Source organism: Symphalangus syndactylus, chromosome 4 (assembly GCF_028878055.3).
Source record: "Symphalangus syndactylus isolate Jambi chromosome 4, NHGRI_mSymSyn1-v2.1_pri, whole genome shotgun sequence".
NCBI lineage: Eukaryota > Metazoa > Chordata > Mammalia > Primates > Hylobatidae > Symphalangus > Symphalangus syndactylus.
Window position 1 is genome coordinate 165950792 of NC_072426.2, and position 144179 is coordinate 166094970.

The window sequence follows — 144179 nt, forward strand, 5'->3', positions numbered from 1 at the left end:
TTCTGAAACACTCTTTCTGTAGAAACTGCAATTGGACATTCTGAGCGCTAAGAGGCCTATATTGGGAAAAAGAATGTCTACAAATAAAAACTACACAGAAGAATTGTGTGAAACTTCTTTCTGTTCTGTTTTTTCAACTAAAAGAGTTGAACCTTAGTTTTGATTGAGCCGTTCTGAAACACTCTTTCTGTAGAAAATGCAAGTGGAGATTCGGAGCGCTAAGAGGGTAATAGTGGAAAAAGGAATGTCTTCAAATATAAACTACACAGAATCATTCGGTGAAACTTCTTTCTGTTCTGTGCATTCAGCTAACAGAGTTAAACCATACTTTTGATTGAGCAGATCTGAACACTCTTTCTGTTGAAAATGCAACTGGACATTTGGAGCGCTAAGAGCGTAGTAGTGGAAAAAGGAATATATTCAAATGTAAACTACACAGAAGCATTCTGAGAAACTTCTTTCTGATCTGAGCATTCAGCTAACAGATTTAAACCATACTTTTGATTGAGCAGTTTTGAAACACTCTGTCTGTAGAAAATGCAACTGGACATTCGTAGCGCTAAGTGGGTAATAGCGGAAAAAAGAATATGTTCAAATATAAACTACACAGAAGCATTGCATGAAACTTCTTTCTGTTCTGTGCATTCAACTAACAGAGTTGAACCTTACTTTTGATTGAGCCTTTCTGAAACACTCTTTCTGTAGAAACTGCAATTGGACATGCTAAGCGCTAAGAGGCCTACATTGGGAAAAAGAATATCTTCAAATAAAAACTACACAGAAGCATTGTGTGAAACTTATTTCTGATATGTTCATTAAGCTAACAGAGTTAAAAGATACTTTTGATTGCGCAGTTCTGAACACTCTTTCTGTAGAAAATGCAAGTGGACATTCGGAGCGCTAAGAGGGTAATAGTGGAAAAAGGGATATATTCAAATATAAACTACACAGTAGCATTGTGTGAAAATTCTTTCTGTTCTGTGCATTCAACTAACAGAGTTGAACCTTACTTTTGATTGAGCCGTTCTGAAACACTGTTTCTGTAGAAACTGCAATTGGATATGCTAAGCGCTAAGAGGCCTACATTGGGAAAAAGAATATCTTCAAATAAAAACTACACAGATGCATTCTGTGAAACTTATTTCTGATCTGTAAATTCAGTTAACAGAGATAAAACATATTTTTGATTGAGCAGTTATGAAACACTCTTTTTGTAGAAAATGCAAGTGGAGATTCTGAGCGCTAAGAGGGTAATAGTGGAAAAAGGAATGTGTTCAAATATAAACTACACAGAATCATTCGGTGAAACTTCTTTCTGATCTGTGCATTCAGCTAAGAGAGTTAAACCATACTTTTGATTGAGCAGATCTGAACACTCTTTCTGTTGAAAATGCAACTGGACATTTGGAGCGCTAAGAGCGTAGTAGTGGAAAAAGGAATATATTCAAATATAAAGTACACAGAAGCATTCTGTGAAACTTCTTTCTGATCTGAGCATTCAGCTAACAGAGTTAAACCATACTTTTGATTGAGCAGTTTTGAAACACTCTGTCTGTAGAAAATGCAACTGGACATTCGTAGCGCTAAGTGGGTAATAGTGGAAAAAAGAATATGTTCAAATATAAACTACACAGAAGCATTGTATGAAACTTCTTTCTGTTCTGTGCATTCAACTAACAGAGTTGAACCTTACTTTTGATTGAGCCTTTCTGAAACACTCTTTCTGTAGAAACTGCAATTGGACATTCTGAGCGCTAAGAGGCCTCTATTGGGAAAAATAATATCTTCAAATAAAAACTACACAGAAGCATTGTGTGAAACTTATTTCTGATATGTTCATTAAGCTAACAGAGTTAAACCATACTTTTGATTGCGCAGTTCTGAACACTCTTTCTGTAGAAAATGCAAGTGGACATTCGGAGCGCTAAGAGGGTAATAGTGGAAAAAGGAATATATTCAAATATAAACTACACAGTAGCATTCTGTGAAAATTCTTTCTGTTCTGTGCATTCAACTAACAGAGTTGAACCTTACTTTTGATTGAGCCGTTCTGAAACACTCTTTCTGTAGAAACTGCAATTGGACATGCTAAGCGCTAAGAGGCCTACATTGGGAAAAAGAATATCTTCAAATAAAAACTACACAGATGCATTCTGTGAAACTTATTTCTGATCTATATATTCAGTTAACAGAGATAAAACATATTTTTGATTGAGCAGTTATGAAACACTCTTTTTGTAGAAAATGCAAGTGGAGATTCGGAGCGCTAAGAGGGTAATAGTGGAAAAAGGAATGTCTTCAAATATAAACTACACAGAATCATTCGGTGAAACTTCTTTCTGATCTGTGCATTCAGCTAACAGAGTTAAACCATACTTTTGATTGAGCAGATCTGAACACTCTTTCTGTTGAAAATGCAACTGGACATTTTGAGCGCTAAGAGCGTAGTAGTGGAAAAAGTAATATATTCAAATATAAACTACACAGAAGCATTCTGTGAAACTTCTTTCTGATCTGAGCATACAGCTAACAGAGTTAAACCATACTTTTGATTGAGCAGTTTTGAAACACTCTGTCTGTAGAAAATGCAACTGGACATTCGTAGCGCTAAGTGGGTAATAGTGGAAAAGAGAACATGTTCAAATATAAACTACACAGAAGCATTGTATGAAACTTCTTTCTGTTCTGTGCATTCAACTAACAGAGTTGAACCTTACTTTTGATTGAGCCGTTCTGAAACACTCTTTCTGTAGAAACTGCAATTGGACATTCTGAGCGCTAAGAGGCCTATATTGGGAAAAAGAATATCTACAAATAAAAACTACACAGAAGAATTGTGTGAAACTTCTTTGTGTTCTGTTTTTTCAACTAAAAGAGTTGAACCTTAGTTTTGATTGAGCCGTTCTGAAACACTCTTTCTGTAGAAAATGCAAGTGGAGATTCGGAGCGCTAAGAGGGTAATAGTGGAAAAAGGAATGTCTTGAAATATAAACTACACAGAATCATTCGGTGAAACTTCTTTCTGTTCTGTGCATTCAGCTAACAGAGTTAAACCATACTTTTGATTGAGCAGATCTGAACACTCTTTCTGTTGAAAATGCAACTGGACATTTGGAGCGCTAAGAGCGTAGTAGTGGAAAAAGGAATATATTCAAATGTAAACTACACAGAAGCATTCTGTGAAACTTCTTTCTGATCTGAGCATTCAGCTAACAGATTTAAACCATACTTTTGATTGAGCAGTTTTGAAACACTCTGTCTGTAGAAAATGCAACTGGACATTCGTAGCGCTAAGTGGGTAATAGCGGAAAAAAGAATATGTTCAAATATAAACTACACAGAAGCATTGCATGAAACTTCTTTCTGTTCTGTGCATTCAACTAACAGAGTTGAACCTTACTTTTGATTGAGCCTTTCTGAAACACTCTTTCTGTAGAAACTGCAATTGGACATTCTGAGCGCTAAGAGGCCTCTATTGGGAAAAATAATATCTTCAAATAAAAACTACACAGAAGCATTGTGTGAAACTTATTTCTGATATGTTCATTAAGCTAACAGAGTTAAAACATACTTTTGATTGCGCAGTTCTGAACACTCTTTCTGTAGAAAATGCAAGTGGAGATTCGGAGCGCTAAGAGGGTAATAGTGGAAAAAGGAATGTCTTCAAATATAAACTACACAGAATCATTCGGTGAAACTTCTTTCTGTTCTGTGCATTCAGCTAACAGAGTTAAACCATACTTTTGATTGAGCAGATCTGAACATTCTTTCTGTTGAAAATGCAACTGGACATTTGGAGCGCTAAGAGCGTAGTAGTGGAAAAAGGAATATATTCAAATGTAAACTACACAGAAGCATTCTGAGAAACTTCTTTCTGATCTGAGCATTCAGCTAACAGATTTAAACCATACTTTTGATTGAGCAGTTTTGAAACACTCTGTCTGTAGAAAATGCAACTGGACATTCGTAGCGCTAAGTGGGTAATAGCGGAAAAAAGAATATGTTCAAATATAAACTACACAGAAGCATTGCATGAAACTTCTTTCTGTTCTGTGCATTCAACTAACAGAGTTGAACCTTACTTTTGATTGAGCCTTTCTGAAACACTCTTTCTGTAGAAACTGCAATTGGACATTCTGAGCGCTAAGAGGCCTCTATTGGGAAAAATAATATCTTCAAATAAAAACTACACAGAAGCATTGTGTGAAACTTATTTCTGATATGTTCATTAAGCTAACAGAGTTAAAACATACTTTTGATTGCGCAGTTCTGAACACTCTTTCTGTAGAAAATGCAAGTGGACATTCGGAGCGCTAAGAGGGTAATAGTGGAAAAAGGGATATATTCAAATATAAACTACACAGTAGCATTCTGTGAAAATTCTTTCTGTTCTGTGCATTCAACTAACAGAGTTGAACCTTACTTTTGATTGAGCCGTTCTGAAACACTGTTTCTGTAGAAACTGCAATTGGATATGCTAAGCGCTAAGAGGCCTACATTGGGAAAAAGAATATCTTCAAATAAAAACTACACAGATGCATTCTGTGAAACTTATTTCTGATCTGTAAATTCAGTTAACAGAGATAAAACATATTTTTGATTGAGCAGTTATGAAACACTCTTTTTGTAGAAAATGCAAGTGGAGATTCTGAGCGCTAAGAGGGTAATAGTGGAAAAAGGAATGTGTTCAAATATAAACTACACAGAATCATTCGGTGAAACTTCTTTCTGATCTGTGCATTCAGCTAAGAGAGTTAAACCATACTTTTGATTGAGCAGATCTGAACACTCTTTCTGTAGAAAATGCAACTGGACATTTGGAGCGCTAAGAGCGTAGTAGTGGAAAAAGGAATATATTCAAATATAAAGTACACAGAAGCATTCTGTGAAACTTCTTTCTGATCTGAGCATTCAGCTAACAGAGTTAAACCATACTTTTGATTGAGCAGTTTTGAAACACTCTGTCTGTAGAAAATGCAACTGGACATTCGTAGCGCTAAGTGGGTAATAGTGGAAAAAAGAATATGTTCAAATATAAACTACACAGAAGCATTGTATGAAACTTCTTTCTGTTCTGTGCATTCAACTAACAGAGTTGAACCTTACTTTTGATTGAGCCTTTCTGAAACACTCTTTCTGTAGAAACTGCAATTGGACATTCTGAGCGCTAAGAGGCCTCTATTGGGAAAAATAATATCTTCAAATAAAAACTACACAGAAGCATTGTGTGAAACTTATTTCTGATATGTTCATTAAGCTAACAGAGTTAAACCATACTTTTGATTGCGCAGTTCTGAACACTCTTTCTGTAGAAAATGCAAGTGGACATTCGGAGCGCTAAGAGGGTAATAGTGGAAAAAGGAATATATTCAAATATAAACTACACAGTAGCATTCTGTGAAAATTCTTTCTGTTCTGTGCATTCAACTAACAGAGTTGAACCTTACTTTTGATTGAGCCGTTCTGAAACACTCTTTCTGTAGAAACTGCAATTGGACATGCTAAGCGCTAAGAGGCCTACATTGGGAAAAAGAATATCTTCAAATAAAAACTACACAGATGCATTCTGTGAAACTTATTTCTGATCTATATATTCAGTTAACAGAGATAAAACATATTTTTCATTGAGCAGTTATGAAACACTCTTTTTGTAGAAAATGCAAGTGGAGATTCGGAGCGCTAAGAGGGTAATAGTGGAAAAAGGAATGTCTTCAAATATAAACTACACAGAATCATTCGGTGAAACTTCTTTCTGATCTGTGCATTCAGCTAACAGAGTTAAACCATACTTTTGATTGAGCAGATCTGAACACTCTTTCTGTTGAAAATGCAACTGGACATTTTGAGCGCTAAGAGCGTAGTAGTGGAAAAAGTAATATATTCAAATATAAACTACACAGAAGCATTCTGTGAAACTTCTTTCTGATCTGAGCATACAGCTAACAGAGTTAAACCATACTTTTGATTGAGCAGTTTTGAAACACTCTGTCTGTAGAAAATGCAACTGGACATTCGTAGCGCTAAGTGGGTAATAGTGGAAAAGAGAATATGTTCAAATATAAACTACACAGAAGCATTGTATGAAACTTCTTTTTGTTCTGTGCATTCAACTAACAGAGTTGAACCTTACTTTTGATTGAGCCGTTCTGAAACACTCTTTCTGTAGAAACTGCAATTGGACATTCTGAGCGCTAAGAGGCCTATATTGGGAAAAAGAATGTCTACAAATAAAAACTACACAGAAGAATTGTGTGAAACTTCTTTCTGTTCTGTTTTTTCAACTAAAAGAGTTGAACCTTAGTTTTGATTGAGCCGTTCTGAAACACTCTTTCTGTAGAAAATGCAAGTGGAGATTCGGAGCGCTAAGAGGGTAATAGTGGAAAAAGGAATGTCTTCAAATATAAACTACACAGAATCATTCGGTGAAACTTCTTTCTGTTCTGTGCATTCAGCTAACAGAGTTAAACCATACTTTTGATTGAGCAGATCTGAACACTCTTTCTGTTGAAAATGCAACTGGACATTTGGAGCGCTAAGAGCGTAGTAGTGGAAAAAGGAATATATTCAAATATAAACTACACAGAAGCATTCTGTGAAACTTCTTTCTGATCTGAGCATTCAGCTAACAGATTTAAACCATACTTTTGATTGAGCAGTTTTGAAACACTCTGTCTGTAGAAAATGCAACTGGACATTCGTAGCGCTAAGTGGGTAATAGCGGAAAAAGAATATGTTCAAATATAAACTACACAGAAGCATTGCATGAAACTTCTTTCTGTTCTGTGCATTCAACTAACAGAGTTGAACCTTACTTTTGATTGAGCCTTTCTGAAACACTCTTTCTGTAGAAACTGCAATTGGACATTCTGAGCGCTAAGAGGCCTCTATTGGGAAAAATAATATCTTCAAATAAAAACTACACAGAAGCATTGTGTGAAACTTATTTCTGATATGTTCATTAAGCTAACAGAGTTAAAACATACTTTTGATTGCGCAGTTCTGAACACTCTTTCTGTAGAAAATGCAAGTGGACATTCGGAGCGCTAAGAGGGTAATAGTGGAAAAAGGAATATATTCAAATATAAACTACACAGTAGCATTCTGTGAAAATTCTTTCTGTTCTGTGCATTCAACTAACAGAGTTGAACCTTACTTTTGATTGAGCCGTTCTGAAACACTCTTTCTGTAGAAACTGCAATTGGACATGCTAAGCGCTAAGAGGCCTACATTGGGAAAAAGAATATCTTCAAATAAAAACTACACAGATGCATTCTGTGAAACTTATTTCTGATCTATATATTCAGTTAACAGAGATAAAACATATTTTTGATTGAGCAGTTATGAAACACTCTTTTTGTAGAAAATGCAAGTGGAGATTCGGAGCGCTAAGAGGGTAATAGTGGAAAAAGGAATGTCTTCAAATATAAACTACACAGAATCATTCGGTGAAACTTCTTTCTGATCTGTGCATTCAGCTAACAGAGTTAAACCATACTTTTGATTGAGCAGATCTGAACACTCTTTCTGTTGAAAATGCAACTGGACATTTTGAGCGCTAAGAGCGTAGTAGTGGAAAAAGTAATATATTCAAATATAAACTACACAGAAGCATTCTGTGAAACTTCTTTCTGATCTGAGCATACAGCTAACAGAGTTAAACCATACTTTTGATTGAGCAGTTTTGAAACACTCTGTCTGTAGAAAATGCAACTGGACATTCGTAGCGCTAAGTGGGTAATAGTGGAAAAGAGAATATGTTCAAATATAAACTACACAGAAGCATTGTATGAAACTTCTTTCTGTTCTGTGCATTCAACTAACAGAGTTGAACCTTACTTTTGATTGAGCCGTTCTGAAACACTCTTTCTGTAGAAACTGCAATTGGACATTCTGAGCGCTAAGAGGCCTATATTGGGAAAAAGAATGTCTACAAATAAAAACTACACAGAAGAATTGTGTGAAACTTCTTTCTGTTCTGTTTTTTCAACTAAAAGAGTTGAACCTTAGTTTTGATTGAGCCGTTCTGAAACACTCTTTCTGTAGAAAATGCAAGTGGAGATTCGGAGCGCTAAGAGGGTAATAGTGGAAAAAGGAATGTCTTCAAATATAAACTACACAGAATCATTCGGTGAAACTTCTTTCTGTTCTGTGCATTCAGCTAACAGAGTTAAACCATACTTTTGATTGAGCAGATCTGAACACTCTTTCTGTTGAAAATGCAACTGGACATTTGGAGCGCTAAGAGCGTAGTAGTGGAAAAAGGAATATATTCAAATGTAAACTACACAGAAGCATTCTGAGAAACTTCTTTCTGATCTGAGCATTCAGCTAACAGATTTAAACCATACTTTTGATTGAGCAGTTTTGAAACACTCTGTCTGTAGAAAATGCAACTGGACATTCGTAGCGCTAAGTGGGTAATAGCGGAAAAAAGAATATGTTCAAATATAAACTACACAGAAGCATTGCATGAAACTTCTTTCTGTTCTGTGCATTCAACTAACAGAGTTGAACCTTACTTTTGATTGAGCCTTTCTGAAACACTCTTTCTGTAGAAACTGCAATTGGACATTCTGAGCGCTAAGAGGCCTCTATTGGGAAAAATAATATCTTCAAATAAAAACTACACAGAAGCATTGTGTGAAACTTATTTCTGATATGTTCATTAAGCTAACAGAGTTAAAACATACTTTTGATTGCGCAGTTCTGAACACTCTTTCTGTAGAAAATGCAAGTGGACATTCGGAGCGCTAAGAGGGTAATAGTGGAAAAAGGGATATATTCAAATATAAACTACACAGTAGCATTCTGTGAAAATTCTTTCTGTTCTGTGCATTCAACTAACAGAGTTGAACCTTACTTTTGATTGAGCCGTTCTGAAACACTGTTTCTGTAGAAACTGCAATTGGATATGCTAAGCGCTAAGAGGCCTACATTGGGAAAAAGAATATCTTCAAATAAAAACTACACAGATGCATTCTGTGAAACTTATTTCTGATCTGTAAATTCAGTTAACAGAGATAAAACATATTTTTGATTGAGCAGTTATGAAACACTCTTTTTGTAGAAAATGCAAGTGGAGATTCTGAGCGCTAAGAGGGTAATAGTGGAAAAAGGAATGTGTTCAAATATAAACTACACAGAATCATTCGGTGAAACTTCTTTCTGATCTGTGCATTCAGCTAAGAGAGTTAAACCATACTTTTGATTGAGCAGATCTGAACACTCTTTCTGTTGAAAATGCAACTGGACATTTGGAGCGCTAAGAGCGTAGTAGTGGAAAAAGGAATATATTCAAATATAAAGTACACAGAAGCATTCTGTGAAACTTCTTTCTGATCTGAGCATTCAGCTAACAGAGTTAAACCATACTTTTGATTGAGCAGTTTTGAAACACTCTGTCTGTAGAAAATGCAACTGGACATTCGTAGCGCTAAGTGGGTAATAGTGGAAAAAAGAATATGTTCAAATATAAACTACACAGAAGCATTGTATGAAACTTCTTTCTGTTCTGTGCATTCAACTAACAGAGTTGAACCTTACTTTTGATTGAGCCTTTCTGAAACACTCTTTCTGTAGAAACTGCAATTGGACATTCTGAGCGCTAAGAGGCCTCTATTGGGAAAAATAATATCTTCAAATAAAAACTACACAGAAGCATTGTGTGAAACTTATTTCTGATATGTTCATTAAGCTAACAGAGTTAAACCATACTTTTGATTGCGCAGTTCTGAACACTCTTTCTGTAGAAAATGCAAGTGGACATTCGGAGCGCTAAGAGGGTAATAGTGGAAAAAGGAATATATTCAAATATAAACTACACAGTAGCATTCTGTGAAAATTCTTTCTGTTCTGTGCATTCAACTAACAGAGTTGAACCTTACTTTTGATTGAGCCGTTCTGAAACACTCTTTCTGTAGAAACTGCAATTGGACATGCTAAGCGCTAAGAGGCCTACATTGGGAAAAAGAATATCTTCAAATAAAAACTACACAGATGCATTCTGTGAAACTTATTTCTGATCTATATATTCAGTTAACAGAGATAAAACATATTTTTGATTGAGCAGTTATGAAACACTCTTTTTGTAGAAAATGCAAGTGGAGATTCGGAGCGCTAAGAGGGTAATAGTGGAAAAAGGAATGTCTTCAAATATAAACTACACAGAATCATTCGGTGAAACTTCTTTCTGATCTGTGCATTCAGCTAACAGAGTTAAACCATACTTTTGATTGAGCAGATCTGAACACTCTTTCTGTTGAAAATGCAACTGGACATTTTGAGCGCTAAGAGCGTAGTAGTGGAAAAAGTAATATATTCAAATATAAACTACACAGAAGCATTCTGTGAAACTTCTTTCTGATCTGAGCATACAGCTAACAGAGTTAAACCATACTTTTGATTGAGCAGTTTTGAAACACTCTGTCTGTAGAAAATGCAACTGGACATTCGTAGCGCTAAGTGGGTAATAGTGGAAAAGAGAACTTGTTCAAATATAAACTACACAGAAGCATTGTATGAAACTTCTTTCTGTTCTGTGCATTCAACTAACAGAGTTGAACCTTACTTTTGATTGAGCCGTTCTGAAACACTCTTTCTGTAGAAACTGCAATTGGACATTCTGAGCGCTAAGAGGCCTATATTGGGAAAAAGAATATCTACAAATAAAAACTACACAGAAGAATTGTGTGAAACTTCTTTGTGTTCTGTTTTTTCAACTAAAAGAGTTGAACCTTAGTTTTGATTGAGCCGTTCTGAAACACTCTTTCTGTAGAAAATGCAAGTGGAGATTCGGAGCGCTAAGAGGGTAATAGTGGAAAAAGGAATGTCTTCAAATATAAACTACACAGAATCATTCAGTGAAACTTCTTTCTGTTCTGTGCATTCAGCTAACAGAGTTAAACCATACCTTTGATTGAGCAGATCTGAACACTCTTTCTGTTGAAAATGCAACTGGACATTTGGAGCGCTAAGAGCGTAGTAGTGGAAAAAGGAATATATTCAAATGTAAACTACACAGAAGCATTCTGTGAAACTTCTTTCTGATCTGAGCATTCAGCTAACAGATTTAAACCATACTTTTGATTGAGCAGTTTTGAAACACTCTGTCTGTAGAAAATGCAACTGGACATTCGTAGCGCTAAGTGGGTAATAGCGGAAAAAAGAATATGTTCAAATATAAACTACACAGAAGCATTGCATGAAACTTCTTTCTGTTCTGTGCATTCAACTAACAGAGTTGAACCTTACTTTTGATTGAGCCTTTCTGAAACACTCTTTCTGTAGAAACTGCAATTGGACATTCTGAGCGCTAAGAGGCCTCTATTGGGAAAAATAATATCTTCAAATAAAAACTACACAGAAGCATTGTGTGAAACTTATTTCTGATATGTTCATTAAGCTAACAGAGTTAAAAGATACTTTTGATTGCGCAGTTCTGAACACTCTTTCTGTAGAAAATGCAAGTGGACATTCGGAGCGCTAAGAGGGTAATAGTGGAAAAAGGGATATATTCAAATATAAACTACACAGTAGCATTCTGTGAAAATTCTTTCTGTTCTGTGCATTCAACTAACAGAGTTGAACCTTACTTTTGATTGAGCCGTTCTGAAACACTGTTTCTGTAGAAACTGCAATTGGATATGCTAAGCGCTAAGAGGCCTACATTGGGAAAAAGAATATCTTCAAATAAAAACTACACAGATGCATTCTGTGAAACTTATTTCTGATCTGTAAATTCAGTTAACAGAGATAAAACATATTTTTGATTGAGCAGTTATGAAACACTCTTTTTGTAGAAAATGCAAGTGGAGATTCGGAGCGCTAAGAGGGTAATAGTGGAAAAAGGAATGTGTTCAAATATAAACTACACAGAATCATTCGGTGAAACTTCTTTCTGATCTGTGCATTCAGCTAAGAGAGTTAAACCATACTTTTGATTGAGCAGATCTGAACACTCTTTCTGTTGAAAATGCAACTGGACATTTGGAGCGCTAAGAGCGTAGTAGTGGAAAAAGGAATATATTCAAATATAAAGTACACAGAAGCATTCTGTGAAACTTCTTTCTGATCTGAGCATTCAGCTAACAGAGTTAAACCATACTTTTGATTGAGCAGTTTTGAAACACTCTGTCTGTAGAAAATGCAACTGGACATTCGTAGCGCTAAGTGGGTAATAGTGGAAAAAAGAATATGTTCAAATATAAACTACACAGAAGCATTGTATGAAACTTCTTTCTGTTCTGTGCATTCAACTAACAGAGTTGAACCTTACTTTTGATTGAGCCTTTCTGAAACACTCTTTCTGTAGAAACTGCAATTGGACATTCTGAGCGCTAAGAGGCCTCTATTGGGAAAAATAATATCTTCAAATAAAAACTACACAGAAGCATTGTGTGAAACTTATTTCTGATATGTTCATTAAGCTAACAGAGTTAAACCATACTTTTGATTGCGCAGTTCTGAACACTCTTTCTGTAGAAAATGCAAGTGGACATTCGGAGCGCTAAGAGGGTAATAGTGGAAAAAGGAATATATTCAAATATAAACTACACAGTAGCATTCTGTGAAAATTCTTTCTGTTCTGTGCATTCAACTAACAGAGTTGAACCTTACTTTTGATTGAGCCGTTCTGAAACACTCTTTCTGTAGAAACTGCAATTGGACATGCTAAGCGCTAAGAGGCCTACATTGGGAAAAAGAATATCTTCAAATAAAAACTACACAGATGCATTCTGTGAAACTTATTTCTGATCTATATATTCAGTTAACAGAGATAAAACATATTTTTGATTGAGCAGTTATGAAACACTCTTTTTGTAGAAAATGCAAGTGGAGATTCGGAGCGCTAAGAGGGTAATAGTGGAAAAAGGAATGTCTTCAAATATAAACTACACAGAATCATTCGGTGAAACTTCTTTCTGATCTGTGCATTCAGCTAACAGAGTTAAACCATACTTTTGATTGAGCAGATCTGAACACTCTTTCTGTTGAAAATGCAACTGGACATTTTGAGCGCTAAGAGCGTAGTAGTGGAAAAAGTAATATATTCAAATATAAACTACACAGAAGCATTCTGTGAAACTTCTTTCTGATCTGAGCATACAGCTAACAGAGTTAAACCATACTTTTGATTGAGCAGTTTTGAAACACTCTGTCTGTAGAAAATGCAACTGGACATTCGTAGCGCTAAGTGGGTAATAGTGGAAAAGAGAACTTGTTCAAATATAAAATACACAGAAGCATTGTATGAAACTTCTTTCTGTTCTGTGCATTCAACTAACAGAGTTGAACCTTACTTTTGATTGAGCCGTTCTGAAACACTCTTTCTGTAGAAACTGCAATTGGACATTCTGAGCGCTAAGAGGCCTATATTGGGAAAAAGAATATCTACAAATAAAAACTACACAGAAGAATTGTGTGAAACTTCTTTGTGTTCTGTTTTTTCAACTAAAAGAGTTGAACCTTAGTTTTGATTGAGCCGTTCTGAAACACTCTTTCTGTAGAAAATGCAAGTGGAGATTCGGAGCGCTAAGAGGGTAATAGTGGAAAAAGGAATGTCTTCAAATATAAACTACACAGAATCATTCGGTGAAACTTCTTTCTGTTCTGTGCATTCAGCTAACAGAGTTAAACCATACCTTTGATTGAGCAGATCTGAACACTCTTTCTGTTGAAAATGCAACTGGACATTTGGAGCGCTAAGAGCGTAGTAGTGGAAAAAGGAATATATTCAAATGTAAACTACACAGAAGCATTCTGTGAAACTTCTTTCTGATCTGAGCATTCAGCTAACAGATTTAAACCATACTTTTGATTGAGCAGTTTTGAAACACTCTGTCTGTAGAAAATGCAACTGGACATTCGTAGCGCTAAGTGGGTAATAGCGGAAAAAAGAATATGTTCAAATATAAACTACACAGAAGCATTGCATGAAACTTCTTTCTGTTCTGTGCATTCAACTAACAGAGTTGAACCTTACTTTTGATTGAGCCTTTCTGAAACACTCTTTCTGTAGAAACTGCAATTGGACATTCTGAGCGCTAAGAGGCCTCTATTGGGAAAAATAATATCTTCAAATAAAAACTACACAGAAGCATTGTGTGAAACTTATTTCTGATATGTTCATTAAGCTAACAGAGTTAAAAGATACTTTTGATTGCGCAGTTCTGAACACTCTTTCTGTAGAAAATGCAAGTGGACATTCGGAGCGCTAAGAGGGTAATAGTGGAAAAAGGGATATATTCAAATATAAACTACACAGTAGCATTCTGTGAAAATTCTTTCTGTTCTGTGCATTCAACTAACAGAGTTGAACCTTACTTTTGATTGAGCCGTTCTGAAACACTGTTTCTGTAGAAACTGCAATTGGATATGCTAAGCGCTAAGAGGCCTACATTGGGAAAAAGAATATCTTCAAATAAAAACTACACAGATGCATTCTGTGAAACTTATTTCTGATCTGTAAATTCAGTTAACAGAGATAAAACATATTTTTGATTGAGCAGTTATGAAACACTCTTTTTGTAGAAAATGCAAGTGGAGATTCTGAGCGCTAACAGGGTAATAGTGGAAAAAGGAATGTGTTCAAATATAAACTACACAGAATCATTCGGTGAAACTTCTTTCTGATCTGTGCATTCAGCTAAGAGAGTTAAACCATACTTTTGATTGAGCAGATCTGAACACTCTTTCTGTTGAAAATGCAACTGGACATTTGGAGCGCTAAGAGCGTAGTAGTGGAAAAAGGAATATATTCAAATATAAAGTACACAGAAGCATTCTGTGAAACTTCTTTCTGATCTGAGCATTCAGCTAACAGAGTTAAACCATACTTTTGATTGAGCAGTTTTGAAACACTCTGTCTGTAGAAAATGCAACTGGACATTCGTAGCGCTAAGTGGGTAATAGTGGAAAAAAGAATATGTTCAAATATAAACTACACAGAAGCATTGTATGAAACTTCTTTCTGTTCTGTGCATTCAACTAACAGAGTTGAACCTTACTTTTGATTGAGCCTTTCTGAAACACTCTTTCTGTAGAAACTGCAATTGGACATTCTGAGCGCTAAGAGGCCTCTATTGGGAAAAATAATATCTTCAAATAAAAACTACACAGAAGCATTGTGTGAAACTTATTTCTGATATGTTCATTAAGCTAACAGAGTTAAACCATACTTTTGATTGCGCAGTTCTGAACACTCTTTCTGTAGAAAATGCAAGTGGACATTCGGAGCGCTAAGAGGGTAATAGTGGAAAAAGGAATATATTCAAATATAAACTACACAGTAGCATTCTGTGAAAATTCTTTCTGTTCTGTGCATTCAACTAACAGAGTTGAACCTTACTTTTGATTGAGCCGTTCTGAAACACTCTTTCTGTAGAAACTGCAATTGGACATGCTAAGCGCTAAGAGGCCTACATTGGGAAAAAGAATATCTTCAAATAAAAACTACACAGATGCATTCTGTGAAACTTATTTCTGATCTATATATTCAGTTAACAGAGATAAAACATATTTTTGATTGAGCAGTTATGAAACACTCTTTTTGTAGAAAATGCAAGTGGAGATTCGGAGCGCTAAGAGGGTAATAGTGGAAAAAGGAATGTCTTCAAATATAAACTACACAGAATCATTCGGTGAAACTTCTTTCTGATCTGTGCATTCAGCTAACAGAGTTAAACCATACTTTTGATTGAGCAGATCTGAACACTCTTTCTGTTGAAAATGCAACTGGACATTTTGAGCGCTAAGAGCGTAGTAGTGGAAAAAGTAATATATTCAAATATAAACTACACAGAAGCATTCTGTGAAACTTCTTTCTGATCTGAGCATACAGCTAACAGAGTTAAACCATACTTTTGATTGAGCAGTTTTGAAACACTCTGTCTGTAGAAAATGCAACTGGACATTCGTAGCGCTAAGTGGGTAATAGTGGAAAAGAGAACATGTTCAAATATAAACTACACAGAAGCATTGTATGAAACTTCTTTCTGTTCTGTGCATTCAACTAACAGAGTTGAACCTTACTTTTGATTGAGCCGTTCTGAAACACTCTTTCTGTAGAAACTGCAATTGGACATTCTGAGCGCTAAGAGGCCTATATTGGGAAAAAGAATATCTACAAATAAAAACTACACAGAAGAATTGTGTGAAACTTCTTTGTGTTCTGTTTTTTCAACTAAAAGAGTTGAACCTTAGTTTTGATTGAGCCGTTCTGAAACACTCTTTCTGTAGAAAATGCAAGTGGAGATTCGGAGCGCTAAGAGGGTAATAGTGGAAAAAGGAATGTCTTCAAATATAAACTACACAGAATCATTCGGTGAAACTTCTTTCTGTTCTGTGCATTCAGCTAACAGAGTTAAACCATACTTTTGATTGAGCAGATCTGAACACTCTTTCTGTTGAAAATGCAACTGGACATTTGGAGCGCTAAGAGCGTAGTAGTGGAAAAAGGAATATATTCAAATGTAAACTACACAGAAGCATTCTGTGAAACTTCTTTCTGATCTGAGCATTCAGCTAACAGATTTAAACCATACTTTTGATTGAGCAGTTTTGAAACACTCTGTCTGTAGAAAATGCAACTGGACATTCGTAGCGCTAAGTGGGTAATAGCGGAAAAAAGAATATGTTCAAATATAAACTACACAGAAGCATTGCATGAAACTTCTTTCTGTTCTGTGCATTCAACTAACAGAGTTGAACCTTACTTTTGATTGAGCCTTTCTGAAACACTCTTTCTGTAGAAACTGCAATTGGACATTCTGAGCGCTAAGAGGCCTCTATTGGGAAAAATAATATCTTCAAATAAAAACTACACAGAAGCATTGTGTGAAACTTATTTCTGATATGTTCATTAAGCTAACAGAGTTAAAACATACTTTTGATTGCGCAGTTCTGAACACTCTTTCTGTAGAAAATGCAAGTGGAGATTCGGAGCGCTAAGAGGGTAATAGTGGAAAAAGGAATGTCTTCAAATATAAACTACACAGAATCATTCGGTGAAACTTCTTTCTGTTCTGTGCATTCAGCTAACAGAGTTAAACCATACTTTTGATTGAGCAGATCTGAACACTCTTTCTGTTGAAAATGCAACTGGACATTTGGAGCGCTAAGAGCGTAGTAGTGGAAAAAGGAATATATTCAAATGTAAACTACACAGAAGCATTCTGAGAAACTTCTTTCTGATCTGAGCATTCAGCTAACAGATTTAAACCATACTTTTGATTGAGCTGTTTTGAAACACTCTGTCTGTAGAAAATGCAACTGGACATTCGTAGCGCTAAGTGGGTAATAGCGGAAAAAAGAATATGTTCAAATATAAACTACACAGAAGCATTGCATGAAACTTCTTTCTGTTCTGTGCATTCAACTAACAGAGTTGAACCTTACTTTTGATTGAGCCTTTCTGAAACACTCTTTCTGTAGAAACTGCAATTGGACATTCTGAGCGCTAAGAGGCCTCTATTGGGAAAAATAATATCTTCAAATAAAAACTACACAGAAGCATTGTGTGAAACTTATTTCTGATATGTTCATTAAGCTAACAGAGTTAAAACATACTTTTGATTGCGCAGTTCTGAACACTCTTTCTGTAGAAAATGCAAGTGGACATTCGGAGCGCTAAGAGGGTAATAGTGGAAAAAGGGATATATTCAAATATAAACTACACAGTAGCATTCTGTGAAAATTCTTTCTGTTCTGTGCATTCAACTAACAGAGTTGAACCTTACTTTTGATTGAGCCGTTCTGAAACACTGTTTCTGTAGAAACTGCAATTGGATATGCTAAGCGCTAAGAGGCCTACATTGGGAAAAAGAATATCTTCAAATAAAAACTACACAGATGCATTCTGTGAAACTTATTTCTGATCTGTAAATTCAGTTAACAGAGATAAAACATATTTTTGATTGAGCAGTTATGAAACACTCTTTTTGTAGAAAATGCAAGTGGAGATTCTGAGCGCTAAGAGGGTAATAGTGGAAAAAGGAATGTGTTCAAATATAAACTACACAGAATCATTCGGTGAAACTTCTTTCTGATCTGTGCATTCAGCTAAGAGAGTTAAACCATACTTTTGATTGAGCAGATCTGAACACTCTTTCTGTTGAAAATGCAACTGGACATTTGGAGCGCTAAGAGCGTAGTAGTGGAAAAAGGAATATATTCAAATATAAAGTACACAGAAGCATTCTGTGAAACTTCTTTCTGATCTGAGCATTCAGCTAACAGAGTTAAACCATACTTTTGATTGAGCAGTTTTGAAACACTCTGTCTGTAGAAAATGCAACTGGACATTCGTAGCGCTAAGTGGGTAATAGTGGAAAAAAGAATATGTTCAAATATAAACTACACAGAAGCATTGTATGAAACTTCTTTCTGTTCTGTGCATTCAACTAACAGAGTTGAACCTTACTTTTGATTGAGCCTTTCTGAAACACTCTTTCTGTAGAAACTGCAATTGGACATTCTGAGCGCTAAGAGGCCTCTATTGGGAAAAATAATATCTTCAAATAAAAACTACACAGAAGCATTGTGTGAAACTTATTTCTGATATGTTCATTAAGCTAACAGAGTTAAACCATACTTTTGATTGCGCAGTTCTGAACACTCTTTCTGTAGAAAATGCAAGTGGACATTCGGAGCGCTAAGAGGGTAATAGTGGAAAAAGGAATATATTCAAATATAAACTACACAGTAGCATTCTGTGAAAATTCTTTCTGTTCTGTGCATTCAACTAACAGAGTTGAACCTTACTTTTGATTGAGCCGTTCTGAAACACTCTTTCTGTAGAAACTGCAATTGGACATGCTAAGCGCTAAGAGGCCTACATTGGGAAAAAGAATATCTTCAAATAAAAACTACACAGATGCATTCTGTGAAACTTATTTCTGATCTATATATTCAGTTAACAGAGATAAAACATATTTTTGATTGAGCAGTTATGAAACACTCTTTTTGTAGAAAATGCAAGTGGAGATTCGGAGCGCTAAGAGGGTAATAGTGGAAAAAGGAATGTCTTCAAATATAAACTACACAGAATCATTCGGTGAAACTTCTTTCTGATCTGTGCATTCAGCTAACAGAGTTAAACCATACTTTTGATTGAGCAGATCTGAACACTCTTTCTGTTGAAAATGCAACTGGACATTTTGAGCGCTAAGAGCGTAGTAGTGGAAAAAGTAATATATTCAAATATAAACTACACAGAAGCATTCTGTGAAACTTCTTTCTGATCTGAGCATACAGCTAACAGAGTTAAACCATACTTTTGATTGAGCAGTTTTGAAACACTCTGTCTGTAGAAAATGCAACTGGACATTCGTAGCGCAAAGTGGGTAATAGTGGAAAAGAGAATATGTTCAAATATAAACTACACAGAAGCATTGTATGAAACTTCTTTTTGTTCTGTGCATTCAACTAACAGAGTTGAACCTTACTTTTGATTGAGCCGTTCTGAAACACTCTTTCTGTAGAAACTGCAATTGGACATTCTGAGCGCTAAGAGGCCTATATTGGGAAAAAGAATGTCTACAAATAAAAACTACACAGAAGAATTGTGTGAAACTTCTTTCTGTTCTGTTTTTTCAACTAAAAGAGTTGAACCTTAGTTTTGATTGAGCCGTTCTGAAACACTCTTTCTGTAGAAAATGCAAGTGGAGATTCGGAGCGCTAAGAGGGTAATAGTGGAAAAAGGAATGTCTTCAAATATAAACTACACAGAATCATTCGGTGAAACTTCTTTCTGTTCTGTGCATTCAGCTAACAGAGTTAAACCATACTTTTGATTGAGCAGATCTGAACACTCTTTCTGTTGAAAATGCAACTGGACATTTGGAGCGCTAAGAGCGTAGTAGTGGAAAAAGGAATATATTCAAATATAAACTGCACAGAAGCATTCTGTGAAACTTCTTTCTGATCTGAGCATTCAGCTAACAGATTTAAACCATACTTTTGATTGAGCAGTTTTGAAACACTCTGTCTGTAGAAAATGCAACTGGACATTCGTAGCGCTAAGTGGGTAATAGCGGAAAAAAGAATATGTTCAAATATAAACTACACAGAAGCATTGCATGAAACTTCTTTCTGTTCTGTGCATTCAACTAACAGAGTTGAACCTTACTTTTGATTGAGCCTTTCTGAAACACTCTTTCTGTAGAAACTGCAATTGGACATTCTGAGCGCTAAGAGGCCTCTATTGGGAAAAATAATATCTTCAAATAAAAACTACACAGAAGCATTGTGTGAAACTTATTTCTGATATGTTCATTAAGCTAACAGAGTTAAAACATACTTTTGATTGCGCAGTTCTGAACACTCTTTCTGTAGAAAATGCAAGTGGACATTCGGAGCGCTAAGAGGGTAATAGTGGAAAAAGGAATATATTCAAATATAAACTACACAGTAGCATTCTGTGAAAATTCTTTCTGTTCTGTGCATTCAACTAACAGAGTTGAACCTTACTTTTGATTGAGCCGTTCTGAAACACTCTTTCTGTAGAAACTGCAATTGGACATGCTAAGCGCTAAGTGGCCTACATTGGGAAAAAGAATATCTTCAAATAAAAACTACACAGATGCATTCTGTGAAACTTATTTCTGATCTATATATTCAGTTAACAGAGATAAAACATATTTTTGATTGAGCAGTTATGAAACACTCTTTTTGTAGAAAATGCAAGTGGAGATTCGGAGCGCTAAGAGGGTAATAGTGGAAAAAGGAATGTCTTCAAATATAAACTACACAGAATCATTCGGTGAAACTTCTTTCTGATCTGTGCATTCAGCTAACAGAGTTAAACCATACTTTTGATTGAGCAGATCTGAACACTCTTTCTGTTGAAAATGCAACTGGACATTTTGAGCGCTAAGAGCGTAGTAGTGGAAAAAGTAATATATTCAAATATAAACTACACAGAAGCATTCTGTGAAACTTCTTTCTGATCTGAGCATACAGCTAACAGAGTTAAACCATACTTTTGATTGAGCAGTTTTGAAACACTCTGTCTGTAGAAAATGCAACTGGACATTCGTAGCGCTAAGTGGGTAATAGTGGAAAAGAGAATATGTTCAAATATAAACTACACAGAAGCATTGTATGAAACTTCTTTCTGTTCTGTGCATTCAACTAACAGAGTTGAACCTTACTTTTGATTGAGCCGTTCTGAAACACTCTTTCTGTAGAAACTGCAATTGGACATTCTGAGCGCTAAGAGGCCTATATTGGGAAAAAGAATGTCTACAAATAAAAACTACACAGAAGAATTGTGTGAAACTTCTTTCTGTTCTGTTTTTTCAACTAAAAGAGTTGAACCTTAGTTTTGATTGAGCCGTTCTGAAACACTCTTTCTGTAGAAAATGCAAGTGGAGATTCGGAGCGCTAAGAGGGTAATAGTGGAAAAAGGAATGTCTTCAAATATAAACTACACAGAATCATTCGGTGAAACTTCTTTCTGTTCTGTGCATTCAGCTAACAGAGTTAAACCATACTTTTGATTGAGCAGATCTGAACACTCTTTCTGTTGAAAATGCAACTGGACATTTGGAGCGCTAAGAGCGTAGTAGTGGAAAAAGGAATATATTCAAATGTAAACTACACAGAAGCATTCTGAGAAACTTCTTTCTGATCTGAGCATTCAGCTAACAGATTTAAACCATACTTTTGATTGAGCAGTTTTGAAACACTCTGTCTGTAGAAAATGCAACTGGACATTCGTAGCGCTAAGTGGGTAATAGCGGAAAAAAGAATATGTTCAAATATAAACTACACAGAAGCATTGCATGAAACTTCTTTCTGTTCTGTGCATTCAACTAACAGAGTTGAACCTTACTTTTGATTGAGCCTTTCTGAAACACTCTTTCTGTAGAAACTGCAATTGGACATTCTGAGCGCTAAGAGGCCTCTATTGGGAAAAATAATATCTTCAAATAAAAACTACACAGAAGCATTGTGTGAAACTTATTTCTGATATGTTCATTAAGCTAACAGAGTTAAAACATACTTTTGATTGCGCAGTTCTGAACACTCTTTCTGTAGAAAATGCAAGTGGACATTCGGAGCGCTAAGAGGGTAATAGTGGAAAAAGGGATATATTCAAATATAAACTACACAGTAGCATTCTGTGAAAATTCTTTCTGTTCTGTGCATTCAACTAACAGAGTTGAACCTTACTTTTGATTGAGCCGTTCTGAAACACTGTTTCTGTAGAAACTGCAATTGGATATGCTAAGCGCTAAGAGGCCTACATTGGGAAAAAGAATATCTTCAAATAAAAACTACACAGATGCATTCTGTGAAACTTATTTCTGATCTGTAAATTCAGTTAACAGAGATAAAACATATTTTTGATTGAGCAGTTATGAAACACTCTTTTTGTAGAAAATGCAAGTGGAGATTCGGAGCGCTAAGAGGGTAATAGTGGAAAAAGGAATGTGTTCAAATATAAACTACACAGAATCATTCGGTGAAACTTCTTTCTGATCTGTGCATTCAGCTAAGAGAGTTAAACCATACTTTTGATTGAGCACATCTGAACACTCTTTCTGTTGAAAATGCAACTGGAGATTTGGAGCGCTAAGAGCGTAGTAGTGGAAAAAGGAATATATTCAAATATAAACTACACAGAAGCATTCTGTGAAACTTCTTTCTGATCTGAGCATTCAGCTAACAGAGTTAAACCATACTTTTGATTGAGCAGTTTTGAAACACTCTGTCTGTAGAAAATGCAACTGGACATTCGTAGCGCTAAGTGGGCAATAGTGGAAAAAAGAATATGTTCAAATATAAACTACACAGAAGCATTGTATGAAACTTCTTTCTGTTCTGTGCATTCAACTAACAGAGTTGAACCTTACTTTTGATTGAGCCGTTCTGAAACACTCTTTCTGTAGAAACTGCAATTGGACATTCTGAGCGCTAAGAGGCCTATATTGGGAAAAAGAATGTCTACAAATAAAAACTACACAGAAGAATTGTGTGAAACTTCTTTCTGTTCTGTTTGTTCAACTAAAAGAGTTGAACCTTAGTTTTGATTGAATCGTTCTGAAACACTCTTTCTGTAGAAAATGCAAGTGGAGATTCGGAGCGCTAAGAGGGTAATAGTGGAAAAAGGAATGTCTCCAAATGTAAACTACACAGAATCATTCTGTGAAACTTCTTTCTGATCTGTGCATTCAGCTAACAGAGTTAAACCATACTTTTGATTGAGCAGATCTGAACACTCTTTCTGTAGAAAATGCAACTGGACATTTGGAGCGCTAAGAGAGTAGTAGTGGAAAAAGGAATATATTCAAATATAAACTACACAGAAGCATTCTGTGAAACTACTTTCTGATCTGAGCATTCAGCTAACAGAGTTAAACCATACTTTTGATTGAGCAGTTTTGAAACACTCTGTCTGTAGAAAATGCAACTGGACATTCGTAGCGCTAAGTGGGTAATAGTGGAAAAAAGAATATGTTCAAATATAAACTACACAGAAGCATTGTATGAAACTACTTTCTGTTCTGTGCATTCAACTAACAGAGTTGAACCTTACCTTTGATTGAGCCTTTCTGAAACACTCTTTCTGTAGAAACTGCAATTGGACATTCTGAGCGCTAAGAGGCCTCTATTGGGAAAAATAATATCTTCAAATAAAAACTACACAGAAGCATTGTGTGAAACATATTTCTGATATGTTCATTAAGCTAACAGAGTTAAACCATACTTTTGATTGCGCAGTTCTGAACACTCTTTCTGTAGAAAATGCAAGTGGACATTCGGAGCGCTAAGAGGGTAATAGTGGAAAAAGGAATATATTCAAATATAAACTACACAGTAGCATTCTGTGAAAATTCTTTCTGTTCTGTGCATTCAACTAACAGAGTTGAACCTTACTTTTGATTGAGCCGTTCTGAAACACTCTTTCTGTAGAAACTGCAATTGGACATGCTAAGCGCTAAGAGGCCTACATTGGGAAAAAGAATATCTTCAAATAAAAACTACACAGATGCATTCTGTGAAACTTATTTCTGATCTATATATTCAGTTAACAGAGATAAAACATATTTTTGATTGAGCAGTTATGAAACACTCTTTTTGTAGAAAATGCAAGTGGAGATTCGGAGCGCTAAGAGGGTAATAGTGGAAAAAGGAATGTCTTCAAATATAAACTACACAGAATCATTCGGTGAAACTTCTTTCTGATCTGTGCATTCAGCTAACAGAGTTAAACCATACTTTTGATTGAGCAGATCTGAACACTCTTTCTGTTGAAAATGCAACTGGACATTTTGAGCGCTAAGAGCGTAGTAGTGGAAAAAGTAATATATTCAAATATAAACTACACAGAAGCATTCTGTGAAACTTCTTTCTGATCTGAGCATACAGCTAACAGAGTTAAACCATACTTTTGATTGAGCAGTTTTGAAACACTCTGTCTGTAGAAAATGCAACTGGACATTCGTAGCGCTAAGTGGGTAATAGTGGAAAAGAGAATATGTTCAAATATAAACTACACAGAAGCATTGTATGAAACTTCTTTTTGTTCTGTGCATTCAACTAACAGAGTTGAACCTTACTTTTGATTGAGCCGTTCTGAAACACTCTTTCTGTAGAAACTGCAATTGGACATTCTGAGCGCTAAGAGGCCTATATTGGGAAAAAGAATGTCTACAAATAAAAACTACACAGAAGAATTGTGTGAAACTTCTTTCTGTTCTGTTTTTTCAACTAAAAGAGTTGAACCTTAGTTTTGATTGAGCCGTTCTGAAACACTCTTTCTGTAGAAAATGCAAGTGGAGATTCGGAGCGCTAAGAGGGTAATAGTGGAAAAAGGAATGTCTTCAAATATAAACTACACAGAATCATTCGGTGAAACTTCTTTCTGTTCTGTGCATTCAGCTAACAGAGTTAAACCATACTTTTGATTGAGCAGATCTGAACACTCTTTCTGTTGAAAATGCAACTGGACATTTGGAGCGCTAAGAGCGTAGTAGTGGAAAAAGGAATATATTCAAATATAAACTACACAGAAGCATTCTGTGAAACTTCTTTCTGATCTGAGCATTCAGCTAACAGATTTAAACCATACTTTTGATTGAGCAGTTTTGAAACACTCTGTCTGTAGAAAATGCAACTGGACATTCGTAGCGCTAAGTGGGTAATAGCGGAAAAAAGAATATGTTCAAATATAAACTACACAGAAGCATTGCATGAAACTTCTTTCTGTTCTGTGCATTCAACTAACAGAGTTGAACCTTACTTTTGATTGAGCCTTTCTGAAACACTCTTTCTGTAGAAACTGCAATTGGACATTCTGAGCGCTAAGAGGCCTCTATTGGGAAAAATAATATCTTCAAATAAAAACTACACAGAAACATTGTGTGAAACTTATTTCTGATATGTTCATTAAGCTAACAGAGTTAAACCATACTTTTGATTGCGCAGTTCTGAACACTCTTTCTGTAGAAAATGCAAGTGGACATTCGGAGCGCTAAGAGGGTAATAGTGGAAAAAGGAATATATTCAAATATAAACTACACAGTAGCATTCTGTGAAAATTCTTTCTGTTCTGTGCATTCAACTAACAGAGTTGAACCTTACTTTTGATTGAGCCGTTCTGAAACACTCTTTCTGTAGAAACTGCAATTGGACATGCTAAGCGCTAAGAGGCCTACATTGGGAAAAAGAATATCTTCAAATAAAAACTACACAGATGCATTCTGTGAAACTTATTTCTGATCTATATATTCAGTTAACAGAGATAAAACATATTTTTGATTGAGCAGTTATGAAACACTCTTTTTGTAGAAAATGCAAGTGGAGATTCGGAGCGCTAAGAGGGTAATAGTGGAAAAAGGAATGTCTTCAAATATAAACTACACAGAATCATTCGGTGAAACTTCTTTCTGATCTGTGCATTCAGCTAACAGAGTTAAACCATACTTTTGATTGAGCAGATCTGAACACTCTTTCTGTTGAAAATGCAACTGGACATTTTGAGCGCTAAGAGCGTAGTAGTGGAAAAAGTAATATATTCAAATATAAACTACACAGAAGCATTCTGTGAAACTTCTTTCTGATCTGAGCATACAGCTAACAGAGTTAAACCATACTTTTGATTGAGCAGTTTTGAAACACTCTGTCTGTAGAAAATGCAACTGGACATTCGTAGCGCTAAGTGGGTAATAGTGGAAAAGAGAATATGTTCAAATATAAACTACACAGAAGCATTGTATGAAACTTCTTTCTGTTCTGTGCATTCAACTAACAGAGTTGAACCTTACTTTTGATTGAGCCGTTCTGAAACACTCTTTCTGTAGAAACTGCAATTGGACATTCTGAGCGCTAAGAGGCCTATATTGGGAAAACGAATGTCTACAAATAAAAACTACACAGAAGAATTGTGTGAAACTTCTTTCTGTTCTGTTTTTTCAACTAAAAGAGTTGAACCTTAGTTTTGATTGAGCCGTTCTGAAACACTCTTTCTGTAGAAAATGCAAGTGGAGATTCGGAGCGCTAAGAGGGTAATAGTGGAAAAAGGAATGTCTTCAAATATAAACTACACAGAATCATTCGGTGAAACTTCTTTCTGTTCTGTGCATTCAGCTAACAGAGTTAAACCATACTTTTGATTGAGCAGATCTGAACACTCTTTCTGTTGAAAATGCAACTGGACATTTGGAGCGCTAAGAGCGTAGTAGTGGAAAAAGGAATATATTCAAATGTAAACTACACAGAAGCATTCTGAGAAACTTCTTTCTGATCTGAGCATTCAGCTAACAGATTTAAACCATACTTTTGATTGAGCAGTTTTGAAACACTCTGTCTGTAGAAAATGCAACTGGACATTCGTAGCGCTAAGTGGGTAATAGCGGAAAAAAGAATATGTTCAAATATAAACTACACAGAAGCATTGCATGAAACTTCTTTCTGTTCTGTGCATTCAACTAACAGAGTTGAACCTTACTTTTGATTGAGCCTTTCTGAAACACTCTTTCTGTAGAAACTGCAATTGGACATTCTGAGCGCTAAGAGGCCTCTATTGGGAAAAATAATATCTTCAAATAAAAACTACACAGAAGCATTGTGTGAAACTTATTTCTGATATGTTCATTAAGCTAACAGAGTTAAAACATACTTTTGATTGCGCAGTTCTGAACACTCTTTCTGTAGAAAATGCAAGTGGACATTCGGAGCGCTAAGAGGGTAATAGTGGAAAAAGGGATATATTCAAATATAAACTACACAGTAGCATTCTGTGAAAATTCTTTCTGTTCTGTGCATTCAACTAACAGAGTTGAACCTTACTTTTGATTGAGCCGTTCTGAAACACTGTTTCTGTAGAAACTGCAATTGGATATGCTAAGCGCTAAGAGGCCTACATTGGGAAAAAGAATATCTTCAAATAAAAACTACACAGATGCATTCTGTGAAACTTATTTCTGATCTGTAAATTCAGTTAACAGAGATAAAACATATTTTTGATTGAGCAGTTATGAAACACTCTTTTTGTAGAAAATGCAAGTGGAGATTCTGAGCGCTAAGAGGGTAATAGTGGAAAAAGGAATGTGTTCAAATATAAACTACACAGAATCATTCGGTGAAACTTCTTTCTGATCTGTGCATTCAGCTAAGAGAGTTAAACCATACTTTTGATTGAGCAGATCTGAACACTCTTTCTGTTGAAAATGCAACTGGACATTTGGAGCGCTAAGAGCGTAGTAGTGGAAAAAGGAATATATTCAAATATAAAGTACACAGAAGCATTCTGTGAAACTTCTTTCTGATCTGAGCATTCAGCTAACAGAGTTAAACCATACTTTTGATTGAGCAGTTTTGAAACACTCTGTCTGTAGAAAATGCAACTGGACATTCGTAGCGCTAAGTGGGTAATAGTGGAAAAAAGAATATGTTCAAATATAAACTACACAGAAGCATTGTATGAAACTTCTTTCTGTTCTGTGCATTCAACTAACAGAGTTGAACCTTACTTTTGATTGAGCCTTTCTGAAACACTCTTTCTGTAGAAACTGCAATTGGACATTCTGAGCGCTAAGAGGCCTCTATTGGGAAAAATAATATCTTCAAATAAAAACTACACAGAAGCATTGTGTGAAACTTATTTCTGATATGTTCATTAAGCTAACAGAGTTAAACCATACTTTTGATTGCGCAGTTCTGAACACTCTTTCTGTAGAAAATGCAAGTGGACATTCGGAGCGCTAAGAGGGTAATAGTGGAAAAAGGAATATATTCAAATATAAACTACACAGTAGCATTCTGTGAAAATTCTTTCTGTTCTGTGCATTCAACTAACAGAGTTGAACCTTACTTTTGATTGAGCCGTTCTGAAACACTCTTTTTGTAGAAACTGCAATTGGACATGCTAAGCGCTAAGAGGCCTACATTGGGAAAAAGAATATCTTCAAATAAAAACTACACAGATGCATTCTGTGAAACTTATTTCTGATCTATATATTCAGTTAACAGAGATAAAACATATTTTTGATTGAGCAGTTATGAAACACTCTTTTTGTAGAAAATGCAAGTGGAGATTCGGAGCGCTAAGAGGGTAATAGTGGAAAAAGGAATGTCTTCAAATATAAACTACACAGAATCATTCGGTGAAACTTCTTTCTGATCTGTGCATTCAGCTAAGAGAGTTAAACCATACTTTTGATTGAGCAGATCTGAACACTCTTTCTGTTGAAAATGCAACTGGACATTTGGAGCGCTAAGAGCGTAGTAGTGGAAAAAGGAATATATTCAAATATAAACTACACAGAAGCATTCTGTGAAACTTCTTTCTGATCTGAGCATTCAGCTAACAGAGTTAAACCATACTTTTGATTGAGCAGTTTTGAAACACTCTGTCTGTAGAAAATGCAACTGGACATTCGTAGCGCTAAGTGGGTAATAGTGGAAAAAAGAATATGTTCAAATATAAACTACACAGAAGCATTGTATGAAACTTCTTTCTGTTCTGTGCATTCAACTAACAGAGTTGAACCTTACTTTTGATTGAGCCGTTCTGAAACACTCTTTCTGTAGAAACTGCAATTGGACATTCTGAGCGCTAAGAGGCCTATATTGGGAAAAAGAATGTCTACAAATAAAAACTACACAGAAGAATTGTGTGAAACTTCTTTCTGTTCTGTTTGTTCAACTAAAAGAGTTGAACCTTAGTTTTGATTGAATCGTTCTGAAACACTCTTTCTGTAGAAAATGCAAGTGGAGATTCGGAGCGCTAAGAGGGTAATAGTGAAAAAAGGAATGTCTCCAAATATAAACTACACAGAATCATTCTGTGAAACTTCTTTCTGATCTGTGCATTCAGCTAACAGAGTTAAACCATACTTTTGATTGAGCAGATCTGAACACTCTTTCTGTAGAAAATGCAACTGGACATTTGGAGCGCTAAGAGAGTAGTAGTGGAAAAAGTAATATATTCAAATATAAACTACACAGAAGCATTCTGTGAAACTATTTTCTGATCTGAGCATTCAGCTAACAGAGTTAAACCATACTTTTGATTGAGCAGTTTTGAAACACTCTGTCTGTAGAAAATGCAACTGGACATTCGTAGCGCTAAGTGGGTAATAGTGGAAAAAAGAATATGTTCAAATATAAACTACACAGAAGCATTGTATGAAACTACTTTCTGTTCTGTGCATTCAACTAACAGAGTTGAACCTTACCTTTGATTGAGCCTTTCTGAAACACTCTTTCTGTAGAAACTGCAATTGGACATTCTGAGCGCTAAGAGGCCTCTATTGGGAAAAATAATATCTTCAAATAAAAACTACACAGAAGCATTGTGTGAAACTTATTTCTGATATGTTCATTAAGCTAACAGAGTTAAACCATACTTTTGATTGCGCAGTTCTGAACACTCTTTCTGTAGAAAATGCAAGTGGACATTCGGAGCGCTAAGAGGGTAATAGTGGAAAAAGGAATATATTCAAATATAAACTACACAGTAGCATTCTGTGAAAATTCTTTCTGTTCTGTGCATTCAACTAACAGAGTTGAACCTTACTTTTGATTGAGCCGTTCTGAAACACTCTTTCTGTAGAAACTGCAATTGGACATGCTAAGCGCTAAGAGGCCTACATTGGGAAAAAGAATATCTTCAAATAAAAACTACACAGATGCATTCTGTGAAACTTATTTCTGATCTATATATTCAGTTAACAGAGATAAAACATATTTTTGATTGAGCAGTTATGAAACACTCTTTTTGTAGAAAATGCAAGTGGAGATTCGGAGCGCTAAGAGGGTAATAGTGGAAAAAGGAATGTCTTCAAATATAAACTACACAGAATCATTCGGTGAAACTTCTTTCTGATCTGTGCATTCAGCTAACAGAGTTAAACCATACTTTTGATTGAGCAGATCTGAACACTCTTTCTGTTGAAAATGCAACTGGACATTTTGAGCGCTAAGAGCGTAGTAGTGGAAAAAGTAATATATTCAAATATAAACTACACAGAAGCATTCTGTGAAACTTCTTTCTGATCTGAGCATACAGCTAACAGAGTTAAACCATACTTTTGATTGAGCAGTTTTGAAACACTCTGTCTGTAGAAAATGCAACTGGACATTCGTAGCGCTAAGTGGGTAATAGTGGAAAAGAGAATATGTTCAAATATAAACTACACAGAAGCATTGTATGAAACTTCTTTTTGTTCTGTGCATTCAACTAACAGAGTTGAACCTTACTTTTGATTGAGCCGTTCTGAAACACTCTTTCTGTAGAAACTGCAATTGGACATTCTGAGCGCTAAGAGGCCTATATTGGGAAAAAGAATGTCTACAAATAAAAACTACACAGAAGAATTGTGTGAAACTTCTTTCTGTTCTGTTTTTTCAACTAAAAGAGTTGAACCTTAGTTTTGATTGAGCCGTTCTGTAACACTCTTTCTGTAGAAAATGCAAGTGGAGATTCGGAGCGCTAAGAGGGTAATAGTGGAAAAAGGAATGTCTTCAAATATAAACTACACAGAATCATTCGGTGAAACTTCTTTCTGTTCTGTGCATTCAGCTAACAGAGTTAAACCATACTTTTGATTGAGCAGATCTGAACACTCTTTCTGTTGAAAATGCAACTGGACATTTGGAGCGCTAAGAGCGTAGTAGTGGAAAAAGGAATATATTCAAATATAAACTACACAGAAGCATTCTGTGAAACTTCTTTCTGATCTGAGCATTCAGCTAACAGATTTAAACCATACTTTTGATTGAGCAGTTTTGAAACACTCTGTCTGTAGAAAATGCAACTGGACATTCGTAGCGCTAAGTGGGTAATAGCGGAAAAAAGAATATGTTCAAATATAAACTACACAGAAGCATTGCATGAAACTTCTTTCTGTTCTGTGCATTCAACTAACAGAGTTGAACCTTACTTTTGATTGAGCCTTTCTGAAACACTCTTTCTGTAGAAACTGCAATTGGACATTCTGAGCGCTAAGAGGCCTCTATTGGGAAAAATAATATCTTCAAATAAAAACTACACAGAAGCATTGTGTGAAACTTATTTCTGATATGTTCATTAAGCTAACAGAGTTAAAACATACTTTTGATTGCGCAGTTCTGAACACTCTTTCTGTAGAAAATGCAAGTGGACATTCGGAGCGCTAAGAGGGTAATAGTGGAAAAAGGGATATATTCAAATATAAACTACACAGTAGCATTCTGTGAAAATTCTTTCTGTTCTGTGCATTCAACTAACAGAGTTGAACCTTACTTTTGATTGAGCCGTTCTGAAACACTGTTTCTGTAGAAACTGCAATTGGATATGCTAAGCGCTAAGAGGCCTACATTGGGAAAAAGAATATCTTCAAATAAAAACTACACAGATGCATTCTGTGAAACTTATTTCTGATCTGTAAATTCAGTTAACAGAGATAAAACATATTTTTGATTGAGCAGTTATGAAACACTCTTTTTGTAGAAAATGCAAGTGGAGATTCGGAGCGCTAAGAGGGTAATAGTGGAAAAAGGAATGTGTTCAAATATAAACTACACAGAATCATTCGGTGAAACTTCTTTCTGATCTGTGCATTCAGCTAAGAGAGTTAAACCATACTTTTGATTGAGCAGATCTGAACACTCTTTCTGTTGAAAATGCAACTGGACATTTGGAGCGCTAAGAGCGTAGTAGTGGAAAAAGGAATATATTCAAATATAAACTACACAGAAGCATTCTGTGAAACTTCTTTCTGATCTGAGCATTCAGCTAACAGAGTTAAACCATACTTTTGATTGAGCAGTTTTGAAACACTCTGTCTGTAGAAAATGCAACTGGACATTCGTAGCGCTAAGTGGGTAATAGTGGAAAAAAGAATATGTTCAAATATAAACTACACAGAAGCATTGTATGAAACTTCTTTCTGTTCTGTGCATTCAACTAACAGAGTTGAACCTTACTTTTGATTGAGCCGTTCTGAAACACTCTTTCTGTAGAAACTGCAATTGGACATTCTGAGCGCTAAGAGGCCTATATTGGGAAAAAGAATGTCTACAAATAAAAACTACACAGAAGAATTGTGTGAAACTTCTTTCTGTTCTGTTTGTTCAACTAAAAGAGTTGAACCTTAGTTTTGATTGAATCGTTCTGAAACACTCTTTCTGTAGAAAATGCAAGTGGAGATTCGGAGCGCTAAGAGGGTAATAGTGGAAAAAGGAATGTCTCCAAATATAAACTACACAGAATCATTCTGTGAAACTTCTTTCTGATCTGTGCATTCAGCTAACAGAGTTAAACCATACTTTTGATTGAGCAGATCTGAACACTCTTTCTGTAGAAAATGCAACTGGACATTTGGAGCGCTAAGAGAGTAGTAGTGGAAAAAGGAATATATTCAAATATAAACTACACAGAAGCATTCTGTGAAACTTCTTTCTGATCTGAGCATTCAGCTAACAGAGTTAAACCATACTTTTGATTGAGCAGTTTTGAAACACTCTGTCTGTAGAAAATGCAACTGGACATTCGTAGCGCTAAGTGGGTAATAGTGGAAAAAAGAATATGTTCAAATATAAACTACACAGAAGCATTGTATGAAACTACTTTCTGTTCTGTGCATTCAACTAACAGAGTTGAACCTTACCTTTGATTGAGCCTTTCTGAAACACTCTTTCTGTAGAAACTGCAATTGGACATTCTGAGCGCTAAGAGGCCTCTATTGGGAAAAATAATATCTTCAAATAAAAACTACACAGAAGCATTGTGTGAAACTTATTTCTGATATGTTCATTAAGCTAACAGAGTTAAACCATACTTTTGATTGCGCAGTTCTGAACACTCTTTCTGTAGAAAATGCAAGTTGACATTCGGAGCGCTAAGAGGGTAATAGTGGAAAAAGGAATATATTCAAATATAAACTACACAGTAGCATTCTGTGAAAATTCTTTCTGTTCTGTGCATTCAACTAACAGAGTTGAACCTTACTTTTGATTGAGCCGTTCTGAAACACTCTTTCTGTAGAAACTGCAATTGGACATGCTAAGCGCTAAGAGGCCTACATTGGGAAAAAGAATATCTTCAAATGAAACCTACACAGATGCATTCTGTGAAACTTATTTCTGATCTATATATTCAGTTAACAGAGATAAAACATATTTTTGATTGAGCAGTTATGAAACACTCTTTTTGTAGAAAATGCAAGTGGAGATTCGGAGCGCTAAGAGGGTAATAGTGGAAAAAGGAATGTCTTCAAATATAAACTACACAGAATCATTCGGTGAAACTTCTTTCTGATCTGTGCATTCAGCTAAGAGAGTTAAACCATACTTTTGATTGAGCAGATCTGAACACTCTTTCTGTTGAAAATGCAACTGGACATTTTGAGCGCTAAGAGCGTAGTAGTGGAAAAAGTAATATATTCAAATATAAACTACACAGAAGCATTCTGTGAAACTTCTTTCTGATCTGAGCATACAGCTAACAGAGTTAAACCATACTTTTGATTGAGCAGTTTTGAAACACTCTGTCTGTAGAAAATGCAACTGGACATTCGTAGCGCTAAGTGGGTAATAGTGGAAAAGAGAATATGTTCAAATATAAACTACACAGAAGCATTGTATGAAACTTCTTTCTGTTCTGTGCATTCAACTAACAGAGTTGAACCTTACTTTTGATTGAGCCGTTCTGAAACACTCTTTCTGTAGAAACTGCAATTGGACATTCTGAGCGCTAAGAGGCCTATATTGGGAAAAAGAATGTCTACAAATAAAAACTACACAGAAGAATTGTGTGAAACTTCTTTCTGTTCTGTTTTTTCAACTAAAAGAGTTGAACCTTAGTTTTGATTGAGCCGTTCTGAAACACTCTTTCTGTAGAAAATGCAAGTGGAGATTCGGAGCGCTAAGAGGGTAATAGTGGAAAAAGGAATGTCTTCAAATATAAACTACACAGAATCATTCGGTGAAACTTCTTTCTGTTCTGTGCATTCAGCTAACAGAGTTAAACCATACTTTTGATTGAGCAGATCTGAACACTCTTTCTGTTGAAAATGCAACTGGACATTTGGAGCGCTAAGAGCGTAGTAGTGGAAAAAGGAATATATTCAAATGTAAACTACACAGAAGCATTCTGTGAAACTTCTTTCTGATCTGAGCATTCAGCTAACAGATTTAAACCATACTTTTGATTGAGCAGTTTTGAAACACTCTGTCTGTAGAAAATGCAACTGGACATTCGTAGCGCTAAGTGGGTAATAGTGGAAAAAATAATATGTTCAAATATAAACTACACAGAAGCATTGCATGAAACTTCTTTCTGTTCTGTGCATTCAACTAACAGAGTTGAACCTTACTTTTGATTGAGCCTTTCTGAAACACTCTTTCTGTAGAAACTGCAATTGGACATTCTGAGCGCTAAGAGGCCTCTATTGGGAAAAATAATATCTTCAAATAAAAACTACACACAAGCATTGTGTGAAACTTATTTCTGATATGTTCATTAAGCTAACAGAGTTAAAACATACTTTTGATTGCGCAGTTCTGAACACTCTTTCTGTAGAAAATGCAAGTGGACATTCGGAGCGCTAAGAGGGTAATAGTGGAAAAAGGGATATATTCAAATATAAACTACACAGTAGCATTCTGTGAAAATTCTTTCTGTTCTGTGCATTCAACTAACAGAGTTGAACCTTACTTTTGATTGAGCCGTTCTGAAACACTCTTTCTGTAGAAACTGCAATTGGACATGCTAAGCGCTAAGAGGCCTACATTGGGAAAAAGAATATCTTCAAATAAAAACTACACAGATGCATTCTGTGAAACTTATTTCTGATCTGTAAATTCAGTTAACAGAGATAAAACATATTTTTGATTGAGCAGTTATGAAACACTCTTTTTGTAGAAAATGCAAGTGGAGATTCGGAGCGCTAAGAGGGTAATAGTGGAAAAAGGAATGTCTTCAAATATAAACTACACAGAATCATTCGGTGAAACTTCTTTCTGTTCTGTGCATTCAGCTAACAGAGTTAAACCATACTTTTGATTGAGCAGATCTGAACACTCTTTCTGTTGAAAATGCAACTGGACATTTGGAGCGCTAAGAGCGTAGTAGTGGAAAAAGGAATATATTCAAATGTAAACTACACAGAAGCATTCTGTGAAACTTCTTTCTGATCTGAGCATTCAGCTAACAGATTTAAACCATACTTTTGATTGAGCAGTTTTGAAACACTCTGTCTGTAGAAAATGCAACGGGACATTCGTAGCGCTAAGTGGGTAATAGCGGAAAAAAGAATATGTTCAAATATAAACTACACAGAAGCATTCCATGAAACTTCTTTCTGTTCTGTGCATTCAACTAACAGAGTTGAACCTTACTTTTGATTGAGCCTTTCTGAAACACTCTTTCTGTAGAAACTGCAATTGGACATTCTGAGCGCTAAGAGGCCTCTATTGGGAAAAATAATATCTTCAAATAAAAACTACACAGAAGCATTGTGTGAAACTTATTTCTGATATGTTCATTAAGCTAACAGAGTTAAAACATACTTTTGATTGCGCAGTTCTGAACACTCTTTCTGTAGAAAATGCAAGTGGACATTCAGAGCGCTAAGAGGGTAATAGTGGAAAAAGGGATATATTCAAATATAAACTACACAGTAGCATTCTGTGAAAATTCTTTCTGTTCTGTGCATTCAACTAACAGAGTTGAACCTTACTTTTGATTGAGCCGTTCTGAAACACTGTTTCTGTAGAAACTGCAATTGGATATGCTAAGCGCTAAGAGGCCTACATTGGGAAAAAGAATATCTTCAAATAAAAACTACACAGATGCATTCTGTGAAACTTATTTCTGATCTGTAAATTCAGTTAACAGAGATAAAACATATTTTTGATTGAGCAGTTATGAAACACTCTTTTTGTAGAAAATGCAAGTGGATATTCGGAGCGCTAAGAGGGTAATAGTGGAAAAAGGAATGTCTTCAAATATAAACTACACAGAATCATTCGGTGAAACTTCTTTCTGATCTGTGCATTCAGCTAACAGAGTTAAACCATACTTTTGATTGAGCAGATCTGAACACTCTTTCTGTTGAAAATGCAACTGGACATTTGTAGCGCTAAGAGCGTAGTAGTGGAAAAAGGAATATATTCAAATATAAACTACACAGAAGCATTCTGTGAAACTTCTTTCTGATCTGAACATTCAGCTAACAGAGTTAAACCATACTTTTGATTGAGCAGTTTTGAAACACTCTGTCTGTAGAAAATGCAACTGGACATTCGTAGCGCTAAGTGGGTAATAGTGGAAAAAAGAATATGTTCAATATAAACTACACAGAAGCATTGTATGAAACTTCTTTCTGTTCTGTGCATTCAACTAACAGAGTTGAACCTTACTTTTGATTGAGCCGTTCTGAAACACTCTTTCTGTAGAAACTGCAATTGGACATTCTGAGCGCTAAGAGGCCTATATTGGGAAAAAGAATGTCTACAAATAAAAACTACACAGAGGAATTGTGTGAAACTTCTTTCTGTTCTGTTTGTTCAACTAAAAGATTTGAACCTTAGTTTTGATTGAGTCGTTCTGAAACACTCTTTCTGTAGAAAATGCAAGTGGAGATTCGGAGCGCTAAGAGGGTAATAGTGGAAAAAGGAATGTCTCCAAATATAAACTACACAGAATCATTCTGTGAAACTTCTTTCTGATCTGTGCATTCAGCTAACAGAGTTAAACCATACTTTTGATTGAGCAGATCTGAACACTCTTTCTGTAGAAAATGCAACTGGACATTTGGAGCGCTAAGAGAGTAGTAGTGGAAAAAGGAATATATTCAAATATAAACTACACAGAAGCATTCTGTGAAACTTCTTTCTGATCTGAGCATTCAGCTAACAGAGTTAAACCATACTTTTGATTGAGCAGTTTTGAAACACTCTGTCTGTAGAAAATGCAACTGGACATTCGTAGCGCTAAGTGGTTAATAGTGGAAAAAAGAATATGTTCAAATATAAACTACACAGAAGCATTGTATGAAACTTCTTTCTGTTCTGTGCATTCAACTAACAGAGTTGAACCTTACTTTTGATTGAGCCTTTCTGAAACACTCTTTCTGTAGAAACTGCAATTGGACATTCTGAGCGCTAAGAGGCCTCTATTGGGAAAAATAATATCTTCAAATAAAAACTACACAGAAGCATTGTGTGAAACTTATTTCTGATATGTTCATTAAGCTAACAGAGTTAAACCATACTTTTGATTGCGCAGTTCTGAACACTCTTTCTGTAGAAAATGCAAGTGCACATTCGGAGCGCTAAGAGGGTAATAGTGGAAAAAGGAATATATTCAAATATAAACTACACAGTAGCATTCTGTGAAAATTCTTTCTGTTCTGTGCATTCAACTAACAGAGTTGAACCTTACTTTTGATTGAGCCGTTCTGAAACACTCTTTCTGTAGAAACTGCAATTGGACATGCTAAGCGCTAAGAGGCCTACATTGGGAAAAAGAATGTCTTCCAATAAAAACTACACAGATGCATTCTGTGAAACTTATTTCTGATCTGTAAATTCAGTTAACAGAGATAAAACATATTTTTGATTGAGCAGTTATGAAACACTCTTTTTGTAGAAAATGCAAGTGGAGATTCGGAGCGCTAAGAGGGTAATAGTGGAAAAAGGAATGTCTTCAAATATAAACTACACAGAATCATTCGGTGAAACTTCTTTCTGATCTGTGCATTCAGCTAACAGAGTTAAACCATACTTTTGATTGAGCAGATCTGAACACTCTTTCTGTTGAAAATGCAACTGGACATTTGGAGCGGTAAGAGCGTAGTAGTGGAAAAAGGAATATATTCAAATATAAACTACACAGAAGCATTCTGTGAAACTTCTTTCTGATCTGAGCATTCAGCTAACAGAGTTAAACCATACTTTTGATTGAGCAGTTTTGAAACACTCTGTCTGTAGAAAATGCAACTGGACATTCGTAGCGCTAAGTGGGTAATAGTGGAAAAAAGAATATGTTCAAATATAAACTACACAGAAGCATTGTATGAAACTTCTTTCTGTTCTGTGCATTCAACTAACAGAGTTGAACCTTACTGTTGATTGAGCCGTTCTGAAACACTCTTTCTGTAGAAACTGCAATTGGACATTCTGAGCGCTAAGAGGCCTATATTGGGAAAAAGAATGTCTACAAATAAAAACTACACAGAAGAATTGTGTGAAACTTCTTTCTGTTCTGTTTGTTCAACTAAAAGAGTTGAACCTTAGTTTTGATTGAGCCGTTCTGAAACACTCTTTCTGTAGAAAATGCAAGTGGAGATTTGGAGCGCTAAGAGGGTAATAGTGGAAAAAGGAATGTCTCCAAATATAAACTACACAGAATCATTCTGTGAAACTTCTTTCTGATCTGTGCATTCAGCTAACAGAGTTAAACCATACTTTTGATTGAGCAGATCTGAACACTCTTTCTGTAGAAAATGCAACTGGACATTTGGAGCGCTAAGAGAGTAGTAGTGGAAAAAGGAATATATTCAAATATAAACTACACAGAAGCATTCTGTGAAACTTCTTTCTGATCTGAGCATTCAGCTAACAGAGTTAAACCATACTTTTAATTGAGCAGTTTTGAAACACTCTGTCTGTAGAAAATGCAACTGGACATTCGTAGCGCTAAGTGGGTAATAGTGGAAAAAAGAATATGTTCAAATATAAACTACACAGAAGCATTGTATGAAACTTCTTTCTGTTCTGTGCATTCAACTAACAGAGTTGAACCTTAATTTTGATTGAGCCTTTCTGAAACACTCTTTCTGTAGAAACTGCAATTAGACATTCTGAGCGCTAAGAGGCCTCTATTGGGAAAAATAATATCTTCAAATAAAAACTACACAGATGCATTGTGTGAAACTTATTTCTGATATGTTCATTAAGCTAACAGAGTTAAACCATACTTTTGATTGCGCAGTTCTGAACACTCTTTCTGTAGAAAATGCAAGTGGACATTCGGAGCGCTAAGAGGGTAATAGTGGAAAAAGGAATATATTCAAATATAAACTACACAGTAGCATTCTGTGAAAATACTTTCTGTTCTGTGCATTCAACTAACACAGTTGAACCTTACTTTTGATTGAGCCGTTCTGAAACACTCTTTGTGTAGAGACTGCAATTGGACATGCTAAGCGCTAAGAGGCCTACATTGGGAAAAAGAATATCTTCAAATAAAAACTACACAGATGCATTCTGTGAAACTTATTTCTGATCTGTAAATTCAGTTAACAGAGATAAAACATATTTTTGATGGAGCAGTTATGAAACACTCTTTTTGTAGAAAATGCAAGTGGAGATTCGGAGCGCTAAGAGGGTAATAGTGGAAAAAGGAATGTCTTCAAATATAAACTACACAGAATCATTCGGTGAAACTTCTTTCTGATCTGTGCATTCAGCCAACAGAGTTAAACCATACTTTTGATTGAGCAGATCTGAACACTCTTTCTGTTGAAAATGCAACTGGACATTTGGAGCGGTAAGAGCGTAGTAGTGGAAAAAGGAATATATTCAAATATAAACTACACAGAAGCATTCTGTGAAACTTCTTTCTGATCTGAGCATTCAGCTAACAGAGTTAAACCATACTTTTGATTGAGCAGTTTTGGAACACTCTGTCTGTAGAAAATGCAACTGGACATTCGTAGCGCTAAGTGGGTAATAGTGGAAAAAAGAATATGTTCAAATATAAACTACACAGAAGCATTGTATGAAACTTCTTTCTGTTCTGTGCATTCAACTAACAGAGTTGAACCTTACTTTTGATTGAGCCGTTCTGAAACACTCTTTCTGTAGAAACTGCAATTGGACATGCTAAGCGCTAAGAGGCCTACATTGGGAAAAAGAATATCTTCAAATAAAAACTACACAGATGCATTCTGTGAAACTTATTTCTGATCTATATATTCAGTTAACAGAGATAAAACATATTTTTGATTGAGCAGTTATGAAACACTCTTTTTGTAGAAAATGCAAGTGGAGATTCGGAGCGCTAAGAGGGTAATAGTGGAAAAAGGAATGTCTTCAAATATAAACTACACAGAATCATTCGGTGAAACTTCTTTCTGATCTGTGCATTCAGCTAACAGAGTTAAACCATACTTTTGATTGAGCAGATCTGAACACTCTTTCTGTTGAAAATGCAACTGGACATTTTGAGCGCTAAGAGCGTAGTAGTGGAAAAAGTAATATATTCAAATATAAACTACACAGAAGCATTCTGTGAAACTTCTTTCTGATCTGAGCATACAGCTAACAGAGTTAAACCATACTTTTGATTGAGCAGTTTTGAAACACTCTGTCTGTAGAAAATGCAACTGGACATTCGTAGCGCTAAGTGGGTAATAGTGGAAAAGAGAATATGTTCAAATATAAACTACACAGAAGCATTGTATGAAACTTCTTTCTGTTCTGTGCATTCAACTAACAGAGTTGAACCTTACTTTTGATTGAGCCGTTCTGAAACACTCTTTCTGTAGAAACTGCAATTGGACATTCTGAGCGCTAAGAGGCCTATATTGGGAAAAAGAATGTCTACAAATAAAAACTACACAGAAGAATTGTGTGAAACTTCTTTCTGTTCTGTTTTTTCAACTAAAAGAGTTGAACCTTAGTTTTGATTGAGCCGTTCTGAAACATTCTTTCTGTAGAAAATGCAAGTGGAGATTCGGAGCGCTAAGAGGGTAATAGTGGAAAAAGGAATGTCTTCAAATATAAACTACACAGAATCATTCGGTGAAACTTCTTTCTGTTCTGTGCATTCAGCTAACAGAGTTAAACCATACTTTTGATTGAGCAGATCTGAACACTCTTTCTGTTGAAAATGCAACTGGACATTTGGAGCGCTAAGAGCGTAGTAGTGGAAAAAGGAATATATTCAAATGTAAACTACACAGAAGCATTCTGTGAAACTTCTTTCTGATCTGAGCATTCAGCTAACAGATTTAAACCATACTTTTGATTGAGCAGTTTTGAAACACTCTGTCTGTAGAAAATGCAACTGGACATTCGTAGCGCTAAGTGGGTAATAGTGGAAAAAATAATATGTTCAAATATAAACTACACAGAAGCATTGCATGAAACTTCTTTCTGTTCTGTGCATTCAACTAACAGAGTTGAACCTTACTTTTGATTGAGCCTTTCTGAAACACTCTTTCTGTAGAAACTGCAATTGGACATTCTGAGCGCTAAGAGGCCTCTATTGGGAAAAATAATATCTTCAAATAAAAACTACACAGAAGCATTGTGTGAAACTTATTTCTGATATGTTCATTAAGCTAACAGAGTTAAAACATACTTTTGATTGCGCAGTTCTGAACACTCTTTCTGTAGAAAATGCAAGTGGACATTCGGAGCGCTAAGAGGGTAATAGTGGAAAAAGGGATATATTCAAATATAAACTACACAGTAGCATTCTGTGAAAATTCTTTCTGTTCTGTGCATTCAACTAACAGAGTTGAACCTTACTTTTGATTGAGCCGTTCTGAAACACTCTTTCTGTAGAAACTGCAATTGGACATGCTAAGCGCTAAGAGGCCTACATTGGGAAAAAGAATATCTTCAAATAAAAACTACACAGATGCATTCTGTGAAACTTATTTCTGATCTGTAAATTCAGTTAACAGAGATAAAACATATTTTTGATTGAGCAGTTATGAAACACTCTTTTTGTAGAAAATGCAAGTGGAGATTCGGAGCGCTAAGAGGGTAATAGTGGAAAAAGGAATGTCTTCAAATATAAACTACACAGAATCATTCGGTGAAACTTCTTTCTGTTCTGTGCATTCAGCTAACAGAGTTAAACCATACTTTTGATTGAGCAGATCTGAACACTCTTTCTGTTGAAAATGCAACTGGACATTTGGAGCGCTAAGAGCGTAGTAGTGGCAAAAGGAATATATTCAAATGTAAACTACACAGAAGCATTCTGTGAAACTTCTTTCTGATCTGAGCATTCAGCTAACAGATTTAAACCATAGTTTTGATTGAGCAGTTTTGAAACACTCTGTCTGTAGAAAATGCAACGGGACATTCGTAGCGCTAAGTGGGTAATAGCGGAAAAAAGAATATGTTCAAATATAAACTACACAGAAGCATTCCATGAAACTTCTTTCTGTTCTGTGCATTCAACTAACAGAGTTGAACCTTACTTTTGATTGAGCCTTTCTGAAACACTCTTTCTGTAGAAACTGCAATTGGACATTCTGAGCGCTAAGAGGCCTCTATTGGGAAAAATAATATCTTCAAATAAAAACTACACAGAAGCATTGTGTGAAACTTATTTCTGATATGTTCATTAAGCTAACAGAGTTAAAACATACTTTTGATTGCGCAGTTCTGAACACTCTTTCTGTAGAAAATGCAAGTGGACATTCAGAGCGCTAAGAGGGTAATAGTGGAAAAAGGGATATATTCAAATATAAACTACACAGTAGCATTCTGTGAAAATTCTTTCTGTTCTGTGCATTCAACTAACAGAGTTGAACCTTACTTTTGATTGAGCCGTTCTGAAACACTGTTTCTGTAGAAACTGCAATTGGATATGCTAAGCGCTAAGAGGCCTACATTGGGAAAAAGATTATCTTCAAATAAAAACTACACAGATGCATTCTGTGAAACTTATTTCTGATCTGTAAATTCAGTTAACAGAGATAAAACATATTTTTGATTGAGCAGTTATGAAACACTCTTTTTGTAGAAAATGCAAGTGGATATTCGGAGCGCTAAGAGGGTAATAGTGGAAAAAGGAATGTCTTCAAATATAAACTACACAGAATCATTCGGTGAAACTTCTTTCTGATCTGTGCATTCAGCTAACAGAGTTAAACCATACTTTTGATTGAGCAGATCTGAACACTCTTTCTGTTGAAAATGCAACTGGACATTTGTAGCGCTAAGAGCGTAGTAGTGGAAAAAGGAATATATTCAAATATAAACTACACAGAAGCATTCTGTGAAACTTCTTTCTGATCTGAACATTCAGCTAACAGAGTTAAACCATACTTTTGATTGAGCAGTTTTGAAACACTCTGTCTGTAGAAAATGCAACTGGACATTCGTAGCGCTAAGTGGGTAATAGTGGAAAAAAGAATATGTTCAATATAAACTACACAGAAGCATTGTATGAAACTTCTTTCTGTTCTGTGCATTCAACTAACAGAGTTGAACCTTACTTTTGATTGAGCCGTTCTGAAACACTCTTTCTGTAGAAACTGCAATTGGACATTCTGAGCGCTAAGAGGCCTATATTGGGAAAAAGAATGTCTACAAATAAAAACTACACAGAGGAATTGTGTGAAACTTCTTTCTGTTCTGTTTGTTCAACTAAAAGATTTGAACCTTAGTTTTGATTGAGTCGTTCTGAAACACTCTTTCTGTAGAAAATGCAAGTGGAGATTCGGAGCGCTAAGAGGGTAATAGTGGAAAAAGGAATGTCTCCAAATATAAACTACACAGAATCATTCTGTGAAACTTCTTTCTGATCTGTGCATTCAGCTAACAGAGTTAAACCATACTTTTGATTGAGCAGATCTGAACACTCTTTCTGTAGAAAATGCAACTGGACATTTGGAGCGCTAAGAGAGTAGTAGTGGAAAAAGGAATATATTCAAATATAAACTACACAGAAGCATTCTGTGAAACTTCTTTCTGATCTGAGCATTCAGCTAACAGAGTTAAACCATACTTTTGATTGAGCAGTTTTGAAACACTCTGTCTGTAGAAAATGCAACTGGACATTCGTAGCGCTAAGTGGTTAATAGTGGAAAAAAGAATATGTTCAAATATAAACTACACAGAAGCATTGTATGAAACTTCTTTCTGTTCTGTGCATTCAACTAACAGAGTTGAACCTTACTTTTGATTGAGCCTTTCTGAAACACTCTTTCTGTAGAAACTGCAATTGGACATTCTGAGCGCTAAGAGGCCTCTATTGGGAAAAATAATATCTTCAAATAAAAACTACACAGAAGCATTGTGTGAAACTTATTTCTGATATGTTCATTAAGCTAACAGAGTTAAACCATACTTTTGATTGCGCAGTTCTGAACACTCTTTCTGTAGAAAATGCAAGTGCACATTCGGAGCGCTAAGAGGGTAATAGTGGAAAAAGGAATATATTCAAATATAAACTACACAGTAGCATTCTGTGAAAATTCTTTCTGTTCTGTGCATTCAACTAACAGAGTTGAACCTTACTTTTGATTGAGCCGTTCTGAAACACTCTTTCTGTAGAAACTGCAATTGGACATGCTAAGCGCTAAGAGGCCTACATTGGGAAAAAGAATGTCTTCCAATAAAAACTACACAGATGCATTCTGTGAAACTTATTTCTGATCTGTAAATTCAGTTAACAGAGATAAAACATATTTTTGATTGAGCAGTTATGAAACACTCTTTTTGTAGAAAATGCAAGTGGAGATTCGGAGCGCTAAGAGGGTAATAGTGGAAAAAGGAATGTCTTCAAATATAAACTACACAGAATCATTCGGTGAAACTTCTTTCTGATCTGTGCATTCAGCTAACAGAGTTAAACCATACTTTTGATTGAGCAGATCTGAACACTCTTTCTGTTGAAAATGCAACTGGACATTTGGAGCGGTAAGAGCGTAGTAGTGGAAAAAGGAATATATTCAAATATAAACTACACAGAAGCATTCTGTGAAACTTCTTTCTGATCTGAGCATTCAGCTAACAGAGTTAAACCATACTTTTGATTGAGCAGTTTTGAAACACTCTGTCTGTAGAAAATGCAACTGGACATTCGTAGCGCTAAGTGGGTAATAGTGGAAAAAAGAATATGTTCAAATATAAACTACACAGAAGCATTGTATGAAACTTCTTTCTGTTCTGTGCATTCAACTAACAGAGTTGAACCTTACTGTTGATTGAGCCGTTCTGAAACACTCTTTCTGTAGAAACTGCAATTGGACATTCTGAGCGCTAAGAGGCCTATATTGGGAAAAAGAATGTCTACAAATAAAAACTACACAGAAGAATTGTGTGAAACTTCTTTCTGTTCTGTTTGTTCAACTAAAAGAGTTGAACCTTAGTTTTGATTGAGCCGTTCTGAAACACTCTTTCTGTAGAAAATGCAAGTGGAGATTTGGAGCGCTAAGAGGGTAATAGTGGAAAAAGGAATGTCTCCAAATATAAACTACACAGAATCATTCTGTGAAACTTCTTTCTGATCTGTGCATTCAGCTAACAGAGTTAAACCATACTTTTGATTGAGCAGATCTGAACACTCTTTCTGTAGAAAATGCAACTGGACATTTGGAGCGCTAAGAGAGTAGTAGTGGAAAAAGGAATATATTCAAATATAAACTACACAGAAGCATTCTGTGAAACTTCTTTCTGATCTGAGCATTCAGCTAACAGAGTTAAACCATACTTTTAATTGAGCAGTTTTGAAACACTCTGTCTGTAGAAAATGCAACTGGACATTCGTAGCGCTAAGTGGGTAATAGTGGAAAAAAGAATATGTTCAAATATAAACTACACAGAAGCATTGTATGAAACTTCTTTCTGTTCTGTGCATTCAACTAACAGAGTTGAACCTTAATTTTGATTGAGCCTTTCTGAAACACTCTTTCTGTAGAAACTGCAATTAGACATTCTGAGCGCTAAGAGGCCTCTATTGGGAAAAATAATATCTTCAAATAAAAACTACACAGATGCATTGTGTGAAACTTATTTCTGATATGTTCATTAAGCTAACAGAGTTAAACCATACTTTTGATTGCGCAGTTCTGAACACTCTTTCTGTAGAAAATGCAAGTGGACATTCGGAGCGCTAAGAGGGTAATAGTGGAAAAAGGAATATATTCAAATATAAACTACACAGTAGCATTCTGTGAAAATACTTTCTGTTCTGTGCATTCAACTAACAGAGTTGAACCTTACTTTTGATTGAGCCGTTCTGAAACACTCTTTGTGTAGAGACTGCAATTGGACATGCTAAGCGCTAAGAGGCCTACATTGGGAAAAAGAATATCTTCAAATAAAAACTACACAGATGCATTCTGTGAAACTTATTTCTGATCTGTAAATTCAGTTAACAGAGATAAAACATATTTTTGATGGAGCAGTTATGAAACACTCTTTTTGTAGAAAATGCAAGTGGAGATTCGGAGCGCTAAGAGGGTAATAGTGGAAAAAGGAATGTCTTCAAATATAAACTACACAGAATCATTCGGTGAAACTTCTTTCTGATCTGTGCATTCAGCCAATAGAGTTAAACCATACTTTTGATTGAGCAGATCTGAACACTCTTTCTGTTGAAAATGCAACTGGACATTTGGAGCGGTAAGAGCGTAGTAGTGGAAAAAGGAATATATTCAAATATAAACTACACAGAAGCATTCTGTGAAACTTCTTTCTGATCTGAGCATTCAGCTAACAGAGTTAAACCATACTTTTGATTGAGCAGTTTTGGAACACTCTGTCTGTAGAAAATGCAACTGGACATTCGTAGCGCTAAGTGGGTAATAGTGGAAAAAAGAATATGTTCAAATATAAACTACACAGAAGCATTGTATGAAACTTCTTTCTGTTCTGTGCATTCAACTAACAGAGTTGAACCTTACTTTTGATTGAGCCGTTCTGAAACACTCTTTCTGTAGAAACTGCAATTGGACATGCTAAGCGCTAAGAGGCCTACATTGGGAAAAAGAATATCTTCAAATAAAAACTACACAGATGCATTCTGTGAAACTTATTTCTGATCTATATATTCAGTTAACAGAGATAAAACATATTTTTGATTGAGCAGTTATGAAACACTCTTTTTGTAGAAAATGCAAGTGGAGATTCGGAGCGCTAAGAGGGTAATAGTGGAAAAAGGAATGTCTTCAAATATAAACTACACAGAATCATTCGGTGAAACTTCTTTCTGATCTGTGCATTCAGCTAACAGAGTTAAACCATACTTTTGATTGAGCAGATCTGAACACTCTTTCTGTTGAAAATGCAACTGGACATTTTGAGCGCTAAGAGCGTAGTAGTGGAAAAAGTAATATATTCAAATATAAACTACACAGAAGCATTCTGTGAAACTTCTTTCTGATCTGAGCATACAGCTAACAGAGTTAAACCATACTTTTGATTGAGCAGTTTTGAAACACTCTGTCTGTAGAAAATGCAACTGGACATTCGTAGCGCTAAGTGGGTAATAGTGGAAAAGAGAATATGTTCAAATATAAACTACACAGAAGCATTGTATGAAACTTCTTTCTGTTCTGTGCATTCAACTAACAGAGTTGAACCTTACTTTTGATTGAGCCGTTCTGAAACACTCTTTCTGTAGAAACTGCAATTGGACATTCTGAGCGCTAAGAGGCCTATATTGGGAAAAAGAATGTCTACAAATAAAAACTACACAGAAGAATTGTGTGAAACTTCTTTCTGTTCTGTTTTTTCAACTAAAAGAGTTGAACCTTAGTTTTGATTGAGCCGTTCTGAAACACTCTTTCTGTAGAAAATGCAAGTGGAGATTCGGAGCGCTAAGAGGGTAATAGTGGAAAAAGGAATGTCTTCAAATATAAACTACACAGAATCATTCGGTGAAACTTCTTTCTGTTCTGTGCATTCAGCTAACAGAGTTAAACCATACTTTTGATTGAGCAGATCTGAACACTCTTTCTGTTGAAAATGCAACTGGACATTTGGAGCGCTAAGAGCGTAGTAGTGGAAAAAGGAATATATTCAAATGTAAACTACACAGAAGCATTCTGTGAAACTTCTTTCTGATCTGAGCATTCAGCTAACAGATTTAAACCATACTTTTGATTGAGCAGTTTTGAAACACTCTGTCTGTAGAAAATGCAACTGGACATTCGTAGCGCTAAGTGGGTAATAGTGGAAAAAATAATATGTTCAAATATAAACTACACAGAAGCATTGCATGAAACTTCTTTCTGTTCTGTGCATTCAACTAACAGAGTTGAACCTTACTTTTGATTGAGCCTTTCTGAAACACTCTTTCTGTAGAAACTGCAATTGGACATTCTGAGCGCTAAGAGGCCTCTATTGGGAAAAATAATATCTTCAAATAAAAACTACACAGAAGCATTGTGTGAAACTTATTTCTGATATGTTCATTAAGCTAACAGAGTTAAAACATACTTTTGATTGCGCAGTTCTGAACACTCTTTCTGTAGAAAATGCAAGTGGACATTCGGAGCGCTAAGAGGGTAATAGTGGAAAAAGGGATATATTCAAATATAAACTACACAGTAGCATTCTGTGAAAATTCTTTCTGTTCTGTGCATTCAACTAACAGAGTTGAACCTTACTTTTGATTGAGCCGTTCTGAAACACTCTTTCTGTAGAAACTGCAATTGGACATGCTAAGCGCTAAGAGGCCTACATTGGGAAAAAGAATATCTTCAAATAAAAACTACACAGATGCATTCTGTGAAACTTATTTCTGATCTGTAAATTCAGTTAACAGAGATAAAACATATTTTTGATTGAGCAGTTATGAAACACTCTTTTTGTAGAAAATGCAAGTGGAGATTCGGAGCGCTAAGAGGGTAATAGTGGAAAAAGGAATGTCTTCAAATATAAACTACACAGAATCATTCGGTGAAACTTCTTTCTGTTCTGTGCATTCAGCTAACAGAGTTAAACCATACTTTTGATTGAGCAGATCTGAACACTCTTTCTGTTGAAAATGCAACTGGACATTTGGAGCGCTAAGAGCGTAGTAGTGGCAAAAGGAATATATTCAAATGTAAACTACACAGAAGCATTCTGTGAAACTTCTTTCTGATCTGAGCATTCAGCTAACAGATTTAAACCATAGTTTTGATTGAGCAGTTTTGAAACACTCTGTCTGTAGAAAATGCAACGGGACATTCGTAGCGCTAAGTGGGTAATAGCGGAAAAAAGAATATGTTCAAATATAAACTACACAGAAGCATTCCATGAAACTTCTTTCTGTTCTGTGCATTCAACTAACAGAGTTGAACCTTACTTTTGATTGAGCCTTTCTGAAACACTCTTTCTGTAGAAACTGCAATTGGACATTCTGAGCGCTAAGAGGCCTCTATTGGGAAAAATAATATCTTCAAATAAAAACTACACAGAAGCATTGTGTGAAACTTATTTCTGATATGTTCATTAAGCTAACAGAGTTAAAACATACTTTTGATTGCGCAGTTCTGAACACTCTTTCTGTAGAAAATGCAAGTGGACATTCAGAGCGCTAAGAGGGTAATAGTGGAAAAAGGGATATATTCAAATATAAACTACACAGTAGCATTCTGTGAAAATTCTTTCTGTTCTGTGCATTCAACTAACAGAGTTGAACCTTACTTTTGATTGAGCCGTTCTGAAACACTGTTTCTGTAGAAACTGCAATTGGATATGCTAAGCGCTAAGAGGCCTACATTGGGAAAAAGAATATCTTCAAATAAAAACTACACAGATGCATTCTGTGAAACTTATTTCTGATCTGTAAATTCAGTTAACAGAGATAAAACATATTTTTGATTGAGCAGTTATGAAACACTCTTTTTGTAGAAAATGCAAGTGGATATTCGGAGCGCTAAGAGGGTAATAGTGGAAAAAGGAATGTCTTCAAATATAAACTACACAGAATCATTCGGTGAAACTTCTTTCTGATCTGTGCATTCAGCTAACAGAGTTAAACCATACTTTTGATTGAGCAGATCTGAACACTCTTTCTGTTGAAAATGCAACTGGACATTTGTAGCGCTAAGAGCGTAGTAGTGGAAAAAGGAATATATTCAAATATAAACTACACAGAAGCATTCTGTGAAACTTCTTTCTGATCTGAACATTCAGCTAACAGAGTTAAACCATACTTTTGATTGAGCAGTTTTGAAACACTCTGTCTGTAGAAAATGCAACTGGACATTCGTAGCGCTAAGTGGGTAATAGTGGAAAAAAGAATATGTTCAATATAAACTACACAGAAGCATTGTATGAAACTTCTTTCTGTTCTGTGCATTCAACTAACAGAGTTGAACCTTACTTTTGATTGAGCCGTTCTGAAACACTCTTTCTGTAGAAACTGCAATTGGACATTCTGAGCGCTAAGAGGCCTATATTGGGAAAAAGAATGTCTACAAATAAAAACTACACAGAGGAATTGTGTGAAACTTCTTTCTGTTCTGTTTGTTCAACTAAAAGATTTGAACCTTAGTTTTGATTGAGTCGTTCTGAAACACTCTTTCTGTAGAAAATGCAAGTGGAGATTCGGAGCGCTAAGAGGGTAATAGTGGAAAAAGGAATGTCTCCAAATATAAACTACACAGAATCATTCTGTGAAACTTCTTTCTGATCTGTGCATTCAGCTAACAGAGTTAAACCATACTTTTGATTGAGCAGATCTGAACACTCTTTCTGTAGAAAATGCAACTGGACATTTGGAGCGCTAAGAGAGTAGTAGTGGAAAAAGGAATATATTCAAATATAAACTACACAGAAGCATTCTGTGAAACTTCTTTCTGATCTGAGCATTCAGCTAACAGAGTTAAACCATACTTTTGATTGAGCAGTTTTGAAACACTCTGTCTGTAGAAAATGCAACTGGACATTCGTAGCGCTAAGTGGTTAATAGTGGAAAAAAGAATATGTTCAAATATAAACTACACAGAAGCATTGTATGAAACTTCTTTCTGTTCTGTGCATTCAACTAACAGAGTTGAACCTTACTTTTGATTGAGCCTTTCTGAAACACTCTTTCTGTAGAAACTGCAATTGGACATTCTGAGCGCTAAGAGGCCTCTATTGGGAAAAATAATATCTTCAAATAAAAACTACACAGAAGCATTGTGTGAAACTTATTTCTGATATGTTCATTAAGCTAACAGAGTTAAACCATACTTTTGATTGCGCAGTTCTGAACACTCTTTCTGTAGAAAATGCAAGTGCACATTCGGAGCGCTAAGAGGGTAATAGTGGAAAAAGGAATATATTCAAATATAAACTACACAGTAGCATTCTGTGAAAATTCTTTCTGTTCTGTGCATTCAACTAACAGAGTTGAACCTTACTTTTGATTGAGCCGTTCTGAAACACTCTTTCTGTAGAAACTGCAATTGGACATGCTAAGCGCTAAGAGGCCTACATTGGGAAAAAGAATGTCTTCCAATAAAAACTACACAGATGCATTCTGTGAAACTTATTTCTGATCTGTAAATTCAGTTAACAGAGATAAAACATATTTTTGATTGAGCAGTTATGAAACACTCTTTTTGTAGAATTTGCAAGTGGAGATTCGGAGCGCTAAGAGGGTAATAGTGGAAAAAGGAATGTCTTCAAATATAAACTACACAGAATCATTCGGTGAAACTTCTTTCTGATCTGTGCATTCAGCTAACAGAGTTAAACCATACTTTTGATTGAGCAGATCTGAACACTCTTTCTGTTGAAAATGCAACTGGACATTTGGAGCGGTAAGAGCGTAGTAGTGGAAAAAGGAATATATTCAAATATAAACTACACAGAAGCATTCTGTGAAACTTCTTTCTGATCTGAGCATTCAGCTAACAGAGTTAAACCATACTTTTGATTGAGCAGTTTTGAAACACTCTGTCTGTAGAAAATGCAACTGGACATTCGTAGCGCTAAGTGGGTAATAGTGGAAAAAAGAATATGTTCAAATATAAACTACACAGAAGCATTGTATGAAACTTCTTTCTGTTCTGTGCATTCAACTAACAGAGTTGAACCTTACTGTTGATTGAGCCGTTCTGAAACACTCTTTCTGTAGAAACTGCAATTGGTCATTCTGAGCGCTAAGAGGCCTATATTGGGAAAAAGAATGTCTACAAATAAAAACTACACAGAAGAATTGTGTGAAACTTCTTTCTGTTCTGTTTGTTCAACTAAAAGAGTTGAACCTTAGTTTTGATTGAGCCGTTCTGAAACACTCTTTCTGTAGAAAATGCAAGTGGAGATTTGGAGCGCTAAGAGGGTAATAGTGGAAAAAGGAATGTCTCCAAATATAAACTACACAGAATCATTCTGTGAAACTTCTTTCTGATCTGTGCATTCAGCTAACAGAGTTAAACCATACTTTTGATTGAGCAGATCTGAACACTCTTTCTGTAGAAAATGCAACTGGACATTTGGAGCGCTAAGAGAGTAGTAGTGGAAAAAGGAATATATTCAAATATAAACTACACAGAAGCATTCTGTGAAACTTCTTTCTGATCTGAGCATTCAGCTAACAGAGTTAAACCATACTTTTAATTGAGCAGTTTTGAAACACTCTGTCTGTAGAAAATGCAACTGGACATTCGTAGCGCTAAGTGGGTAATAGTGGAAAAAAGAATATGTTCAAATATAAACTACACAGAAGCATTGTATGAAACTTCTTTCTGTTCTGTGCATTCAACTAACAGAGTTGAACCTTACTTTTGATTGAGCCTTTCTGAAACACTCTTTCTGTAGAAACTGCAATTGGACATTCTGAGCGCTAAGAGGCCTCTATTGGGAAAAATAATATCTTCAAATAAAAACTACACAGATGCATTGTGTGAAACTTATTTCTGATATGTTCATTAAGCTAACAGAGTTAAACCATACTTTTGATTGCGCAGTTCTGAACACTCTTTCTGTAGAAAATGCAAGTGGACATTCGGAGCGCTAAGAGGGTAATAGTGGAAAAAGGAATATATTCAAATATAAACTACACAGTAGCATTCTGTGAAAATACTTTCTGTTCTGTGCATTCAACTAACAGAGTTGAACCTTACTTTTGATTGAGCCGTTCTGAAACACTCTTTGTGTAGAGACTGCAATTGGACATGCTAAGCGCTAAGAGGCCTACATTGGGAAAAAGAATATCTTCAAATAAAAACTACACAGATGCATTCTGTGAAACTTATTTCTGATCTGTAAATTCAGTTAACAGAGATAAAACATATTTTTGATGGAGCAGTTATGAAACACTCTTTTTGTAGAAAATGCAAGTGGAGATTCGGAGCGCTAAGAGGGTAATAGTGGAAAAAGGAATGTCTTCAAATATAAACTACACAGAATCATTCGGTGAAACTTCTTTCTGATCTGTGCATTCAGCCAACAGAGTTAAACCATACTTTTGATTGAGCAGATCTGAACACTCTTTCTGTTGAAAATGCAACTGGACATTTGGAGCGCTAAGAGCGTAGTAGTGGAAAAAGTAATATATGCAAATATAAACTACACAGAAGCATTCTGTGAAACTTCTTTCTGATCTGAGCATACAGCTAACAGAGTTAAACCATACTTTTGATTGAGCGGTTTTGAAACTCTCTGTCTGTAGAAAATGCAACTGGACATTCGTAGCGCTAAGTGGGTAATAGTGGAAAAAAGAATATATTCAAATATAAACTACACAGAAGCATTGTATGAAACTTCTTTCTGTTCTGTGCATTCAACTAACAGAGTTGAACCTTACTTTTGATTGAGCCGTTCTGAAACACTCTTTCTGTAGAAACTGCAATTGGACATTCTGAGCGCTAAGAGGCCTATATTGGGAAAAAGAATGTCTACAAATAAAAACTACACAGAAGAATTCTGTGAAACTACTTTCTGTTCTGTTTGTTCAACTAAAAGAGTTGAACCTTAGTTTTGATTGAGCCGTTCTGAAACACTCTTTCTGTAGAAAATGCAAGTGGAGATTCGGAGCGCTAAGAGGGTAATAGTGGAAAAAGGAATGTCTCCAAATATAAACTACACAGAATCATTCTGTGAAACTTCTTTCTGATCTGTGCATTCAGCTAACAGAGTTAAACCATACTTTTGATTGAGCAGATCTGAACACTCTTTCTGTAGAAAATGCAACTGGACATTTGGAGCGCTAAGGGAGTAGTAGTGGAAAAAGGAATATATTCAAATATAAACTACACAGAAGCATTCTGTGAAACTTCTTTCTGATCTGAGCATTCAGCTAACAGAGTTAAACCATACTTATGATTGAGCAGTTTTGAAACACTCTGTCTGTAGAAAATGCAATTGGACATTCGTAGCGCTAAGTGGGTAATAGTGGAAAAAAGAATATGTTCAAATATAAACTACACAGAAGCATTGTATGAAACTTCTTTCTGTTCTGTGCATTCAACTAACAGAGTTGAACCTTACTTTTGATTGAGCCTTTCTGAAACACTCTTTCTGTAGAAATTGCAATTGGACATTCTGAGCGCTAAGAGGACTCTATTGGGAAAAATAATATCTTCAAATAAAAACTACACAGAAGCATTGTGTGAAACTTATTTCTGATATGTTCATTAAGCTAACAGAGTTAAACCATACTTTTGATTGCGCAGTTCTGAACACTCTTTCTGTAGAAAATGCAAGTGGACATTCGGAGCGCTAAGAGGGTAATAGTGGAAAAAGGAATATATTCAAATATAAACTACACAGTAGCATTCTGTGAAAATTCTTTCTGTTCTGTGCATTCAACTAACAGAGTTGAACCTTACTTTTGATTGAGCCGTTCTGAAACACTCTTTGTGTAGAAACTGCAATTGGACATGCTAAGCGCTAAGAGGCCTACATTAGGAAAAAGAATATCTTCAAATAAAAACTACACAGATGCATTCTGTGAAACTTATTTCTGATCTGTAAATTCAGTTAACAGAGATAAAACATATTTTTGATTGAGCAGTTATGAAACACTCTTTTTGTAGAAAATGCAAGTGGAGATTCGGAGCGCTAAGAGGGTAATAGTGGAAAAAGGAATGTCTTCAAATATAAACTACACAGAATCATTCGGTGAAACTTCTTTCTGATCTGTGCATTCAGCTAACAGAGTTAAACCATACTTTTGATTGAGCACATCTGAACACTCTTTCTGTTGAAAATGCAACTGGACATTTGGAGCGCTAAGAGCGTAGTAGTGGAAAAAGTAATATATGCAAATATAAACTACACAGAAGCATTCTGTGAAACTCCTTTCTGATCTGAGCATACAGCTAACAGAGATAAACCATACTTTTGATTGAGCAGTTTTGAAACTCTCTGTCTGTAGAAAATGCAACTGGACATTCGTAGCGCTAAGTGGGTAATAGTGGAAAAAAGAATATGTTCAAATATAAACTACACAGAAGCATTGTATGAAACTTCTTTCTGTTCTGTGCATTCAACTAACAGAGTTGAACCTTACTTTTGATTGAGCCGTTCTGAAACACTCTTTCTGTAGAAACTGCAATTGGACATTCTGAGCGCTAAGAGGCCTATATTGGGAAAAAGAATGTCTACAAATAAAAACTACACAGAAGAATTGTGTGAAACTACTTTCTGTTCTGTTTGTTCAACTAAAAGAGTTGAAACTTAGTTTTGATTGAGCCGTTCTGAAACACTCTTTCTGTAGAAAATGCAAGTGGAGATTCGGAGCGCTAAGAGGGTAATAGTGGAAAAAGGAATGTCTCCAAATATAAACTACACAGAATCATTCTGTGAAACTTCTTTCTGATCTGTGCATTCAGCTAACAGAGTTAAACCATACTTTTGATTGAGCAGATCTGAACACTCTTTCTGTAGAAAATGCAACTGGACATTTGGAGCGCTAAGAGAGTAGTAGTGGAAAAAGGAATATATTCAAATATAATCTACACAGAAGCATTCTGTGAAACTTCTTTCTGATCTGAGCATTCAGCTAACAGAGTTAAACCATACTTATGATTGAGCAGTTTTGAAACACTCTGTCTGTAGAAAATGCAATTGGACATTCGTAGCGCTAAGTGGGTAATAGTGGAAAAAGAATATGTTCAAATATAAACTACACAGAAGCATTGTATGAAACTACTTTCTGTTCTGTGCATTCAACTAACAGAGTTGAACCTTACTTTTGATTGAGCCTTTCTGAAACACTCTTTCTGTAGAAACTGCAATTGGACATTCTGAGCGCTAAGAGGACTCTAGTGGGAAAAATAATATCTTCAAATAAAAACTACACAGAAGCGTTGTGTGAAACTTATTTCTGATATGTTCATTAAGATAACAGAGTTAAACCATACTTTTGATTGCGCAGTTCTGAACACTCTTTCTGTAGAAAATGCAAGTGGACATTCGGAGCGCTAAGAGGGTAATAGTGGAAAAAGGAATATATTCAAATATAAACTACACAGTAGCATTCTGTGAAAATTCTTTCTGTTCTGTGCATTCAACTAACAGAGTTGAACCTTACTTTTGATTGAGCCGTTCTGAAACACTCTTTGTGTAGAGACTGCAATTGGACATGCTAAGCGCTAAGAGGCCTACATTAGGAAAAAGAATATCTTCAAATAAAAACTACACAGATGCATTCTGTGAAACTTATTTCTGATCTGTAAATTCAGTTAACAGAGATAAAACATATTTTTGATTGAGCAGTTATGAAACACTCTTTTTGTAGAAAATGCAAGTGGAGATTCGGAGCGCTAAGAGGGTAATAGTGGAAAAAGGAATGTCTTCAAATATAAACTACACAGAATCATTCGGTGAAACTTCTTTCTGATCTGTGCATTCAGCTAACAGAGTTAAACCATACTTTTGATTGAGCACATCTGAACACTCTTTCTGTTGAAAATGCAACTGGACATTTGGAGCGCTAAGAGCGTAGTAGTGGAAAAAGTAATATATGCAAATATAAACTACACAGAAGCATTCTGTGAAACTCCTTTCTGATCTGAGCATACAGCTAACAGAGATAAACCATACTTTTGATTGCGCAGTTTTGAAACTCTCTGTCTGTAGAAAATGCAACTGGACATTCGTAGCGCTAAGTGGGTAATAGTGGAAAAAAAAATATGTTCAAATATAAACTACACAGAAGCATTGTATGAAACTTCTTTCTGTTCTGTGCATTCAACTAACAGAGTTGAACCTTACTTTTGATTGAGCCGTTCTGAAACACTCTTTCTGTAGAAACTGCAATTGGACATTCTGAGCGCTAAGAGGCCTATATTGGGAAAAAGAATGTCTACAAATAAAAACTACACAGAAGAATTGTGTGAAACTACTTTCTGTTCTGTTTGTTCAACTAAAAGAGTTGAAACTTAGTTTTGATTGAGCCGTTCTGAAACACTCTTTCTGTAGAAAATGCAAGTGGAGATTCGGAGCGCTAAGAGGGTAATAGTGGAAAAAGGAATGTCTCCAAATATAAACTACACAGAATCATTCTGTGAAACTTCTTTCTGATCTGTGCATTCAGCTAACAGAGTTAAACCATACTTTTGATTGAGCAGATCTGAACACTCTTTCTGTAGAAAATGCAACTGGACATTTGGAGCGCTAAGAGAGTAGTAGTGGAAAAAGGAATATATTCAAATATAATCTACACAGAAGCATTCTGTGAAACTTCTTTCTGATCTGAGCATCCAGCTAACAGAGTTAAACCATACTTATGATTGAGCAATTTTGAAACACTCTGTCTGTAGAAAATGCAATTGGACATTCGTAGCGCTAAGTGGGTAATAGTGGAAAAAGAATATGTTCAAATATAAACTACACAGAAGCATTGTATGAAACTACTTTCTGTTCTGTGCATTCAACTAACAGAGTTGAACCTTACTTTTGATTGAGCCTTTCTGAAACACTCTTTCTGTAGAAACTGCAATTGGACATTCTGAGCGCTAAGAGGAGTCTAGTGGGAAAAATAATATCTTCAAATAAAAACTACACAGAAGCATTGTGTGAAACTTATTTCTGATATGTTCATTAAGCTAACAGAGTTAAACCATACTTTTGATTGCGCAGTTCTGAACACTCTTTCTGTAGAAAATGCAAGTGGACATTCGGAGCGCTAAGAGGGTAATAGTGGAAAAAGGAATATATTCAAATATAAACTACACAGTAGCATTCTGTGAAAATTCTTTCTGTTCTGTGCATTCAACTAACAGAGTTGAACCTTACTTTTGATTGAGCCGTTCTGAAACACTCTTTGTGTAGAGACTGCAATTGGACATGCTAAGCGCTAAGAGGCCTACATTAGGAAAAAGAATATCTTCAAATAAAAACTACACAGATGCATTCTGTGAAACTTATTTCTGATCTGTAAATTCAGTTAACAGAGATAAAACATATTTTTGATTGAGCAGTTATGAAACACTCTTTTTGTAGAAAATGCAAGTGGAGATTCGGAGCGCTAAGATGGTAATAGTGGAAAAAGGAATGTCTTCAAATATAAACTACACAGAATCATTCGGTGAAACTTCTTTCTGATCTGTGCATTCAGCTAACAGAGTTAAACCATACTTTTGATTGAGCACATCTGAACACTCTTTCTGTTGAAAATGCAACTGGACATTTGGAGCGCTAAGAGCGTAGTAGTGGAAAAAGTAATATATGCAAATATAAACTACACAGAAGCATTCTGTGAAACTTCTTTCTGATCTGAGCATACAGCTAACAGAGTTAAACCATACTTTTGATTGAGCGGTTTTGAAACTCTCTGTCTGTAGAAAATGCAACTGGACATTCGTAGCGCTAAGTGGGTAATAGTGGAAAAAAGAATATATTCAAATATAAACTACACAGAAGCATTGTATGAAACTTCTTTCTGTTCTGTGCATTCAACTAACAGAGTTGAACCTTACATTTGATTGAGCCGTTCTGAAACACTCTTTCTGTAGAAACTGCAATTGGACATTCTGAGCGCTAAGAGGCCTATATTGGGAAAAAGAATGTCTACAAATAAAAACTACACAGAAGAATTCTGTGAAACTACTTTCTGTTCTGTTTGTTCAACTAAAAGAGTTGAACCTTAGTTTTGATTGAGCCGTTCTGAAACACTCTTTCTGTAGAAAATGCAAGTGGAGATTCGGAGCGCTAAGAGGGTAATAGTGGAAAAAGGAATGTCTCCAAATATAAACTACACAGAATCATTCTGTGAAACTTCTTTCTGATCTGTGCATTCAGCTAACAGAGTTAAACCATACTTTTGATTGAGCAGATCTGAACACTCTTTCTGTAGAAAATGCAACTGGACATTTGGAGCGCTAAGAGAGTAGTAGTGGAAAAAGGAATATATTCAAATATAAACTACACAGAAGCATTCTGTGAAACTTCTTTCTGATCTGAGCATTCAGCTAACAGAGTTAAACCATACTTATGATTGAGCAGTTTTGAAACACTCTGTCTGTAGAAAATGCAATTGGACATTCGTAGCGCTAAGTGGGTAATAGTGGAAAAAAGAATATGTTCAAATATAAACTACACAGAAGCATTGTATGAAACTTCTTTCTGTTCTGTGCATTCAACTAACAGAGTTGAACCTTACTTTTGATTGAGCCTTTCTGAAACACTCTTTCTGTAGAAATTGCAATTGGACATTCTGAGCGCTAAGAGGACTCTATTGGGAAAAATAATATCTTCAAATAAAAACTACACAGAAGCATTGTGTGAAACTTATTTCTGATATGTTCATTAAGCTAACAGAGTTAAACCATACTTTTGATTGCGCAGTTCTGAACACTCTTTCTGTAGAAAATGCAAGTGGACATTCGGAGCGCTAAGAGGGTAATAGTGGAAAAAGGAATATATTCAAATATAAACTACACAGTAGCATTCTGTGAAAATTCTTTCTGTTCTGTGCATTCAACTAACAGAGTTGAACCTTACTTTTGATTGAGCCGTTCTGAAACACTCTTTGTGTAGAAACTGCAATTGGACATGCTAAGCGCTAAGAGGCCTACATTAGGAAAAAGAATATCTTCAAATAAAAACTACACAGATGCATTCTGTGAAACTTATTTCTGATCTGTAAATTCAGTTAACAGAGATAAAACATATTTTTGATTGAGCAGTTATGAAACACTCTTTTTGTAGAAAATGCAAGTGGAGATTCGGAGCGCTAAGAGGGTAATAGTGGAAAAAGGAATGTCTTCAAATATAAAGTACACAGAATCATTCGGTGAAACTTCTTTCTGATCTGTGCATTCAGCTAACTGAGTTAAACCATACTTTTGATTGAGCACATCTGAACACTCTTTCTGTTGAAAATGCAACTGGACATTTGGAGCGCTATGAGCGTAGTAGTGGAAAAAGGAATATATGCAAATATAAACTACACAGAAGCATTCTGTGAAACTCCTTTCTGATCTGAGCATACAGCTAACAGAGATAAACCATACTTTTGATTGAGCAGTTTTGAAACTCTCTGTCTGTAGAAAATGCAACTGGACATTCGTAGCGCTAAGTGGGTAATAGTGGAAAAAAGAATATGTTCAAATATAAACTACACAGAAGCATTGTATGAAACTTCTTTCTGTTCTGTGCATTCAACTAACAGAGTTGAACCTTACTTTTGATTGAGCCGTTCTGAAACACTCTTTCTGTAGAAACTGCAATTGGACATTCTGAGCGCTAAGAGGCCTATATTGGGAAAAAGAATGTCTACAAATAAAAACTACACAGAAGAATTGTGTGAAACTACTTTCTGTTCTGTTTGTTCAACTAAAAGAGTTGAAACTTAGTTTTGATTGAGCCGTTCTGAAACACTCTTTCTGTAGAAAATGCAAGTGGAGATTCGGAGCGCTAAGAGGGTAATAGTGGAAAAAGGAATGTCTCCAAATATAAACTACACAGAATCATTCTGTGAAACTTCTTTCTGATCTGTGCATTCAGCTAACAGACTTAAACCATACTTTTGATTGAGCAGATCTGAACACTCTTTCTGTAGAAAATGCAACTGGACATTTGGAGCGCTAAGAGAGTAGTAGTGGAAAAAGGAATATATTCAAATATAATCTACACAGAAGCATTCTGTGAAACTTCTTTCTGATCTGAGCATTCAGCTAACAGAGTTAAACCATACTTATGATTGAGCAGTTTTGAAACACTCTGTCTGTAGAAAATGCAATTGGACATTCGTAGCGCTAAGTGGGTAATAGTGGAAAAAGAATATGTTCAAATATAAACTACACAGAAGCATTGTATGAAACTACTTTCTGTTCTGTGCATTCAACTAACAGAGTTGAACCTTGCTTTTGATTGAGCCTTTCTGAAACACTCTTTCTGTAGAAACTGCAATTGGACATTCTGAGCGCTAAGAGGACTCTAGTGGGAAAAATAATATCTTCAAATAAAAACTACACAGAAGCGTTGTGTGAAACTTATTTCTGATATGTTCATTAAGCTAACAGAGTTAAACCATACTTTTGATTGCGCAGTTCTGAACACTCTTTCTGTAGAAAATGCAAGTGGACATTCGGAGCGCTAAGAGGGTAATAGTGGAAAAAGGAATATATTCAAATATAAACTACACAGTAGCATTCTGTGAAAATTCTTTCTGTTCTGTGCATTCAACTAACAGAGTTGAACCTTACTTTTGATTGAGCCGTTCTGAAACACTCTTTGTGTAGAGACTGCAATTGGACATGCTAAGCGCTAAGAGGCCTACATTAGGAAAAAGAATATCTTCAAATAAAAACTACACAGATGCATTCTGTGAAACTTATTTCTGATCTGTAAATTCAGTTAACAGAGATAAAACATATTTTTGATTGAGCCGTTATGAAACACTCTTTTTGTAGAAAATGCAAGTGGAGATTCGGAGCGCTAAGATGGTAATAGTGGAAAAAGGAATGTCTTCAAATATAAACTACACAGAATCATTCGGTGAAACTTCTTTCTGATCTGTGCATTCAGCTAACAGAGTTAAACCATACTTTTGATTGAGCACATCTGAACACTCTTTCTGTTGAAAATGCAACTGGACATTTGGAGCGCTAAGAGCGTAGTAGTGGAAAAAGTAATATATGCAAATATAAACTACACAGAAGCATTCTGTGAAACTTCTTTCTGATCTGAGCATACAGCTAACAGAGTTAAACCATACTTTTGATTGAGCAGTTTTGAAACTCTCTGTCTGTAGAAAATGCAACTGGACATTCGTAGCGCTAAGTGGGTAATAGTGGAAAAAAGAATATATTCAAATATAAACTACACAGAAGCATTGTATGAAACTTCTTTCTGTTCTGTGCATTCAACTAACAGAGTTGAACCTTACTTTTGATTGAGCCGTTCTGAAACACTCTTTCTGTAGAAACTGCAATTGGACATTCTGAGCGCTAAGAGGCCTATATTGGGAAAAAGAATGTCTACAAATAAAAACTACACAGAAGAATTCTGTGAAACTACTTTCTGTTCTGTTTGTTCAACTAAAAGAGTTGAACCTTAGTTTTGATTGAGCTGTTCTGAAACACTCTTTCTGTAGAAAATGCAAGTGGAGATTCGGAGCGCTAAGAGGGTAATAGTGGAAAAAGGAATGTCTCCAAATATAAACTACACAGAATCATTCTGTGAAACTTCTTTCTGATCTGTGCATTCAGCTAACAGAGTTAAACCATACTTTTGATTGAGCAGATCTGAACACTCTTTCTGTAGAAAATGCAACTGGACATTTGGAGCGCTAAGAGAGTAGTAGTGGAAAAAGGAATATATTCAAATATAAACTACACAGAAGCATTCTGTGAAACTTCTTTCTGATCTGAGCATTCAGCTAACAGAGTTAAACCATACTTATGATTGAGCAGTTTTGAAACACTCTGTCTGTAGAAAATGCAATTGGACATTCGTAGCGCTAAGTGGGTAATAGTGGAAAAAAGAATATGTTCAAATATAAACTACACAGAAGCATTGTATGAAACTTCTTTCTGTTCTGTGCATTCAACTAACAGAGTTGAACCTTACTTTTGATTGAGCCTTTCTGAAACACTCTTTCTGTAGAAATTGCAATTGGACATTCTGAGCGCTAAGAGGACTCTATTGGGAAAAATAATATCTTCAAATAAAAACTACACAGAAGCATTGTGTGAAACTTATTTCTGATATGTTCATTAAGCTAACAGAGTTAAACCATACTTTTGATTGCGCAGTTCTGAACACTCTTTCTGTAGAAAATGCAAGTGGACATTCGGAGCGCTGCGAGGGTAATAGTGGAAAAAGGAATATATTCAAATATAAACTACACAGTAGCATTCTGTGAAAATTCTTTCTGTTCTGTGCATTCAACTAACAGAGTTGAACCTTACTTTTGATTGAGCCGTTCTGAAACACTCTTTGTGTAGAAACTGCAATTGGACATGCTAAGCGCTAAGAGGCCTACATTAGGAAAAAGAATATCTTCAAATAAAAACTACACAGATGCATTCTGTGAAACTTATTTCTGATCTGTAAATTCAGTTAACAGAGATAAAACATATTTTTGATTGAGCAGTTATGAAACACTCTTTTTGTAGAAAATGCAAGTGGAGATTCGGAGCGCTAAGAGGGTAATAGTGGAAAAAGGAATGTCTTCAAATATAAACTACACAGAATCATTCGGTGAAACTTCTTTCTGATCTGTGCATTCAGCTAACAGAGTTAAACCATACTTTTGATTGAGCACATCTGAACACTCTTTCTGTTGAAAATGCAACTGGACATTTGGAGCGCTATGAGCGTAGTAGTGGAAAAAGTAATATATGCAAATATAAACTACACAGAAGCATTCTGTGAAACTCCTTTCTGATATGAGCATACAGCTAACAGAGATAAACCATACTTTTGATTGAGCAGTTTTGAAACTCTCTGTCTGTAGAAAATGCAACTGGACATTCGTAGCGCTAAGTGGGTAATAGTGGAAAAAAGAATATGTTCAAATATAAACTACACAGAAGCATTGTATGAAACTTCTTTCTGTTCTGTGCATTCAACTAACAGAGTTGAACCTTACTTTTGATTGAGCCGTTCTGAAACACTCTTTCTGTAGAAACTGCAATTGGACATTCTGAGCGCTAAGAGGCCTATATTGGGAAAAAGAATGTCTACAAATAAAAACTACACAGAAGAATTATGTGAAACTACTTTCTGTTCTGTTTGTTCAACTAAAAGAGTTGAAACTTAGTTTTGATTGAGCCGTTCTGAAACACTCTTTCTGTAGAAAATGCAAGTGGAGATTCGGAGCGCTAAGAGGGTAATAGTGGAAAAAGGAATGTCTCCAAATATAAACTACACCGAATCATTCTGTGAAACTTCTTTCTGATCTGTGCATTCAGCTAACAGAGTTAAACCATACTTTTGATTGAGCAGATCTGAACACTCTTTCTGTAGAAAATGCAACTGGACATTTGGAGCGCTAAGAGAGTAGTAGTGGAAAAAGGAATATATTCAAATATAATCTACACAGAAGCATTCTGTGAAACTTCTTTCTGATCTGAGCATTCAGCTAACAGAGTTAAACCATACTTATGATTGAGCAGTTTTGAAACACTCTGTCTGTAGAAAATGCAATTGGACATTCGTAGCGCTAAGTGGGTAATAGTGGAAAAAGAATATGTTCAAATATAAACTACACAGAAGCATTGTATGAAACTACTTTCTGTTCTGTGCATTCAACTAACAGAGTTGAACCTTACTTTTGATTGAGCCTTTCTGAAACACTCTTTCTGTAGAAACTGCAATTGGACATTCTGAGCGCTAAGAGGACTCTAGTGGGAAAAATAATATCTTCAAATAAAAACTACACAGAAGCATTGTGTGAAACTTATTTCTGATATGTTCATTAATCTAACAGAGTTAAACCATACTTTTGATTGCGCCGTTCTGAACACTCTTTCTGTAGAAAATGCAAGTGGACATTCGGAGCGCTACGAGGGTAATAGTGGAAAAAGGAATATATTCAAATATAAACTACACAGTAGCATTCTGTGAAAATTCTTTCTGTTCTGTGCATTCAACTAACAGAGTTGAACCTTACTTTTGATTGAGCCGTTCTGAAACACTCTTTGTGTAGAAACTGCAATTGGACATGTTAAGCGCTAAGAGGCCTACATTAGGAAAAAGAATATCTTCAAATAAAAACTACACAGATGCATTCTGTGAAACTTATTTCTGATCTGTAAATTCAGTTAACAGAGATAAAACATATTTTTGATTGAGCAGTTATGAAACCCTCTTTTTGTAGAAAATGCAAGTGGAGATTCGGAGCGCTAAGAGGGTAATAGTGGAAAAAGGAATGTCATCAAATATAAACTACACAGAATCATTCGGTGAAACTTCTTTCTGATCTGTGCATTCAGCTAACAGAGTTACATCATACTTTTGATTGAGCACATCTGAACACTCTTTCTGTTGAAAATGCAACTGGACATTTGGAGCGCTAAGAGCGTAGTAGTGGAAAAAGGAATATATGCAAATATAAACTACACAGAAGCATTCTGTGAAACTTCTTTCTGATCTGAGCATACAGCTAACAGAGTTAAACCATACTTTTGATTGAGCAGTTTTGAAACTCTCTGTCTGTAGAAAATGCAACTGGACATTCGTAGCGCTAAGTGGGTAATAGTGGAAAAAAGAATATATTCAAATATAAACTACACAGAAGCATTGTATGAAACATCTTTCTGTTCTGTGCATTCAACTAACAGAGTTGAACCTTACTTTTGATTGAGCCGTTCTGAAACACTCTTTCTGTAGAAACTGCAATTGGACATTCTGAGCGCTAAGAGGCCTATATTGGGAAAAAGAATGTCTACAAATAAAAACTACACAGAAGAATTGTGTGAAACTACTTTCTGTTCTGTTTGTTCAACTAAAAGAGTTGAAACTTAGTTTTGATTGAGCCGTTCTGAAACACTCTTTCTGTAGAAAATGCAAGTGGAGATTCGGAGCGCTAAGAGGGTAATAGTGGAAAAAGGAATGTCTCCAAATATAAACTACACAGAATCATTCTGTGAAACTTCTTTCTGATCTGTGCATTCAGCTAACAGACTTAAACCATACTTTTGATTGAGCAGATCTGAACACTCTTTCTGTAGAAAATGCAACTGGACATTTGGAGCGCTAAGAGAGTAGTAGTGGAAAAAGGAATATATTCAAATATAATCTACACAGAAGCATTCTGTGAAACTTCTTTCTGATCTGAGCATTCAGCTAACAGAGTTAAACCATACTTATGATTGAGCAGTTTTGAAACACTCTGTCTGTAGAAAATGCAATTGGACATTCGTAGCGCTAAGTGGGTAATAGTGGAAAAAGAATATGTTCAAATATAAACTACACAGAAGCATTGTATGAAACTACTTTCTGTTCTGTGCATTCAACTAACAGAGTTGAACCTTGCTTTTGATTGAGCCTTTCTGAAACACTCTTTCTGTAGAAACTGCAATTGGACATTCTGAGCGCTAAGAGGACTCTAGTGGGAAAAATAATATCTTCAAATAAAAACTACACAGAAGCGTTGTGTGAAACTTATTTCTGATATGTTCATTAAGCTAACAGAGTTAAACCATACTTTTGATTGCGCAGTTCTGAACACTCTTTCTGTAGAAAATGCAAGTGGACATTCGGAGCGCTAAGAGGGTAATAGTGGAAAAAGGAATATATTCAAATATAAACTACACAGTAGCATTCTGTGAAAATTCTTTCTGTTCTGTGCATTCAACTAACAGAGTTGAACCTTACTTTTGATTGAGCCGTTCTGAAACACTCTTTGTGTAGAGACTGCAATTGGACATGCTAAGCGCTAAGAGGCCTACATTAGGAAAAAGAATATCTTCAAATAAAAACTACACAGATGCATTCTGTGAAACTTATTTCTGATCTGTAAATTCAGTTAACAGAGATAAAACATATTTTTGATTGAGCCGTTATGAAACACTCTTTTTGTAGAAAATGCAAGTGGAGATTCGGAGCGCTAAGATGGTAATAGTGGAAAAAGGAATGTCTTCAAATATAAACTACACAAAATCATTCGGTGAAACTTCTTTCTGATCTGTGCATTCAGCTAACAGAGTTAAACCATACTTTTGATTGAGCACATCTGAACACTCTTTCTGTTGAAAATGCAACTGGACATTTGGAGCGCTAAGAGCGTAGTAGTGGAAAAAGTAATATATGCAAATATAAACTACACAGAAGCATTCTGTGAAACTTCTTTCTGATCTGAGCATACAGCTAACAGAGTTAAACCATACTTTTGATTGAGCAGTTTTGAAACTCTCTGTCTGTAGAAAATGCAACTGGACATTCGTAGCGCTAAGTGGGTAATAGTGGAAAAAAGAATATATTCAAATATAAACTACACAGAAGCATTGTATGAAACTTCTTTCTGTTCTGTGCATTCAACTAACAGAGTTGAACCTTACTTTTGATTGAGCCGTTCTGAAACACTCTTTCTGTAGAAACTGCAATTGGACATTCTGAGCGCTAAGAGGCCTATATTGGGAAAAAGAATGTCTACAAATAAAAACTACACAGAAGAATTCTGTGAAACTACTTTCTGTTCTGTTTGTTCAACTAAAAGAGTTGAACCTTAGTTTTGATTGAGCTGTTCTGAAACACTCTTTCTGTAGAAAATGCAAGTGGAGATTCGGAGCGCTAAGAGGGTAATAGTGGAAAAAGGAATGTCTCCAAATATAAACTACACAGAATCATTCTGTGAAACTTCTTTCTGATCTGTGCATTCAGCTAACAGAGTTAAACCATACTTTTGATTGAGCAGATCTGAACACTCTTTCTGTAGAAAATGCAACTGGACATTTGGAGCGCTAAGAGAGTAGTAGTGGAAAAAGGAATATATTCAAATATAAACTACACAGAAGCATTCTGTGAAACTTCTTTCTGATCTGAGCATTCAGCTAACAGAGTTAAACCATACTTATGATTGAGCAGTTTTGAAACACTCTGTCTGTAGAAAATGCAATTGGACATTCGTAGCGCTAAGTGGGTAATAGTGGAAAAAAGAATATGTTCAAATATAAACTACACAGAAGCATTGTATGAAACTTCTTTCTGTTCTGTGCATTCAACTAACAGAGTTGAACCTTACTTTTGATTGAGCCTTTCTGAAACACTCTTTCTGTAGAAATTGCAATTGGACATTCTGAGCGCTAAGAGGACTCTATTGGGAAAAATAATATCTTCAAATAAAAACTACACAGAAGCATTGTGTGAAACTTATTTCTGATATGTTCATTAAGCTAACAGAGTTAAACCATACTTTTGATTGCGCAGTTCTGAACACTCTTTCTGTAGAAAATGCAAGTGGACATTCGGAGCGCTGCGAGGGTAATAGTGGAAAAAGGAATATATTCAAATATAAACTACACAGTAGCATTCTGTGAAAATTCTTTCTGTTCTGTGCATTCAACTAACAGAGTTGAACCTTACTTTTGATTGAGCCGTTCTGAAACACTCTTTGTGTAGAAACTGCAATTGGACATGCTAAGCGCTAAGAGGCCTACATTAGGAAAAAGAATATCTTCAAATAAAAACTACACAGATGCATTCTGTGAAACTTATTTCTGATCTGTAAATTCAGTTAACAGAGATAAAACATATTTTTGATTGAGCAGTTATGAAACACTCTTTTTGTAGAAAATGCAAGTGGAGATTCGGAGCGCTAAGAGGGTAATAGTGGAAAAAGGAATGTCTTCAAATATAAACTACACAGAATCATTCGGTGAAACTTCTTTCTGATCTGTGCATTCAGCTAACAGAGTTAAACCATACTTTTGATTGAGCACATCTGAACACTCTTTCTGTTGAAAATGCAACTGGACATTTGGAGCGCTATGAGCGTAGTAGTGGAAAAAGTAATATATGCAAATATAAACTACACAGAAGCATTCTGTGAAACTCCTTTCTGATATGAGCATACAGCTAACAGAGATAAACCATACTTTTGATTGAGCAGTTTTGAAACTCTCTGTCTGTAGAAAATGCAACTGGACATTCGTAGCGCTAAGTGGGTAATAGTGGAAAAAAGAATATGTTCAAATATAAACTACACAGAAGCATTGTATGAAACTTCTTTCTGTTCTGTGCATTCAACTAACAGAGTTGAACCTTACTTTTGATTGAGCCGTTCTGAAACACTCTTTCTGTAGAAACTGCAATTGGACATTCTGAGCGCTAAGAGGCCTATATTGGGAAAAAGAATGTCTACAAATAAAAACTACACAGAAGAATTATGTGAAACTACTTTCTGTTCTGTTTGTTCAACTAAAAGAGTTGAAACTTAGTTTTGATTGAGCCGTTCTGAAACACTCTTTCTGTAGAAAATGCAAGTGGAGATTCGGAGCGCTAAGAGGGTAATAGTGGAAAAAGGAATGTCTCCAAATATAAACTACACCGAATCATTCTGTGAAACTTCTTTCTGATCTGTGCATTCAGCTAACAGAGTTAAACCATACTTTTGATTGAGCAGATCTGAACACTCTTTCTGTAGAAAATGCAACTGGACATTTGGAGCGCTAAGAGAGTAGTAGTGGAAAAAGGAATATATTCAAATATAATCTACACAGAAGCATTCTGTGAAACTTCTTTCTGATCTGAGCATTCAGCTAACAGAGTTAAACCATACTTATGATTGAGCAGTTTTGAAACACTCTGTCTGTAGAAAATGCAATTGGACATTCGTAGCGCTAAGTGGGTAATAGTGGAAAAAGAATATGTTCAAATATAAACTACACAGAAGCATTGTATGAAACTACTTTCTGTTCTGTGCATTCAACTAACAGAGTTGAACCTTACTTTTGATTGAGCCTTTCTGAAACACTCTTTCTGTAGAAACTGCAATTGGACATTCTGAGCGCTAAGAGGACTCTAGTGGGAAAAATAATATCTTCAAATAAAAACTACACAGAAGCATTGTGTGAAACTTATTTCTGATATGTTCATTAATCTAACAGAGTTAAACCATACTTTTGATTGCGCCGTTCTGAACACTCTTTCTGTAGAAAATGCAAGTGGACATTCGGAGCGCTACGAGGGTAATAGTGGAAAAAGGAATATATTCAAATATAAACTACACAGTAGCATTCTGTGAAAATTCTTTCTGTTCTGTGCATTCAACTAACAGAGTTGAACCTTACTTTTGATTGAGCCGTTCTGAAACACTCTTTGTGTAGAAACTGCAATTGGACATGTTAAGCGCTAAGAGGCCTACATTAGGAAAAAGAATATCTTCAAATAAAAACTACACAGATGCATTCTGTGAAACTTATTTCTGATCTGTAAATTCAGTTAACAGAGATAAAACATATTTTTGATTGAGCAGTTATGAAACCCTCTTTTTGTAGAAAATGCAAGTGGAGATTCGGAGCGCTAAGAGGGTAATAGTGGAAAAAGGAATGTCATCAAATATAAACTACACAGAATCATTCGGTGAAACTTCTTTCTGATCTGTGCATTCAGCTAACAGAGTTACATCATACTTTTGATTGAGCACATCTGAACACTCTTTCTGTTGAAAATGCAACTGGACATTTGGAGCGCTAAGAGCGTAGTAGTGGAAAAAGGAATATATGCAAATATAAACTACACAGAAGCATTCTGTGAAACTTCTTTCTGATCTGAGCATACAGCTAACAGAGTTAAACCATACTTTTGATTGAGCAGTTTTGAAACTCTCTGTCTGTAGAAAATGCAACTGGACATTCGTAGCGCTAAGTGGGTAATAGTGGAAAAAAGAATATATTCAAATATAAACTACACAGAAGCATTGTATGAAACATCTTTCTGTTCTGTGCATTCAACTAACAGAGTTGAACCTTACTTTTGATTGAGCCGTTCTGAAACACTCTTTCTGTAGAAACTGCAATTGGACATTCTGAGCGCTAAGAGGCCTATATTGGGAAAAAGAATGTCTACAAATAAAAACTACACAGAAGAATTCTGTGAAACTACTTTCTGTTCTGTTTGTTCAACTAAAAGAGTTGAACCTTAGTTTTGATTGAGCCGTTCTGAAACACTCTTTCTGTAGAAAATGCAAGTGGAGATTCGGAGCGCTAAGAGGGTAATAGTGGAAAAAGGAATGTCTCCAAATATAAACTACACAGAATCATTCTGTGAAACTTCTTTCTGATCTGTGCATTCAGCTAACAGAGTTAAACCATACTTTTGATTGAGCAGATCTGAACACTCTTTCTGTAGAAAATGCAACTGGACATTTGGAGCGCTAAGAGAGTAGTAGTGGAAAAGGAATATATTCAAATATAAACTACACAGAAGCATTCTGTGAAACTTCTTTCTGATCTGAGCATTCAGCTAACAGAGTTAAACCATACTTATGATTGAGCAGTTTTGAAACACTCTGTCTGTAGAAAATGAAATTGGACATTCGTAGCGCTAAGTGGGTAATAGTGGAAAAAAGAATATGTTCAAATATAAACTACACAGAAGCATTGTATGAAACTTCTTTCTGTTCTGTGCATTCAACTAACAGAGTTGAACCTTACTTTGATTGAGCCTTTCTGAAACACTCTTTCTGTAGAAATTGCAATTGGACATTCTGAGCGCTAAGAGGACTCTATTGGGAAAAATAATATCTTCAAATAAAAACTACACAGAAGCATTGTGTGAAACTTATTTCTGATATGTTCATTAAGCTAACAGAGTTAAACCATACTTTTGATTGCGCAGTTCTGAACACTCTTTCTGTAGAAAATGCAAGTGGACATTCGGAGCGCTGCGAGGGTAATAGTGGAAAAAGGAATATATTCAAATATAAACTACACAGTAGCATTCTGTGAAAATTCTTTCTGTTCTGTGCATTCAACTAACAGAGTTGAACCTTACTTTTGATTGAGCCCTTCTGAAACACTCTTTGTGTAGAAACTGCAATTGGACATGCTAAGCGCTAAGAGGCCTACATTAGGAAAAAGAATATCTTCAAATAAAAACTACACAGATGCATTCTGTGAAACTTATTTCTGATCTGTAAATTCAGTTAACAGAGATAAAACATATTTTTGATTGAGCAGTTATGAAACACTCTTTTTGTAGAAAATGCAAGTGGAGATTCGGAGCGCTAAGAGGGTAATAGTGGAAAAAGGAATGTCTTCAAATATAAACTACACAGAATCATTCGGTGAAACTTCTTTCTGATCTGTGCATTCAGCTAACAGAGTTAAACCATACTTTTGATTGAGCACATCTGAACACTCTTTCTTTTGAAAATGCAACTGGACATTTGGAGCGCTATGAGCGTAGTAGTGGAAAAAGTAATATATGCAAATATAAACTACACAGAAGCATTCTGTGAAACTCCTTTCTGATATGAGCATACAGCTAACAGAGATAAACCATACTTTTGATTGAGCAGTTTTGAAACTCTCTGTCTGTAGAAAATGCAACTGGACATTCGTAGCGCTAAGTGGGTAATAGTGGAAAAAAGAATATGTTCAAATATAAACTACACAGAAGCATTGTATGAAACTTCTTTCTGTTCTGTGCATTCAACTAACAGAGTTGAACCTTACTTTTGATTGAGCCGTTCTGAAACACTCTTTCTGTAGAAATTGCAATTGGACATTCTGAGCGCTAAGAGGACTCTATTGGGAAAAATAATATCTTCAAATAAAAACTACACAGAAGCATTGTGTGAAACTTATTTCTGATATGTTCATTAAGCTAACAGAGTTAAACCATACTTTTGATTGCGCAGTTCTGAACACTCTTTCTGTAGAAAATGCAAGTGGACATTCGGAGCGCTGCGAGGGTAATAGTGGAAAAAGGAATATATTCAAATATAAACTACACAGTAGCATTCTGTGAAAATTCTTTCTGTTCTGTGCATTCAACTAACAGAGTTGAACCTTACTTTTGATTGAGCCGTTCTGAAACACTCTTTGTGTAGAAACTGCAATTGGACATGCTAAGCGCTAAGAGGCCTACATTAGGAAAAAGAATATCTTCAAATAAAAACTACACAGATGCATTCTGTGAAACTTATTTCTGATCTGTAAATTCAGTTAACAGAGATAAAACATATTTTTGATTGAGCAGTTATGAAACACTCTTTTTGTAGAAAATGCAAGTGGAGATTCGGAGCGCTAAGAGGGTAATAGTGGAAAAAGGAATGTCTTCAAATATAAACTACACAGAATCATTCGGTGAAACTTCTTTCTGATCTGTGCATTCAGCTAACAGAGTTAAACCATACTTTTGATTGAGCACATCTGAACACTCTTTCTGTTGAAAATGCAACTGGACATTTGGAGCGCTATGAGCGTAGTAGTGGAAAAAGTAATATATGCAAATATAAACTACACAGAAGCATTCTGTGAAACTCCTTTCTGATATGAGCATACAGCTAACAGAGATAAACCATACTTTTGATTGAGCAGTTTTGAAACTCTCTGTCTGTAGAAAATGCAACTGGACATTCGTAGCGCTAAGTGGGTAATAGTGGAAAAAAGAATATGTTCAAATATAAACTACACAGAAGCATTGTATGAAACTTCTTTCTGTTCTGTGCATTCAACTAACAGAGTTGAACCTTACTTTTGATTGAGCCGTTCTGAAACACTCTTTCTGTAGAAACTGCAATTGGACATTCTGAGCGCTAAGAGGCCTATATTGGGAAAAAGAATGTCTACAAATAAAAACTACACAGAAGAATTATGTGAAACTACTTTCTGTTCTGTTTGTTCAACTAAAAGAGTTGAAACTTAGTTTTGATTGAGCCGTTCTGAAACACTCTTTCTGTAGAAAATGCAAGTGGAGATTCGGAGCGCTAAGAGGGTAATAGTGGAAAAAGGAATGTCTCCAAATATAAACTACACCGAATCATTCTGTGAAACTTCTTTCTGATCTGTGCATTCAGCTAACAGAGTTAAACCATACTTTTGATTGAGCAGATCTGAACACTCTTTCTGTAGAAAATGCAACTGGACATTTGGAGCGCTAAGAGAGTAGTAGTGGAAAAAGGAATATATTCAAATATAATCTACACAGAAGCATTCTGTGAAACTTCTTTCTGATCTGAGCATTCAGCTAACAGAGTTAAACCATACTTATGATTGAGCAGTTTTGAAACACTCTGTCTGTAGAAAATGCAATTGGACATTCGTAGCGCTAAGTGGGTAATAGTGGAAAAAGAATATGTTCAAATATAAACTACACAGAAGCATTGTATGAAACTACTTTCTGTTCTGTGCATTCAACTAACAGAGTTGAACCTTACTTTTGATTGAGCCTTTCTGAAACACTCTTTCTGTAGAAACTGCAATTGGACATTCTGAGCGCTAAGAGGACTCTAGTGGGAAAAATAATATCTTCAAATAAAAACTACACAGAAGCATTGTGTGAAACTTATTTCTGATATGTTCATTAATCTAACAGAGTTAAACCATACTTTTGATTGCGCCGTTCTGAACACTCTTTCTGTAGAAAATGCAAGTGGACATTCGGAGCGCTACGAGGGTAATAGTGGAAAAAGGAATATATTCAAATATAAACTACACAGTAGCATTCTGTGAAAATTCTTTCTGTTCTGTGCATTCAACTAACAGAGTTGAACCTTACTTTTGATTGAGCCGTTCTGAAACACTCTTTGTGTAGAAACTGCAATTGGACATGTTAAGCGCTAAGAGGCCTACATTAGGAAAAAGAATATCTTCAAATAAAAACTACACAGATGCATTCTGTGAAACTTATTTCTGATCTGTAAATTCAGTTAACAGAGATAAAACATATTTTTGATTGAGCAGTTATGAAACCCTCTTTTTGTAGAAAATGCAAGTGGAGATTCGGAGCGCTAAGAGGGTAATAGTGGAAAAAGGAATGTCATCAAATATAAACTACACAGAATCATTCGGTGAAACTTCTTTCTGATCTGTGCATTCAGCTAACAGAGTTACATCATACTTTTGATTGAGCACATCTGAACACTCTTTCTGTTGAAAATGCAACTGGACATTTGGAGCGCTAAGAGCGTAGTAGTGGAAAAAGGAATATATGCAAATATAAACTACACAGAAGCATTCTGTGAAACTTCTTTCTGATCTGAGCATACAGCTAACAGAGTTAAACCATACTTTTGATTGAGCAGTTTTGAAACTCTCTGTCTGTAGAAAATGCAACTGGACATTCGTAGCGCTAAGTGGGTAATAGTGGAAAAAAGAATATATTCAAATATAAACTACACAGAAGCATTGTATGAAACATCTTTCTGTTCTGTGCATTCAACTAACAGAGTTGAACCTTACTTTTGATTGAGCCGTTCTGAAACACTCTTTCTGTAGAAACTGCAATTGGACATTCTGAGCGCTAAGAGGCCTATATTGGGAAAAAGAATGTCTACAAATAAAAACTACACAGAAGAATTCTGTGAAACTACTTTCTGTTCTGTTTGTTCAACTAAAAGAGTTGAACCTTAGTTTTGATTGAGCCGTTCTGAAACACTCTTTCTGTAGAAAATGCAAGTGGAGATTCGGAGCGCTAAGAGGGTAATAGTGGAAAAAGGAATGTCTCCAAATATAAACTACACAGAATCATTCTGTGAAACTTCTTTCTGATCTGTGCATTCAGCTAACAGAGTTAAACCATACTTTTGATTGAGCAGATCTGAACACTCTTTCTGTAGAAAATGCAACTGGACATTTGGAGCGCTAAGAGAGTAGTAGTGGAAAAGGAATATATTCAAATATAAACTACACAGAAGCATTCTGTGAAACTTCTTTCTGATCTGAGCATTCAGCTAACAGAGTTAAACCATACTTATGATTGAGCAGTTTTGAAACACTCTGTCTGTAGAAAATGAAATTGGACATTCGTAGCGCTAAGTGGGTAATAGTGGAAAAAAGAATATGTTCAAATATAAACTACACAGAAGCATTGTATGAAACTTCTTTCTGTTCTGTGCATTCAACTAACAGAGTTGAACCTTACTTTGATTGAGCCTTTCTGAAACACTCTTTCTGTAGAAATTGCAATTGGACATTCTGAGCGCTAAGAGGACTCTATTGGGAAAAATAATATCTTCAAATAAAAACTACACAGAAGCATTGTGTGAAACTTATTTCTGATATGTTCATTAAGCTAACAGAGTTAAACCATACTTTTGATTGCGCAGTTCTGAACACTCTTTCTGTAGAAAATGCAAGTGGACATTCGGAGCGCTGCGAGGGTAATAGTGGAAAAAGGAATATATTCAAATATAAACTACACAGTAGCATTCTGTGAAAATTCTTTCTGTTCTGTGCATTCAACTAACAGAGTTGAACCTTACTTTTGATTGAGCCCTTCTGAAACACTCTTTGTGTAGAAACTGCAATTGGACATGCTAAGCGCTAAGAGGCCTACATTAGGAAAAAGAATATCTTCAAATAAAAACTACACAGATGCATTCTGTGAAACTTATTTCTGATCTGTAAATTCAGTTAACAGAGATAAAACATATTTTTGATTGAGCAGTTATGAAACACTCTTTTTGTAGAAAATGCAAGTGGAGATTCGGAGCGCTAAGAGGGTAATAGTGGAAAAAGGAATGTCTTCAAATATAAACTACACAGAATCATTCGGTGAAACTTCTTTCTGATCTGTGCATTCAGCTAACAGAGTTAAACCATACTTTTGATTGAGCACATCTGAACACTCTTTCTTTTGAAAATGCAACTGGACATTTGGAGCGCTATGAGCGTAGTAGTGGAAAAAGTAATATATGCAAATATAAACTACACAGAAGCATTCTGTGAAACTCCTTTCTGATATGAGCATACAGCTAACAGAGATAAACCATACTTTTGATTGAGCAGTTTTGAAACTCTCTGTCTGTAGAAAATGCAACTGGACATTCGTAGCGCTAAGTGGGTAATAGTGGAAAAAAGAATATGTTCAAATATAAACTACACAGAAGCATTGTATGAAACTTCTTTCTGTTCTGTGCATTCAACTAACAGAGTTGAACCTTACTTTTGATTGAGCCGTTCTGAAACACTCTTTCTGTAGAAACTGCAATTGGACATTCTGAGCGCTAAGAGGCCTATATTGGGAAAAAGAATGTCTACAAATAAAAACTACACAGAAGAATTGTGTGAAACTACTTTCTGTTCTGTTTGTTCAACTAAAAGAGTTGAAACTTAGTTTTGATTGAGCCGTTCTGAAACACTCTTTCTGTAGAAAATGCAAGTGGAGATTCGGAGCGCTAAGAGGGTAATAGTGGAAAAAGGAATGTCTCCAAATATAAACTACACAGAATCATTCTGTGAAACTTCTTTCTGATCTGTGCATTCAGCTAACAGAGTTAAACCATACTTTTGATTGAGCAGATCTGAACACTCTTTCTGTAGAAAATGCAACTGGACATTTGGAGCGCTAAGAGAGTAGTAGTGGAAAAAGGAATATATTCAAATATAATCTACACAGAAGCATTCTGTGAAACTTCTTTCTGATCTGAGCATTCAGCTAACAGAGTTAAACCATACTTATGATTGAGCAGTTTTGAAACACTCTGTCTGTAGAAAATGCAATTAGACATTCGTAGCGCTAAGTGGGTAATAGTGGAAAAAGAATATGTTCAAATATAAACTACACAGAAGCTTTGTATGAAACTACTTTCTGTTCTGTGCATTCAACTAACAGAGTTGAACCTTACTTTTGATTGAGCCTTTCTGAAACACTCTTTCTGTAGAAACTGCAATTGGACATTCTGAGCGCTAAGAGGACTCTAGTGGGAAAAATAATATCTTCAAATAAAAACTACACAGAAGCATTGTGTGAAACTTATTTCTGATATGTTCATTAAGCTAACAGAGTTAAACCATACTTTTGATTGCGCAGTTCTGAACACTCTTTCTGTAGAAAATGCAAGTGGACATTCGGAGCGCTACGAGGGTAATAGTGGAAAAAGGAATATATTCAAATATAAACTACACAGTAGCATTCTGTGAAAATTCTTTCTGTTCTGTGCATTCAACTAACAGAGTTGAACCTTACTTTTGATTGAGCCGTTCTGAAACACTCTTTGTGTAGAAACTGCAATTGGACATGTTAAGCGCTAAGAGGCCTACATTAGGAAAAAGAATATCTTCAAATAAAAACTACACAGATGCATTCTGTGAAACTTATTTCTGATCTGTAAATTCAGTTAACAGAGATAAAACATATTTTTGATTGAGCAGTTATGAAACACTCTTTTTGTAGAAAATGCAAGTGGAGATTCGGAGCGCTAAGAGGGTAATAGTGGAAAAAGGAATGTCATCAAATATAAACTACACAGAATCATTCGGTGAAACTTCTTTCTGATCTGTGCATTCAGCTAACAGAGTTAAACCATACTTTTGATTGAGCACATCTGAACACTCTTTCTGTTGAAAATGCAACTGGACATTTGGAGCGCTAAGAGCGTAGTAGTGGAAAAAGGAATATATGCAAATATAAACTACACAGAAGCATTCTGTGAAACTTCTTTCTGATCTGAGCATACAGCTAACAGAGTTAAACCATACTTTTGATTGAGCAGTTTTGAAACTCTCTGTCTGTAGAAAATGCAACTGGACATTCGTAGCGCTAAGTGGGTAATAGTGGAAAAAAGAATATGTTCAAATATAAACTACACAGAAGCATTGTATGAAACTTCTTTCTGTTCTGTGCATTCAACTAACAGAGTTGAACCTTACTTTTGATTGAGCCGTTCTGAAACACTCTTTCTGTAGAAACTGCAATTGGACATTCTGAGCGCTAAGAGGCCTATATTGGGAAAAAGAATGTCTACAAATAAAAACTACACAGAAGAATTGTGTGAAACTACTTTCCGTTCTGTTTGTTCAACTAAAAGAGTTGAACCTTTGTTTTGATTGAGCCGTTCTGAAACACTCTTTCTGTAGAAAATGCAAGTGGAGATTCGGAGCGCTAAGAGGGTAATAGTGGAAAAAGGAATGTCTCCAAATATAAACTACACAGAATCATTCTGTGAAACTTCTTTCTGATCTGTGCATTCAGCTAACAGAGTTAAACCATACTTTTGATTGAGCAGATCTGAACACTCTTTCTGTAGAAAATGCAACTGGACATTTGGAGCGCTAAGAGAGTAGTAGTGGAAAAAGGAATATATTCAAATATAAACTACACAGAAGCATTCTGTGAAACATCTTTCTGATCTGAGCATTCAGCTAACAGAGTTAAACCATACTTATGATTGAGCAGTTTTGAAACACTCTGTCTGTAGAAAATGCAACTGGACATTCGTAGCGCTAAGTGGGTAATAGTGGAAAAAAGAATATTTTCAAATATAAACTACACAGAAGCATTGTATGAAAATTCTTTCTGTTCTGTGCATTCAACTAACAGAGTTGAACCTTACTTTTGATTGAGCCTTTCTGAAACACTCTTTCTGTAGAAACTGCAATTGGACATTCTGAGCGCTAAGAGGCCTATATTGGGAAAAATAATATCTTCAAATAAAAACTACACAGAAGCATTGTGTGAAACTTATTTCTGATATGTTCATTAAGCTAACAGAGTTAAACCATACTTTTGATTGCGCAGTTCTGAACACTCTTTCTGTAGAAAATGCAAGTGGACATTCGGAGCGCTAAGAGGGTAATAGTGGAAAAAGGAATATATTCAAATATAAACTACACAGTAGCATTCTGTGAAAATTCTTTCTGTTCTGTGCATTCAACTAACAGAGTTGAACCTTACTTTTGATTGAGCCGTTCTGAAACACTCTTTGTGTAGAAACTGCAATTGGACATGCTAAGCGCTAAGAGGCCTACATTAGGAAAAAGAATATCTTCAAATAAAAACTACACAGATGCATTCTGTGAAACTTATTTCTGATCTGTAAATTCAGTTAACAGAGATAAATCATATTTTTGATTGAGCAGTTATGAAACACTCTTTTTGTAGAAAATGCAAGTGGAGATTCGGAGCGCTAAGAGGGAATAGTGGAAAAAGGAATGACTTCAAATATAAACTACATAGAATCATTCGGTGAAACTTCTTTCTGATCTGTGCATTCAGCTAACAGAGTTAAACCATACTTTTGATTGAGCACATCTGAACACTCTTTCTGTTGAAAATGCAACTGGACATTTTGAGCGCTAAGAGCGTAGTAGTGGAAAAAGGAATATATGCAAATATAAACTACACAGAAGCATTCTGTGAAACTTCTTTCTGATCTGAGCATACAGCTAACAGAGTTAAACCATACTTTTGATTGAGCAGTTTTGAAACTCTCTGTCTGTAGAAAATGCAACTGGACATTCGTAGCGCTAAGTGGGTAATAGTGGAAAAAAGAATATGTTCAAATATAAACTACACAGAAGCATTGTATGAAACTTCTTTCTGTTCTGTGCATTCAACTAACAGAGTTGAACCTTACTTTTGATTGAGCCGTTCTGAAACACTCTTTCTGTAGAAACTGCAATTGGACATTCTGAGCGCTAAGAGGCCTATATTGGGAAAAAGAATGTCTACAAATAAAAACTACACAGAAGAATTGTGTGAAACTACTTTCCGTTCTGTTTGTTCAACTAAAAGAGTTGAACCTTTGTTTTGATTGAGCCGTTCTGAAACACTCTTTCTGTAGAAAATGCAAGTGGAGATTCGGAGCGCTAAGAGGGTAATAGTGGAAAAAGGAATGTCTCCAAATATAAACTACACAGAATCATTCTGTGAAACTTCTTTCTGATCTGTGCATTCAGCTAACAGAGTTAAACCATACTTTTGATTGAGCAGATCTGAACACTCTTTCTGTAGAAAATGCAACTGGACATTTGGAGCGCTAAGAGAGTAGTAGTGGAAAAAGGAATATATTCAAATATAAACTACACAGAAGCATTCTGTGAAACTTCTTTCTGATCTGAGCATTCAGCTAACAGAGTTAAACCATACTTATGATTGAGCAGTTTTGAAACACTCTGTCTGTAGAAAATGCAATTGGACATTCGTAGCGCTAAGTGGGTAATAGTGGAAAAAAGAATATGTTCAAATATAAACTACACAGAAGCATTGTATGAAACTTCTTTCTGTTCTGTGCATTCAACTAACAGAGTTGAACCTTACTTTTGATTGAGCCTTTCTGAAACACTCTTTCTGTAGAAACTGCAATTGGACATTCTGAGCGCTAAGAGGACTCTATTGGGAAAAATAATATCTTCAAATAAAAACTACACAGAAGCATTGTGTGAAACTTATTTCTGATATGTTCATTAAGCTAACAGAGTTAAACCATACTTTTGATTGCGCAGTTCTCAACACTCTTTCTGTAGAAAATGCAAGTGGACATTCGGAGCACTACGAGGGTAATAGTGGAAAAAGGAATATATTCAAATATAAACTACACAGTAGCATTCTGTGAAAATTCTTTCTGTTCTGTGCATTCAACTAACAGAGTTGAACCTTACTTTTGATTGAGCCGTTCTGAAACACTCTTTGTGTAGAAACTGCAATTGGACATGCTAAGCGCTAAGAGGCCTACATTAGGAAAAAGAATATCTTCAAATAAAAACTACACAGATGCATTCTGTGAAACTTATTTCTGATCTGTAAATTCAGTTAACAGAGATAAAACATATTTTTGATTGAGCAGTTATGAAACACTCTTTTTGTAGAAAATGCAAGTGGAGATTCGGAGCGCTAAGAGGGTAATAGTGGAAAAAGTAATGTCTTCAAATATAAACTACACAGAATCATTCGGTGAAACTTCTTTCTGATCTGTGCATTCAGCTAACAGAGTTAAACCATACTTTTGATTGAGCACATCTGAACACTCTTTCTGTTGAAAATGCAACTGGACATTTGGAGCGCTAAGAGCGTAGTAGTGGAAAAGGGAATATATGCAAATATAAACTACACAGAAGCATTCTGTGAAACTTCTTTCTGATCTGAGCATACAGCTAACAGAGTTAAACCATACTTTTGATTGAGCAGTTTTGAAACTCTCTGTCTGTAGAAAATGCAACTGGACATTCGTAGCGCTAAGTGGGTAATAGTGGAAAAAAGAATATGTTCAAATATAAACTACACAGAAGCATTGTATGAAACTTCTTTCTGTTCTGTGCATTCAACTAACAGAGTTGAACCTTACTTTTGATTGAGCCGTTCTGAAACACTCTTTCTGTAGAAACTGCAATTGGACATTCTGAGCGCTAAGAGGCCTATATTGGGAAAAAGAATGTCTACAAATAAAAACTACACAGAAGAATTGTGTGAAACTACTTTCTGTTCTGTTTGTTCAACTAAAAGAGTTGAACCTTAGTTTTGATTGAGCCGTTCTGAAACACTCTTTCTGTAGAAAATGCAAGTGGAGATTCGGAGCGCTAAGAGGTTAATAGTGGAAAAAGGAATGTCTCCAAATATAAACTACACAGAATCATTCTGTGAAACTTCTTTCTGATCTGTGCATTCAGCTAACAGAGTTAAACCATACTTTTGATTGAGCAGATCTGAACACTCTTTCTGTAGAAAATGCAACTGGACATTTGGAGCGCTAAGAGAGTAGTAGTGGAAAAAGGAATATATTCAAATATAAACTACACAGAAGCATTCTGTGAAACTTCTTTCTGATCTGAGCATTCAGCTAACAGAGTTAAACCATACTTATGATTGAGCAGTTTTGAAACACTCTGTCTGTAGAAAATGCAACTGGACATTCGTAGCGCTAAGTGGGTAATAGTGGAAAAAAGAATATTTTTAAATATAAACTACACAGAAGCATTGTATGAAACTTCTTTCTGTTCTGTGCATTCAACTAACAGATTTGAACCTTACTTTTGATTGAGCCTTTCTGAAACACTCTTTCTGTAGAAACTGCAATTGGACATTCTGAGCGCTAAGAGGACTCTATTGGGAAAAATAATATCTTCAAATAAAAACTACACAGAAGCATTGTGTGAAACTTATTTCTGATATGTTCATTAAGCTAACAGAGTTAAACCATACTTTTGATTGCGCAGTTCTCAACACTCTTTCTGTAGAAAATGCAAGTGGACATTCGGAGCGCTACGAGGGTAATAGTGGAAAAAGGAATATATTCAAATATAAACTACACAGTAGCATTCTGTGAAAATTCTTTCTGTTCTGTGCATTCAACTAACAGAATTGAACCTTAATTTTGATTGAGCCGTTCTGAAACACTCTTTGTGTAGAAACTGCAATTGTACATGCTAAGCGCTAAGAGGCCTACATTAGGAAAAAGAATATCTTCAAATAAAAACTACACAGATGCATTCTGTGAAACTTATTTCTGATCTGTAAATTCAGTTAACAGAGATAAAACATATTTTTGATTGAGCAGTTATGAAACACTCTTTTTGTAGAAAATGCAAGTGGAGATTCGGAGCGCTAAGAGGGTAATAGTGGAAAAAGGAATGTCTTCAAATATAAACTACACAGAATCATTCGGTGAAACTTCTTTCTGATCTGTGCATTCAGCTAACAGAGTTAAACCATACTTTTGATTGAGCACATCTGAACACTCTTTCTGTTGAAAATGCAACTGGACATTTGGAGCGCTAAGAGCGTAGTAGTGGAAAAAGTAATATATGCAAATATAAACTACACAGAAGCATTCTGTGAAACTTCTTTCTGATCTGAGCATACAGCTAACAGAGTTAAACCATACTTTTGATTGAGCAGTTTTGAAACTCTCTGTCTGTAGAAAATGCAACTGGACATTCGTAGCGCTAAGTGGGTAATAGTGGAAAAAAGAATATGTTCAAATATAAACTACACAGAAGCATTGTATGAAACTTCTTTCTGTTCTGTGCATTCAACTAACAGAGTTGAACCTTACTTTTGATTGAGCAGTTCTGAAACACTCTTTCTGTAGAAACTGCAATTGGACATTCTGAGCTCTAAGAGGCCTATATTGGGAAAAAGAATGTCTACAAATAAAAACTACACAGAAGAGTTGTGTGAAACTACTTTCTGTTCTGTTTGTTCAACTAAAAGAGTTGAACATTAGTTTTGATTGAGCCGTTCTGAAACACTCTTTCTGTAGAAAATGCAAGTGGAGATTCGGAGCACTAAGAGGGTAATAGTGGAAAAAGGAATGTCTCCAAATATAAACTACACAGAATCATTCTGTCAAACTTCTTTCTGATCTGTGCATTCAGCTAACAGAGTTAAACCATACTTTTGATTGAGCAGATCTGAACACTCTTTCTGTAGAAAATGCAACTGGACATTTGGAGCGCTAAGAGAGTAGTAGTGGAAAAAGGAATATATTCAAATATAAACTACACAGAAGCATTCTGTGAAACTTCTTTCTGATCTGAGCATTCAGCTAACAGAGTTAAACCATACTTATGATTGAGCAGTTTTGAAACACTCTGTCTGTAGAAAATGCAATTGGACATTCGTAGCGCTAAGTGGGTAATAGTGGAAAAAAGAATATGTTCAAATATAAACTAAACAGAAGCATTGTATGAAACTTCTTTCTGTTCTGTGCATTCAACTAACAGAGTTGAACCTTACTTTTGATTGAGCCTTTCTGAAACACTCTTTCTGTAGAAACTGCAATTGGACATTCTGAGCGCTAAGAGGACTCTATTGGGAAAAATAATATCTTCAAATAAAAACTACACAGAAGCATTGTGTGAAACTTATTTCTGATATGTTCATTAAGCTAACAGAGTTAAACCATACTTTTGATTGCGCAGTTCTGAACACTCTTTCTGTAGAAAATGCAAGTGGACATTCGGAGCGCTAAGAGGGTAATAGTGGAAAAAGGAATATATTCAAATATAAACTACACAGTAGCATTCTGTGAAAATTCTTTCTGTTCTGTGCATTCAACTAACAGAGTTGAACCTTACTTTTGATTGAGCCGTTCTGAAACACTCTTTGTGTAGAAACTGCAATTGGACATGCTAAGCGCTAGGAGGCCTACATTAGGAAAAAGAATATCTTCAAATAAAAACTACACAGATGCATTCTGTGAAACTTATTTCTGATCTGTAAATTCAGTTAACAGAGATAAAACATATTTTTGATTGAGCAGTTATGAAACACTCTTTTTGTAGAAAATGCAAGTGGAGATTCGGAGCGCTAAGAGGGTAATAGTGGAAAAAGGAATGTCTTCAAATATAAACTACACAGAATCATTCGGTGAAACTTCTTTCTGATCTGTGCATTCAGCTAACAGAGTTAAACCATACTTTTGATTGAGCACATCTGAACACTCTTTCTGTTGAAAATGCAACTGGACATTTGGAGCGCTAAGAGCGTAGTAGTGGAAAAAGGAATATATGCAAATATAAACTACACAGAAGCATTCTGTGAAACTTCTTTCTGATCTGAGCATACAGCTAACAGAGTTAAACCATACTTTTGATTGAGCAGTTTTGAAACTCTCTGTCTGTAGAAAATGCAACTGGACATTCGTAGCGCTAAGTGGGTAATAGTGGAAAAAAGAATATGTTCAAATATAAACTACACAGAAGCATTGTATGAAACTTCTTTCTGTTCTGTGCATTCAACTAACAGAGTTGAACCTTACTTTTGATTGAGCAGTTCTGAAACACTCTTTCTGTAGAAACTGCAATTGGACATTCTGAGCTCTAAGAGGCCTATATTGGGAAAAAGAATGTCTACAAATAAAAACTACACAGAAGAGTTGTGTGAAACTACTTTCTGTTCTGTTTGTTCAACTAAAAGAGTTGAACCTTAGTTTTGATTGAGCCGTTCTGAAACACTCTTTCTGTAGAAAATGCAAGTGGAGATTCGGAGCACTAAGAGGGTAATAGTGGAAAAAGGAATGTCTCCAAATATAAACTACACAGAATCATTCTGTCAAACTTCTTTCTGATCTGTGCATTCAGCTAACAGAGTTAAACCATACTTTTGATTGAGCAGATCTGAACACTCTTTCTGTAGAAAATGCAACTGGACATTTGGAGCGCTAAGAGAGTAGTAGTGGAAAAAGGAATATATTCAAATATAAACTACACAGAAGCATTCTGTGAAACTTCTTTCTGATCTGAGCATTCAGCTAACAGAGTTAAACCATACTTATGATTGAGCAGTTTTGAAACACTCTGTCTGTAGAAAATGCAATTGGACATTCGTAGCGCTAAGTGGGTAATAGTGGAAAAAAGAATATGTTCAAATATAAACTAAACAGAAGCATTGTATGAAACTTCTTTCTGTTCTGTGCATTCAACTAACAGAGTTGAACCTTACTTTTGATTGAGCCTTTCTGAAACACTCTTTCTGTAGAAACTGCAATTGGACATTCTGAGCGCTAAGAGGACTCTATTGGGAAAAATAATATCTTCAAATAAAAACTACACAGAAGCATTGTGTGAAACTTATTTCTGATATGTTCATTAAGCTAACAGAGTTAAACCATACTTTTGATTGCGCAGTTCTGAACACTCTTTCTGTAGAAAATGCAAGTGGACATTCGGAGCGCTAAGAGGGTAATAGTGGAAAAAGGAATATATTCAAATATAAACTACACAGTAGCATTCTGTGAAAATTCTTTCTGTTCTGTGCATTCAACTAACAGAGTTGAACCTTACTTTTGATTGAGCCGTTCTGAAACACTCTTTGTGTAGAAACTGCAATTGGACATGCTAAGCGCTAGGAGGCCTACATTAGGAAAAAGAATATCTTCAAATAAAAACTACACAGATGCATTCTGTGAAACTTATTTCTGATCTGTAAATTCAGTTAACAGAGATAAAACATATTTCTGATTGAGCAGTTATGAAACACTCTTTTTGTAGAAAATGCAAGTGGAGATTCGGAGCGCTAAGAGGGTAATAGTGGAAAAAGGAATGTCTTCAAATATAAACTACACAGAATCATTCGGTGAAACTTCTTTCTGATCTGTGCATTCAGCTAACAGAGTTAAACCATACTTTTGATTGAGCACATCTGAACACTCTTTCTGTTGAAAATGCAACTGGACATTTGGAGCGCTAAGAGCGTAGTAGTGGAAAAAGGAATATATGCAAATATAAACTACACAGAAGCATTCTGTGAAACTTCTTTCTGATCTGAGCATACAGCTAACAGAGTTAAACCATACTTTTGATTGAGCTGTTTTGAAACTCTCTGTCTGTAGAAAATGCAACTGGACATTCGTAGCGCTAAGTGGGTAATAGTGGAAAAAAGAATATGTTCAAATATAAACTACACAGAAGCATTGTATGAAACTTCTTTCTGTTCTGTGCATTCAACTAACAGATTTGAACCTTACTTTTTATTGAGCCGTTCTGAAACTCTCTTTCTGTAGAAACTGCAAATGGACATTCTGAGCGCTAAGAGGCCTATATTGGGAAAAAGAATGTCTACAAATAAAAACTACACAGAAGAATTGTGTGAAACTACTTTCTGTTCTGTTTGTTCAACTAAAAGAGTTGAACCTTAGTTTTGATTGAGCCGTTCTGAAACACTCTTTCTGTAGAAAATGCAGGTGAAGATTCGGAGCGCTAAGAGGGTAATATTGGAAAAAGGAATATCTCCAAATATAAACTGCACAGAATCATTCGGTGAAACTTCTTTCTGATCTGTGCATTCAGCTAACAGAGCTAAACCATACTTTTGATTGAGCAGATCTGAACACTCTTTCTGAAGAAAATGCAACTGGACATTTGGAGCGCTAAGAGAGTAGTAGTGGAAAAAAGAATATATTCAAATATAAACTACACAGAAGCATTCTGTGAAACTTCTTTCTGATCTGAGCTTTCAGCTAACAGAGTTAAACCATACTTATGATTGAGCAGTTTTGAAACACTCTGTCTGTAGAAAATGCAACTGGACATTCGTAGCGCTAAGTGGGTAATAGTGGAAAAAAGAATATTTTCAAATATAAACTACACAGAAGCATTGTATGAAACTTCTTTCTCTTCTGTGCATTCAACTAACAGAGTTGAACCTTACTATTGATTGAGCCTTTCTGAAACACTCTTTCTGTAGAAACTGCAATTGGACATTCTGAGCGCTAAGAGGCCTATATGGGGAAAAATAATATCTTCAAATAAAAACTACACAGAAGCATTGTGTGAAACTTATTTCTGATATGTTCATTAAGCTAACAGAGTTAAACCATACTTTTGATTGCGCAGTTCTGAACACTCTTTCTGTAGAAAATGCAAGTGGACATTCGGAGCGCTAAGAGGGTAATAGTGGAAAAAGGAATATATACAAATATAAACTACACAGTAGCATTCTGTGAAAATTCTTTCTGTTCTGTCCATTCAACTAACAGAGTTGAACCTTACTTTTGATTGAGCCGTTCTGAAACACTCTTTGTGTAGAAACTGCAATTGGACATGCTAAGCGCTAAGAGGCCTACATTAGGAAAAAGAATATCTTCAAATAAAAACAACACAGATGCATTCTGTGAAACTTATTTCTGATCTGTAAATTCAGTTAACAGAGATAAAACATATTTTTGATTGAGCAGTTATGAAACACTCTTTTTGTAGAAAATGCAAGTGGAGATTCGGAGCGCTAAGAGGGTAATAGTGGAAAAAGGAATGTCTTCAAATATAAACTACACAGAATCATTCGGTGAAACTTCTTTCTGATCTGTGCATTCAGCTAACAGAGTTAAACCATACTTTTGATTGAGCACATCTGAACACTCTTTCTGTTGAAAATGCAACTGGACATTTGGAGCGCTAAGAGCGTAGTAGTTTAAAAAGGAATATATGCAAATATAAACTACACAGAAGCATTCTGTGAAACTTCTTTCTGATCTGAGCATACAGCTAACAGAGTTAAACCATACTTTTGATTGAGCAGTTTTGCAACTCTCTGTCTGTAGAAAATGCAACTGGACATTCGTAGCGCTAAGTGGGAAATAGTGGAAAAAAGAATATGTTCAAATATAAACTACACAGAAGCATTGTATGAAACTTCTTTCTGTTCTGTGCATTCAACTAACAGAGGTGAACCTTACTTTTGATTGAGCCGTTCTGAAACACTCTTTCTGTAGAAACTGCAATTGGACATTCTGAGCGCTAAGAGGCCTATATTGGGAAAAAGAATGTCTACAAATAAAAACTACACAGAAGAATTGTGTGAAACTACTTTCTGTTCTGTTTGTTCAACTAAAAGAGTTGAACCTTAGTTTTGATTGAGCCGTTCTGAAACACTCTTTCTGTAGAAAATGCAAGTGGAGATTCGGAGCGCTAAGAGGGTAATAGTGGAAAAAGGAATGTCTCCAAATATAAACTACACAGAATCATTCTGTGAAACTTCTTTCTGATCTGTGCATTCAGCTAACAGAGTTAAACCATACTTTTGATTGAGCAGATCTGAACACTCTTTCTGTAGAAAATGCAACTGGACATTTGGAGCGCTAAGAGAGTAGTAGTGGAAAAAGGAATATATTCAAATATGAACTACACAGAAGCATTCTGTGAAACTTCTTTCTGATCTGAGCATTCAGCTAACAGAGTTAAACCATACTTATGATTGAGCAGATTTGAAACACTCTGTCTGTAGTAAATGCAACTGGACATTCGTAGCGCTAAGTGGGTAATAGTGGAAAAAAGAATATGTTCAAATATAAACTACACGGAAGCATTGTATGAAACTTCTTTCTGTTCTGTGCATTCAACTAACAGAGTTGAACCTTACGTTTGATTGAGCCTTTCTGAAACACTCTTTCTGTAGAAACTGCAATTGGACATTCTGAGCGCTAAGAGGCCTCTATTGGGAAAAATAATATCTTCAAATAAAAACTACACAGAAGCATTGTGTGAAACTTATTTCTGATATGTTCATTAAGCTAACAGAGTTAAACCATACTTTTGATTGCGCAGTTCTGAACACTCTTTCTGTAGAAAATGCAAGTGGACATTCGGAGCGCTAAGAGGGTAATAGTGGAAAAAGGAATATATTCAAATATAAACTACACAGTAGCATTCTGTGAAAATTCTTTCTGTTCTGTGCATTCAACTAACAGAGTTGAACCTTACTTTTGATTGAGCCGTTCTGAAACACTCTTTGTGTAGAAACTGCAATTGGACATGCTAAGCGCTAGGAGGCCTACATTAGGAAAAAGAATATCTTCAAATAAAAACTACACAGATGCATTCTGTGAAACTTATTTCTGATCTGTAAATTCAGTTAACAGAGATAAAACATATTTTTGATTGAGCAGTTATGAAACACTCTTTTTGTAGAAAATGCAAGTGGAGATTCGGAGCGCTAAGAGGGTAATAGTGGAAAAAGGAATGTCTTCAAATATAAACTACACAGTATCATTCGGTGAAACTTCTTTCTGATCTGTGCATTCAGCTAACAGAGTTAAACCATACTTTTGATTGAGCACATCTGAACACTCTTTCTGTTGAAAATGCAACTGGACATTTGGAGCGCTAAGAGCGTAGTAGTGGAAAAAGGAATATATGCAAATATAAACTACACAGAAGCATTCTGTGAAACTTCTTTCTGATCTGAGCATACAGCTAACAGAGTTAAAAAATACTTTTGATTGAGCAGTTTTGAAACTCTCTGTCTGTAGAAAATGCAACTGGACATTCGTAGCGCTAAGTGGGTAATAGTGGAAAAAAGAATATGTTCAAATATAAACTACACAGAAGCATTGCATGAAACTTCTTTCTGTTCTGTGCATTCAACTAACAGAGGTGAACCTTACTTTTGATTGAGCCGTTCTGAAACACTCTTTCTGTAGAAACTGCAATTGGACATTCTGAGCGCTAAGAGGCCTATATTGGGAAAAAGAATGTCTACAAATAAAAACTACACAGAAGAATTGTGTGAAACTACTTTCTGTTCTGTTTGTTCAACTAAAAGAGTTGAACCTTAGTTTTGATTGAGCCGTTCTGAAACACTCTTTCTGTAGAAAATGCAAGTGGAGATTCGGAGCGCTAAGAGGGTAATAGTGGAAAAAGGAATGTCTCCAAATATAAACTACACAGAATCATTCTGTGAAACTTCTTTCTGATCTGTGCATTCAGCTAACAGGGTTAAACCATACTTTTGATTGAGCAGATCTGAACACTCTTTCTGTAGAAAATGCAACTGGACATTTGGAGCGCTAAGAGAGTAGTAGTGGAAAAAGGAATATATTCAAATATAAACTACACAGAAGCATTCTGTGAAACTTCTTTCTGATCTGAGCATTCAGCTAACAGAGTTAAACCATACTTATGATTGAGCAGTTTTGAAACACTCTGTCTGTAGAAAATGCAACTGGACATTCGTAGCGCTAAGTGGGTAATAGTGGAAAAAAGAATATGTTCAAATATAAACTACACAGAAGCATTGTATGAAACTTCTTTCTGTTCTGTGCATTCAACTAACAGAGTTGAACCTTACTTTTGATTGAGCCGTTCTGAAACACTCTTTCTGTAGAAACTGCAATTGGACATGCTAAGCGCTAAGAGGCCTACATTGGGAAAAAGAATATCTTCAAATAAAAACTACACAGATGCATTCTGTGAAACTTATTTCTGATCTGTAATTGCAGTTAACAGAGATAAAACATATTTTTTTTTTTTTTTTTTTTTTTTTTTTTTTTTTTGACGGAGTCTCGCTCTGTCGCCCAGGCTGGTGTGCAGTGGCGCGATCTCGGCTCACTGCAAGCTCTGCCTCCCGGGTTCACGCCATTCTCCTGCCTCAGCCTCTCCGAGTAGCTGGGACTACAGGCGCCCGCCACCACGCCCGGCTAATTTTTTTGTATTTTTAGAAGAGACGGGGTTTCACCGTGGTCTCGATCTCCTGACCTCGTGATCCGCCCGCCTCGGCCTCCCAAAGTGCTGGGATTACAAGCGTGAGCCACCGCGCCCGGCCGATAAAACATATCTTTGATTGAGCAGTTATGAAACACTCTTTTTGTAGAAAATGCAAGGGGAGATTCGGAGCGCTAAGAGGGTAACAGTGGAAAAAGGAATGTCTTCAAATATAAACTACACAGAAGCATTCTGTGAAACTTCTTTCTGATCTGAGCATTCAGCTAACAGAGTTAAACCATACTTATGATTGAGCAGTTTTGAAACACTCTGTCTGTAGAAAATGCAACTGGACATTCGTAGAGCTAAGTGGGTAATAGTGGAAAAAAGAATATTTTCAAATATAAACTACACAGAAGCATTGTATGAAACTTCTTTCTGTTCTGTGAATTCAACTAACAGAGTTGAACCTTACTTTTGATTGAGCCTTTCTGAAACACTCTTTCTGTAGAAACTGCAATTGGACATTCTGAGCGCTAAGAGGCCTATATTGGGAAAAATAATATCTTCAAATAAAAACTACACAGAAGCATTGTGTGAAACTTATTTCTGATATGTTCATTAAGCTAACAGAGTTAAACCATATTTTGATTGCGCAGTTCTGAACACTCTTTCTGTAGAAAATGCAAGTGGACATTCGGAGCGCTAAGAGGGTAATAGTGGAAAAAGGAATATATTCAAATATAAACTACACAGTAGCATTCTGTGAAAATTCTTTCTGTTCTGTGCATTCAACTAACAGAGTTGAACCTTACTTTTGATTGAGCCGTTCTGAAACACTCTTTCTGTAGAAACTGCAATTGGACATGCTAAGCGCTAAGAGGCCTACATTGGGAAAAAGAATATCTTCAAATAAAAACTACACAGATGCATTCTGTGAAACTTATTTCTGATCTGTAAATTCAGTTAACAGAGATAAAACATATTTTTGATTGAGCAGTTATGAAACACTCTTTTTGTAGAAAATGCAAGTGGAGATTCGGAGCGCTAAGAAGTTAATAGTGGAAAAAGGAATGTCTCCAAATATAAACTACACAGAATCATTCTGTGAAACTTCTTTCTGATCTGTGCATTCAGCTAACAGATTTAAACCATACTTTTGATTGAGCAGATCTGAACACTCTTTCTGTAGAAAATGCAACTGGACATTTGGAGCGCTAAGAGAGTAGTAGTGGAAAAAGGAATATATTCAAATATAAACTACACAGAAGCATTCTGTGAAACTTCTTTCTGATCTGAGCATTCAGCTAACAGAGTTAAACCATACTTTTGATTGAGGAGTTTTGAAACACTCTGTCTGTAGAAAATGCAACTGGACATTCGTAGCGCTAAGTGGGTAATAGTGGAAAAAAGAATATGTTCAAATATAAACTACACAGAAGCATTGTAGGAAACTTCTTTCTGTTCTGTGCATTCAACTAACAGAGTTGAACCTTACTTTTGATTGAGCCTTTCTGAAACACTCTTTCTGTAGAAACTGCAATTGGACATTCTGAGCCCTAAGAGGCCTATATTGGGAAAAATAATATCTTCAAATAAAAACTACACAGAAGCATTGTGTGAAACTTTTTTCTGATATGTTCATTAAGCTAACAGAGTTAAACCATACTTTTGATTGCGCAGTTCTGAACACTCTTTCTGTAGAAAATGCAAGTGGACATTCGGAGCGCTAAGAGGGTAATAGTGGAAAAAGGAATATATTCAAATATAAACTACACAGTAGCATTCTGTGAAAATTCTTTCTGTTCTGTGCATTCAACTAACAGAGTTGAACCTTACTTTTGATTGAGCCGTTCTGAAACACTCTTTCTGTAGAAACTGCAATTGGACATGCTAAGCGCTAAGAGGCCTACATTGGGAAAAAGAATATCTTCAAATAAAAACTACACAGATGCATTCTGTGAAACTTATTTCTGATCTGTAATTGCAGTTAACAGAGATAAAACATATTTTTTTTTTTTTTTTTTTTTTTTTTTTTTTTTTGACGGAGTCTCGCTCTGTCGCCCAGGCTGGTGTGCAGTGGCGCGATCTCGGCTCACTGCAAGCTCTGCCTCCCGGGTTCACGCCATTCTCCTGCCTCAGCCTCTCCGAGTAGCTGGGACTACAGGCGCCCGCCACCACGCCCGGCTAATTTTTTTGTATTTTTAGAAGAGACGGGGTTTCACCGTGGTCTCGATCTCCTGACCTCGTGATCCGCCCGCCTCGGCCTCCCAAAGTGCTGGGATTACAAGCGTGAGCCACCGCGCCCGGCCGATAAAACATATCTTTGATTGAGCAGTTATGAAACACTCTTTTTGTAGAAAATGCAAGGGGAGATTCGGAGCGCTAAGAGGGTAACAGTGGAAAAAGGATTGTCTTCAAATATAAACTACACAGAAGCATTCTGTGAAACTTCTTTCTGATCTGAGCATTCAGCTAACAGAGTTAAACCATACTTATGATTGAGCAGTTTTGAAACACTCTGTCTGTAGAAAATGCAACTGGACATTCGTAGAGCTAAGTGGGTAATAGTGGAAAAAAGAATATTTTCAAATATAAACTACACAGAAGCATTGTATGAAACTTCTTTCTGTTCTGTGAATTCAACTAACAGAGTTGAACCTTACTTTTGATTGAGCCTTTCTGAAACACTCTTTCTGTAGAAACTGCAATTGGACATTCTGAGCGCTAAGAGGCCTATATTGGGAAAAATAATATCTTCAAATAAAAACTACACAGAAGCATTGTGTGAAACTTATTTCTGATATGTTCATTAAGCTAACAGAGTTAAACCATATTTTGATTGCGCAGTTCTGAACACTCTTTCTGTAGAAAATGCAAGTGGACATTCGGAGCGCTAAGAGGGTAATAGTGGAAAAAGGAATATATTCAAATATAAACTACACAGTAGCATTCTGTGAAAATTCTTTCTGTTCTGTGCATTCAACTAACAGAGTTGAACCTTACTTTTGATTGAGCCGTTCTGAAACACTCTTTCTGTAGAAACTGCAATTGGACATGCTAAGCGCTAAGAGGCCTACATTGGGAAAAAGAATATCTTCAAATAAAAACTACACAGATGCATTCTGTGAAACTTATTTCTGATCTGTAAATTCAGTTAACAGAGATAAAACATATTTTTGATTGAGCAGTTATGAAACACTCTTTTTGTAGAAAATGCAAGTGGAGATTCGGAGCGCTAAGAAGTTAATAGTGGAAAAAGGAATGTCTCCAAATATAAACTACACAGAATCATTCTGTGAAACTTCTTTCTGATCTGTGCATTCAGCTAACAGATTTAAACCATACTTTTGATTGAGCAGATCTGAACACTCTTTCTGTAGAAAATGCAACTGGACATTTGGAGCGCTAAGAGAGTAGTAGTGGAAAAAGGAATATATTCAAATATAAACTACACAGAAGCATTCTGTGAAACTTCTTTCTGATCTGAGCATTCAGCTAACAGAGTTAAACCATACTTTTGATTGAGGAGTTTTGAAACACTCTGTCTGTAGAAAATGCAACTGGACATTCGTAGCGCTAAGTGGGTAATAGTGGAAAAAAGAATATGTTCAAATATAAACTACACAGAAGCATTGTAGGAAACTTCTTTCTGTTCTGTGCATTCAACTAACAGAGTTGAACCTTACTTTTGATTGAGCCTTTCTGAAACACTCTTTCTGTAGAAACTGCAATTGGACATTCTGAGCCCTAAGAGGCCTATATTGGGAAAAATAATATCTTCAAATAAAAACTACACAGAAGCATTGTGTGAAACTTTTTTCTGATATGTTCATTAAGCTAACAGAGTTAAACCATACTTTTGATTGCGCAGTTCTGAACACTCTTTCTGTAGAAAATGCAAGTGGACATTCGGAGCGCTAAGAGGGTAATAGTGGAAAAAGGAATATATTCAAATATAAACTACACAGTAGCATTCTGTGAAAATTCTTTCTGTTCTGTGCATTCAACTAACAGAGTTGAACCTTACTTTTGATTGAGCCGTTCTGAAACACTCCTTCTGTAGAAACTGCAATTGGACATGCTAAGCGCTAAGAGGCCTACATTGGGAAAAAGAATATCTTCAAATAAAAACTACACAGATGCATTCTGTGAAACTTATTTCTGATCTGTAATTGCAGTTAACAGAGATAAAACATATTTTTTTTTTTTTTTTTTTTTTTTTTTTTTTTGACGGAGTCTCGCTCTGTCGCCCAGGCTGGTGTGCAGTGGCGCGATCTCGGCTCACTGCAAGCTCTGCCTCCCGGGTTCACGCCATTCTCCTGCCTCAGCCTCTCCGAGTAGCTGGGACTACAGGCGCCCGCCACCACGCCCGGCTAATTTTTTTGTATTTTTAGAAGAGACGGGGTTTCACCGTGGTCTCGATCTCCTGACCTCGTGATCCGCCCGCCTCGGCCTCCCAAAGTGCTGGGATTACAAGCGTGAGCCACCGCGCCCGGCCGATAAAACATATCTTTGATTGAGCAGTTATGAAACACTCTTTTTGTAGAAAATGCAAGGGGAGATTCGGAGCGCTAAGAGGGTAACAGTGGAAAAAGGAATGTCTTCAAATATAAACTACACAGAAGCATTCTGTGAAACTTCTTTCTGATCTGAGCATTCAGCTAACAGAGTTAAACCATACTTATGATTGAGCAGTTTTGAAACACTCTGTCTGTAGAAAATGCAACTGGACATTCGTAGAGCTAAGTGGGTAATAGTGGAAAAAAGAATATTTTCAAATATAAACTACACAGAAGCATTGTATGAAACTTCTTTCTGTTCTGTGAATTCAACTAACAGAGTTGAACCTTACTTTTGATTGAGCCTTTCTGAAACACTCTTTCTGTAGAAACTGCAATTGGACATTCTGAGCGCTAAGAGGCCTATATTGGGAAAAATAATATCTTCAAATAAAAACTACACAGAAGCATTGTGTGAAACTTATTTCTGATATGTTCATTAAGCTAACAGAGTTAAACCATATTTTGATTGCGCAGTTCTGAACACTCTTTCTGTAGAAAATGCAAGTGGACATTCGGAGCGCTAAGAGGGTAATAGTGGAAAAAGGAATATATTCAAATATAAACTACACAGTAGCATTCTGTGAAAATTCTTTCTGTTCTGTGCATTCAACTAACAGAGTTGAACCTTACTTTTGATTGAGCCGTTCTGAAACACTCTTTCTGTAGAAACTGCAATTGGACATGCTAAGCGCTAAGAGGCCTACATTGGGAAAAAGAATATCTTCAAATAAAAACTACACAGATGCATTCTGTGAAACTTATTTCTGATCTGTAAATTCAGTTAACAGAGATAAAACATATTTTTGATTGAGCAGTTATGAAACACTCTTTTTGTAGAAAATGCAAGTGGAGATTCGGAGCGCTAAGAAGTTAATAGTGGAAAAAGGAATGTCTCCAAATATAAACTACACAGAATCATTCTGTGAAACTTCTTTCTGATCTGTGCATTCAGCTAACAGATTTAAACCATACTTTTGATTGAGCAGATCTGAACACTCTTTCTGTAGAAAATGCAACTGGACATTTGGAGCGCTAAGAGAGTAGTAGTGGAAAAAGGAATATATTCAAATATAAACTACACAGAAGAATTCTGTGAAACTTCTTTCTGATCTGAGCATTCAGCTAACCGAGTTAAACCATACTTTTGATTGAGCAGTTCTGAACACTCTTTCTGTTGAAAATGCAACTGGACATTTGGAGCGCTAAGAGCGTAGTAGTGGAAAAAGGAATATATTCAAATATAAACTACACAGAAGCATTCTGTGAAACTTCTTTCTGATCTGTGCATTCAGCTAACAGAGTTAAACCATACTTTTGATTGAGCAGTTCTGAACACTCTTTCTGTTGAAAATGCAACTGGACATTTGGAGCGCTAAGAGCGTAGTAGTGGAAAAAGGAATATATTCAAATATAAACTACACAGAAGCATTTTGTGAAACTTCTTTCTGATCTGAGCATACAGCTAACAGAGTTAAACCATACTTTTGATTGAGCAGTTTTGAAACACTCTGTCTGTAGAAAATGCAACTGGACATTCGTAGCGCTAAGTGGGTAATAGTGGAAAAAAGAATATGTTCAAATATAAACTACACAGCAGCATTGTATGAAACTTCTTTCTGTTCTGTGCTTTCAACTAACAGAGTTGAACCTTACTTTTAATTGAGCCGTTCTGAAACACTCTTTCTGTAGAAACTGCAATTGGACATTCTGAGCTTTAAGAGGCCTATATTGGGAAAAAGAATGTCTACAAATAAAAACTACACAGAAGAATTGTGTGAAACTTCTTTCTGTTCTGTTTGTCCAACTAAAAGAGTTGAACCTTAGTTTTGATTGAGCCGTTCTGAAACACTCTTTCTGTAGAAAATGCAAGTGGAGATTCGGAGCGCTAAGAGGGTAATAGTGGAAAAAGGAATGTCTCCAAATATAAACTACACAGAATCATTCTGTGAAACTTCTTTCTGATCTGTGCATTCTTCTAACAGAGTTAAACCATACTTTTGATTGAGCACATCTGAACACTCTTTCTGTAGAAAATGCAGCTGGACATTTGGAGCGCTAAGAGAGTAGTAGTGCAAAAAGGAATATATTCACATATAAACTACACAGAAGCATTCTGTGAAACTTCTTTCTGATCTGAGCATTCAGCTAAGAGAGTTAAACCATACTTTTGATTGAGCAGTTTTGGAACACTCTGTCTGTAGAAAATGCAACTGGACATTCGTAGCGCTAAGTGGGTAATAGTGGAAAAAAGAATATGTTCAAATATAAACTACACAGAAGCATTGTAGGAAACTTCTTTCTGTTCTGTGCATTCAACTAACAGAGTTGAACCTTACTTTTGATTGAGCCTTTCTGAAACACTCTTTCTGTAGAAACTGCAATTGGACATTCTGAGCGCTAAGAGGCCTATATTGGGAAAAATAATATCTTCAAATAAAAACTACACAGAAGCATTGTGTGAAACTTATTTCTGATATGTTCATTAAGCTAACAGAGTTAAACCACACTTTTGATTGCGCAGTTCTGAACACTCTTTCTGTAGAAAATGCAAGTGGACATTCGGAGCGCTAAGCGGGTAATAGTGGAAAAAGGAATATATTCAAATATAAACTACACAGTAGCATTCTGTGAAAATTCTTTCTGTTCTGTGCATTCAACTAACAGAGTTGAACCTTACTTTTGATTGAGCCGTTCTGAAACACTCTTTCTGTAGAAACTGCAATTGGACATGCTAAGCGCTAAGAGGCCTACATTGGGAAAAAGAATATCTTCAAATAAAAACTACACAGATGCATTCTGTGAAACTTATTTCTGATCTGTAATTGCAGTTAACAGAGATAAAACATATTTTTTTTTTTTTTTTTTTTTTTTTTTTTTTGACGGAGTCTCGCTCTGTCGCCCAGGCTGGTGTGCAGTGGCGCGATCTCGGCTCACTGCAAGCTCTGCCTCCCGGGTTCACGCCATTCTCCTGCCTCAGCCTCTCCGAGTAGCTGGGACTACAGGCGCCCGCCACCACGCCCGGCTAATTTTTTTGTATTTTTAGAAGAGACGGGGTTTCACCGTGGTCTCGATCTCCTGACCTCGTGATCCGCCCGCCTCGGCCTCCCAAAGTGCTGGGATTACAAGCGTGAGCCACCGCGCCCGGCCGATAAAACATATTTTTGATTGAGCAGTTATGAAACACTCTTTTTGTAGAAAATGCAAGGGGAGATTCGGAGCGCTAAGAGGGTAACAGTGGAAAAAGGAATGTCTTCAAATATAAACTACACAGAAGCATTCTGTGAAACTTCTTTCTGATCTGAGCATTCAGCTAACAGAGTTAAACCATACTTATGATTGAGCAGTTTTGAAACACTCTGTCTGTAGAAAATGCAACTGGACATTCGTAGAGCTAAGTGGGTAATAGTGGAAAAAAGAATATTTTCAAATATAAACTACACAGAAGCATTGTATGAAACTTCTTTCTGTTCTGTGAATTCAACTAACAGAGTTGAACCTTACTTTTGATTGAGCCTTTCTGAAACACTCTTTCTGTAGAAACTGCAATTGGACATTCTGAGCGCTAAGAGGCCTATATTGGGAAAAATAATATCTTCAAATAAAAACTACACAGAAGCATTGTGTGAAACTTATTTCTGATATGTTCATTAAGCTAACAGAGTTAAACCATATTATGATTGCGCAGTTCTGAACACTCTTTCTGTAGAAAATGCAAGTGGACATTCGGAGCGCTAAGAGGGTAATAGTGGAAAAAGGAATATATTCAAATATAAACTACACAGTAGGATTCTGTGAAAATTCTTTCTGTTCTGTGCATTCAACTAACAGAGTTGAACCTTACTTTTGATTGAGCCGTTCTGAAACACTCTTTCTGTAGAAACTGCAATTGGACATGCTAAGCGCTAAGAGGCCTACATTGGGAAAAAGAATATCTTCAAATAAAAACTACACAGATGCATTCTGTGAAACTTATTTCTGATCTGTAAATTCAGTTAACAGAGATAAAACATATTTTTGATTGAGCAGTTATGAAACACTCTTTTTGTAGAAAATGCAAGTGGAGATTCGGAGCGCTAAGAGGGTAATAGTGGAAAAAGGAATGTCTTCAAATATAAACTACACAGAATCATTCGGTGAAACTTCTTTCTGATCTGTGCATTCAGCTAACAGAGTTAAACCATACTTTTGATTGAGCAGATCTGAACACTCTTTCTGTTGAAAATGCAACTGGACATTTGGAGCGCTAAGAGCGTAGTAGTGGAAAAAGGAATATATTCAAATATAAACTACACAGAAGCATTCTGTGAAACTTCTTTCTGATCTGAGCATTCAGCTAACAGATTTAAACCATACTTTTGATTGAGCAGATTTGAAACACTCTGTCTGTAGAAAATGCAACTGGACATTCGTAGCGCTAAGTGGGTAATAGTGGAAAAAAGAATATGTTCAAATATAAACTACACAGAAGCATTGTATGAAACTTCTTTCTGTTCTGTGCATTCAACTAACAGAGTTGAACCTTACTTTTGATTGAGTCTTTCTGAAACACTCTTTCTGTAGAAACTGCAATTGGACATTCTGAGCGCTAAGAGACCTATATTGGGAAAAATAATATCTTCAAATAAAAACTACACAGAAGCATTGTGTGAAACTTATTTCTGATATGTTCATTAAGCTAACAGAGTTAAACCATACTTTTGATTGCGCAGTTCTGAACACTCTTTCTGTAGAAAATGCAAGTGGACATTCGGAGTGCTAAGAGGGTAATAGTGGAAAAAGGAATATATTCAAATATAAACTACACAGTAGCATTCTGTGAAAATTCTTTCTGTTCTGTGCATTCAACTAACAGAGTTGAACCTTACTTTTGATTGAGCCGTTCTGAAACACTCTTTCTGTAGAAACTGCAATTGGACATGCTAAGCGCTAAGAGGCCTACATTAGGAAAAAGAATATCTTCAAATAAAAACTACACAGATGCATTCTGTGAAACTTATTTCTGATCTGTAAATTCAGTTAACAGAGATAAAATATATTTTTGATTGAGCAGTTATGAAACACTCTTTTTGTAGAAAATGCAAGTGGAGATTCGGAGCGCTAAGAGGGTAATAGTGGAAAAAGGAATGTCTTCAAATATAAACTACACAGAATCATTAGGTGAAACTTCTTTCTGATCTGTGCATTCAGCTAACAGAGTTAAACCATACTTTTGATTGAGCAGATCTGAACACTCTTTCTGTTGAAAATGCAACTGGACATTTGGAGCGCTAAGAGCGTAGTAGTGGAAAAAGGAATATATTCAAATATAAACTACACAGAAGCATTCTGTGAAACTTCTTTCTGATCTGAGCATACAGCTAACAGAGTTAAACCATACTTTTGATTGAGCAGTTTTGAAACACTCTGTCTGTAGAAAATGCAACTGGACATTCGTAGCGCTAAGTGGGTAATAGTGGAAAAAAGAATATGTTCAAATATAAACTACACAGCAGCATTGTATGAAACTTCTTTCTGTTCTGTGCTTTCAACTAACAGAGTTGAACCTTACTTTTAATTGAGCCGTTCTGAAACACTCTTTCTGTAGAAACTGCAATTGGACATTCTGAGATTTAAGAGGCCTATATTGGGAAAAAGAATGTCTACAAATAAAAACTACACAGAAGAATTGTGTGAAACTTCTTTCTGTTCTGTTTGTTCAACTAAAAGAGTTGAACCTTAGTTTTGATTGAGCCGTTCTGAAACACTCTTTCTGTAGAAAATGCAAGTGGAGATTCGGAGCGCTAAGAGGGTAATAGTGGAAAAAGGAATGTCTCCAAATATAAACTACACAGAATCATTCTGTGAAACTTCTTTCTGATCTGTGCATTCAGCTAACAGAGTTAAACCATACTTTTGATTGAGCAGATCTGAACACTCTTTCTGTAGAAAATGCAGCTGGACATTTGGAGCGCTAAGAGAGTAGTAGTGCAAAAAGGAATATATTCACATATAAACTACACAGAAGCATTCTGTGAAACTTCTTTCTGATCTGAGCATTCAGCTAAGAGAGTTAAACCATTCTTTTGATTGAGCAGTTTTGAAACACTCTGTCTGTAGAAAATGCAACTGGACATTCGTAGCGCCAAGTGGGTAATAGTGGAAAAAAGAATATGTTCAAATATAAACTACACAGAAGCATTGTATGAAACTTCTTTCTGTTCTGTGCATTCAACTAACAGAGTTGAACCTTACTTTTGATTGAGCCGTTCTGAAACACTCTTTCTGTAGAAACTGCAATTGGACATTCTGAGCGCTAAGAGGCCTATATTGGGAAAAAGAATGTCTACAAATAAAAACTACACAGAAGAATTTTGTGAAACTTCTTTCTGTTCTGTTTGTTCAACTAAAAGAGTTGAACCTTAGTTTTGATTGAGCCGTTCTGAAACACACTTTCTGTAGAAAATGCAAGTGGAGATTCGGAGCGCTAAGAGGGTAATAGTGGAAAAAGGAATGTCTCCAAATATAAACTACACAGAATCATTCTGTGAAACTTCTTTCTGATCTGTGCATTCAGCTAACAGAGTTAAACCATACTTTTGATTGAGCAGATCTGAACACTCTTTCTGTAGAAAATGCAACTGGACATTTGGAGCGCTAAGAGAGTAGTAGTGGAAAAAGGAATATATTCAAATATAAACTACACAGAAGCATTCTGTGAAACTTCTTTCTGATCTGAGCATTCAGCTAACAGATTTAAACCATACTTTTGATTGAGCAGTTTTGAAACACTCTGTCTGTAGAAAATGCAACTGGACATTCGTAGCGCTAAGTGGGTAATAGTGGAAAAAAGAATATGTTCAAATATAAACTACACAGAAGCATTGTATGAAACTTCTTTCTGTTCTGTGCATTCAACTAACAGAGTTGAACCTTACTTTTGATTGAGCCTTTCTGAAACACTCTTTCTGTAGAAACTGCAATTGGACATTCTGAGCGCTAAGAGGCCTCTATTGGGAAAAATAATATCTTCAAATAAAAATTACACAGAAGCATTGTGTGAAACTTATTTCTGATATGTTCATTAAGCTAACAGAGTTAAACCATAGTTTTGATTGCGCAGTTCTGAACACTCTTTCTGTAGAAAATGCAAGTGGACATTCGGAGCGCTAAGAAGGTAATAGTGGAAAAAGGAATATATTCAAATATAAACTACACAGTAGCATTCTGTGAAAATTCTTTCTGTTCTGTGCATTCAACTAACAGAGTTGAACCTTACTTTTGATTGAGCCGTTCTGAAACACTCTTCCTGTAGTAACTGCAATTGGACATGCTAAGCGCTAAGAGGCCTACATTGGGAAAAAGAATATCTTCAAATAAAAACTACACAGATGCATTCTGTGAAACTTATTTCTGATCTGCAAATTCAGTTAACAGATATAAAACATATTTTTGATTGAGCAGTTATGAAACACTCTTTTTGTAGAAAATGCAAGTGGAGATTCGGAGCGCTAAGAAGGTAACAGTGGAAAAAGGAATGTCTTCAAATATAAACTACACAGAATCATTCGGTGAAACTTCTTTCTGATCTGTGCATTCAGCTAACAGAGTTAAACCATACTTTTGATTGAGCAGATCTGAACACTCTTTCTGTAGAAAATGCAGCTGGACATTTGGAGCGCTAAGAGCGTAGTAGTGGAAAAAGGAATATATTCAAATATAAACTACACAGAAGCATTCTGTGAAACTTCTTTCTGATCTGAGCATTCAGCTAACAGAGTTAAACCATACTTTTGATTGAGCAGTTTTGAAACACTCTGTCTGTAGAAAATGCAACTGGACATTCGTAGCGCTAAGTGGGTAATAGTGGAAAAAAGAATATGTTCAAATATAAACTACACAGAAGCATTGTATGAAACTACTTTCTGTTCTGTGCATTCAACTAACAGAGTTGAACCTTACTTTTGATGGAGCCGTTCTGAAACACTATTTCTGTAGAAACTGCAATTGGACATTCTGAGCGCTAAGAGGCCTATATTGGGAAAAAGAATGTCTACAAATAAAAACTACACAGAAGAATTGTGTGAAACTTCTTTCTGTTCTGTTTGTTCAACTAAAAGAGTTGAACCTTAGTTTTGATTGAGCCGTTCTGAAACACTCTTTCTGTAGAAAATGCAAGTGGAGATTCGGAGCGCTAAGAGGGTAATAGTGGAAAAAGGAATGTCTCCAAATATAAACTACACAGAATAATTCTGTGAAACTTCTTTCTGATCTGTGCATTCAGCTAACAGAGTTAAACCATACTTTTGATTGAGCAGATCTGAACACTCTTTCTGTAGATAATGCAACTGGACATTTGGAGCGCTAAGAGAGTAGTAGTGGAAAAAGGAATATATTCAAATATAAACTACACAGAAGCATTCTGTGAAACTTCTTTCTGATCTGAGCATTCAGCTAACAGAGTTAAACCATACTTTTGATTGAGCAGTTTTGAAACACTCTGTCTGTAGAAAATGCAACTGGACATTCGTAGCGCTAAGTGGGTAATAGTGGAAAAAAGAATATGTTCAAATATAAACTACACAGAAGCATTGTATGAAACTCCTTTCTGTTCTGTGCATTCAACTAACAGAGTTGAACCTTACTTTTGATTGAGCCTTTCTGAAACACTCTTTCTGTAGAAACTGCAATTGGACATTCTGAGCACTAAGAGGCCTCTATTGGGAAAAATAATATCTTCAAATAAATACTACACAGAAGCATTGTGTGAAACTTATTTCTGATATGTTCATTAAGCTAACAGAGTTAAACCATACTTTTGATTGCGCAGTTCTGAACACTCTTTCTGTAGAAAATGCAAGTGGACATTCGGAGCGCTAAGAGGGTAATAGTGGAAAAAGGAATATATTCAAATATAAACTACACAGTAGCATTCTGTGAAAATTCTTTCTGTTCTGTGCATTCAACTAACAGAGTTGAACCTTACTTTTGATTGAGCCGTTCTGAAACACTCTTTCTGTAGAAAATGCAATTGGTCATTCTGAGCGCTAAGAGGCCTATATTGGGAAAAAGAATGTCTACAAATAAAAACTACACAGAAGAATTGTGTGAAACTTCTTTCTGTTCTGTTTGTTCAACTAAAAGAGTTGAACCTTAGTTTTGATTGAGGCGTTCTGAAACACTCTTTCTGTAGAAAATGCAAGTGGAGATTCGGAGCGCTAAGAGGGTAATAGTGGAAAAAGGAATGTCTCCAAATATAAACTACACAGAATCATTCTGTGAAACTTCTTTCTGATCTGTGCATTCAGCTAACAGAGTTAAACCATACTTTTGATTGAGCAGATCTGAACACTCTTTCTGTAGAAAATGCAACTGGACATTTGGAGCGCTAAGAGAGTAGTAGTGCAAAAAGGAATATATTCAAATATAAACTACACAGAAGCATTCTGTGAAACTTCTTTCTGATCTGAGCATTCAGCTAACAGAGTTAAACCATACTTTTGATTGAGCAGTTTTGAAACACTCTGTCTGTAGAAAATGCAACTGGACATTCGTAGCGCTAAGTGGGTAATAGTGGAAAAAAGAATATGTTCAAATATAAACTACACGGAAGCATTGTATGAAACTTCTTTCTGTTCTGTTCATTCAACTAACAGAGTTGAACCTTACTTTTGATTGAGCCTTTCTGAAACACTCTTTCTGTAGAAACTGCAATTGGACATTCTGAGCGCTAAGAGGCCTCTATTGGGAAAAATAATATCTTCAAATAAAAACTACACAGAAGCATTGTGTGAAACTTATTTCTGATATGTTCATTAAGCTAACAGAGTTAAACCATACTTTTGATTGCGCAGTTCTGAACACTCTTTCTGTAGAAAATGCAAGTGGACATTCGGAGCGCTAAGAGGGTAATAGTGGAAAAAGGAATATATTCAAATATAAACTACACAGTAGCATTCTGTGAAAATTCTTTCTGTTCTGTGCATTCAACTAACAGAGTTGAACCTTACTTTTGATTGAGCCGTTCTGAAACACTCTTTCTTTAGTAACTGCAATTGGACATGCTAAGCGCTAACAGGCCTACATTGGGAAAAAGAATATCTTCAAATAAAAACTACACAGATGCATACTGTGAAACTTATTTCTGATCTGTAAATTCAGTTAACAGATATAAAACATATTTTTGATTGAGCAGTTATGAAACACTCTTTTTGTAGAAAATGCAAGTGGAGATTCGGAGCGCTAAGAGGGTAACAGTGGAAAAAGGAATGTCTTCAAATATAAACTACACAGAATCATTCGGTGAAACTTCTTTCTGATCTGTGCATTCAGCTAACAGAGTTAAACCATACTTTTGATTGAGCAGATCTGAACACTCTTTCTGTAGAAAATGCAACTGGACATTTGGAGCGCTAAGAGCGTAGTAGTGGAAAAAGGAATATATTCAAATAAAAACTACACAGAAGCATTCTGTGAAACTTCTTTCTGATCTGAGCATTCAGCTAACAGAGTTAAACCATACTTTTGATTGAACAGTTTTGAAACACTGTGTCTGTAGAAAATGCAACTGGACATTCGTAGCGCTAAGTGGGTATTAGTGGAAAAAAGAATATGTTCAAATATAAACTACACAGAAGCATTGTATGAAACTTCTTTCTGTTCTGTGCATTCAACTAACAGAGTTGAACCTTACTTTTGATTGAGCCGTTCTGAAACACTCTTTCTGTAGAAACTGCAATTGGACATTCTGAGCGCTAAGAGGCCTATATTGGGAAAAAGAATGTCTACAAATAAAAACTACACAGAAGAATTGTGTGAAACTTCTTTCTGTTCTGTTTGTTCAACTAAAAGAGTTGAACCTTAGTTTTGATTGAGCCGTTCTGAAACACACTTTCTGTAGAAAATGCAAGTGGAGATTCGGAGCGCTAAGAGGGTAATAGTGGAAAAAGGAATGTCTCCAAATATAAACTACACAGAATCATTCTGTGAAACTTCTTTCTGATCTGTGCATTCAGCTAACAGAGTTAAACCATACTTTTGATTGAGCAGATCTGAACACTCTTTCTGTAGATAATGCAACTGGACATTTGGAGCGCTAAGAGAGTAGTAGTGGAAAAAGGAATATATTCAAATATAAACTACACAGAAGCATTCTGTGAAACTTCTTTCTGATCTGAGCATTCAGCTAACAGAGTTAAACCATACTTTTGATTGAGCAGTTTTGAAACACTCTGTCTGTAGGAAATGCAACTGGACATTCGTAGCGCTAAGTGGGTAATAGTGGAAAAAAGAATATGTTCAAATATAAACTACACAGAAGCATTGTATGAAACTTCTTTCTGTTTTGTGCATTCAACTAACAGAGTTGAACCTTACTTTTGATTGAGCCTTTCTGAAACACTCTTTCTGTAGAAACTGCAATTGGACATTCTGAGCACTAAGAGGCCTCTATTGGGAAAAATAATATCTTCAAATAAAAAGTACACAGAAGCATTGTGTGAAACTTATTTCTGATATGTTCATTAAGCTAACAGAGTTAAACCATACTTTTGATTGCGCAGTTCTGAACACTCTTTCTGTAGAAAATGCAAGTGGACATTCGGAGCGCTAAGAGGGTAATAGTGGAAAAAGGAATATATTCAAATATAAACTACACAGTAGCATTCTGTGAAAATTCTGTCTGTTCTGTGCATTCAACTAACAGAGTTGAACCTTACTTTTGATTGAGCCGTTCTGAAACACTCTTTCTGTAGTAACTGCAATTGGACATGCTAAGCGCTAAGAGGCCTACATTGGGAAAAAGAATATCTTCAAATAAAAACTACACAGATGCATTCTGTGAAACTTATTTCTGATCTGTAAATTCAGTTAACAGATATAAAACATATTTTTGATTGAGCAGTTATGAAACACTCTTTTTGTAGAAAATGCAAGTGGAGATTCGGAGCGCTAAGAGGGTAACAGTGGAAAAAGGAATGTCTTCAAATATAAACTACACAGAATCATTCGGTAAAACTTCTTTCTGATCTGTGCATTCAGCTAACAGAGTTAAACCATACTTTTGATTGAGCAGATCTGAACACTCTTTATGTAGAAAATGCAACTGGACATTTGGAGCGCTAAGAGCGTAGTAGTGGAAAAAGGAATATATTCAAATATAAACTACACAGAAGCATTCTGTGAAACTTCTTTCTGATGTGAGCATTCAGCTAACAGAGTTAAACCATACTTTTGATTGAGCAGTTTTGAAACACTCTGTCTGTAGAAAATGCAACTGGACATTCGTAGCGCTAAGTGGGTAATAGTGGAAAAAAGAATATGTTCAAATATAAACTACACAGAAGCATTGTATGAAACTTCTTTCTGTTCTGTGCATTCAACTAACAGAGTTGAACCTTACTTTTGATTGAGCCGTTCTGAAACACTCTTTCTGTAGAAACTGCAATTGGACATTCTGAGGGCTAAGAGGCCTATATTGGGATAAAGAATGTCTACAAATAAAAACTACACAGAAGAATTGTGTGAAACTTCTTTCTGTTCTCTTTGTTCAACTAAAAGAGTTGAACCTTAGTTTTGATTGAGCCGTTCTGAAACACTCTTTCTGTAGAAAATGCAAGTGGAGATTCGGAGCGCTAAGAGGGTAATAGTGGAAAAAGGAATGTCTCCAAATATAAACTACACAGAATCATTCTGTGAAACTTCTTTCTGATCTGTGCATTCACCTAACAGAGTTAAACCATACTTTTGATTGAGCAGATCTGAACACTCTTTCTGTAGAAAATGCAACTGGACATTTGGAGCGCTAAGAGAGTAGTAGTGGAAAAAGGAATATATTCAAATACAAACTACACAGAAGCATTCTGTGAAACTTCTTTCTGATCTGAGCATTCAGCTAACAGAGTTAAACCATACTTTTGATTGAGCAGTTTTGAAACACTCTGTCTGTAGAAAATGCAACTGGACATTCGTAGCGCTAAGTGGGTAATAGTGGAAAAAAGAATATGTTCAAATATAAACTACACAGAAGCATTGTATGAAACTTCTTTCTGTTCTGTGCATTCAAATAACAGAGTTGAACCTTACTTTTGATTGAGCCTTTCTGAAACACTCTTTCTGTAGAAACTGCAATTGGACATTCTGAGCGCTAAGAGGCCTCTATTGGGAAAAATAATATCTTCAAATAAAAACTACACAGAAGCATTGTGTGAAACTTATTTCTGATATGTTCATTAAGCTAACAGAGTTAAACCATACTTTTGATTGCGCAGTTCTGAACACTCTTTCTGTAGAAAATGCAAGTGGACATTCGGAGCGCTAAGAGGGTAATAGTGGAAAATGGAATATATTCAAATATAAACTACACAGTAGCATTCTGTGAAAATTCTTTCTGTTCTGTGCATTCAACTAACAGAGTTGAACCTTACTTTTGATTGAGCCGTTCTGAAACACTCTTTCTTTAGTAACTGCAATTGGACATGCAAAGCGCTAAGAGGCCTACATTGGGAAAAAGAATATCTTCAAATAAAAACTACACAGATGCATTCTGTGAAACTTATTTCTGATCTGTAAATTCAGTTAACAGATATAAAACATATTTTTGATTGAGCAGTTATGAAACACTCTTTTTGTAGAAAATGCAAGTGGAGATTCGGAGCGCTAAGAGGGTAATAGTGGAAAAAGGAATATATTCAAATATAAACTACAGAGTAGCATTCTGTGAAAATTCTTTCTGTTCTGTGCATTCAACTAACAGAGTTGAACCTTACTTTTGATTGAGCCGTTCTGAAACACTCTTTCTGTAGTAACTGCAATTGGACATGCTAAGCGCTAAGAGGCCTACATTGGGAAAAAGAATATCTTCAAATAAAAACTACACAGATGCATTCTGTGAAACTTATTTCTGATCTGTAAATTCAGTTAACAGATATAAAACATGTTTTTGATTGAGCAGTTGTGAAACACTCTTTTTGTAGAAAATGCAAGTGGTGATTCGGAGCGCTAAGAGGGTAACAGTGGAAAAAGGAATGTCTTCAAATATAAACTACACAGAATCATTCGGTGAAACTTCTTTCTGATCTGTGCATTCAGCTAACAGAGTTAAACCATACTTTTGATTGAGCAGATCTGAACACTCTTTCTGTAGAAAATGCAACTGGACATTTGGAGCGCTAAGAGCGTAGTAGTGGAAAAAGGAATATATTCAAATATAAACTACACAGAAGCATTCTGTGTAACTTCTTTCTGATCTGAGCATTCAGCTAACAGAGTTAAACCATACTTTTGATTGAGCAGTTTTGAAACACGCTGTCTGTAGAAAATGCAACTGGACATTCGTAGCGCTAAGTGGGTAATAGTGGAAAAAAGAATATGTTCAAATATAAACTACACAGAAGCATTGTATGAAACTTCTTTCTGTTCTGTGCATTCAACTAACAGAGTTGAACCTTACTTTTGATTGAGCCGTTCTGAAACACTCTTTCTGTAGAAACTGCAATTGGACATTCTGAGCGCTAAGAGGCCTATATTGGGAAAAAGAATGTCTACAAATAAATACTACACAGAAGAATTGTGTGAAACTTCTTTCTGTTCTGTTTGTTCAACTAAAAGAGTTGAACCTTAGTTTTGATTGAGCCGTTCTGAAACACTCTTTCTGTAGAAAATGCAAGTGGAGATTCGGAGCGCTAAGAGGGTTATAGTGGAAAAAGGAATGTCTCCAAATATAAACTACACAGAATCATTCTGTGAAACTTCTTTCTGATCTGTGCATTCAGCTAACAGAGTTAAACCATACTTTTGATTGAGCAGATCTGAACACTCTTTCTGTAGATAATGCAACTGGACCTTTGGAGCGCTAAGAGAGTAGTAGTGGAAAAAGGAATATATTCAAATATAAACTACACAGAAGCATTCTGTGAAACTTCTTTCTGATCTGAGCATTCAGCTAACAGAGTTAAACCATACTTTTGATTGAGCAGTTTTGAAACACTCTGTCTGTAGAAAATGCAACTGGACATTCGTAGCGCTAAGTGGGTAATAGTGGAAAAAAGAATATGTTCAAATATAAACTACACAGAAGCATTGTATGAAACTTCTTTCTGTTCTGTGCATTCAACTAACAGAGTTGAACCTTACCTTTGATTGAGCCTTTCTGAAACACTCTGTCTGTAGAAACTGCAATTGGACATTCTGAGCGCTAAGAGGCCTCTATTGGGAAAAATAATATCTTCAAATAAAAACTACACAGAAGCATTGTGTGAAACTTATTTCTGATAGGTTCATTAAGCTAACAGAGTTAAACCATACTTTTTATTGCGCAGTTCTGAACACTCTTTCTGTAGAAAATGCAAGTGGACATTCGGAGCGCTAAGAGGGTAATAGTGGAAAAAGGAATATATTCAAATATGAACTACACAGTAGCATTCTGTGAAAATTCTTTCTGTTCTGTGCATTCAACTGAGTTGAACCTTACTTTTGATTGAGCCGTTCTGAAACACTCTTTCTGTAGAAACTGCAATTGGACATGCTAAGCGCTAAGAGGCCTACATTGGGAAAAAGAATATCTTCAAATAAAAACTACACAGATGCATTCTGTGAAACTTATTTCTGATCTGTAAATTCAGTTAACAGAGATAAAACATATTTTTGATTGAGCAGTTATGAAACACTCTTTTTGTAGAAAATGCAAGTGGAGATTCGGAGCGCTAAGAGGGTAATAGTGGAAAAAGGAATGTCTTCAAATATAAACTACACAGAATCATTCGGTGAAACTTCTTTCTGATCTGTGCATTCAGCTAACAGAGTTAAACCATACTTTTGATTGAGCAGATCTGAACACTCTTTCTGTTGAAAATGCAACTGGACATTTGGAGCGCTAAGAGCGTAGTAGTGGAAAAAGGAATATATTCAAATATAAACTACACAGAAGCATTCTGTGAAACTTCTTTCTGATCTGAGCATTCAGCTAACAGAGTTAAACCATACTTTTGATTGAGCAGTTTTGAAACACTCTGTCTGTAGAAAATGCAACTGGACATTCGTAGCGCTAAGTGGGTAATAGTTGAAAAAATATATGTTCAAATATAAACTACACAGAAGCATTGTATGAAACTTCTTTCTGTTCTGTGCATTCAACTAACAGAGTTGAACCTTACTTTTGATTGAGCCGTTCTGAAACACTCTTTCTGTAGAAACTGCAATTGGACATTCTGAGCGCTAAGAGGCCTATATTGGGAAAAAGAATGTCTACAAATAAAAACTACACAGAAGAATTGTGTGAAACTTCTTTCTGATCTGTTTGTTCAACTAAAAGAGTTGAACCTTAGTTTTGATTGAGCCGTTCTGAAACACACTTTCTGTAGAAAATGCAAGTGGAGATTCGGAGCGCTAAGAGGGTAATAGTGGAAAAAGGAATGTCTCCAAATATAAACTACACAGAATCATTCTGTGAAACTTCTTTCTGATCTGTGCATTCAGCTAACAGAGTTAAACCATACTTTTGATTGAGCAGATCTGAACACTCTTTCTGTAGAAAATGCAACTGGACATTTGGAGCGCTAAGAGCGTAGTAGTGGAAAAAGGAATATATTCAAATATAAACTACACAGAAGCATTCTGTGAAACTTCTTTCTGATCTGAGCATACAGCTAACACAGTTAAACCATACTTTTGATTGAGCAGTTTTGAAACACTCTGTCTGTAGAAAATGCAACTGGACATTCGTAGCGCTAAGTGGGTAATAGGGGAAAAAAGAATATGTTCAAATATAAACTACACAGAAGCATTGTATGAAACTTCTTTCTGTTCTGTGCATTCAACTAACAGAGTTGAACCTTACTTTTGATTGAGCCGTTCTGAAACACTCTTTCTGTAGAAACTGCAATTGGACATGCTAAGCGCTAAGAGGCCTACATTGGGAAAAAGAATATCTTCAAATAAAAACTACACAGATGCATTCTGTGAAACTTATTTCTGATCTGTAAATTCAGTTAAGAGAGATAAAACATATTTTTGATTGAGCAGTTATGAAACACTCTTTTGTAGAAAATGCAAGTGGAGATTCGGAGCGCTAAGAGGGTAATAGTGGAAAAAGGAATGTCTTCAAATATAAACTACACAGAATCATTCGGTGAAACTTCTTTCTGATCTGTGCATTCAGCTAACAGAGTTAAACCATACTTTTGATTGAGCAGATCTGAACACTCTTTCTGTTGAAAATGTAACTGGACATTTGGAGCGCTAAGAGTGTAGTAGTGGAAAAAGGAATATATTCAAATATAAACTACACAGAAGCATTCTGTGAAACTTCTTTCTGATCTGAGCATTCAGCTAACAGAGTTAAACCATACTTATGATTGAGCAGTTTTGAAACACTCTGTCTGTAGAAAATGCAACTGGACATTCGTAGCGCTAAGTGGGTAATAGTGGAAAAATAATATGTTCAAATATAAACTACACAGAAGCATTGTATGAAAGTTCTTGCTGTTCTGTGCATTCAACTAACAGAGTTGAACCTTACTTTTGACTGAGCCTTTCTGAAACACTCTTTCTGTAGAAACTGCAATTGGACATTCTGAGCGCTAAGAGGCCTATATTGGGAAAAATGATATCTTCAAATAAAAACTACACAGAAGCATTGTGTGAAACTTATTTCTGATATGTTCATTAAGCTAATAGAGTTAAACCATACTTTTGATTGCGCAGTTCTGAACACTCTTTCTGTAGAAAATGCAAGTGGACATTCGGAGCGCTAAGAGGGTAATAGTGGAAAAAGGAATATATTCAAATATAAACTACACAGTAGCATTCTGTGAAAATTCTTTCTGTTCTGTGCATTAAACTAACAGAGTTGAACCTTACTTTTGATTGAGCCGTTCTGAAACACTCTTTCTGTAGAAACTGCAATTGGACATGCTAAGCGCTAAGAGGCCTACATTGGGAAAAAGAATATCTTCAAATAAAAACTACACAGATGCATTCTGTGAAACTTATTTCTGATCTGTAAATTCAGTTAACAGAGATAAAACATATTTTTGATTGAGCAGTTATGAAACACTCTTTTTGTAGAAAATGCAAGTGGAGATTCGGAGCGCTAAGAGGGTAATAGTGGAAAAAGGAATGTCTTCAAATATAAACTACACAGAATCATTCGGTGAAACTTCTTTCTGATCTGTGCATTCAGCTAACAGAGTTAAACCATACTTTTGATTGAGCAGATCTGAACACTCTTTCTGTTGAAAATGCAACTGGACATTTGGAGCGCTAAGAGCGTAGTAGTGGAAAAAGGAATATATTCAAATTTAAACTACACAGAAGCATTCTGTGAAACTTCTTTCTGATCTGAGCATTCAGCTAACAGAGTTAAACCATACTTTTGATTGAGCAGTTTTGAAACACTCTGTCTGTAGAAAATGCAACTGGACATTCGTAGCGCTAAGTGGGTAATAGTGGAAAAAAGAATATGTTCAAATATAAACTACACAGAAGCATTGTATGAAACTTCTTTCTGTTCTGTGCATTCAACTAACAGAGTTGAACCTTACTTTTGATTGAGCCGTTCTGAAACACTCTTTCTGTAGAAACTGCAATTGGACATTCTGAGCGCTAAGAGGCCTATATTGGGAAAAAGAATGTCTACAAATAAAAACTACACAGAAGAATTGTGTGAAACTACTTTCTGTTCTGATTGTTCAACTAAAAGAGTTGAACCTTAGTTTTGATTGAGCCGTTCTGAAACACACTTTCTGTAGAAAATGCAAGTGGAGATTCGGAGCGCTAAGAAGGTAATAGTGGAAAAAGGAATGTCTCCAAATATAAACTACACAGAATCATTCTGTGAAACTTCTTTCTGATCTGTGCATTCAGCTAACAGAGTTAAACCATACTTTTGATTGAGCAGATCTGAACACTCTTTCTGTAGAAAATGCAACTGGACATTTGGAGCGCTAAGAGAGTAGTAGTGGAAAAAGGAATATATTCAAATATAAACTACACAGAAGCATTCTGTGAAACTTCTTTCTGATGTGAGCATTCAGGTAACAGAGTTAAACCATACTTTTGATTGAGCAGTTTTCAAACACTCTGTCTGTAGAAAATGCAACTGGACATTCGTAGCGCTAAGTGGATAATAGGGGAAAAAAGAATATGTTCAAATATAAACTACACAGAAGCATTGTATGAAACTTCTTTCTGTTCTGTGCATTCAACTAACAGAGTTGAACCTTACTTTTGACTGAGCCTTTCTGAAACACTCTTTCTGTAGAAACTGCAATTGGACATTCTGAGCGCTAAGAGGCCTATATTGGGAAAAATAATATCTTCAAATAAAAACTAAACAGAAGCATTTTGTGAAACTTATTTCTGATATGTTCATTAAGCTAACAGAGTTAAACCATACTTTTGATTGCGCAGTTCTGAACACTCTTTCTGTAGAAAATGCAAGTGGACATTCAGAGCGCTAAGAGGGTAATAGTGGAAAAAGGAATATATTCAAATATAAACTACACAGTAGCATTCTGTGAAAATCCTTTCTGTTCTGTGCATTCAACTAACAGATTTGAACCTTACTTTTGATTGAGCCGTTCTGAAACACTCTTTCTGTAGAAACTGCAATTGGACATGCTAAGCGCTAAGAGGCCTACTTTGGGAAAAAGAATATCTTCAAATAAAAACTACACAGATGCATTCTGTGAAACTTATTTCTGATCTGTAAATTCAGTTAAGAGAGATAAAACATATTTTTGATTGAGCAGTTATGAAACACTCTTTTGTAGAAAATGCAAGTGGAGATTCGGAGCGCTAAGAGGGTAATAGTGGAAAAAGGAATGTCTTCAAATATAAGCTACACAGAATCATTCGGTGAAACTTCTTTCTGATCTGTGCATTCAGCTAACAGAGTTAAACCATACTTTTGATTGAGCAGATCTGAACACTCTTTCTGTTGAAAATGCAACTGGACATTTGGAGCGCTAAGAGTGTAGTAGTGGAAAAAGGAATATATTCAAATATAAACTACACAGAAGCATTCTGTGAAACTTCTTTCTGTTCTGAGCATTCAGCTAACAGAGTTAAACCATACTTTTGATTGAGCAGTTTTGAAACACTCTGTCTGTAGAAAATGCAACTGGACATTCGTAGCGCTAAGTGGGTAATAGTGGAAAAAAGAATATGTTCAAATATAAACTACACAGAAGCATTGTATGAAACTTCTTTCTGTTCTGTGCATTCAACTAACAGAGTTGAACCTTACTTTTGATTGAGCCTTTCTGAAACACTCTTTCTGTAGAAACTGTAATTGGACATTCTGAGCGCTAAGAGGCCTATATTGGGAAAAATAATATCTTCAAATAAAAACTACACAGAAGCATTGTGTGAAACTTATTTCTGATATGTTCATTAAGCTAACAGAGTTAAACCATACTTTTGATTGCGCAGTTCTGAACACTCTTTCTGTAGAAAATGCAAGTGGACATTCGGAGCGCTAAGAGGGTAATAGTGGAAAAAGGAATATATTCAAATATAAACTACACAGTAGCATTCTGTGAAAATTCTTTCTGTTCTGTGCATTCAACTAACAGAGTTGAACCTTACTTTTGATTGAGCCGTTCTGAAACACTCTTTCTGTAGAAACTGCAATTGGACATGCTAAGCGCTAAGAGGCCTACGTTGGGAAAAAGAATATCTTCAAATAAAAACTACACAGATGCATTCTGTGAAACTTATTTCTGATCTGTAAATTCAGTTAACAGAGATAAAACATATTTTTGATTGAGCAGTTATGAAACACTCTTTTTGTAGAAAATGCAAGTGGAGATTCGGAGCGCTAAGAGGGTAATAGTAGAAAAAGGAATGTCTTCAAATATAAACTACACAGAATCATTCGGTGAAACTTCTTTCTGATCTGTGCATTCAGCTAACAGAGTTAAACCATACTTTTGATTGAGCAGATCTGAACACTCTTTCTGTTGAAAATGCAACTGGACATTTGGAGCGCTAAGAGCGTAGTAGTGGAAAAAGGAATATATTCAAATATAAACTACACAGAAGCATTCTGTGAAACTTCTTTCTGATCTGAGCATTCAGCTAACAGAGTTAAACCATACTTATGATTGAGCAGTTTTGAAACACTCTGTCTGTAGAAAATGCAACTGGACATTCGTAGCGCTAATTGGGTAATAGTGGAAAAATAATATGTTCAAATATAAATTGCACAGAAGCATTGTATGAAACTTCTTGCTGTTCTGTGCATTCAACTAACAGAGTTGAACCTTACATTTGATTGAGCCTTTCTGAAACACTCTTTCTGTAGAAACTGCAATTGGACATTCTGAGCGCTAAGAGGCCTATATTGGGAAAAATAATATCTTCAAATAAAAACTACACAGAAGCATTGTGTGAAACTTATTTCTGATACGTTCATTAAGCTAACAGAGTTAAACCATACTTTTGATTGCGCAGTTCTGAACACTCTTTCTGTAGAAAATGCAAGTGGACATTCGGAGCGCTAAGAGGGTAATAGTGGAAAAAGGAATATATTCAAATATAAACTACACAGTAGCATTCTGTGAAAATTCTTTCTGTTCTGTGCATTCAACTAACAGAGTTGAACCTTACTTTTGATTGAGCCGTTCTGAAACACTCTTTCTGTAGAAACTGCAATTGGACATGCTAAGCGCTAAGAGGCCTACATTGGGAAAAAGAATATCTTCAAATAAAAACTACACAGATGCATTCTGTGAAACTTATTTCGGATCTGTAAATTCAGTTAACAGATATAAAACATATTTTTGATTGAGCAGTTATGAAACACTCTTTTTGTAGAAAATGCAAGTGGAGATTCGGAGCGCTAAGAGGGTAACAGTGGAAAAAGGAATGTCTTCAAATATAAACTACACAGAATCATTCGGTGAAACTTCTTTCTGTTCTGTGCATTCAGCTAACAGAGTTAAACCATACTTTTGATTGAGCAGATCTGAACACTCTTTCTGTAGAAAATGCAACTGGACATTTGGAGCGCTAAGAGCGTAGTAGTGGAAAAAGGAATATATTCAAATATAAACTACACAGAAGCATTCTGTGAAACTTCTTTCTGATCTGAGCATTCAGCTAACAGAGTTAAACCATACTTTTGATTGAGCAGTTTTGAAACACTCTGTCTGTAGAAAATGCAACTGGACATTCGTAGCGCTAAGTGGGTAATAGTGGAAAAAAGAATATGTTCAAATATAAACTACACAGAAGCATTGTATGAAACTTCTTTCTGTTCTGTGTATTCAACTAACAGAGTTGAACCTTACTTTTGAATGAGCCGTTCTGAAACACTCTTTCTGTAGAAACTGCAATTGGACATTCTGAGCGCTAAGAGGCCTATATTGGGAAAAAGAATGTCTAGAAATAAAAACTACACAGAAGACTTGTGTGAAACTTCTTTCTTTTCTGTTTGTTCAACTAAAAGAGTTGAACCTTAGTTTTGATTGAGCCGTTCTGAAACACTCTTTCTGTAGAAAATGCAAGTGGAGATTCGGAGCGCTAAGAGGGTAATTGTGGAAAAAGGAATGTCTCCAAATATAAACTACACAGAATCATTCTGTCAAACTTCTTTCTGATCTGTGCATTCAGCTAACAGAGTTAAACCATACTTTTGGTTGAGCAGATCTGAACACTCTTTCTGTAGAAAATGCAACTGGACATTTGGAGCGCTAAGAGAGTAGTAGTGGAAAAAGGAATATATTCAAATATAAACTACACAGAAGCATTCTGTGAAACTTCTTTCTGATCTGAGCATTCAGCTAACAGAGTTAAACCATACTTTTGATTGAGCAGTTTTGAAACACTCTGTCTGTAGAAAATGCAACTGGACATTCGTAGCGCTAAGTGGGTAATAGTGGAAAAAAGAATATGTTCAAATATAAACTACACAGAAGCATTGTATGAAACTTCTTTCTGTTCTGTGCATTCAACTAACAGAGTTGAACCTTACTTTTGATTGAGCCTTTCTGAAACACTCTTTCTGTAGAAACTGCAATTGGACATTCTGAGCGCTAAGAGGCCTATATTGGGAAAAATAATATCTTCAAATAAAAACTACACAGAAGCATTGTGTGAAACTTATTTCTGATATGTTCATTAAGCTAACAGAGTTAAACCATACTTTTGATTGCGCAGTTCTGAACAATCTTTCTGTAGAAAATGCAAGTGGACATTCGGAGCGCTAACAGGGTAATTTTGGAAAAAGGAATATATTCAAATATAAACTACACAGTAGCATTCTGTGAAAATTCTTTCTGTTCTGTGCATTCAACTAACAGAGTTGAACCTTACTTTTGATTGAGCCGTTCTGAAACACTCTTTCTGTAGAAACTGCAATTGGACATGCTAAGCGCTAAGAGGCCTACATTGGGAAAAAGAATATCTTCAAATTAAAACTACACAGATGCATTCTGTGAAACTTATTTCTGATCTGTAAATTCAGTTAAGAGAGATAAAACATATTTTTGATTGAGCAGTTATGAAACACTCTTTTGTAGAAAATGCAAGTGGAGATTCGGAGCGCTAAGAGGGTAATAGTGGAAAAAGGAATGTCTTCAAATATAAACTACACAGAATCATTCGGTGAAACTTCTTTCTGATCTGTGCATTCAGCTAACAGAGTTAAACCATACTTTTGATTGAGCAGATCAGAACACTCTTTCTGTTGAAAATGCAACTGGACATTTGGAGCGCTAAGAGTGTAGTAGTGGAAAAAGGAATATATTCAAATATAAACTACACAGAAGCATTCTGTGAAACTTCTTTCTGATCTGCGCATTCAGCTAACAGAGTTAAACCATACTTATGATTGAGCAGTTTTGAAACACTCTGTCTGTAGAAAATGCAACTGGACATTCGTAGCGCTAAGTGGGTAATAGTGGAAAAAAAATATGTTCAAATATAAACTACACAGAAGCATTGTATGAAACTTCTTGCTGTTCTGTGCATTCAACTAACAGAGTTGAACCTTACTTTTGACTGAGCCTTTCTGAAACACTCTTTCTGTAGAAACTGCAATTGGACATTCTGAGCGCTAAGAGGCCTATATTGGGAAAAATGATATCTTCAAATAAAAACTACACAGAAGCATTGTGTGAAACTTATTTCTGATATGTTCATTAAGCTAACAGAGTTAAACCATACTTTTGATTGCGCAGTTCTGAACACTCTTTCTGTAGAAAATGCAAGTGGACATTCGGAGCGCTAAGAGGGTAATAGTGGAAAAAGGAATATATTCAAATATAAACTACACAGTAGCATTCTGTGAAAATTCTTTCTGTTCTGTGCATTCAACTAACAGAGTTGAACCTTACTTTTGATTGAGCCGTTCTGAAACACTCTTTCTGTAGAAACTGCAATTGGACATGCTAAGCGCTAAGAGGCCTACATTGGGAAAAAGAATATCTTCAAATAAAAACGACACAGATGCATTCTGTGAAACTTATTTCTGATCTGTAAATTCAGTTAACAGAGATAAAACATATTTTTGATTGAGCAGTTATGAAACACTCTTTTTGTAGAAAATACAAGTGGAGATTCGGAGCGCTAAGAGGGTAATAGTGGAAAAAGGAATGTCTTCAAATATAAACTACACAGAATCATTCGGTGAAACTTCTTTCTGATCTGTGCATTCAGCTAACAGAGTTAAAGCATACTTTTGATTGAGCAGATCTGAACACTCTTTCTGTTGAAAATGCAACTGGACATTTGGAGCGCTAAGAGCGTAGTAGTGGAAAAAGGAATATATTCAAATATAAACTACACAGAAGCATTCTGTGAAACTTCTTTCTGATCTGAGCATTCAGCTAACAGAGTTAAACCATACTTTTGATTGAGCAGTTTTGAAACACTCTGTCTGTAGAAAATGCAACTGGACATTCGTAGCGCTAAGTGGGTAATAGTGGAAAAAAGAATATGTTCAAATATAAACTACACAGAAGCATTGTATGAAACTTCTTTCTGTTCTGTGCATTCAACTAACAGAGTTGAACCTTACTTTTGATTGAGCCGTTCTGAAACACTCTTTCTGTAGAAACTGCAATTGGACATTCTGAGCGCTAAGAGGCCTATATTGGGAAAAAGAATGTCTACAAATAAAAACTACACAGAAGAATTGTGTGAAACTACTTTCTGTTCTGATTGTTCAACTAAAAGAGTTGAACCTTAGTTTTGATTGAGCCGTTCTGAAACAAACTTTCTGTAGAAAATGCAAGTGGAGATTCGAAGCGCTAAGAAGGTAATCATGGAAAAAGGAATGTCTCCAAATATAAACTACAGAGAATCATTCGGTGAAACTTCTTTCTGATCTGTGCATTCAGCTAACAGAGTTAAACCATACTTTTGATTGAGCAGATCTGAACACTCTTTCTGTAGAAAATGCAACTGGACATTTGGAGCGCTAAGAGAGTAGTAGTGGAAAAAGGAATATATTCAAATATAAACTACACAGAAGCATTCTGTGAAACATCTTTCTGATGTGAGCATTCAGGTAACAGAGTTAAACCATACTTTTGATTGAGCAGTTTTCAAACACTCTGTCTGTAGAAAATGCAACTGGACATTCGTAGCGCTAAGTGGATAATAGGGGAAAAAAGAATATGTTCAAATATAAACTACACAGAAGCATTGTATGAAACTTCTTTCTGTTCTGTGCATTCAACTAACAGAGTTGAACCTTACTTTTGACTGAGCCTTTCTGAAACACTCTTTCTGTAGAGACTGCAATTGGACATTCTGAGCGCTAAGAGGCCTATATTGGGAAAAATAATATCTTCAAATAAAAACTAAACAGAAGCATTTTGTGAAACTTATTTCTGATATGTTCATTAAGCTAACAGAGTTAAACCATACTTTTGATTGCGCAGTTCTGAACACTCTTTCTGTAGAAAATGCAAGTGGACATTCGGAGCGCTAAGAGGGTAATAGTGGAAAAAGGAATATATTCAAATATAAACTACACAGTAGCATTCTGTGAAAATTCTTTCTGTTCTGTGCATTCAACTAACAGAGTTGAACCTTACTTTTGATTGAGCCGTTCTGAAACACTCTTTCTGTAGAAACTGCAATTGGACATGCTAAGCGCTAAGAGGCCTACATTGGGAAAAAGAATATCTTCAAATGAAAACTACACAGATGCATTCTGTGAAACTTATTTCTGATCTGTAAATTCAGTTAAGAGAGATAAAACATATTTTTGATTGAGCAGTTATGAAACACTCTTTTGTAGAAAATGCAAGTGGAGATTCGGAGCGCTAAGAGGGTAATAGTGGAAAAAGGAATGTCTTCAAATATAAGCTACACAGAATCATTCGGTGAAACTTCTTTCTGATCTGTGCATTCAGCTAACAGAGTTAAACCATACTTTTGATTGAGCAGATCTGAACACTCTTTCTGTTGAAAATGCAACTGGACATTTGGAGCGCTAAGAGTGTAGTAGTGGAAAAAGGAATATATTCCAATAATAACTACACAGAAGCATTCTGTGAAACTTCTTTCTGATCTGAGCATTCAGCTAACAGAGTTAAACCATACTTTTGATTGAGCAGTTTTGAAACACTCTGTCTGTAGAAAATGCAACTGGACATTCGTAGCGCTAAGTGGGTAATAGTGGAAAAAAGAATATGTTCAAATATAAACTACACAGAAGCATTGTATGAAACTTCTTTCTGTTCTGTGCATTCAACTAACAGAGTTGAACCTTACTTTTGATTGAGCCTTTCTGAAACACTCTTTCTGTAGAAACTGCAATTGGACATTCTGAGCGCTAAGAGGCCTATATTGGGAAAAATAATATCTTCAAATAAAAACTACACAGAAGCATTGTGTGAAACTTATTTCTGATACGTTCATTAAGCTAACAGAGTTAAACCATACTTTTGATTGCGCAGTTCTGAACACTCTTTCTGCAGAAAATGCAAGTGGACATTCGGAGCGCTAAGAGGGTAATAGTGGAAAAAGGAATATATTCAAATATAAACTACACAGTAGCATTCTGTGAAAATACTTTCTGTTCTGTGCATTCAACTAACAGAGTTGAACCTTACTTTTGATTGAGCCGTTCTGAAACACTCTTTCTGAAGAAACTGCAATTGGACATGCTAAGCGCTAAGAGGCCTACATTGGGAAAAAGAATATCTTCAAATAAAAACTACACAGATGCATTCTGTGAAACTTATTTCTGATCTGTAAATTCAGTTAACAGAGATAAAACATATTTTTGATTGAGCAGTTATGAAACACTCTTTTTGTAGAAAATGCAAGTGGAGATTCGGAGCGCTAAGATGGTAATAGTAGAAAAAGGAATGTCTTCAAATATAAACTACACAGAATCATTCGGTGAAACTTCTTTCTGATCTGTGCATTCAGCTAACAGAGTTAAACCATACTTTTGATTGAGCAGATCTGAACACTCTTTCTGTTGAAAATGCAACTGGACATTTGGAGCGCTAAGAGCGTAGTAGTGGAAAAAGGAATATATTCAAATATAAACTACACAGAAGCATTCTGTGAAACTTCTTTCTGATCTGAGCATTCAGCTAACAGAGTTAAACCATACTTATGATTGAGCAGTTTTGAAACACTCTGTCTGTAGAAAATGCAACTGGACATTCGTAGCGCTAAGTGGGTAATAGTGGAAAAATAATATGTTCAAATATAAACTACACAGAAGCATTGTATGAAACTTCTTGCTGTTCTGTGCATTCAACTAACAGAGTTGAACCTTACATTTGATTGAGCCTTTCTGAAACACTCTTTCTGTAGAAACTGCAATTGGACATTCTGAGCGCTAAGAGGCCTATATTGGGAAAAATAATATCTTCAAATAAAAACTCCACAGAAGCATTGTGTGAAACTTATTTCTGATATGTTCATTAAGCTAACAGAGTTAAACCATACTTTTGATTGAGCAGATCTGAACACTCTTTCTGTTGAAAATGCAACTGGACATTTGGAGCGCTAAGAGCGTAGTAGTGGAAAAAGGAATATATTCAAATATAACCTACACAGAAGCATTCTGTGAAACTTCTTTCTGATCTGAGCATACAGCTAACACAGTTAAACCATACTTTTGATTGAGCAGTTTTGAAACACTCTGTCTGTAGAAAATGCAACTGGACATTCGTAGCGCTAAGTGGGTAATAGTGGAAAAAAGAATATGTTCAAATATAAACTACACAGAAGCATTGTATGAAACTTCTTTCTGTTCTGTGCATTCAACTAACAGAGTTGAACCTTACTTTTGATTGAGCCTTTCTGAAACACTCTTTCTGTAGAAACTGCAATTGGACATTCTGAGCGCTAAGAGGCCTATATTGGGAAAAATAATATCTTCAAATAAAAACTACACAGAAGCATTGTGTGAAACTTATTTCTGATATGTTCATTAAGCTAACAGAGTTAAACCATACTTTTGATTGCGCAGTTCTGAACAATCTTTCTGTAGAAAATGCAAGTGGACATTCGGAGCGCTAAGAGGGTAATTGTGGAAAAAGGAATATATTCAAATATAAACTACACAGTAGCATTCTGTGAAAATTCTTTCTGTTCTGTGCATTCAACTAACAGAGTTGAACCTTACTTTTGATTGAGCCGTTCTGAAACACTCTTTCTGTAGAAACTGCAATTGGACATGCTAAGCGCTAAGAGGCCTACATTGGGAAAAAGAATATCTTCAAATTAAAACTACACAGATGCATTCTGTGAAACTTATTTCTGATCTGTAAATTCAGTTAAGAGAGATAAAACATATTTTTGATTGAGCAGTTATGAAACACTCTTTTGTAGAAAATGCAAGTGGAGATTCGGAGAGCTAAGAGGGTAATAGTGGAAAAAGGAATGTCTTCAAATATAAACTACACAGAATCATTCGGTGAAACTTCTTTCTGATCTGTGCATTCAGCTAACAGAGTTAAACCATACTTTTGATTGAGCAGATCAGAACACTCTTCTGTTGAAAATGCAACTGGACATTTGGAGCGCTAAGAGTGTAGTAGTGGAAAAAGGAATATATTCAAATATAAACTACACAGAAGCATTCTGTGAAACTTCTTTCTGATCTGAGCATTCAGCTAACAGAGTTAAACCATACTTATGATTGAGCAGTTTTGAAACACTCTGTCTGTAGAAAATGCAACTGGACATTCGTAGCGCTAAGTGGGTAATAGTGGAAAAAAAATATGTTCAAATATAAACTACACAGAAGCATTGTATGAAACTTCTTGCTGTTCTGTGCATTCAACTAACAGAGTTGAACCTTACTTTTGACTGAGCCTTTCTGAAACACTCTTTCTGTAGAAACTGCAATTGGACATTCTGAGCGCTAAGAGGCCTATATTGGGAAAAATGATATCTTCAAATAAAAACTACACAGAAGCATTGTGTGAAACTTATTTCTGATATGTTCATTAAGCTAACAGAGTTAAACCATACTTTTGATTGCGCAGTTCTGAACACTCTTTCTGTAGAAAATGCAAGTGGACATTCGGAGCGCTAAGAGGGTAATAGTGGAAAAAGGAATATATTCAAATATAAACTACACAGTAGCATTCTGTGAAAATTCTTTCTGTTCTGTGCATTCAACTAACAGAGTTGAACCTTACTTTTGATTGAGCCGTTCTGAAACACTCTTTCTGTAGAAACTGCAATTGGACATGCTAAGCGCTAAGAGGCCTACATTGGGAAAAAGAATATCTTCAAATAAAAACGACACAGATGCATTCTGTGAAACTTATTTCTGATCTGTAAATTCAGTTAACAGAGATAAAACATATTTTTGATTGAGCAGTTATGAAACACTCTTTTTGTAGAAAATGCAAGTGGAGATTCGGAGCGCTAAGAGGGTAATAGTGGAAAAAGGAATGTCTTCAAATATAAACTACACAGAATCATTCGGTGAAACTTCTTTCTGATCTGTGCATTCAGCTAACAGAGTTAAAGCATACTTTTGATTGAGCAGATCTGAACACTCTTTCTGTTGAAAATGCAACTGGACATTTGGAGCGCTAAGAGCGTAGTAGTGGAAAAAGGAATATATTCAAATATAAACTACACAGAAGCATTCTGTGAAACTTCTTTCTGATCTGAGCATTCAGCTAACAGAGTTAAACCATACTTTTGATTGAGCAGTTTTGAAACACTCTGTCTGTAGAAAATGCAACTGGACATTCGTAGCGCTAAGTGGGTAATAGTGGAAAAAAGAATATGTTCAAATATAAACTACACAGAAGCATTGTATGAAACTTCTTTCTGTTCTGTGCATTCAACTAACAGAGTTGAACCTTACTTTTGATTGAGCCGTTCTGAAACACTCTTTCTGTAGAAACTGCAATTGGACATTCTGAGCGCTAAGAGGCCTATATTGGGAAAAAGAATGTCTACAAATAAAAACTACACAGAAGAATTGTGTGAAACTACTTTCTGTTCTGATTGTTCAACTAAAAGAGTTGAACCTTAGTTTTGATTGAGCCGTTCTGAAACACACTTTCTGTAGAAAATGCAAGTGGAGATTCGAAGCGCTAAGAAGGTAATAGTGGAAAAAGGAATGTCTCCAAATATAAACTACACAGAATCATTCGGTGAAACTTCTTTCTGATCTGTGCATTCAGCTAACAGAGTTAAACCATACTTTTGATTGAGCAGATCTGAACACTCTTTCTGTTGAAAATGCAACTGGACATTTGGAGCGCTAAGAGTGTAGTAGTGGAAAAAGGAATATATTCAAATATAAACTACACAGAAGCATTCTGTGAAACTTCTTTCTGATCTGAGCATTCAGCTAACAGAGTTAAACCATACTTTTGATTGAGCAGCTTTGAAACACTCTGTCTGTAGAAAATGCAACTGGACATTCGTAGCGCTAAGTGGGTAATAGTGGAAAAAAGAATATGTTCAAATATAAACTACACAGAAGCATTGTATGAAACTTCTTTCTGTTCTGTGCATTCAACTAACAGAGTTGAACCTTACTTTTGATTGAGCCTTTCTGAAACACTCTTTCTGTAGAAACTGCAATTGGACATTCTGAGCGCTAAGAGGCCTATATTGGGAAAAATAATATCTTCAAATAAAAACTACACAGAAGCATTGTGTGAAACTTATTTCTCATACGTTCATTAAGCTAACAGAGTTAAACCATACTTTTGATTGCGCAGTTCTGAACACTCTTTCTGTAGAAAATGCAAGTGGACATTCGGAGCGCTAAGAGGGTAATAGTGGAAAAAGGAATATATTCAAATATAAACTACACAGTAGCATTCTGTGAAAATACTTTCTGTTCTGTGCATTCAACTAACAGAGTTGAACCTTACTTTTGATTGAGCCGTTCTGAAACACTCTTTCTGTAGAAACTGCAATTGGACATGCTAAGCGCTAAGAGGCCTACATTGGGAAAAAGAATATCTTCAAATAAAAACTACACAGATGCATTCTGTGAAACTTATTTCTGATCTGTAAATTCAGTTAACAGAGATAAAACATATTTTTGATTGAGCAGTTATGAAACACTCTTTTTGTAGAAAATGCAAGTGGAGATTCAGAGCGCTAAGAGGGTAATAGTAGAAAAAGGAATGTCTTCAAATATAAACTACACAGAATCATTCGGTGAAACTTCTTTCTGATCTGTGCATTCAGCTAACAGAGTTAAACCATACTTTTGATTGAGCAGATCTGAACACTCTTTCTGTTGAAAATGCAACTGGACATTTGGAGCGCTAAGAGCGTAGTAGTGGAAAAAGGAATATATTCAAATATAAACTACACAGAAGCATTCTGTGAAACTTCTTTCTGATCTGAGCATTCAGCTAACAGAGTTAAACCATACTTATGATTGAGCAGTTTTGAAACACTCTGTCTGTAGAAAATGCAACTGGACATTCGTAGCGCTAAGTGGGTAATAGTGGAAAAATAATATGTTCAAATATAAACTACACAGAAGCATTGTATGAAACTTCTTGCTGTTCTGTGCATTCAACTAACAGAGTTGAACCTTACATTTGATTGAGCCTTTCTGAAACACTCTTTCTGTAGAAACTGCAATTGGACATTCTGAGCGCTAAGAGGCCTATATTGGGAAAAATAATATCTTCAAATAAAAACTCCACAGAAGCATTGTGTGAAACTTATTTCTGATATGTTCATTAAGCTAACAGAGTTAAACCATACTTTTGATTGAGCAGATCTGAACACTCTTTCTGTTGAAAATGCAACTGGACATTTGGAGCGCTAAGAGCGTAGTAGTGGAAAAAGGAATATATTCAAATATAACCTACACAGAAGCATTCTGTGAAACTTCTTTCTGATCTGAGCATACAGCTAACACAGTTAAACCATACTTTTGATTGAGCAGTTTTGAAACACTCTGTCTGTAGAAAATGCAACTGGACATTCGTAGCGCTAAGTGGGTAATAGTGGAAAAAAGAATATGTTCAAATATAAACTACACAGAAGCATTGTATGAAACTTCTTTCTGTTCTGTGCATTCAACTAACAGAGTTGAACCTTACTTTTGATTGAGCCGTTCTGAAACACTCTTTCTGTAGAAACTGCAATTGGACATTATGAGCGCTAAGAGGCCTATATTGGGAAAAAGAATGTCTACAAATAAAAACTACACAGAAGAATTGTGTGAAACTTCTTTCTGTTCTGTTTGTTCAACTAAAAGAGTTGAACCTTCGTTTTGATTGAGCCGTTCTGAAACACTCTTTCTGTAGAAAATGCAAGTGGAGATTCGGAGCGCTAAGAGGGTAATAGTGGAAAAAGGAATGTCTCCAAATATAAACTACACAGAATCATTCTGTGAAACTTCTTTCTGACCTTCGCATTCAGCTAACAGAGTTAAACCATACTTTTGATTGAGCAGATCTGAACACTCTTTCTGCAGAAAATACAACTGGACATTTGGAGCGCTAAGAGAGTAGTAGTGGAAAAAGGAATATATTCAAATATAAACTACACAGAAGCATTCTGTGAAACTTCTTTCTGATCTGAGTATTCAGCTAACAGAGTTAAACCATACTTTTGATTGAGCAGTTTTGAAACACTCTGTCTGTAGAAAATGCAACTGGATATTCGTAGCGCTAAGTGGGTAATAGTGGAAAAAATAATATGTTCAAATATAAACTACACAGAAGCATTGTATGAAACTTCTTTCTGTTCTGTGCATTCAACTAACAGAGTTGAACCTTACATTTGATTGAGCCTTTCTGAAACACTCTTTCTGTAGAAACTGCAATTGGACATTCTGAGCGCTAAGAGGCCTATATTGGGAAAAATAATATCTTCAAATAAAAACTACACTGAAGCATTGTGTGAAACTTATTTCTGATATGTTCATTAAGCTAACAGAGTTAAACCATACTTTTGATTGCGCAGTTCTGAACACTCTTTCTGTAGAAAATGCAAGTGGACATTCGGAGCACTAAGAGGGTAATAGTGGAAAAAGGAACATATTCAAATATAAACTACACAGTAGCATTCTGTGAAAATTCTTTATGTTCTGTGCATTCAACTAACAGAGTCGAACCTTACTTTTGATTGAGCCGTTCTGAAACACTCTTTCTGTAGAAACTGCAATTGGACATGCTAAGCGCTAAGAGGCCTACATTGGGAAAAAGAATATCTTCAAATAAAAACTACACAGATGCATTCTGTGAAACTTATTTCTGATCTGTAAATTCAGTTAACAGAGATAAAACATATTTTTGATTGAGCAGTTATGAAACACTCTTTTTGTAGAAAATGCAAGTGGAGATTCGGAGCGCTAAGAGGGTAATAGTGGAAAAAGGAATGTCTTCAAATATAAACTACACAGAATCATTCGGTGAAACTTCTTTCTGATCTGTGCATTCAGCTAACAGAGTTAAAACATACTTTTGATTGAGCAGATCTGAACACTCTTTCTGTTGAAAATGCCACTAGACATTTGGAGCGCTAAGAGCGTAGTAGTGGAAAAAGGAATATATTCAAATATAAACTACACAGAAGCATTCTGTGAAACTGATTTCTGATCTGAGCATTCAGCTAACAGAGTTAAACCATACTTTTGATTGAGCAGTTTTGAAACACTCTGTCTGTAGAAAATGCAACTGGACATTCGTAGCGCTAAGTGGGTAATAGTGGAAAAAAGAATATGTTCAAATATAAACTACACAGAAGCATTGTATGAAACTTCTTTCTGTTCTGTGCATTCAACTAACAGAGTTGAACCTTACTTTTGATTGAGCCGTTCTGAAACACTCTTTCTGTAGAAACTGCAATTGGACATTCTGAGCGCTAAGAGGCCTATATTGGGAAAAAGAATGTCTACAAATAAAAACTACACAGAAGAATTGTGTGAAACTACTTTCTGTTCTGATTGTTCAACTAAAAGAGTTGAACCTTAGTTTTGATTGAGCCGTTCTGAAACACACTTTCTGTAGAAAATGCAAGTGGAGATTCGAAGCGCTAAGAAGGTAATAGTGGAAAAAGGAATGTCTCCAAATATAAACTGCACAGAATCATTCGGTGAAACTTCTTTCTGATCTGTGCATTCAGCTAACAGAGTTAAACCATACTTTTGATTGAGCAGATCTGAACACTCTTTCTGTTGAAAATGCAACTGGACATTTGGAGCGCTAAGAGTGTAGTAGTGGAAAAAGGAATATATTCAAATATAAACTACACAGAAGCATTCTGTGAAACTTCTTTCTGATCTGAGCATTCAGCTAACAGAGTTAAACCATACTTTTGATTGAGCAGCTTTGAAACACTCTGTCTGTAGAAAATGCAACTGGACATTCGTAGCGCTAAGTGGGTAATAGTGGAAAAAAGAATATGTTCAAATATAAACTACACAGAAGCATTGTATGAAACTTCTTTCTGTTCTGTGCATTCAACTAACAGAGTTGAACCTTACTTTTGATTGAGCCTTTCTGAAACACTCTTTCTGTAGAAACTGCAATTGGACATTCTGAGCGCTAAGAGGCCTATATTGGGAAAAATAATATCTTCAAATAAAAACTACACAGAAGCATTGTGTGAAACTTATTTCTCATACGTTCATTAAGCTAACAGAGTTAAACCATACTTTTGATTGCGCAGTTCTGAACACTCTTTCTGTAGAAAATGCAAGTGGACATTCGGAGCGCTAAGAGGGTAATAGTGGAAAAAGGAATATATTCAAATATAAACTACACAGTAGCATTCTGTGAAAATACTTTCTGTTCTGTGCATTCAACTAACAGAGTTGAACCTTACTTTTGATTGAGCCGTTCTGAAACACTCTTTCTGTAGAAACTGCAATTGGACATGCTAAGCGCTAAGAGGCCTACATTGGGAAAAAGAATATCTTCAAATAAAAACTACACAGATGCATTCTGTGAAACTTATTTCTGATCTGTAAATTCAGTTAACAGAGATAAAACATATTTTTGATTGAGCAGTTATGAAACACTCTTTTTGTAGAAAATGCAAGTGGAGATTCAGAGCGCTAAGAGGGTAATAGTAGAAAAAGGAATGTCTTCAAATATAAACTACACAGAATCATTCGGTGAAACTTCTTTCTGATCTGTGCATTCAGCTAACAGAGTTAAACCATACTTTTGATTGAGCAGATCTGAACACTCTTTCTGTTGAAAATGCAACTGGACATTTGGAGCGCTAAGAGCGTAGTAGTGGAAAAAGGAATATATTCAAATATAAACTACACAGAAGCATTCTGTGAAACTTCTTTCTGATCTGAGCATTCAGCTAACAGAGTTAAACCATACTTATGATTGAGCAGTTTTGAAACACTCTGTCTGTAGAAAATGCAACTGGACATTCGTAGCGCTAAGTGGGTAATAGTGGAAAAATAATATGTTCAAATATAAACTACACAGAAGCATTGTATGAAACTTCTTGCTGTTCTGTGCATTCAACTAACAGAGTTGAACCTTACATTTGATTGAGCCTTTCTGAAACACTCTTTCTGTAGAAACTGCAATTGGACATTCTGAGCGCTAAGAGGCCTATATTGGGAAAAATAATATCTTCAAATAAAAACTCCACAGAAGCATTGTGTGAAACTTATTTCTGATATGTTCATTAAGCTAACAGAGTTAAACCATACTTTTGATTGAGCAGATCTGAACACTCTTTCTGTTGAAAATGCAACTGGACATTTGGAGCGCTAAGAGCGTAGTAGTGGAAAAAGGAATATATTCAAATATAACCTACACAGAAACATTCTGTGAAACTTCTTTCTGATCTGAGCATACAGCTAACACAGTTAAACCATACTTTTGATTGAGCAGTTTTGAAACACTCTGTCTGTAGAAAATGCAACTGGACATTCGTAGCGCTAAGTGGGTAATAGTGGAAAAAAGAATATGTTCAAATATAAACTACACAGAAGCATTGTATGAAACTTCTTTCTGTTCTGTGCATTCAACTAACAGAGTTGAACCTTACTTTTGATTGAGCCGTTCTGAAACACTCTTTCTGTAGAAACTGCAATTGGACATTATGAGCGCTAAGAGGCCTATATTGGGAAAAAGAATGTCTACAAATAAAAACTACACAGAAGAATTGTGTGAAACTTCTTTCTGTTCTGTTTGTTCAACTAAAAGAGTTGAACCTTAGTTTTGATTGAGCCGTTCTGAAACACTCTTTCTGTAGAAAATGCAAGTGGAGATTCGGAGCGCTAAGAGGGTAATAGTGGAAAAAGGAATGTCTCCAAATATAAACTACACAGAATCATTCTGTGAAACTTCTTTCTGACCTTCGCATTCAGCTAACAGAGTTAAACCATACTTTTGATTGAGCAGATCTGAACACTCTTTCTGTAGAAAATACAACTGGACATTTGGAGCGCTAAGAGAGTAGTAGTGGAAAAAGGAATATATTCAAATATAAACTACACAGAAGCATTCTGTGAAACTTCTTTCTGATATGAGTATTCAGCTAACAGAGTTAAACCATACTTTTGATTGAGCAGTTTTGAAACACTCTGTCTGTAGAAAATGCAACTGGATATTCGTAGCGCTAAGTGGGTAATAGTGGAAAAAATAATATGTTCAAATATAAACTACACAGAAGCATTGTATGAAACTTCTTTCTGTTCTGTGCATTCAACTAACAGAGTTGAACCTTACATTTGATTGAGCCTTTCTGAAACACTCTTTCTGTAGAAACTGCAATTGGACATTCTGAGCGCTAAGAGGCCTATATTGGGAAAAATAATATCTTCAAATAAAAACTACACTGAAGCATTGTGTGAAACTTATTTCTGATATGTTCATTAAGCTAACAGAGTTAAACCATACTTTTGATTGCGCAGTTCTGAACACTCTTTCTGTAGAAAATGCAAGTGGACATTCGGAGCACTAAGAGGGTAATAGTGGAAAAAGGAACATATTCAAATATAAACTACACAGTAGCATTCTGTGAAAATTCTTTATGTTCTGTGCATTCAACTAACAGAGTCGAACCTTACTTTTGATTGAGCCGTTCTGAAACACTCTTTCTGTAGAAACTGCAATTGGACATGCTAAGCGCTAAGAGGCCTACATTGGGAAAAAGAATATCTTCAAATAAAAACTACACAGATGCATTCTGTGAAACTTATTTCTGATCTGTAAATTCAGTTAACAGAGATAAAACATATTTTTGATTGAGCAGTTATGAAACACTCTTTTTGTAGAAAATGCAAGTGGAGATTCGGAGCGCTAAGAGGGTAATAGTGGAAAAAGGAATGTCTTCAAATATAAACTACACAGAATCATTCGGTGAAACTTCTTTCTGATCTGTGCATTCAGCTAACAGAGTTAAAACATACTTTTGATTGAGCAGATCTGAACACTCTTTCTGTTGAAAATGCCACTAGACATTTGGAGCGCTAAGAGCGTAGTAGTGGAAAAAGGAATATATTCAAATATAAACTACACAGAAGCATTCTGTGAAACTGATTTCTGATCTGAGCATTCAGCTAACAGAGTTAAACCATACTTTTGATTGAGCAGTTTTGAAACACTCTGTCTGTAGAAAATGCAACTGGACATTCGTAGCGCTAAGTGGGTAATAGTGGAAAAAAGAATATGTTCAAATATAAACTACACAGAAGCATTGTATGAAACTTCTTTCTGTTCTGTGCATTCAACTAACAGAGTTGAACCTTACTTTTGATTGAGCCGTTCTGAAACACTCTTTCTGTAGAAACTGCAATTGGACATTCTGAGCGCTAAGAGGCCTATATTGGGAAAAAGAATGTCTACATATAAAAACTACACAGAAGAATTGTGTGAAACTTCTTTATGTTCTGTTTGTTCAACTAAAAGAGTTGAACCTTAGTTTTGATTGAGCCGTTCTGAAACACTCTTTCTGTAGAAAATGCAAGTGGAGATTCGGAGCGCTAAGAGGGTAATAGTGGAAAAAGGAATGTCTCCAAATATAAACTACACAGAATCATTCGGTGAAACTTCTTTCTGATCTGTGCATTCAGCTAACAGTGTTAAACCATACTTTTGATTGAGCAGATCTGAACTCTCTTTCTGTAGAAAATGCAACTGGACATTTGGAGCGCTAAGAGAGTAGTAGTGGAAAAAGGAATATATTCAAATATAAACTACACAGAAGCATTCTGTGAAACTTCTTTCTGATCTGAGCATTCAGCTAACAGAGTTAAACCATACTTTTGATTGAGCAGTTTTGAAACATTCTGTCTGTAGAAAATGCAACTGGACATTCGTAGCGCTAAGTGGGTAATAGTGGAAAAAAGAATATGTTCAAATATAAACTACACAGAAGCATTGTATGAAACTTCTTTCTGTTCTGTGCATTCAACTAACAGAGTTGAACGTTACATTTGATTGAGCCTTTCTGAAACACTCTTTCTGTAGAAACTGCAATTGGACATTCTGAGCACTAAGAGGCCTATATTGGGAAAAAGAATGTCTACAAATAAAAACTACACAGAAGAATTGTGTGAAACTTCTTTCTGTTCTGTTTGTTCAACTAAAAGAGTTGAACCTTAGTTTTGATTGAGCCGTTCTGCAACACTCTTTCTGTAGAAAATGCAAGTGGAGATTCGGAGCGCTAAGAGGGTAATAGTGGAAAAAGGAATGTCTCCAAATATAAACTACACAGAATCATTCTGTCAAACTTCTTTCTGACCTTTGCATTCAGCTAACAGAGTTAAACCATACTTTTGATTGAGCAGATCTGAACACTCTTTCTGTAGAAAATACAACTGGACATTTGGAGCGCTAAGAGAGTAGTAGTGGAAAAAGGAATATATTCAAATATAAACTACACAGAAGCATTCTGTGAAACTTCTTTCTGATCTGAGCATTCAGCTAACAGAGTTAAACAATACTTTTGATTGAGCAGTTTTGAAACACTCTGTCTGTAGAAAATGCAACTGGACATTCGTAGCGCTAAGTGGGTAATAGTGGAAAAAATAATATGTTCAAATATAAACTACACAGAAGCATTGTATGAAACTTCTTTCTGTTCTGTGCATTCAACTAACAGAGTTGAACCTTACTTTTGATTGAGCCGTTCTGAAACACTCTTTCTGTAGAAACAGCAATTGGACATTCTGAGCGCTAAGAGGCCTATATTGGGAAAAAGAATGTCTACATATAAAAACTACACAGAAGAATTGTGTGAAACTTCTTTCTGTTCTGTTTGTTCAACTAAAAGAGTTGAACCTTAGTTTTGATTGAGCCGTTCTGAAACACTCTTTCTGTAGAAAATGCAAGTGGAGATTCGGAGCGCTAAGAGGGTAATAGGGGAAAAAGGAATGTCTCCAAATATAAACTACACAGAATCATTCTGTGAAACTTCTTTCTGACCTTCGCATTCAGCTAACAGAGTTAAACCATACTTTTGATTGAGCAGATCTGAACACTCTTTCTGTAGAAAATACAACTGGACATTTGGAGCGCTAAGAGAGTAGTAGTGGAAAAAGGAATATATTCAAATATAAACTACACAGAAGCATTCTGTGAAACTTCTTTCTGATCTGAGTATTCAGCTAACAGAGTTAAACAATACTTTTGATTGAGCAGTTTTGAAACACTCTGTCTGTAGAAAATGCAACTGGACATTCGTAGCGCTAAGTGGGTAATAGTGGAAAAAATAATATGTTCAAATATAAACTACACAGAAGCATTGTATGAAACTTCTTTCTGTTCTGTGCATTCAACTAACAGAGTTGAACCTTACATTTGATTGAGCCTTTCTGAAACACTCTTTCTGTAGAAACTGCAATTGGACATTCTGAGCGCTAAGAGGCCTATATTGGGAAAAATAATATCTTCAAATAAAAACTACACTGAAGCATTGTGTGAAACTTATTTCTGATATGTTCATTAAGCTAACAGAGTTAAACCATACTTTTGATTGCGCAGTTCTGAACACTCTTTCTGTAGAAAATGCAAGTGGACATTCGGAGCACTAAGAGGGTAATAGTGGAAAAAGGAATATATTCAAATATAAACTACACAGTAGCATTCTGTGAAAATTCTTTATGTTCTGTGCATTCAACTAACAGAGTCGAACCTTACTTTTGATTGAGCCGTTCTGAAACACTCTTTCTGTAGAAACTGCAATTGGATATGCTAAGCGCTAAGAGGCCTACATTGGGAAAAAGAATATCTTCAAATAAAAACTACACAGATGCATTCTGTGAAACTTATTTCTGATCTGTAAATTCAGTTAACAGAGATAAAACATATTTTTGATTGAGCAGTTATGAAACACTCTTTTTGTAGAAAATGCAAGTGGAAATTCGGAGCGCTAAGAGGGTAATAGTGGAAAAAGGAATGTCTTCAAATATAAACTACACAGAATCATTCGGTGAAACTTCTTTCTGATCTGTGCATTCAGCTAACAGAGTTAAACCATACTTTTGATTGAGCAGATCTGAACACTCTTTCTGTTGAAAATGCAACTAGACATTTGGAGCGCTAAGAGTGTAGTAGTGGAAAAAGGAATATATTCAAATATAAACTACACAGAAGCATTCTGTGAAACTGATTTCTGATCTGAGCATTCAGCTAACAGAGTTAAACCATACTTTTGATTGAGCAGTTTTGAAACACTCTGTCTGTAGAAAATGCAACTGGACATTCGTAGCGCTAAGTGGGTAATAGTGGAAAAAATAATATGTTCAAATATAAACTACACAGAAGCATTGTATGAAACTCCTTTCTGTTCTGTGCATTCAACTAACAGAGTTGAACCTTACTTTTGATTGAGCCGTTCTGAAACACTCTTTCTGTAGAAACTGCAATTGGACATTCTGAGCGCTAAGAGGCCTATATTGGGAAAAAGAATGTCTACATATAAAAACTACACAGAAGAATTGTGTGAAACTTCTTTCTGTTCTGTTTGTTCAACTAAAAGAGTTGAACCTTAGTTTTGATTGAGCCGTTCTGAAACACTCTTTCTGTAGAAAATGCAAGTGGAGATTCGGAGCGCTAAGAGGGTAATAGTGGAAAAAGGAATGTCTCCAAATATAAACTACACAGAATCATTCTGTGAAACTTCTTTCTGACCTTTGCATTCAGCTAACAGAGTTAAACCATACTTTTGATTGAGCAGATCTGAACACTCTTTCTGTAGAAAATACAACTGGACATTTGGAGCGCTAAGAGAGTAGTAGTGGAAAAAGGAATATATTCAAATATAAACTACACAGAAGCATTCTGTGAAACTTCTTTCTGATCTGAGTATTCAGCTAACAGAGTTAAACAATACTTTTGATTGAGCAGTTTTGAAACACTCTGTCTGTAGAAAATGCAACTGGACATTCGTAGCGCTAAGTGGGTAATAGTGGAAAAAATAATATGTTCAAATATAAACTACACAGAAGCATTGTATGAAACTTCTTTCTGTTCTGTGCATTCAACTAACAGAGTTGAACCTTACATTTGATTGAGCCTTTCTGAAACACTCTTTCTGTAGAAACTGCAATTGGACATTCTGAGCGCTAAGAGGCCTATATTGGGAAAAATAATATCTTCAAATAAAAACTACCCTGAAGCATTGTGTGAAACTTATTTCTGATATGTTCATTAAGCTAACAGAGTTAAACCATACTTTTGATTGCGCAGTTCTGAACACTCTTTCTGTAGAAAATGCAAGTGGACATTCGGAGCACTAAGAGGGTAATAGTGGAAAAAGAATATATTCAAATATAAACTACACAGTAGCATTCTGTGAAAATTCTTTATGTTCTGTGCATTCAACTAACAGAGTCGAACCTTACTTTTGATTGAGCCGTTCTGAAACACTCTTTCTGTAGAAACTGCAATTGGACATGCTAAGCGCTAAGAGGCCTACATTGGGAAAAAGAATATCTTCAAATAAAAACTACACAGATGCATTCTGTGAAACTTATTTCTGATCTGTAAATTCAGTTAACAGAGATAAAACATATTTTTGATTGAGCAGTTATGAAACACTCTTTTTGTAGAAAATGCAAGTGGAGATTCGGAGCGCTAAGAGGGTAATAGTGGAAAAAGGAATGTCTTCAAATATAAACTACACAGAATCATTCGGTGAAACTTCTTTCTGATCTGTGCATTCAGCTAACAGAGTTAAACCATACTTTTGATTGAGCAGATCTGAACACTCTTTCTGTTGAAAATGCAACTGGACATTTGGAGCGCTAAGAGCGTAGTAGTGGAAAAAGGAATATATTCAAATATAAACTACACAGAAGCATTCTGTGAAACTGCTTTCTGATCTGAGCATTCAGCTAACAGAGTTAAACCATACTTTTGATTGAGCAGTTTTGAAACACTCTGTCTGTAGAAAATGCAACTGGACATTCGTAGCGCTAAGTGGGTAATAGTGGAAAAAAGAATATGTTCAAATATAAACTACACAGAAGCATTGTATGAAACTTCTTTCTGTTCTGTGCATTCAACTAACAGAGTTGAACCTTACTTTTGATTGAGCCGTTCTGAAACACTCTTTCTGTAGAAACTGCAATTGGACATTCTGAGCGCTAAGAGGCCTATATTGGGAAAAAGAATGTCTACAAATAAAAACTACACAGAAGAATTGTGTGAAACATCTTTCTGTTCTGTTTGTTCAACTAAAAGATTGAACCTTAGTTTTGATTGAGCCGTTCTGAAACACTCTTTCTGTAGAAAATGCAAGTGGAGATTCGGAGCGCTAAGAGGGTAATAGTGGAAAAAGGAATGTCTCCAAATATAAACTACACAGAATCATTCTGTGAAACTTCTTTCTGACCTTTGCATTCAGCTAACAGAGTTAAACCATACTTTTGATTGAGCAGATCTGAACACTCTTTCTGTAGAAAATACAACTGGACATTTGGAGCGCTAAGAGAGTAGTAGTGGAAAAAGGAATATATTCAAATATAAACTACACAGAAGCATTCTGTGAAACTTCTTTCTGATCTGAGCATTCAGCTAACAGAGTTAAACAATACTTTTGATTGAGCAGTTTTGAAACACTCTGTCTGTAGAAAATGCAACTGGACATTCGTAGCGCTAAGTGGGTAATAGTGGAAAAAATAATATGTTCAAATATAAACTACACAGAAGCATTGTATGAAACTTCTTTCTGTTCTGTGCATTCAACTAACAGAGTTGAACCTTACATTTGATTGAGCCTTTCTGAAACACTCTTTCTGTAGAAACTGCAATTGGACATTCTGAGCGCTAAGAGGCCTATATTGGGAAAACTAATATCTTCAAATAAAAACTACACAGAAGCATTGTGTGAAACTTATTTCTGATATGTTCATTAAGCTAACAGAGTTAAACCATACTTTTGATTGCGCAGTTCTGAACACTCTTTCTGTAGAAAATGCAAGTGGACATTCGGAGCACTAAGAGGGTAATAGTGGAAAAAGGAATATATTCAAATATAAACTACACAGTAGCATTCTGTGAAAATTCTTTATGTTCTGTGCATTCAACTAACAGAGTCGAACCTTACTTTTGATTGAGCCGTTCTGAAACACTCTTTCTGTAGAAACTGCAATTGGACATGCTAAGCGCTAAGAGGCCTACATTGGGAAAAAGAATATCTTCAAATAAAAACTACACAGATGCATTCTGTGAAACTTATTTCTGATCTGTAAATTCAGTTAACAGAGATAAAACATATTTTTGATTGAGCAGTTATGAAACACTCTTTTTGTAGAAAATGCAAGTGGAGTTTCGGAGCGCTAAGAGGGTAATAGTGGAAAAAGGAATGTCTTCAAATATAAACTACACAGAATCATTCGGTGAAACTTCTTTCTGATCTGTGCATTCAGCTAACAGAGTTAAACCATACTTTTGATTGAGCAGATCTGAACACTCTTTCTGTTGAAAATGCAACTGGACATTTGGAGCGCTAAGAGCGTAGTAGTGGAAAAAGGAATATATTCAAATATAAACTACACAGAAGCATTCTGTGAAACTGCTTTCTGATCTGAGCATTCAGCTAACAGAGTTAAACCATACTTTTGATTGAGCAGTTTTGAAACACTCTGTCTGTAGAAAATGCAACTGGACATTCGTAGCGCTAAGTAGGTAATAGTGGAAAAAAGAATATGTTCAAATATAAACTACACAGAAGCATTGTATGAAACTTCTTTCTGTTCTGTGCATGCAACTAACAGAGTTGAACCTTATTTTGATTTAGCCGTTCTGAAACACTCTTTCTGTAGAAACTGCAATTGGACATTCTGAGCGCTAAGAGGCCTATATTGGGAAAAAGAATGTCTACAAATAAAAACTACACAGAAGAATTGTGTGAAACTTCTTTCTGTTCTGTTTGTTCAACTAAAAGAGTTGAACCTTAGTTTTGATTGAGCCGTTCTGAAACACACTTTCTGTAGAAAATGCAAGTGGAGATTCGGAGCGCTAAGAGGGTAATAGTGGAAAAAGGAATGTCTCCAAATATAAACTACACAGAATCATTCTGTGAAACTTCTTTCTGATCTGTGCATTCAGCTAACAGAATTAAACCATACTTTTGATTGAGCAGATCTGAACACTCTTTCTGTAGAAAATGCAACTGGACATTTGGAGCGCTAAGAGCGTAGTAGTGGAAAAAGGAATATATTCAAATATAAACTACACAGAAGCATTCTGTGAAACTTCTTTCTGATCTGAGCATTCAGCTAACAGAGTTAAACCATACTTTTGATTGAGCAGTTTTGAAACACTCTGTCTGTAGAAAATGCAACTGGACATTCGTAGCGCTAAGTGGGTAATAGTGGAAAAAAGAATATGTTCAAATATAAACTACACAGAAGCATTGTATGAAACTTCTTTCTGTTCTGTGCATTCAACTAACAGAGTTGAACCTTACTTTTGATTGAGCCTTTCTGAAACACTCTTTCTGTAGAAACTGCAATTGGACATTCTGAGCGCTAAGAGGCCTATAATGGGAAAAATAATATCTTCATATAAAAACTACACAGAAGCATTGTGTGAAACTTCTTTCTGTTCTGTTTGTTCAACTAAAAGAGTTGAACCTTAGTTTTGATTGAGCCGTTCTGAAACACACTTTCTGTAGAAAATGCAAGTGGAGATTCGGAGCGCTAAGAGGGTAATAGTGGAAAAAGGAATGTCTCCAAATATAAACTACACAGAATCATTCTGTGAAACTTCTTTCTGATCTGTGCATTCAGCTAACAGAATTAAACCATACTTTTGATTGAGCAGATCTGAACACTCTTTCTGTAGAAAATGCAACTGGACATTTGGAGCGCTAAGAGCGTAGTAGTGGAAAAAGGAATATATTCAAATATAAACTACACAGAAGCATTCTGTGAAACTTCTTTCTGATCTGAGCATTCAGCTAACAGAGTTAAACCATACTTTTGATTGAGCAGTTTTGAAACACTCTGTCTGTAGAAAATGCAACTGGACATTCGTAGCGCTAAGTGGGTAATAGTGGAAAAAAGAATATGTTCAAATATAAACTACACAGAAGCATTGTATGAAACTTCTTTCTGTTCTGTGCATTCAACTAACAGAGTTGAACCTTACTTTTGATTGAGCCTTTCTGAAACACTCTTTCTGTAGAAACTGCAATTGGACATTCTGAGCGCTAAGAGGCCTATAATGGGAAAAATAATATCTTCATATAAAAACTACACAGAAGCATTGTGTGAAACTTATTTCTGATATGTTCATTAAGCTAACAGAGTTAAACCATACTTTTGATTGCGCAGTTCTGAACACTCTTTCTGTAGAAAATGCAAGTGGACATTCGGAGCGCTAAGAGGGTAATAGTGGAAAAAGGAATATATTCAAATATAAACTACACAGTAGCATTCTGTGAAAATTCTTTCTGTTCTGTGCATTCAACTAACAGAGTTGAACCTTACTTTTGATTGAGCCGTTCTGAAACACTCTTTCTGTAGAAACTGCAATTGGACATGCTAAGCGCTAAGAGGCCTACATTGGGAAAAAGAATATCTTCAAATAAAAACTACACAGATGCATTCTGTGAAACTTATTTCTGATCTGTAAATTCAGTTAAGAGAGATAAAACATATTTTTGATTGAGCAGTTATGTAACACTCTTTTTGTAGAAAATGCAAGTGGAGATTCGGAGCGCTAAGAGGGTAATAGTGGAAAAAGGAATGTCTTCAAATATAAACTACACAGAATCATTCGGTGAAACTTCTTTCTGATCTGTGTATTCAGCTAACAGAGTTAAACCATACTTTTGATTGAGCAGATCTGAACACTCTTTCTGTTGAAAATGCAACTGGACATTTGGAGCGCTAAGAGCGTAGTAGTGGAAAAAGGAATATATTCAAATATAAACTACACAGAAGCATTCTGTGAAACTTCTTTCTGATCTGAGCATTCAGCTAACAGAGTTAAACCATACTTTTGATTGAGCAGTTTTGAAACACTCTGTCTGTAGTAAATGCAACTGGACATTCGTAGCGCTAAGTGGGTAATAGTGGAAAAAAGAATATGTTCAAATATAAACTACACAGAAGCATTGTATGAAACTTCTTTCTGTTCTGTGCATTCAACTAACAGAGTTGAACCTTACTTTTGATTGAGCCGTTCTGAAACACTCTTTCTGTAGAAACTGCAATTGGACATTCTGAGCGCTAAGAGGCCTATATTGGGAAAAAGAATGTCTACAAATAAAAACTACACAGAAGAATTGTGTGAAACTTCTTTCTGTTCTGTTTGTTCAACTAAAAGAGTTGAACCTTAGTTTTGATTGAGCCGTTCTGAAACACTCTTTCTGTAGAAAACGCAAGTGGAGATTCGGAGCGCTAAGAGGGTAATAGTGGAAAAAGGAATGTCTCCAAATATAAACTACACAGAATCATTCTGTGAAACTTCTTTCTGACCTTTGCATTCAGCTAACAGAGTTAAACCATACTTTTGATTGAGCAGATCTGAACACTCTTTCTGTAGAAAATACAACTGGACATTTGGAGCGCTAAGAGAGTAGTAGTGGAAAAAGGAATATATTCAAATATAAACTACACAGAAGCATTCTGTGAAACTTCTTTCTGATCTGAGTATTCAGCTAACAGAGTTAAACCATACTTTTGATTGAGCAGTTTTGAAACACTCTGTCTGTAGAAAATGCAACTGGACATTCGTAGCGCTAAGTGGGTAATAGTGGAAAAAAGAATATGTTCAAATATAAACTACACAGATGCATTGTATGAAACTTCTTTCTGTTCTGTGCATTCAACTAACAGAGTTGAACCTTACTTTTGATTGAGCCTTTCTGAAACACTCTTTCTGTAGAAACTGCAATTGGACATTCTGAGCGCTAAGAGGCCTATAATGGGAAAAATAATATCTTCATATAAAAACTACAC